The sequence below is a fragment of the Tenrec ecaudatus genome, chromosome 7 (assembly GCF_050624435.1).
Source record: "Tenrec ecaudatus isolate mTenEca1 chromosome 7, mTenEca1.hap1, whole genome shotgun sequence".
NCBI classification, from domain to species: Eukaryota; Metazoa; Chordata; class Mammalia; order Afrosoricida; family Tenrecidae; genus Tenrec; species Tenrec ecaudatus.
In genome coordinates this window covers 105,825,889-105,970,067 of record NC_134536.1, presented here as the reverse complement: position 1 = coordinate 105,970,067, position 144,179 = coordinate 105,825,889, and the positions used below count along the sequence as shown (strand labels likewise).

General features: G+C 39.1%; 1 non-coding gene across 1 annotated transcript; it reads left to right on the top strand.

Annotated features, from left to right (window-relative positions):
• The first annotated feature begins 32,906 nt into the window (after positions 1-32,906).
• Positions 32,907-33,013, top strand: LOC142453921 (U6 spliceosomal RNA). The gene has a single exon (XR_012785476.1). It is a non-coding gene; the product is annotated as a U6 spliceosomal RNA (small nuclear RNA).
• The last annotated feature ends 111,166 nt before the right edge of the window (positions 33,014-144,179 follow it).

Genomic DNA, 144,179 nt, shown 5'->3' with positions numbered 1-144,179 from the left:
GAGTGACACATCCTGAAAAGAAGGAGCCGGGGAAAACACATTCAAGCTGACTCACGCTCAGCTCACCATCCACACACATCTGCACAGTGGGAGAGAGTTTCAAAATTAGTTCTACGCCCTAACTAGGCACAATACCTTGAAGGCTTTTTTATTGTCTCAGTACCCGAGTGAAAAACCCTATTGTAGTCTACAGAAGCCTACTTCAGAGAACTATTCATACTGGATTTCGATACACTAAGGGCTACCCTTCTGTGCTCACAGTTAACTGGTTTAGAAACAACTGCATGAGCAATAGGGATTTTTTGTTTGCTAAGAACATGCAGAACTGGGGGCTTGCCAAACATCTTTCAATGTGAACCTACTGAGAATCTTTCAATAGGAAAGAAATCATATTAAAATAGTGTCTCCTAATTTCAGGATGGAAAATGTTGACTGAGTTGCCTCACAATGCAATTCAAAAATAATAAATTTTTTCATGAACTTTTAAATCCCCCCTTCTATATGTATGTGTAAATGAGACAGAATCAATAATAAAATAGCATGTTATGTATATTATATATAAAATAATTGATATTTTATCACACTGATAATATCAGTGTGATAAAATATCAATTATTTTATTATTAGTGTATCAGTATGAATTAGCTTCTCTACTAGAAAAAATGTCTACTACTGGAAATGGTGCTAAATGATCTGTCAAGTTACTTAAACCCATTTAATATAAAAGAGGAGAGTGGAAGCATTTAGTATAAAATAGATTTTGAAGGTCAGAGACAGAAAGGGTTTACAAAATTTGTACTCAAGAAAAAAATAAGGGGAAACATTTGAGTTCAAAATGAAATCTGTATCTAGTAGCTTGATTATTCAGGAGATGTTTATTCAATTTTGTAATCATCTATTTTTCTTCTCACTACTACTATATCCACAAGATTTTTACTTACTAGAATTTTATTGCAAGCATGTGAAAATATAGTTTAGTTATAAATGAGGAGCTGACTCGATGTCCTGGGAAGCCTTTGATGGCATTCAAGTCCCACCACAATGGGAAACATGCATGATTTTTGAAAGAAAGAAAATCATTGCACCGTTTCCAATAGAAATAAACACCAAACTACAAGGTAGGTTTATTCTTACTTTTTAAAACAAGTTTTGTCATTTAGAATACTAGATTTATGAATTAAAGGCTAAGAAGGATTATTAATTTAGTCACCAATAACTTTGTTAACTGGACTTATGTTTTAATTAAAATGAAAAAAATTACATGTTCCCAAATGAGCACAATAATTGTACATACTTTTCTATATTCTGAGTCCTGTTGTGAGCTCAATGTCTACAAAAGATGTTTTATATGGAAGGAATAAATTTAGAGGCAGAGTCATCCAAACCCCTCAGTTTAGGGTATTTCTTAGAAGGATGCTAGCTCACAGGATCCTTGGACGATTAGGCAATATATAAGCAAAATTGAAGGCGTCTTTATAGGATTAATCTACATATTGCCTCATAATCAAATTTGTCTATTCTTTTTGTTTTAATTAATAAAACCTCTAGTATAACTTTAAGAGGTAATTGAGATCTGTAGAGTCCTTTGAAAAGTGAATCTCCAATTAGGGTCATTAAAATAGTGACTCATTGAATATAGGTTTTTACTGGAGGTAGTTTAAATACTGAATACATATTTTCAGGATATGGAATCTAGTTAATTGACTCACTGCTAAGCATCTCACTTTTTATTTAAAAACAGTTGCAGTCGTGCATCAACAGGGAGCTGCCAGAATTTGAGTGGGATTCAGAAGCAGATGTGGAACAAGAAATGTCATTGCTAACATCAGATGCATCTTGTCTGAAAGCAGAGAATACTAGAAAGATGTCTACTTATGTTTTATTGATGATGCAAAGGCATTCAACATTCTGAATCATAACAAACTATTAATAACCTGTGGAATGCTTCCAGAACACATTATTATGTTTATGTAGAACCTTTCCATAGGCCAAGATGCAGACATTTGAACAGAACAAGGGAAGATTCCATGGTTTAAAATCAGGAAAACTACGTATCAGGATTTTATTCTTTCATTCTATTCCATGTACATATTGAACAAATAATCTGAGAAGCTGGAATAGATTTAGAACATTTCATCAGGATAGAGGAAGTTTTACTAACATCCTGTGATATGCAGATGACACAACCTTGCTTGCTGAAGCTAGGAGGACAGAAAGCACTTACTGATAAAGGTCCGAGACTACTGTATTCACTATGAATTATACCTCAACATAAAGAAAATAAAACTCTCTTAACTATGCCAATAGACAACATCATGATAAACGGAGAAAAGATGTAAGTTGATTTCATTTTACTCGGATCCACAATCATTGCTCATGGATGTGAGTCAAGAAATCCAGTGACTGCATTGTGCAAACCGACTGCACAGCACCAACTACACAGGACCTATTTAACATGGGGAGAAGCCAAAATGTCATTTGGACAACTAAGCTGGCCCGGACCCAAACCATGGAATCTTCAATTGCCTCATATGCACATAAAAGTTGGACTATGAACAAGTATGATTATAGAAGAAATGATGCATTTAAATTGTGGAGTTTGAGAAGAATGTTGGAAGTACTATGAACTGCCTGAAGACCAAGCATATTTGTCTTGAAAGAAGTTCAGCCAGGATGCTTCTTAGAAAAGAAAATGAAGAGGCTTTGTTTTACATACTTTGAACATGTTATAAGAGAGCTAAGTCCCTGGAAAGCAATTCATGATTTGCAAAGGAAAGGGCATTGTAAAAAGAGGAATATGCTTGATGAGGTTGATTTGCATAGTGGCTACAGCAAGATACTTAGCATAGCAACCATTTGAGGATGGGTCAGGACAGAGCAATGTTTGGTTTTGTACATCAAGTCACTATGAGTCACAACCAACTCAACAGCATTTAACCTCAACAACGGGCATCTCACTTTTTAAGATGATATGGGAAAATATTTATCCAAAAAATTGTGTTGGATTGGAATATACTGTCAGTAGCAACCAGTATAGAACTACTCATAGAGTTCTATTTTGTTGTAAATGTATGTGTTTATACAGGATTAAAAAACATCACGTGTTTATAGTAGGTATGAGAGTATGAGGCTATGAGAAGAGGTCTTGAAGTGAGGCACTGGACATAGGGTTTGAAACACCTTCATTCTAGGACACTTATTTATTAATAGAAATTCTGATGATGATGCTAATGTCTGTATTTTAAAATTCCTTTTTATAGATGGGATGTTAAGGGTGGAAGATTGTCTTATCATTTACTGTACTATATGTATTATTGGCAACATAAATATTAGAAACATTATTATACGTACAGTGACCATATAACTTATTTTTTTAATTCCAGAATTAGACAGTGAATAGGTATCATTTGTAATCATAGTGCCAGGACAGCATAGTGTAACCTGGGTCTATCTCAAGCAAATTTTGGGCATATGGCCATTTTAATTATAGTTAAAGGCATATCAAAAGAAATGAGAATTAATTTCACATTTTCAATTTATACTTTGTAAATGAATAGGTTGATGGGTAGCACTGAGTTGACTCTGACATGCTGTGACCCTATAGGACAGTGTAGAGCTGCCTTATAGTGTGTCCTAGGCTATAATTGTTACAGAACTAGGTCACCGGATCTTTTCCCCCTTGGAGTGGCTGGTGGGTTTTAGTCACCAACCTTTCAGCTTGCAGAGGAGGGCTGTGCACTATGCCCTTGAAGAGAAGACCCTGAAGCTTGTTTGCCTTATCAGGTAAGAATCCCATGTTGAAAGGAGAACTCATCTGAGAAAAAGAGCTTTGTTGTTGCTGTTAAGTATCATTGAGTCTGTTTCCACTCAAAACAGACCTATGCACAACAGAATGAAACATGAGATACCACGGTGCCAACCTCACAATTATTCCTATGCTTGAACTTATTGTTGCAGCCACTGTGTCAATCCATCTCGTCTAGGCGTTCGTCTTGTTGGCTGCCCATCTACTTCACCAAGCATGATGTCCTTCTCCAGGGTCTGCTCTCTCCTGACAACAGGTCCAAAGTACATGAGACACGTCTTGCCATCCTTGTCTCCAAAGTGCATTCTGTCTATACTTCTTCCAAGACAGATTGGTTGTCCTTTAAACAGCTCATGGTACTTTCAATATTCTTCTCCAGCACCACAATTCAAATCTATCAGTCCTTGGCCTTCCTTACTCAGTGTCCAACATTCACATGCATATGAGGCAAATGAAAATGCATGGTTTGGGTCAGTACATCAATCATCTCCCTCAAAGTAACACATTCCAAAGAGGTCATGTACAGCAGATTTACCGAATGCAATTCTTTAATCGGGGAATAAACAGAGGGCCTTTGCAAGGGGTATGGCCTTAAAGCAATGCACTCTTGTATAAACTTTGAGTTTCCCAGGAGTAAACTTTTATTAAGTTTCCTATGCTAATGGGGAACTTGCAATAAAATTTCTAGATGGGTCCTCCGCCCCATTTGGAACTGCTTGGTTTCTTAAGATGAAGTATACGGGTGATTGTTCTCCAAGACAGAGTTAGACATGAAGGCTCCTGGGATGATGTGTAGAAATCATTATGTGATGGTGCATTTGTGCAGTTTCATTCCTTGGTGGACAGCCCCCCTGTACTTTGCACAATGACCTAGATTTCTTTGGTACAGGGTGCCTGGACATTCTGTAGAAACAACTTTGGAGACTAGCTAGATGATGTGATTACTTTCATTTCAGAGAGTGGATTTCAGCAATCATGTGTTTTGTTTTCCAGCTTGCCTGAACTTGTTCTTTTGGTGAATTCTGAAAATGTGAAATTCTAAGATGATTTAGCTGTATGATTCTCGGGTCCTCCCTGGCCATATACAGTTGACTCTTCAGCCATGTGGTGGGTAGAGACCCTGGACAACCCCTGCATGGTTGAAAATCCACATATAATTTTTACTCACTTGAAATGGAACTTCAATAGCCTACTGTTTACAAGAGGCCCTATCATTGACATAAACAGACTACTATCAATATATGTTTAATTTGTTGTATATATTTATATTGCATATACATAAAATTTAATTTTCAAAATTAGATAAAAGATATTTCAAAGACTGCAAGATTTTAATACATGCAGGTCATAGTTGCAGGCATGGCTTCACACATTTCCTTCTGTTATTATATTTTTAAACAATGATCCTTTCAGAGGATCAATGTATGTTCATATGGCAAAGAATTTTAGACTCAGTACAAAATTTGGAGAACATATCAAGCAATTCAAATTTTTCTTGTATTGTCATCACTTTTCTCTGCTTCAGGAGCAGGTCTAGTATTCCCTGTGACATGATGATGCTCCATTATATAGAGGTTTACAGTATTGCTCTAAAATGATGAGAAATACATAAGTACTTCAAATGATCCCTAAAATACAAAATTTACTTTTAGAGAAAACTGCCCACCTGGAGATGATTAATGATCAATTAGTACAGCAATTAAAATATATGCAAATAAGTGAGCCTGTGCTGTTCAAACTTGTGTTGTTCAAAGCTCAACTATATTCATAAATAAAAGAAGGCAAGCATGTAAAGCAATAAGCACCATAGTAAAGACCACAAGGCAATGATCTTGATATAAAATAAAAATAAGTAGCAAAAATTGAAATACAAATCAATTAAGTCATAAATATTTAATTTTAATAATAATTAAAACTATAGAACAAAATAAAGTGTAGGTGAAGATAATTTAACTAATACTGAATTATTTCAGGATGTATATAAATTCTTCTATTAGTTATTTAATTACCCACTTGTTTATACATTTATTGATTTACCACATTTCACACATTTTAATAGTAAAAGGTAAAACAAGTAAAAATTAACAGAAATGTCTTCCTAGGGATATTCACCAGCAACATAATAACATGCTGACCTAAAATGATCCATCCTTCGCCTAAAGATGGTGGCTGGGTGGCACAAATGGTGGACTGCCCAACTACTAGCTGCAAAGGAGCTTCAAGGCACCTAGAAGCACTCTAAAAGATAGTGCAGTCTATCTACCTGTGAAAGATCTCAATCTTGAAAGATCTATGCTGCAAATTGTCTGTGTGCACATTGAAAACACACAAGTAGGAATTAACTTGATGGCAACTAATAAAAATAACTTAAAATGGTATTGAATATATTATGAAATTCCTAAATATAGATAACACAGATGAAAACAATACATTTTAAATTAAAGAAATGCAAGTAGTAAAAATAATATGAGATTTCCAAAATTCTGTAGAAAATGGAATTAAAATACAGTGGGAAAAGCACTCACAGAAAATATTGAAAATCAAATCTAGCCCAAAGTTTATCAAGGGGAGATCAAGTAACAAGGGTTCAACCATTCAAGTCAAGTTTATCATTTTGATCTCCTGTAGTCATCTCTCCGACATTCTCTATTTGAAAATCAGTTTATTCCCATCACTCGATAATGGGTAAAGGAAAATAACCAGAAGCGTATTTCCTTCCTGTGTAGAGCTCAATGTATATGGGGCTTCCTCTGTTACTCAAAGTCTTCTTCAAATAGCTCTGATGCTATCCCCTCCTTCAATTTGGATTATATAATTTACAATCCTTGGGTCAAGGATGTTGGTGTGCTTCTTATTTGACATCTCAGTTAGCTGGCTGCTTGTTTCGAAATAATTCTTTAAGACCCCAGACACTATTCTACCTGATAGCTGGGCACCATCTAATTCCTTCACCACACTTTGCTGTAGCACCAATATTTTCTGTGCTTACTTCATAAGGACGAGTATCAGGGAGAGCCATGTCATAAGAACTGATTGTTCTTAGACTGGAGCTAGGATTTAGTGAGAATCCAAAATCCATTCCTGGATCTATGAATTTTATCTGCCACTGGCTCAAAATCAATTCATTCACCTCCCTAGCGCATATGGATCTTCTGATAATGGTGACATTGATTAGCCATTGGTACAGTTTTTGAACACTTGAGAGAGGAAGATTGTGGTAGTTATATAATCTGTCATCAATTTGAGACTTTCAAGTTAAGAGGTGAAGTTTAGCCTGTCAACCAAGTCACAGCTTGATCACCTCATTTGGAGGTGCTAAGGAAATAAATAGCTCATTGGAGGCAGGGCACATGTTCACTCTCTGGGAGACATTACACTTGACAAGACACATGGTTCTATGCTAGAACCCTGGAGCTAAAGGAGCCACATGGAGACCCCTGTCAGTGTTGAAATGCCTCTACCACCACCGGATGCATGAGACTTTCCACCCACTGGCCTGTGATCATTCTGCATTCGGCATCATTGCATGTGTTGTGTGAGTCTGAAGAGGAATGTATACATTGGTATCGGACATATGGGCTAATACTTGATTTATGGACTTGATCAGGGATAGTCTCTCAATATTCAATTGATCTTGTATATAAAGCTCTTTCTTAAACACATGAGTGCCTATGAATTTGTTTCTCTAGTCTACCCAGACTAACACAAAGATTGAACAAGTGTTGGCTAACTACATATTACAATACCTGTATTATTCACCTGTGCAAAATCAATCTTTACCTGACTGGATGCGATTTACACAGACAACGGGAGTGAATTGTAGAGCAAAATTACAATAATACTCACTGACAATGTCCGTCACATTTCTGCCAGAATATTGCATAACTCAATACAGCAAGTAGGGGATTGATGCACTAAGTCAATGTTGGTCCACGTACTAACAATTCAGTACTCTTGATATAACTATCTTCTGCTTCTTCACATACCATGTCATTTCTGTCTTAAGTCTTCATGTTACAGGTATGCTTTAGGTAGAGACTAGTTCACCTAGTGGAATTTCCACAAAGTATCCATTAGGTATGGTTTTAAATTAGTATGTTGCACACCTTGAAGATCCAGGATTCAATGCCCCAGTGTTCTTTGGCACTTGACCTGGGTCCCTAGGGGATGTACATAAATGCAGAACAATGTGGCTCCTTAGGTGCATGTTACCAGACATACTTCTTCTCCACCTACGTAGGGCCCTTAAAAGTTTTATTAGTTACTTTTCCCCCATTTAGAAGTTGGTCCTCCCCACTTTCCTGCCAACAGACATGCACTTGTGTCCCAGAGGTGTCTGCTCCCTTCCCCCTCTCCTGAGTTGACATTCCCATCAGAATCCCTCATCCTTCTGATAGGAATGTCTGCCAGCCTATCGTTTTGAGATATCCTTTTAAATGATGTAGTAGATATATTGACAATATGAAAATTTAAGCTGAATTCAATTTCTGTATACATTGAGGCACATTAAAATCATAAATTTAATGCATCAAAACAAATATTTTTCATGTTCATCCAATAATCCCCTTTCCTACCCTCTTTATTCTTTCACATTTTATTTACTTTAAACATAATAAATTCAGCTCTTGTCAATGATTTTCATTCCTATAGTTTTTTAGATATTTTTTCTTTTGGAATATAACCAAGTCTTCTAATTAAAAGTTCATTATTTTTTAGTGTTGGATATCATTTAAGAGTACCATTTGGATAATAGAGTTATAAATTCTTAACGTGAAAAAAAATGACGTAACAACATTTTCCAATCAGTAAACATTTACTGACTACCTACACAGTTCAAGACATAGAGCACAAAAAAATTAAAAATTCCTAAGCTCCTGGAGATCTTATACTCTTTTTATTTTTTTAGATAGGGAGATACAGACAATAAACAAAAAAGACAAGTTATATATAAGTGAGTGATGAGTGTTATGAATAAAATATAAGTCAAAAGAGTGTGTGCTTGTGAAATTTTTCTGAAGTAATTTTTTTTAATTTTAGGCTTTATTTTCTGATTTGTTTTGTAAAATAAAATAATATCAAATAAAACATACTGCCATTGAGTCAATTTGGATTTACACCTTCTGGGCAAAGTTTAGGCTTGCAGAAAAGTTACAGTGTTTTTCATCACCTCTCTGCCCTGCTTACATATTGTGTTAGTATTAACATCTTAAACTAATGGAGTGCATTTTTTACAGTTGATTACATAACACATATATATGTATTTAGTAATTAAAGTCCATAATTTACATTAAAGTTTATACGGGAAATGTATAGATTTTCACAAATGCATAATTTCGTATATCATTTGTGACAGTATTATTTAGAGTATTTACACTTTCCTCAAAATTTCCTGTGCTGTCAATTCTTCCCTCTACTACCTCAAACCCTGATGATTTGTGTTTAGTTTTGCTTTTTCCAGAATGTCATAAATTTGAAATTATACAATAATAACATTTTTTTAACAATTTATTGGGGCTCATACAATTCTTTTCACAGTTCATACATATACATATATCAGTCGTATAAAGCACATCTGTACAGTCTTTGTCCTAACCATTTTTTCTCTTTTCTTCTTTTACATTTTATTAGGGACTCATACAACTCTTACCACAATCCATACATATACATACATCAATTGTGTAAAGCACATCCATACATTCCCTGCCCCAATCATTCTCAAGGCATTTGCTCTCCACTTAAGCCCCTTGCATCAGGTCCTCTTTTTTTTCCCCCTCCCTCCCCATTCCCCCCTCCCTCATATGCCCTAGGTAATTTATACATCGTTGTTTTGTCATATCTTGCCCTATCCGGAGTCTCCCTTCCCCCCTTCTCTGCTGTCCCTCTCCCAGGGAAGAGGTCACATGTGGATCCTTGTAATCAGTTCCCCCTTTCCAACCCACTCACCCTCCACTCTCCCAGCATCGTCCCTCACACCCTTGGTCCTGAAGGTATCATCCACCCTGGATTCCCTGTACCTCCAGCCCTCATATGTACCAGTGTACAGCCTCTGTCCTATCCAGGCCTGCAAGGTAGAATTCGGATCATGGTAGTTGGGGGGAGGAAGCATCCAGGATCTGGGGGAAAGCTGTGTTCTTCATCGGTACTACCTCACACCCTAATTAACCCATCTCCTCTCCTAAACCCCTCTTTGAGGGGATCTCCATTGGCCGACACTTGGGCCTTGGGTCTCCACTCTGCACTTCCCCCTTCATTTAATATGATATATATACATATATATATACATACATATATACATATAACTTTTTAAGACTAACATTTTTCACATAATTATACACATGGTCAATCCCTCTCTATCTTCTTATAGCTTAATAGCCAGTGTTAAACTGATTTAATATTCCATGGTATAGATATATTATTGTTAAAGTAAATTATTTGCTTATCTAATCACATATTAGAGAATATCTAGATTGTTTCCTATTTTGATAACCTTGAATAAAGTTGCCATAAATACTCATGCAGACTTTTATGTGGGCATGTGGCTTCAATAAACTCTACATGTATACTTCCACAGATGGAGTTCACAAAAATTGACTATGTAGGTGGGAAGAAATGATAGAGATGTTCAATATTAGCAGCTAAAACTGAGTCAGGGGCTGACTATGGAATAGATGATCAATTTGCTCATATGTAAGTTCACGTTGAAATTAAAGAAAATTAAATCAAATCCACAAGCTCCAAAATGTGATCTTAAGACTGTCTCCCCTGAATTTTCGAGAACATTTAAAGAATGTTTTCTGCAAAAAACACTAAAGAAAGAAACCTAATCAGCGATGGGGGCACCTAAAGAATATCAACCATGAAGGAAGAAACAGGTCATTAAAAAAATACAGGAAAGAAAGAAAAGATCAAAGTGGCTATCAAAAGAGATTGAAACTTAATCTCGGTCATAGAGTAGCTTAGGAAAATGGGAGAAATGATGAAATGAAAGAGCTGGATATAAAATTTCAAAGGGCAGCTTTAAAAGACAAAGTAAAATATCATGATGAAATGTGCACAACCTTAGAAGTAGAAAATTAAAAAGGAAAAACATTCATAGCATATCTTAAATAGAAAGAACTCACAAAAATACCAACCCTTGAGTTGCAATATTGAATAATTCCATGAGGAAAGTATTGAATGATACAGGAAGGATTAAAAGAAATGGAAAGAATACACAGAGTCACTGTGCCAAAAAATCATTCGATGGCATTTCAGGAAGTCCAAGTTGCACTGAAAGCATTCACCCTATGCAAGTTTCCAGGAGCTGAGGAAATACCAGTAGAAACGTGGCAGGAAATTTGGAAGAGAGCTACTTGGCCAACTAACTGAAAAAGAGCCATATTTGGCACCCATTCTAATGAAAGGTGAGCAACAAAATACTCAAATTTGCAAACAGTATCATTGATATCACACGCATGTAAAATTTTGCTAAGGATCATCCAAATAGCGGTTACAGCAATCCATTAGCAGGGACTGCCAGAGGTTCAGTCCAACGGTCTGTGGGACATCACTGCTGATGTCAGAGGGATCTTGGCTGGATGCAGAGAACACCAGAAAGATGTTTACTTGTGTTTTATTGACTATGCCAAGACATTTGTGTGGATCATAACACACTATGAATAGTGTTGAAGAGAATGGGGATTCCGGAATATTGTGCTCCTGTGGAACTTGTCCACGGATCAAAAGGTAGTTGCACAAACAGAACAAAGGAATGTTGCATTGTTTACAATCAGGAAAGATGTGTGTCCGGTTGTAACCTCTCGCCATACTTATTCAATATGTATGTTGAGTAAATCATCAGACAATGTGGAATATAAGCAAAAGAATGTGATATCCATATTGAGGGAAGGTTTATTAACAACCTGTGATATGCAGATGATGCAACCTTGCTTGCTGAAAATTAGGAGGATTTAAACACTTGCTGAAGAAGATCCAGGATTGCAGTCTGCAGTCAAGAAGACCCAAATCCTTACAGCTGGACCAATAGGTAATAATATCATGATAAATGGAGAAAAGATTGGTGTTGTCAAGGATTTAGACTTACTTGTATCTGCAATCAGTGTTCATGGAAGCATCAGTCAAGATATCAAGTAATGTGATTGTTACATTGGGTAAGTCTGCTGCACAAGACATTTTCAGGATGTAGAACAGCAGGGAGGTTACTTGGAGGAATAAGGTGAGCCGGAAGCAAGCAGTGATATTTCCAATTGCTTCATATTCATTTGAATTGTGGACATTGAATAAGTAAGACTGAAGACAAATTGATGTGCTTGTATTATAGTGTTGGTCAAGAATATTGAAAGTGCCATTGCCTTCCAACCGAACAAAAAAGAATCTGTCTTAGAATAAGTACACCGAGAATACTCCTTCACGGGAAGACTAGAGATACTTTGTCAGTCTCACATATTTTGGACATGTTGTCATGAGAGACCAGTGTCTGGAAAAGGACAAAAAGCTTGATAACATAAAGGGAACAGCAAAAAGGAGACCATCCCTCAACTGCATGGATTGACAGAGTGGCCGCAACAATGTGCTCATACGTAGGAACAATTGTGAGGATGGTGCAGGACCAGGCAATGTTTCCTTCTATCGTACATTTGGTCACTATGAATTGGAACCAATTCAATGGTACCTAAACTCAACAACACCAGATATACCTGGGGGAAGACAGGGATGGAACCCAACCTATCAATCAGGTCGCAGCTGATGATACTGTCTTTGGCATGTGGATTTTTGTATATGAGACATCCTGAACAGAACTGAGTTATTTCTTGTCCATACTGCTTGTGCTGGATCTGGATCCTTCATCTGTTCATTGATGACTTCACTGCTATTATGATAAATCAAAGTTATTAAATTAAATTTCATATTATTAAGGTCTTTTGTGCTTAGTGTTAATCTTTTGTGATACATTGCAATCAATACAAAAATGCTTTCACTGTTTTCAAATATGTTTCAATTGTGGTAGCAGTATATGAGATGGTTCCTAATGGTGGCATGTCCCTGATGTCCATGATCTTGCCTGACCATCCTGAATATGGATTGAAATTGTAATTCTCTTACAAAATATGACATATGACCAAAGTGATGGAACATCCTTTCTGAGAATAGGCTACAACAAGTATTTGACTTTTGCCTTGGGTGTTCTCTCTTGTGTCCTCCTATCTTGGACTGAGATAAGCCAGTTGACAAGTTCAGCTTTTCTCAATAAAGTGTTCAGGTGGCAAGGATCCCTTCTTTAAAAATTTTGGGGAAACTAAATACTTGGGGGTGGGGGGGGAGGAAGAGATAGTAATTGGGCAAAAATTCTCCACTAGTAGTTCAGATGAGACTACCACCCCAATAAAAGCTAAATTTGACCTCAGGGGGAATTTTGAACCACAATTCATGTTATGTCCTAACTGAGAAACTATGGTATAACAAATATTATTGTTGTAAGTCATTAAAATTGAGTGTCTTTTGTTATTCATTAATAACAAATATTATGTATCTATATTATTTTGTTATTTAATAAGAACTAATATAATAAGATGTCTAACATACAAAATAATCAAAAATTAATGAACCAGTCACTAATTCTGGACCAAGAAGTTGCCTACTACAAAAAAACTTTCCTAAGAAACTGATCTTTTAGTTAGATTTGAAATGAAGAGTAGAACATTGAGTAAAAGAACAAATATGGATTTAATTAAGTTTGCTCTGTGTAAGTTCAAAATCCTTTGAAAATTTTCCAGGAAGTTTACCTCTGCTGGTTATTTTGGCCCTGTATTCTCTTTCTGGGTCTGTTATTTACATGACCATCACAGTCTCAGACCTGAATCATGCTCTCATGACTACATTATTTATTCACACAATGCATTGTGTATAATAAGCTCTGGTGAAAATCAAATAAGCATGAATAGTGCAAATAATTTCAAATTAAAACCTAGTAAACTTGTTCTCTCAATATCTTTTTTCCAGCCAATCATTAGCTTTTATTTCCTCATGCTTTAGGTTATAAACTTGCCTTTATGACAGAGTTCAGGGGCCCCATAGGCTTTCTAGACTGTCCACAGAGAATGATTGCCAGGACTTTTCTTCTGTGGTGCTGCTGATCAGTTCCAACTGCCAGTCTCTGAATCACTGTGTGCCCAGGCCCCTGAATAACCATGAAACACAGAGGATTTCTTTGATTCAAAAAAATCATCCTTTTCTGTGTAATATTCTGATACTGTCTCTCTTCTATCTCAGATTTTTTTAAAAACCACTAATATTAATACTTAGGTTTGTGGGCACTTATTCTTCTATTTAGTGGTTTATGAGCTATAATGCATGCTAATGTTCTCTTTTTCTCCAGTCGTTTTTTCTTCCAAAAGAAATTTAAATGAACAACATTTCCAGTACACATTTAAAGAAATTAAAACTTAGTTTATCATTTCCCTTTAGAAATTCCATTGTTTTTTATTTCAGCATCTTACCACGTGCTTATTGTTTTCCACCTCCACAGACAAAGGAAGTGAGGATTTTGTTGTCTTGCTACTCAAAGAATAAAATAAAAGAAATAAAAGAGGCAAGAAAGTGTTAGGGGAAATTTATCAAGACAACACTTTTGGGATGGAGAAATTAGATCACTGTGAAGCAAAGACAGTCTGTAAAGAAGGATCTACTGAACTCTTACTGTTTACCCTTCAGTAGAATAAAGACACTTGACAAGAAATTACTTTTGCTTTTAAATTCCAGAAGTTCTAAGACACATGGGTGGAAAGGTGAATTGGGTGAGGAGAACGCATAACTGTGCATTGTTACTGAGTCTGAGCTGACACAACAAACCTATACACCAGAGTAGACCTGACCTACAAGGTATCCAATACTGTTGATCAGAAGCAGACTGAAAAAAAAAAAAAAGAAAAAGAAGAAGCAGACCGCTGCATCCTTACCGTGTTTTCAGATGGCAGATTTAAACCATCGACCTTTTGGTTAGCAGCCAAGCACTTTAACCACCTACCCACCAGGACTCCTGCATGGGTGAGGGCATCTCTTTCTGGCAGCTTAAGAGTAGTCTAAATGGGGAATCAAGCCAAATACCAAAATATAAGATAATAAAAGAAAATTCAGAAATGAAAAACCAAACTATGAAGAGCCCACCTGCAAAAAGCAGCACAGAGGCTGTATCTGAAGTGCCTTGGCTTCCTTCTTGCTGCCAGGCAGAGTACATACAGACATGCCTCCACCCTCCACCCTTCTTTACTCTACTCTGACACCAACTGGTTCTCTCACAGCACTCTGTGTTCCTGTTGGGATTGACAATTGGTTGCAATGTCCATACAAAACTTACAGACAAATTTTATAAGCATGGGCTTTATCATGGAAGTTGCCAGGTTACCACAAGCTGGTCATGGATCTATAGCAGTGCCTCTCCTTAGCCAGCGGCCAGATTGCTCTGATCCTCAGCCACAGGATCCTTTGGATTCTGCTTCCTTGAACCAGGAAGCCAGCCCAAAGTACTGCCTCATAATCTCCTAGTCTCAGTGGTGCTCCTCTGCTCTGTTTCATCATCTCCTTCCCTTGGCCTCTGCTCTGGACCTTATTCCTTTGTTCTATCCCTTAGTATCCCTGTGGCAGCCTCTGGTGCCCCAGGCCCTGGCCTCCACCACTTCCAATGGAGATCTTGAAGAGAATTAATCTATCTGTCATTCTTCTTCTAATAGTCCTGAGGATTTCCCTGGGTTTTTGAAATAGCTCTTATACACAGAGGAATGTCTTTGATGAAGCTGTGGGTTTTGCCTTTCAGCAGACCATACCCCAAGGAAACAAAGTATGGTAGCTTGATTCATACCCTGTGCTAAGGAAGAAACTTCATTATCTCCTTAATCCTGTCCATCAGGAGAACTGAAAATATTCTCCCTCCAAAATGGGATTGTATTCAGAGGCCTAGGGGCCAGAAGTTATAATACATCACATGGGGGTATTGTGGGTTAAATGACCGTACTAATTGACACCCTCTCACAAGTTCAGTGATGACCAGACCAATGGATGTAGTTTGAAACCCAACAACTCTCTTGGAATATTGTCATCCTTTATCATTCTGGAAGCGTGTCGTGCATTGAGAGGTGGAAGTCTAAGGAAAGAGGTGGACACTGGTCATAAAACAATGCAACTGAAGAAAGTTACCGCTACTGAATGAATAATGTCAGTTTGCCATACTGTGGCTGCTTGTGTGTTGCTATGATGTTGGAAGCTATGTCACTGGTATTTCAAAGACAAACAGAGAAATCACAATAGAATAGGCCTCATCAGGTCTTCCAGACAAACCACAATCTATGAAGAAGGAATAGGCTGTGCACTTCAGAGGAATTCGCTATTGAAAACTCTGTGGTTGCAATGAAATATTGTTACTGATAATCTCATAGAAATATTAGCATGCAATTGTCCAAGGTAGTCCCCAAAGATGAGTTCCTTAAATCAGAAGACACTCAAATCTAACTGAGGAAGAGCTGCCGTCTCAAAGTAAAGCAGAAAATAATGTTGTGGAACAAGTAAAGCTCACAGAAGTAAAACCTTTGTGACTTTCACGTGCTGATGGGGCATGAATCAAAATGAGAAGGAACAGCCCCAAACACTAAGTAATAATATGAACTCACAATGTACAAAGCACGAATCTAGGAATAGTGTAAGTTGTCAAATATGGAACAGTATTCATAAAGACTGATAATCTAGGATTTAGTGAACTAAAATGGACTGATATTATCCTGTTTTTCAGAAAATCATAGAGTTTACTATGATGGAAATCACAAATTAGAGGTGAATAGCATCACATTCTTCATCAAAAAAGAAATTTCAAGATCTATGTTAAAGTACAAAGCTGTCTGTGATAGGAAAACATCTGTATGCAAGGAAGCTTGATCAATTCAAATATTAATCACTTTTTTACACTAACCACTAAAGCTTGTGATGCAGAAATTAAGGAATTCTACCATATTCTTTAGTCTGAAGTTGATAAAATATGTCATCAAGGTGGCATTTTAAAAATTACTTAAGAAAATTGAACAAACATACACAATAATTATTGGTGATTGGAATGCAAAATTGCAAACAAGGAGAAAGGAACATCAGATGGAAAATATGGCTTGGGTGATAGGAATGAATCTGGAGATCACATGATCGAATCTTATAAGACCAACTCTGTCTTCATCATACCGTTCTGCTTTTGTTTTGTTTTCAACAACACCAAAGTCGACTATACTCTGGACTTCTCCAGGTGGAATTCACCTAAATCAAATTGACTACACCTGTGGGAAATGGGGCTTTCTACTCCCATAAAGAGTTATAGTCTTGGACACCCCATGGCAGTTCTATCTTATCCTATAGAGTCACAATGAGTGATCAATGGCTCGATAGGAGTGCGTTTGGTTTGGGTTTGGTGGGAAGAGATTACAGAAAAGCTGGATATCAGCAGCTTAAATCAGAGCAGGGGTTGACTATGGAACAAATAATTAATTGCTCATGTGTAAGTTGAAGTTGAAGCTGAAAATATTAAAACAGGTCTACAAGACACAAACAACAACTGTGATTATTTGCCACGTGGATTTTGGGTACACCTCAAGAACATACTTGATGCATTGAACATAGTAACTGAAGACTTCATACATGATGAAAGCAAACATCATTAAAAGACAGGGACAAAAAAAGTGTGATGTCGACAGACTCTGAAACTTGCCCTTAATTGTAGGGTAGCTAAGGAGATGGAAGAAATTATTGTGTAAATAGCTGAGCAGCTATTTCAAAAAGCATAAAAATGACCCAACATAATATTCCAATTACAGAACATTATTATTGTCATCACATGCAAGAACACTTTGCTGAAAATTTTCAGAACTGCTGAAACAAAGTTTGCAGCAGTACATTGATAGGGAGACACTGGAGAGTCACACCAGATTAAGAAAGAGTATATACAAAGGATATCATTGCTGATTTGAGATGGGTCTTGGCTAAAAGCAGAGAATATCAGTGTTGTAGTCATATAATCATCTCTCAGTTTGAGGATTAAAAGGGTAGGGGTGGAATTTAGGCTGTCAATCAGGATACAGCCAATGAGGCCTCTGTGTGGGCATGGCCTTCCCCTAAGGATTCTGATAATTCCTATTTTTCCTCCTAGGAGACTGGAGACATCTCTCTCTTACTACTTCACTCCCTTGGAGATTCTCTACTAACAAGGCGGACTCACCTTGAGACATCCCTGAGGAGAAGCCACATGGACTTGATGAAGCCCTGGGTGCAGAAGAAGCCCTATGGAGACTCCTGTCAGTGCTGAGATACTTACAAGGCCACTGAATTTACAAGACTTCCTACCCACTGACCTGTGCTCTTCCTGTATTCATGTCATTGCATTTGTTTTGTGAGCCTGAAGAGGACTTTATAGATTGGTATCAGAATATTGGCCAATATTGGACTTATGGACTTGATCTGGATTGAGATGCTTTCTTAATGTACAATTACCCTTTATATAAAACTCTTTCTTATACACATATGAGTGTTAATGGATTTGTTTCTCTAGTCTAGCTGGATTAACACAACTAGAAATATATTTACTTGTATCTTATTGATTATGCAATAGTCTGTGTGGGTCATAACAAACTATGGATAGCCTTGAGAAAAATAGGAATTCCAAAACACTTCATTGTGCTCATGTCAAACCTTTGCATGCATCAAGAGGCAGTTGTGCAAACAGAATACAGGGAAATCAAGAAAGGTGTGCATCAGGGCTGTATCTTCTCTCCATACTTATTGCGTCTGAGAAGCTGAACTACAGGAAGAAGAATGTGGCACCAAGACGGGTGGAAGGCTTGATAACAACCTTCTATATGCAGATGACAAACCTGCTTGATGTAAATGAAGAGGACTTGAAGCATTTGCTCATGAAGCGCAAGGGTTACCACCTTCAGTGTGGATTACAACGCCTTGCAAACAAGACCAAAGTCCTCACAACGGAACCAGTAGGTAACAGCATGATAACCAGTGGCAAGATTGATGTGTTCCAGCATTTCACCTTGCTTGGATCCAGATCCACAATCAGTGCGCTTGGATGCAGCATTCAAGAGATCAACATATACAAATAAAAGCACCGCATTGGGAGTATCTGCTGCACACGACCTCGTTAAAGGGTTGAAGAGTGCAGACATCACTTTGAAGATTAAGGTGGGCCTAAAACAAGTCGGGATGTTTTCATTTGCTTCCTATGTATGCGACAATGGATATGGAATAAGGAAGACTGAAGACAAATCAATGTATTGGAACGATGATTCTGGTGGAGAATGATGAATGTAAGGGACTGCCAAAAGAACAAGCAAATCTCTCTCGGCAGAAATGCAGCCAGTCTGCCCCTTAGAATCAAGAATGGTGAGACTTCATGTCAAGTACCATGGGCATGTTTTTGGAAAGCAGCCCCTGAAGGAGGACATCTTGCTTGGCAGAGTGGAGGAGCCGTAACAAAGGGGAATGCTCTTGACAGCATGGATTGACACAGTGGCTCCAACAACGGGCTCACATGAAAGAACAATTGGAGAGTGGTGTGGAAATGAGCAGTGTAGTGTTCTGTGGACATGGGGGTTCATGACTTGGATCCAATTCGATGGCACCTCACAACAGCATCAGAGTCAGGGAACCATTCATACAGATTAAGTTTGCAAGAATAAAATTATAGTCTACTAATTTTAGACATTTGTACAAAGTGTTAAGACAGACAACTTACAAAGTAATGGTGTGATTCTCCAGTTTAAGGTAAAATAAATGTCAGAGTCTATAAGAATGAATACCAAATGTAACTGCAATGACCTATTCACACCAGTAACAGAAACGAGGCTTCAAGGCTGCCACTGTTCAGAACTCCTGTTTCAAACAGGTTAAGATTGTTCTCCTAACACTTGCCTGATTTCATTTATTGTAAAAATGCAAAATCACAATATTTCTAGCTTCTGTATTTATAGATAAATGATTTACTATTTAGGGCTTAAGTAAGTACAGTGTTTCACAGACACATGACACAACCTCACAACCTTGACAGCCACCTTCTGATGTCCTGCATTAGAGAATAGGTTATGAACTTAAAGTGATTTCCCCAAACATAAATAACACATTTGCTACATCTATATTCATTTTATAAGTACTTTTTTATTGAGGGCTTGCTATGCCAAAGGCTTGGTGACTTGTTTTCTCTTCTACATTGTATCACGTTGACGCCAAAGGAGTGCTACCAGCAAGCCACAGTGTGTGGAACCAGGCTCCATGAGACAAGTACTGAAAACCACAAGATTACTTGAAACGGCAGCATTCACATTTCTATCTACTCCATCTCTGCCCTAAATGAAATGGTGCCCAAATCGCATCTCCCTGCATAGCGTAAGCACAGCCAAGTGTAAGAAAACAAAACAAGAAAAGGAAACAATATTAAGAGAATTAAATTAAGGCATGACGATGCCCAATCCTACAATGCTATATTAATGTACAAAAAACACCTTCAAGAATATAGAAAAGGAGTGAAGTTAAGCTATTTATTCATTTTAAAGATTCGTGGGTGGTTCAGCGTTAGAATCTTGCCTTCCATTAATGAAACATTGGTTCAGTTTCTGGCGAATGCACCTAACTGCAGACGCTAACTGTCTCTGATTGAAAGCTTGAATATAGTTGTGATGGAAAACAGGTTTCAGAGGAGCATCCAGACTAAGACCTAGCAGAGAGAAAGGCCCGGCGATGACAGTTCAGTAAAGTCAATCTTGGGAAGCTAATGGAGCCCCTTGCCTACTCTGATGCTCAGGAAGCTGCCATGAGTCAGAGTCAACGTAAAGCCAGTGAGCTTTACTGCTCCGATCTCTTTTAAGAAACTAATTTAACTTTAGGTACTTAGTATTTCCTTCTAAGAAGTGGTTTCTATATTACTATAGATAAAATTATATTCCATAAGTCAAACTTTAATCCACATAGGAAGGAGTAGCAGTTTGTATGTGAATTTTACTCTTTCATAGTTCCCTGGGGGAACTTTCCTTTGGGTAGGAAATATTTTCTTCAGGAAGGAATTTATTCCTCTTTCCTTTAGGTAGGAAAATTTTCTGACTCATTCAAATGGTTGTGTGTGACCTGATCTTCTGCTGAATAGACTTTGAGATCCATACCCTGCCTGCTGGGGTGTGAGAATAGTAATTAGAACTCATGCTTAACCTGCATTTGACTGTTCTGAATATGATGTAAAATAATATTTTGAGAAAATCTTGCTTTGGTTCCTAAAACATTACAATATATCCGCATACAATGTACACACCTTTAATCAATATAAATTGCACAGGTAGAAAAAAGACATATACAAACCACAGATATGCAATTTATCAGAAAGATAATTTTTAAATAAGTTATTACACTCATAATTTATTGAATGAGATCATGATGCATTTTTCAAATGAAAATGTTGAATGACCTATTAATTTTATCAACTTTGTGTTTTGTTTAATTTAATGACAGATCGGTTATTTTCATTTCATGGGATCTTCAAAGCTTCTAGAGATAATGTTATCTTTCCCTACTCCAAGATCCATGAAGATATTTTTAAATCAAGGAGAGAAAATGCAGTATTAAAATAACTTTACAAGGTGATAATTTGTGAAAAAAAAATTCTTGGGTAAAAAAACATGAAATTGTAAACAGCAAAATTTAACTTTTGACAAGGTTGCCATTAGCCACTGTTGATAAAGTAATTATATCTTCATCATTATATTATCAATCTATCATTTGTTCAATCTAAATAATACTAATTAGTAGGGTTTTACTCATAGTTTTATCATTGTTGCTGTAATAACATATTTACATGTCATCAATCTGCCTTCAAATACTATAGTGAAAATAAAGCTACTAAGTTCAATTGTGCTTCTCGATTCTGCTCACAGGATTTCCTAAAGAAAATAGTCTCTTCCGTCTAATGAACAGCCTGGAAATGAAAAGCTGCTTCCCAAACGTCAATTTAGCACAGTCACTAGAACTCTTTCCCTTTGTAAGCAGAACTGTATCTAGGTCCAGTTAGTCTCCGGGTTGTACTTTCTACAAAGTGCATTTTGTTCACTCCGATCATTTGTGTCGGCTCTTCAGTATGCAGGCAGAGCAGACGCTACTGTCTAGTTCACGCCAGCTCACAGGAAACGGTCTATAGCTCCCTTCCCAGATGCCAATCGAATCAAACACTTACTGTCGAAAGCAAAAGTGACATATGTAGCAGAGCATAGAGATGTTTACATAGCAGTTTCCAGGTGTATAACAACACTGATTAAAGCGCTAGATTGTTTACTCATTATAAAGCAACCAGGCTCAGTTCCATGTAAAGCAAAGATAGAATTTGTTTTAATTACTATTCTGGGAGTTAAGTATCATTCAGTAATGAACGATGGAAGGAACAGCTAAAACAATCCATCTGGAAATTAACCACTTCAATCACCCGTACAACGACGAGGACAATGCCAGATACTAATGTGAGGGAAAGGTGAAGGTGCTTTTTCTAAGATTACTCACTAACACTTGAGTTTTGCCAGTCTCCGGGGGAACAGAAACATACCTCTGGTAGCTGGCTTATTTGAATGAAAAAGCGCTCATCTTTTGTTGGCTTGTAGGAGTATTGATAGAGGAGACATTCGTGTCATAGCTAGAAATTCGTGTCATGTCATCTACGTTGGCTTGTAGGAGTATTGATAGAGGAGAAATTCGTGTCATAGCTATCTGCTTACTTCGACGTAGATGACATGTGTTTGTCTGTAGGTTTGTGTCCTTTCTCCTTGTCATTCACTTGAACACCACTACACTAAACCAAATTTATTAAGTGTGGAGCTAAAATGTACAAATAAGCTTTCCCTGAGAATCATTCTAAAATTCATATTATCTAGTGTGTTCCAATATCAATGTACCAGATTCCTTGTGCGTGTCCAATAAATATTTATTGGTGACAATGAATAAGTCAGAGTAGCAATCTACAGAGGAGGAAACAGCAGAAACACTGAGTGTAGCAAACTATCAAGTTATTGAACCATCAATCTCTTTTACAATGTGTTAGCAAAATGTCACGGTTCTAATCCCCACTTCCTTTTGGATGTGACAAAATACTTGCATTTAAATATTATACTTTTATAGTTTTAGTACCACCACTAGCCTTTGCACCTTGTTCTGACTATTGCCATGCTGGCAGTTGTTGAATACAGATTTGAAGTGAGTAGACACTTTTTTAAGAATCAGAATCTTTCAAACTGGCCTGAGGGGGGGGAAATATAACACCCAAAAGCTTATTTAAGGACAGTCTCAGGGAAACAGTATCTTAGCTATTGTGTGCCCATTAGTTCATTAATATCAATGCCACCCAAACAATCCAGTGTTGATGTGTCTTTGATGTGGTTGTTCTAGAAAAGCTAAATAAGCAGGATAAATTGTATATTGGGCCTATCACAAAAGAGGGCACATTTGTCTTCCATGCTGTAAGTGGTTGTCTTCTTAGACCAGTGTTTTCAAGTGATAAAAACCATTTAGATAAAAAACAAAACTCCAAGCTCACTGCCATCAAATTGATTCTGACCCATAACAACCCTATAGGACAGGGCAGCATTGCCTCCGTGGGTTTTCAAGACTGTAACTCTCTGGGAGGAGAGCGTCTACATCTCCTGCCTCCTGCAAGCATCGTCTCTGGAGGCTTCAGACTGCCTGGTGGTTAGTTGCCCAGTGCGAATCACTACACCTTCAGAGCTCCCTTAGGTACATGTCAACAGTTAGTACCTTAATCAATCAGCCAATCAAACAACAAGTAGTTCTTTTACATTTTGTTTTTGTGACTTTGTAGACATTTCAGAGGGACCCTAGGGATACGAAGGACTATAAAATTCACTCTCTACTTCCTTGGCTGAGGAGATGCGCTATTCAAAGCTAGATAAAGTAATATTGTTACCAAATAGCATATAATAAGAGTGAAATGGAGAAGCAGAGCTTTATAACCAGAATAAATGTCCAGGAAAAGGGAAGCAGAGGGTAACAACCAGAAACATAAGACAAACCTTTCTTACAATGCTTTCAGGGTGGTTTCAGGAAGCATAGGAAGGAGGAAAATGGCAAAAGTGTGAATCGGGCAACTTTGAGTCGCTTTCTTCTCGTCTCACTTGTTTCCTTTGTCTTTGGAGTTCATCGGAAGACACACACATCCAGGTGTGGCCAAGAAACATTGCCACGTCGTCCCCAGCCCCCAGCCCCACCCCAGGGAACGTGACTTTGAAAATCAAGTTCAAGAGTATCTCAAAACTGAAAAGAGTTCTGGAAAAGGATTCTTTTTTTGCCTGTCTAAAGTGTTTCCAATAGAGTCTGGCTGTCGCACTGGTCAAAGTGACTTGTTTCTGAGGGAACATTAGGCAGTTGGAACCTGTGCGCAACTTCTGTTTTCTTAAAGACTTCAGCCTTGGAAATGCTGTGAGGCAATTCTGTTAAGGGTCGTTTTGAGTCAATATGGTCCCTATGACAATCGGATCTCTAGCACCTATTCTGAGTCTTTTAATTTTTTTTAATTAAAAGATCATTGGGGTGGGGGGTGGGTCTCTTACAGCTCTTATAACAATCTATGCATCAATTATATCAAGCACATTTGTATATATGTTGCCATCATTATTTTCTAAGAATTTACTTTCTATTGAGCCTGTCTTTTTAAATCAGCAATTCTGTAGGATGCCTTTGTTCTTGCTCTCCCAAGGGTAACAGTTCAGTCATGGTATTTTTAAAATAGAGATGAAAAACTATGGAGAATGTGTTCACAGCCAGCCCCTAGTAGTTCAAGGTCACACAGGTATTTCAGCACAGCCTTTGTTTCCAGTGGAGGCTCTATTGCCCTGGGAGCTATTCACAATTATTAAGCCTAATGATAATCCTGACTGGCACCTGCTTGAAGCTCCTCTTAATGGTGAACTTCAGTTTTCAGATGTGTGGATTGCATTAAAATGTGTACTTTAAGTGAAATGTTTTTAGTATAATTTTCTCTCTCTCCTGCATTAATTGACTGAAAAATTAGTTTGGGGTAAGAATATAATGGACAGAAAAATAAAATTCTAAAGCTAGCATTTTAATGTCCAAACTTTTATGAATAGTACATGTTTCTCAAAAAGATCCTATTCACAGATGACTAAATACTAGTAAACTCTAATTAAAGGGGTGGCCGTGGTGATACATTGACCTCAAATGAATATTGCTTACATCTATTATAAATATATTAATGTAATTTCTATATGTTTAAATATAAGCAAGTGATTGCCTCATCATTCAAAAACAATAACATGTTTGCTGATTTTTATTTCATTGTTTAGCGTCTGAGATCTTAAAGACTCAAAGATAAACAAGTGACCATCTAGTTCAGAAGCAACAAAGCCCACATGGAAGAAACACACCAGCCTGTGTGACCATGAGCTGTCGAAGGGATCAGTTATCAAGCATCAAGGAACACAAAAGCAAATCATTGAAAATGTGGACGAGTGCAGAGTGGAGACTCAAAGCCCATTGGTAGCCAATGGGACACCCTTACTGAAGGGTTGTGGGGAGGAGATGAGCCAGTCAGGGTTCAGGGTAGTAACGATGAAACATATAACTTTCCTCTAGTTCTTAAATGCTTCCCACCCACCCCACCCCCGCCACCACTATCGTGATCCCAATTCTACCTTACAAATCTGGCTAGACCAGAGGATGTACATAGGTACAGATAGCAACTGGAAACACAGGGAATCCAGGATAGAGGACTCCTGCAGGACCAGTGGTGAGAGTGGCAATGCCTGGAGGGTGGAGGGAACGTGGAATAGAAAGGGGGAACTGATTACAAGAATCTACGTATAGCCTCCTCCCTGGGGGATGGACAGCAGAGAAGAGGGCAGGGGGAGATGTCGGACAGTGTGACATATGACAAAATAATAATAATTTATGAATGATGAAGGGTTCATAAGGTGAGTGGAGTAGGGAGGGATGGGGGAAATGAGCAGCAGATTTTAAGGGCTCAAATAGAAGGCAAATGTTTTGAGAATGGCGATGGCAACAAATGTATATGTGTTCTTGACACGATGTATGTATGTATGGATTGTGATGAGAATTATATGAGCCCCCAATAAAATGACCAAAAAAAAGTTAACCAAAACATAATAAAATTTTCATCCCCAAATAACAAATTTTATTAGAATGTTAAATATTTTGCTTATACATGCACATAATAACCATTTATCCTTTATTCTTGTATTTTTTATCCTTTTAACATTCACTCTATTGATTTCTAAGTATTATTACATGTTTAAAATGTTGAGTCTGAGTTTTATATGCTATAGATATATAACTTTTAGTTTTGTTTACTGTAAAGTGTTTTTGAACATTAAAACATTGAAAATTTGTTTCATTTAGACTAAATATTTTCCTTGATATTTTCCATCTTTTGAATTTGAATTGTATAATCAACTATTGCTTTTGCTATAATTTGCTTTCCTTATATATGACATCATCCTAAAACATATGTATATGTTATATCACTATTAGTTCATCATTTCTAATAATATTCTAATTTTTGTTCTCACAATTACATTCTTAGCAATGGTTTTAATTATAGATTTATTTATTTATTTGGTAGATGCAAGTCTGCTTTTCTTACCACCAACATAGACAGAGCCTTTACTTCTCTTATGCTCTCAATTTTTTCCTTATGCCACTTAGCTCTCTTTTAATCAGGTGTACTTCCTTTGTGTACTTTTTACTCTCTGGGATTTTTTTACTTGTTTGTTTTTCCTTGAGAAAGTGTTTACATTCTCTTCCTATAGTCCTTTATCTTACATAGATTGATTTTATGAGTACACCCTTTCTTGGAAAAATTTCAGTATTGTTTCCTTCATTGTGCTTAACAGTTGTTATGTAGATACGAACATGATTATATTTTATTAATCTATTTTAATAATTAAATGTTCATCTAATTAAATCCTAATTAACTTTTAATATATTTGAGTTCTGAGTTTCTGAAAACATAAGTATATATATTATTTTAAATTCATGGTCTTCCTGAGAAATAGTTCAGATCTTTCAGATATTCAATTCCATGAAAATTAAAGTTCACAATTTTAAACCTTCAGAAGAATCCAGAGAATATTTTCCTCCATTCTGCACATAAAATACCTTGTTTGTGGTCAGTCCCACCAAAGCCAATCACAGTGGAAGATGAGAAAACTTGAATTTCAGCTAAATGCTTCTTATAGCCCATCTAAGCACGTTCCCTAAAGTATCCTCCTTGGTATATTTGCTGATGGGAAGGATCATGGGCACACCTCTCTGTCACTCCCAGAAAGGTTGAGAGAATGAAAAAAAATTAACAGCAGAAAGTACTTAGAAGTCAAGATCGAGGTCTAGTTTTGTTTTTGTTTTTTTAATTCCCCTGAAACTTTTTCTCAATACAAAAGATTAGAGCTTGTAACCAAAAGTACAATTTTTAAAATTGCTCTGTTTCAGAAAACTTTATGCTTTCTATCTATCATTAACATTAGGGGGAAAACAGACAATATTCATACTTATTTTCTAATTGTAGAATAAATGAGACATCATTGAAAAAAATGTTTCATATAAGTTTTTGAAAATTTCAAACTTGATGTGATTGTAACTGGAGATTTTACTCCTGATTCAGGTTCAAGTTAAATGAATATTCAGATAAAAATACATAAGAAGAACATGAATTTATAGATCTAAAGTCCCATTCATACAGTAAAATATAAATAGTAAATGATTTTTTTCTGGGTCTATGAATTAATATATTTTTCCTCAGAGAACATCTCAATAGTTATTGCTATTTAGGATCGTGGATTTGGGTTAGCATCTCTTTATGAACACTAGAATGTTTATGAATGCAATATGGAGATGAATGACTGAAAAGTACCCCTTGAATAAGAACTCATTCTGATCAAATCTATATTCCAAAATCCCACTCCTTATGATTGATTGGTTTTAAAAAATTATACATGCAATATGATTCATATGTTAACTAAGGTATATCATCATTTCTTTCATGTTACTTTCACCATATTCTATAGTCTGGGATACGTTAAAATCATGAAGGCTCCCATTTGGTATCATAGGTGGGCATGCTATTTTTATTTTATCTACTCCTTCCCTCCATTGATAGGAAGGAAGATGGTTACGATGTCGCAGGTTTGTTTATGTGCTCACTTCCTGCAGCTATGCCTAAGAAGTTAAGTCCAAAGCATAAGTCAGTTTTACATACTGTGTCTGGACCTAAGAGGAAATTTTCCAGCTCAGTAGGTTAAAATTCTGACCAAATGACAATTAAGATGTGATTCACTGTGCTGTCTTGTGTGGGCTGTGATGCTGGAAGGTATGCCACTGGTATTTCAAATAAGTGAACAGGTTCCAGCAGAACTTCCACATTAACAGCAGCCTGTAACGAAGGAGTCACCTGTGCATTTTGAAGGAGTAAGCACTAAACCTCATGTGTAATGTGTAACATGACCAGATGCTGAAGGCCTAGTGAACAGAAGCAGAAGAATGCCCGAGATAGAGCAAGCAGATGAGGCCCTCTGTACAGAAGGCACTCAAAGCCTGACTGGGAAGAGGTGCCTTCTCAAAGAAGACTCCACCACAGTGGCAGGGAAGGTATGAGGCCTGAGGGATAAAAGCCTTTAGGACGTTCATTTGCTCATGGTCCATGCCTCCAAATGAAAAGAAACAGCTGTGACATTTTACTGAGAACCAGAATTTGAAATGTACTAAATATGAATCTGGGGAAATTGGAAGTCATAAAAAATGAAATGAAGCATATAAAGATTGATATACTGAGCATTAGGGAGCTGAAATGGACTGGTATTGGCATTATAAGTCTAAAATTAATATGGGAAACTATATTAAGAATGACAATCAAGAAGAATGGTATTACATTTATCATTAAAAAGGGACATTTAAAGATCTATCATGGTGTACATTATTGTTTGTAATATGAGTATATATCTGGCTTCACAGAAATCCAGTAAATACATATATTTTTCAAATGTATGTACCAACCACCTGGGATAGTGATGAAGGAGTTGAAGAATTCTATAAACATCTTCAGTTTGAAAAATTGATCAAGTGTGTAATCAAGATGCATTGAAAATTATTGGCAAGGGAACAATAGTTGGAAAGCATGGCATTGGTAATTGGAATGAAGCTGGAGATCACATGACAGATTTTGCAAGATCAATAAGGTCTCCATTACAATGACCTGTTTTCAAAAACACATACAGAGACTACACGGGTGGACTTCTTCTGATAGAGTACATAGAAATTAAATTGACTGTATCTATGGGAATCGACAAAGGGAAAGCTCAACATGAGCAGTTAAAACCAGGCCATCAGCCTGTGTTCCTGAGTGTGGAACAGATAATCAGTTACTCATATGTACATTCAGGATGAAGCTGAACCAAAATTAAAAGAAGTCCACAAGAGCCAAAATATGACCTTGAGACTTTCCCACCAGAATTGCAAGCACATCTCAAAACCAGATTTGATTCATTGAACATTGGTAACATAAGATCTGATAAGTGGTGGGATGGCCTCAGAATCATCATAAATGTAGAGAGTAAAAGGTCAGTAGAAAGATAGGAAAGAAAGAAAAAACCAACTTGTATATCAGAAGAGACTCTAAAACGTGCTCTTAATCATAGGGCACCTAAGGCACATAGAAGACATGATGAGGTCAAAGAGCTGAACAGAAACTTTCAAAGGACAGCTTGAGAAGTTTAAGTCAAATGTTATAATAAAATGTGCAAAGACCTAGAGCTAGCAAACCAATGAAAAGAACACACATAGTATTCTTAAACTGAAAATACTTAAGAAAAATTGAAGGCTCAAGTTGAAATATTTAAAAATTCTAGGTGTAAAATATTTGACTGATGCAGGAAAAATCAAAAGAAGATGGAAAGATTACACAGAGCCACTGTACCCAAAACAACTGGTTGATATTTAACCATTTCAAGAGCTAGCATATGTGGAAGAACCAACGATGTGAAAAGAAGCAAATCAATCTGTACTAAAAGCATTAGCCCAAAACAAGGCTTGAGGAATCAATGGAATACCCACTAAAATGTTTCAATAAGATGAAGAAGCACTGGAAACACTCACTTGTCTGTGCCAAGAAATTTGGAAGACTGCTACTTGTCCAATTGACTGGAAGAGAACTTTATTTATACTCATCCAAAGAAATGTGACCCAATAGAATACTCAACTCTTACTATCATTAATAACATATGCAAGTAAATTTTTGCTGAAGATCATCCAACAACAGTTGTGGAAGTCCATTGACAGAGTGGCCAGGAGAACAGGCCAGATTAAGAAACTGACATAGAACAAGGCAGATCGTTGCTGATGTACGATGAACCTTGGTTCAAAGTACAGAATTCCAGAAGCATATTTACTCGTGTTTTATTGACTATCCAAAGGCATTCAGCTATGTGGATAATCACAAATTATGATTAGCCTTGAGAAGAATTGGATTTCCAGAACACTCCATTGTGCTCATGTCAAACTCGTATGTGGATCAAAAAGCAGTTGGGTGCACAGAAAAAAGAATATTAAAAAGTCATGTTCAAGTTGTAAAATGTTGATATGTTTCATACAATACACAAAATAGATAATGAGTAATGTAATTATAGTATTGGGGAAATGTGTATGTCAAAGTTGTATCCTCTAATCATACAAATCTCTTATAATCTAGTTTTGTGTGCCACTTAAAATAGCCATTAGAGCGGTGATCCAGTTGTCAAATTATTTGAATCCCACCACTGGTGAAAGCCTGCTTAATGGCACCTGGCAACAATCTATGGCAAAGGCAAAACTGTGTTTCCAACCAAGTCAAAAAGAAACTAATACAACAAAGTCCAATGATAGACATGTTTATCACTTTATCTTGGGAGGTAATGTAATCCATGAAAATGCCAAATTTAATGTAGCAAAGGATCATAACATATGTCTACTCTTATAATGTGTCCTATATTAACAAGAGGTCCCTAGGTGACAGAAATGGTTTGGCCTTCAGTGCTAACGTTCTTAGTTCCAACCCATCTAGAAATCCCAAGGAAGATAGGCTGGTGATTTGCTTCCATACAAATTACAAGAAAAACTTGTGTGGGAGTTGTACTGTGTAACATAAGGATGGAATCTATTGGGTGTCAACTACCACCCAATACTAAATTACATTAATTTTTAACTATTTTGTGTATTTTATGAAACAGATCATCATTTTACAACTTAAATATGACTTTTTAACATCATTGATATATTATTTGTTGTTATTATTTGGAACCTCAGAAAAGTTAACTGATTTAAGCAATATCATTGCTGATGGCCTGGAGCTCAAATTTGTCTGATCACTTCAATCCCGTGTACGTTTGGATGCATACTTCTTACTCAATGGAATGTTCATTGAAATGAGAGCCTGTTAACCAGTTGTTAGCTTGTGTCTGGCAGCATTGTTAAGTGGTCTGGATTTTAAAATTGAAAGACCACCATGACACTTTCTGACTATTATAAATCATTCTTTTTACTGTCTGGTAACTTCTATGCTTGCTTCTATAAAATTCTGCCCAGGTGTAAAGAAAGAGAGACAAATTCCATGCAAGCTAGTCCATAAGTATAGAAAATAGAATGACTACAAGAATGTTATATCAAGGATAACTCATTCTTTTGTCAACTATGGTTTTTTTAAATTTGAGAGTCATCTGGCTATATCTGGAGAGATAAGAGAAAGCTTTTAGAGAAGTTATTCTGTACAGAAATAGACTTGTAGAATGTAAGTTCCATGAGATAAACATGAGGAACAACATTGGAATATTGTTGGTTTTAAGCAAGTATGTGTGGGATGCACAAATGTCCCCAAAGAAAATTACAGTCTTCGTGAATTCTCTCTTCAATCTTCAAAAACCATTTAAGTCGCTGTTGTGTCATTTCCGACATCACAATCGCATTGTCGGTTCGATAGCTCACATATGCATAAACACATATACACGTATACAGATATAGAAACACACATAGAGTAGATTTGGTTCCTCAGAATATAGTTTAGTACCCACACCTAAAAGAATCAATTTAAAACAAAAATTCAGAAATATTTTAGGGCAAATAATGCTAATTTGTGCTACTCGCACTATGTTACAAAGCTTTCCTCTAGTAGAAGCTTTTATTGGACACGAGTTTTTGTGTATGATTAACTTAAACAAGGGCTCATGAAATCTGAAACAAAGTAAAACTTAGGGAAAGATGAAAACATGTTATTTTCTTGAATATTTCAAAGTATTCACCTCTATCTTTTGAAAAAATGTCTTTCTGCCATGCTTGTTCAGATCCTGCTGTGTAGAATATGTCAAAATCCTACAAGCTAATTATTGTGTCTGCCTTGACAAACACAGGTATATTTTTTCAGCTAATATTATTTATTTGCTTAATTCTGTATTTTTATTGTAGTGCCCAAGACCTATTAGTGTAGGAAAAGGCAAACACACTTTCCTATAGCAAATGTTTTTTTTCTTAAATCATTTTATTGGGGACTCATACAATTCTTATCACAAGCCATCCATCCATCCATTGTGTCAAGCACATTTGTACATTCGTTGCCCTCATCATTCTCAAAACATTTGCCCTCCACTTTAGCCTGTGGTATCAGCTCCTCATTTTCCACTCCCTCCCTACTTCCCCCTCCCACATGAATCTTTGATAATTTATAAATTATTTTTTCATGTCTTACACTGTCCAGCATCTCCCTCTCTTCACCCACTTTTCTGTTGTCCATCCCCCAGGGAGAAGGTTATATGTAGATTCTTATAATTGGTTCCCCCTTTCTACCCCACCTTCCAGTATCACCACTCTCAACACTGGTTCTGAAGGGATCACCTGTCATGGATTGCCTGTGTTACCAGTTCTTATCTCCACCAGTGTACATCTTCTGGTCTAGTCGGATTTTTAAGGTAGAATTGGGATCATCATAGTGGGGGTGGGGGGGAGTCAGGGGAGGAAGCATTTAAGAATTAGAGGAAAGGTGTTTGCTTTGGCAACACATGTGCTAAAATTGGAACGATACAGAGAAGATTAGCATGGCCCCTGCGCAAGGATGACACACAAATTCGTGAAGCGCTCCATATTTTTAGAAAAAAAGAATTAGAGGAAAGTTGTATGTTTCATCATTGCCACACTGCACCCTGACTGGCTCTCCTCCTCCCTGTGACCCTTCTGTCCTTCTGTAAGGGGATATCCCATTACCTACAGATGAGCTTTGGGTCCCCAATCTGCACTCCCCCTCATTTAAAATGATATGATTTTTTGTTCTTTGATACCTGACACCTGATCCCTTTGACACCTCATGGTCACACAGGCTGGTGTGCTTCATCCATGTGGGCTTTTTGTTTCTGAGCTATATGGCCGCTTGTTTACCTTCAAGTCTTTAAGACCTCAGGTACTATATCTTTTGATAGCTGGGCATCATAGATTTCTTCACCACATTTGTTTATGCACACATTTGTCTTCATTGATTGTCAGGAAGGTGTGCATCATGGAATGCCAATTTAGGAGAACAAAGTGTTCTTCCATTGAGGAAGTACTTGAGTGAAGGCCCAATGTCTATCTGCTGCCTTAATACTAAACCTATAAATATATGCACATAGATCTATTTCCCCATCACCACATATTTACATACCGGTATTTAGACCTCAATAAAAGCCCTTTGCCTCCTAGAACTTTCCTCTATTTAACTTTCCTCTTGTCCCACTATCATGGTCAGCTTTCAGTTGGGTTTCAGTAATTTCTCTCAGTTACATTGCCCTTTATGAGTCCCCACCAGGCCTCTCACACCCCCCTTGCCACTAATTTTGAATCACTGTTGTTCCCTTGTCACTGGGTTGGTCAACACCACCTCCTTTGCCCCACTTCCCCCTCTCCCATGTTCCCCCGGAACAGTCCTCTAGACTGTTCATCTAGTCTATCTTATCTAGATACACCTGCAGAGACAATAATATGCACACAAAAACAAGACATAGCAAGACAAAGTGACAAAAGAACAAAAAAAAATGACGAAAGAAAGAAAAACCTGTAAATAGTTCAAGGTCGGTATGCTGACGTCTCCTCCATTTGAGCCCGATAGGGTGCCACACTCTGGCCCCAAAGTCTATCCTTTGTATTCCCTCGGGACCTCCCTGCTCTTCTTCCCCACTACTCTGCTGTACACCCTTAGTGTTTTGCCTCGGTGTGGTGGGGTCAGACTGGACCACTCCTGACACTTTGTCTCCAGTGTTGTCCCCTGTAGGGCCATGGGTCAGCAAGGAACATCGTGCCTCATAGTGGGATCACCCATATGCTCCACTCTGTGGATTGGCTGCGCTGAGCACGGATATCGACCTCCAGGCCTGGTGGTCCAGGATGTGCTTCATTCTCTCTTCCACCCCTTCATTTGCTCAGGGATCAGTCATGTCCCTCTCCCTGAGCAGCTTCAGTGCTGTCCTCTAATATAAATTGTTTTTTGGAGGAGGGGCAGTTGTCCACCTATTTGGAACTGTGGCCAGGCCCTCAGTCCCCTCCACTGGCTCCCCGCTCTAGGCCAGCACACTGCATTCACATTCCGGAACACCAGCTTTAAGCCTGGGTTTTTTAAAAAATTATATTTATGCTTAGATTCTTTGCATTGCTATCTTATAGCTCTTTACACATATAGCTAAAGACACAAACGTAATAGCATATAGAAAGAACATTGTTCTTCAAGCACTAGGTTTCTCATCTGATTAGTTCGCAATTTGTACAATTATACCTAAATGGATGCAATGCTAATATCACTGCTTATTTTATTACAACAGTAAAGCAGGTACAGTGCTATCTGCCTTGCTTGTTGATAATATTACTCATAAACAATTTTGTATATACTCTATTTCAATTTCCCAACTTGATTAGCTAACAATCTGCACTAAAACATTCAAGGTAAAATGAAAAGCTAATTGCATAGAGATTTTTAAGCTCATTTGCACACAACAGGATTTATTAGTACCAATGAAGGTAAAAAACAGATGACTTCTCTCCTAATTCCCTCTACTAATTCAAAATGTCCACAGAGAATCTAAATTGAATAGAACACACGGAAATAACATTTATGTTCAGGGCAGTATTTGAAGAGAAGAAAATATTCCCTGGCTCTATGAAGAGGTCATGGACGCCTTTTACTCTGGAATACTGCCTTTCCTTTGGAATACTGTATCTAATGGTGTAGAGAAGATAAAGCTTCTTTATATTAAGTACTTATTACCATTCATTGCATTTGCTTGAAATTATTAGGGTTCTTGTTCTTATGACTAGTAACTGATGCCAATTATGAAATAGGAAGGAAAACTTAATGTGATCAAAGGTTCAAGATAAATAATTCAAATCAGTAGCATAAAAAGTGTTAGCCTTGGGTGGAAAATATAGAAACATAAACAAACTGAGGTCTTCTAATACATGTATAAGCAGGCAAAGCCAGAACTCTCTAGAACCAAGAAGGATTATCAAAACGAGGACTATACAAGCTCAACATATTGTACACACATTTTAAAACTAGTTAGCACAAATGTTTATAAAGCTAAAAGTCATTCAAAATGAACTCACTAAAATGTGGCCTAAAATGTGTATCATTGAACTTGTTAAAATCTTTGTGGTTTAATAAATGGAAGGAAAAACCAAGACACTGGCATGCCTAAAATGGTTTCCCCAATCTAAATTAAACTTCATTTTGAATCAAATTGCAGCTCGAGTATCCATTCATGCAGTGACAGCCTACAGTGGAACAGTGTCTCAAATTTAATATTGCTTCAGAAAAAATAACTTGTCCTTTCCTTTAATCCCATCACTAACAGGCCTGGTTGGGGCTAGTCATTTATTTGAGGATGTGTTTCTACTAAGAGCATTAGAAAAGTCTATTCTCAATTTATCCATTCCTATGGCTCAAATTGCTGATAAGGCTGCTTGTGGTATAGCAGTTCTGCACGAGTCCTAAGACTCCCCCAATGATATTGTTTAGATAATACAATAGTCTTTGTTTTCCTCATTTCCCAGGGAAGAGGCATATGTACTAATGCCTCTTGCTTTTCATGGACAAATACCTTTCGAGAAATAGACTATATTACTATTCCCCATGATTTTTTTCTCCCTTCTATGATGATTTTAGTTAGTTATCCTAAAGTAGCATATCTTGGACATGCTCTTTTTTATTATCCTGTCTGCTGCTTTTACTCACTATAATTACTATACACTGTGTTTCTCGTTGCCACTGATAACTCATGCAAAAATGAGCTATGCAATAATTTATGTATGTGCAAGAAATCAATTTAGGCTAAAAAGGATGAAGTTTAGTTCTAGAATTCATCCTTTGGAATGCCACATTGTTCCTTTAATATCACACTGTTTGTATCACTTTCCTCTATGATAATTTACAAAGTCCAAATATGAGGCCTATAGCAATAGCAATGTAACACCAAATAATAATCAGTCAACTACTAATAGATTAAGCATCTGGGGTCTCAAAGGTTCAAATAGAGGAGTCATCCTCCAAATTCTATATCCTTGCAAACAATGGATATTTACTTTGTGAGCGGTCTCCACTCTGTAGTGGTGATTTAATAAGGGTAGAGAATATGTAAATGAACCTGTGTTAGTCTGAGTAGACTAGATAAACAAATCCAAAGAAACTCATATAGTGTATAAGAGAGCGTTTTATATAATGGGTAATTGTACATTAAGAAAGCATCCCAACCCAGTCCAATAATAAATTCTATATTAGCTTATGTTCAATACCAATCTATAAAGTCCTCTTCAGACTCACGAAACACATGCAATGACGCAGAGTGCAGGATGATCACAGGGCAGTGGATAGAAAGTCTTTGGATCCAGTAATGTTGTAAGCAACCCAACATGGCAGGGATCTCCATGTGGCTTCTCCAGTTCCCAGGGCTGCATTGGGTTAGGTCCATGTGGCTTCTCCTCAGGAATGTCTTGCAGGGAGTCACCCTTGTGACTTGTCAGTAGTGCGTCTCCAAAGGAGTGAGGAGAGTGTGTCTCCCTCCTCCAAGGAAGAAACGCAGGAGTTCCCAGAACCCCAAGGAGAAGGCCATGTCCACAGAGAGGCCTCATTGGCTAGGAACTGATTGGCAGGCTAGACTCCACCCCTGCACTCTTAATCGGCAAATTGACAAATGATTGTACAACTACCACAGAACCCTGAAACTGAGTGACTTATTGTGACTGCCCCATATCTATATGAAGTTCTTTTGAATCAAACTGACGTTTGGCCTAAAAATTTTGCTTCTGTAATAAAGAAATAATTAAGCTTTTTATTATATGCCTAACTCCTTGTAACCCCAAAGTAGCAGAGATCAATACTTTAGCTTTTGAGAGGAAGTGTTTGTTTAAAAGATGTTTGTCAAGAGGGTTTTTTTTTCTTTCTTTCTTTTTTTTGGTTTTACAATTTGGTAAAAGAAGACTGCTTTGGCCAACATGTAGCAGGAGGTTAGGAAATATAAATGATCATGTTTAGAAGAATTATAGTGATCAACTCCCTGGAAACTTTGGAATATGTACCCATTTGTGCCTGTGAACATGTAATCTTTTTTAAATTCCACCTGAATGAGTCATGCTTTTTAAGGTGGGCCCTAAACCTTATCACTTGAGTGACATCTTATAAATAGAACAGCATATTCAGAGAGACAGTAATAGGGGGAAGAGAGATGCTATGTGAGGAAACATCTATAAGAAAAGTAAAGCTAAGAATTTTTGAACGACATTAAGAAATAGGACAAAGGCTAGCAGGTAGAACAGACATGGCCAAGACATTGCTTTGAACTTTTACATTCTACAATTAAAGCTGAAAATGTCTGGGTTTTTTTTACAGATATCTATTTATGGTATATTTTTTTACAGTAGCAGTAGTAGGTAATTCAATTCTTTTTAGCAGACACATGTTTACATTTGGTTCATGCACTATTTCCAACGTATAATAGCATATGTTGTTGTTATGGTTAGGTGCCAACATGTTGGCTCCAGCCCATCACAACCCTGTGCACAACTAAATTAGACATCACACAGTCCTGTGCCATCTGCACAATTGTTCCTATGCCTGAGCCCACTGATGTAGCCACTGTGTCACACCATTGTATAGTTATGTTTTACTTGATTGAACTATGGAATGATAAGACCTAGGTATTAACTCCCAAGTTACAGCAAATTAAAATAAGAGAAGAAGAAGAGGAGGAGGAAGAGGAAGAACATAGATCATAGATCCAGGAATAGGTTTGGGGCTCACACTGAATCCTAGCTCCAATTTTAAAACAATTAGTTCTTACGTCATGGCCCTGTGTGATACTTACTCACCCTCAGGAAGGGAACACAGAAAATACATTTGATATAACAAAATGTGACAAAGAATTTAGACGATGTCTGGCTATGAGATAAAATATGTTTGGGTCTTAAAGGCTTGTCTCCGCAGAAACATCCAAGTGCGATGTCAACTAAGTCCACATAGAAGAAGCATAACATCATCAGTCACCAAAGGATTGAAATCCATATACTGCAAAGATGAAGAAGGGATAAGTAGCAGATCCTAACTGTGAGAATCTAGGGTGCAGAAGGCTATGGATGACAGTGGGAGACCAAGATTCACCTGTGGAACTACCTAGAACTAAGCCTTCAGCGAGGTCTCCCTCTCTAATATTTAGGGATGGCAGGCAAGTAGTCACTAAAGACAGTGCTTTGCAAAGAGGAATATAGAAGATCAAAGGCATAAATCTGACTTAAACAGTTGCAATCTTTGTCAGTAGATCCCCCCTATGGTGCCAGTTGGACCTGCTCTGGTTTCCAAAATTGTCTGTATTTTTTGGTTTGTATTGTTTAGTTTTGTTCATTCATATTATAATGCATCACAAAGGTGTATGTCAATGGAGGTTGTATGAAACCCAGTATTAATGAATCTATAAGGACAGCAGGTACAATAAGGGGTTCAGGGGGAGGGTGGTACAGTGGGGTGGGGTGGAAGAAAGGGAAACGATGACAAAGAGTCAGCGGAGAAAAGAATTTTTGGAAACGGATTGTGGTAGCAATTGCACAATTCCACTTGACATGATTCAAAGATGGAATGATATTTATATATCCAACCACACACACACGTAAACAACTTTCTGGTATCTCTACAAGAGCTAAGATACAACTGATATCAGCAATGATATCCCTTATTCCATGTTCTCTTTTGAGTCTGCCCTGAACTTCTGAGAGTTTCCGGTGAATGTATTGCTGCAACCATTGTTGGATGATCCTAAGCAAAATCTTGTTTGTTTGCGATATCAATGATATTGTTCTACAGTTTGAGCATTATGTTGGGTCACCTTTCTTTGGAATGAGCACAAATAGGCATTTCATCCAGTCAATTGGTGTGGTAGTCACCTAATCTGGTGACAATTTGAGGATTAAGAATGTAGAGGTGGGTCTAGGCTGTCAATCTGGAGATAGTCAATGAGACCTCTGTGTGGGCAGGGCCTTCTCCTGAGAATTCTGGGAAATGCAATATTCCTTCTTGGAGGCAGGAGACACTATCTCTCTCAGTTCACTTCCTTGGAGACTCTCTACTGACATGGCTGACTTTCCTGGGAGACATTGCTGCTGACAAGACACATGGAGCTACCTTAGTGCCCTGAGCTGGAAAAGTCTCATGGACCTGCCCTGATGCAACCAGACCTCTGAAGCTGGAGAAATCACAGAGAGACCTCTGCCAGCACTGAGATACTTAGAGCACCACTGGATCCAAAGATTTTCTATCCAGTGGCCTGTGATCATTCTGCATTTAGCATCATCTATTGTGTTTTGTGATTCTGAAGGGACTTCATAGATTGGTACCGAACATATGGGCTAATATCGGACTTATGAACTTAGACTGGACTAGGTTGGTATGTTTTCTTAATGTGCAATTACCCTTTATATAAAACTCTCTCTTATATACATATGCATTTATGAATTTGTTTCTCTAGTCTACACAGATTAACACAGTTGACCAACTAGCTATCGTCCAAATTTCCTGGCATAGTGTGTGAGTGCTTCCAGCGCTTCTTCAGCTTCTGAGACAACTTTATTATTTCAATGGGTATTCCGTCAATTCCTGGAGTCTTGTTTTTGACTAGTACCTACCGTGAAGTTTGAATTTCTTACTTCAGCATCATCGGTTCTTATTCATAACATAGCTCCTGAAATGGTGGACTGTCAGTTAGTTATTTTTGGTAAAATGGCTCTGTATTTTTTTCAACTTCTCTTGATGCTTCCTACATCAGTCAATATTTCACCCATAGAATCCTTCAAAATGGAAATTTAAGGCTATCAATATTTCATGAGTTCTTTCACTTTCAGACAGGCTTTGGGTTTTCTAATTTCAGGTACTTGTACACTTCATTATACTATTTGGCCTTGTCATCTCCGGCTGCCCTTTGAAATTTTCTATTCAGGTCCTTGACTTTCTCCTTCCTTCCATTTTCTTTAGGAACTCTACGATTAAGAGCAAGTTTCAGAGCATCTTGGACATCCACTCTGATCTTTTCTTTCCTTGCTGTCTTGTTAATGACCTTTGGATTCTTTAAGAATGGTAGTCTCACTGGCTCACAGTGCTCACGGGATCTTCTGTCATTAGTGTTCAACACATCAAACCTGTTCTTGAGATGTTCTTGAAATAGACTCAACATCACATGTTGTCTCCTGTGGATTTGTTTAAATTTCTTCAGACTTATCCTGAACTTACATAAGAGCAATCAATGATCTGTTCTGCAGTCGGCCCCTAGTGTGGTTTCAGCTGCTAATATTGAGTTTCTCTATCATGTCTGTCCACGGATGTGGTCAGTTTAATTTCTCTGTGTTCCATCAGTTGAATTCCAGATGCAGAGTTGCAATTTTTTTGTTGTTACATAGTGGTACTTACTTTGAAAAACATAGCTGGTTTTGCAAAATTCTGTCATGTGATCTCCAGATTCACTTCTATCACCAAGTCCATGTTGTTCCCTCTTTATTTACAACCTCTGCATTCCAATCACTAATAACTATGAATGCATCTTGATTGCACATTTGATCAATTTCTATCTGAGGACATTGGTAGGGTTCTTCAATTTCTTCATCTCTAGGTTTGTGGTTGGGGCATAAGTTGAATAATAGTTGATTGGTTAGATTTCCTTGAACGTGGATATATATAATCTTATCACAGATGACATTGTACTTCAGGATTCATTTTGCAATGTCCTTTTACACAATGAGTACATCGCCATTCCTCTTGATTGTGTCATTTCCTGCCTAGTAACTCATGCTTTTCTGATTCAAAGCAGGCTAATCCTTGTCCATTTCAACTCACTGATTGTGTTAGTCTGGGTTGACTAGAGAAACAAATCCAGAGACATTCATATGTGTGTAAGAGAGTTTTATTTATTTTTTTTAAACAATTTATTAGGGGCTCATACAACTCCTATCACAGTCCATACATATACATACATCAATTGTATAAAGCACATCTGTACATTCTTTGCCCTCATCATTTTCTTTTTTTTCCTCCTCTTTTCTTTTTTTACATTTTATTAGGGGCTCATACAACTCTTATCACAATCCATACATATACATACATCAATTGTATAAAGCACATCCGTACATTCCCTGCCCCAATCATTCTCAAAGCATTTGCTCTCCACTTAAGCCCTTTGCATCAGGTCCTCTTTTTTTTATCCCCTCCCTCCCTGCTCCCCACTCCCGCATGTGCCCATGGTAATTTATACATCGTTATTTTGTCATATCTTGCCCTATCCGGAGTCTCCCTTCCCCCCCTTCTCTGCCGTCCCTCTCCCAGGGAGGAGGGCACATGTGGATCCTTATAATCAGTTCCCCCTTTCCAACCCACTCACCCTCCACTCTCCCAGCATTGCCCCTCACACCCTTGGTCCTGAAGGTATCATCCACCCTGGATTCCCTGTGCCTCCCGCCCTCATATGTACCAGTGTACAACCTCTGCCCTATCCAGCCCTGCAAGGTAGAATTCGGATCATGGTAGTTGGGGGGAGGAAGCATCCAGGATCTGGGGGAAAGCTGTGTTCTTCATCGGTACTACCTCGCACCCTGATTGACGCATCTCCTCTCCTAAACCCCTCTATGAGGGGATCTCCATTGGCTGACACTTGGGCCTTGGGTCTCCACTCTGCACTTCCCCCTTCATTCAATGTGGTATATATATACATATATATATACATACACACACATATATACATATACACACACATATCTTTTTTTTTTGCATGAAGCCTTATACCTGGTCCCTTTGGCACCTCGTGATCGCACTGGCTGGTGTGCTTCTTCCATGTGGGCTTTTTTGCTTCTGAGATAGAGTAATTGTATGTTAAAAAAAACATCCTAGCCCAGTCCAGATTCAGTCCATAAATCTGATATTAGCCCATATATCTGATACCAGTCCTTAAATTGCTCTTTATGCTCACACAGTACATGCAATGATGCTGAATGCAGGAAGATCACAGTCCAGTGGGTGGAAGGTCTTGTGGATTCAGTGGTGGTGGAAGAATATCAATGCTGGTGTGGGTATCCACGTAGTTCCTCCATTTCTCTGAGTTTCTCCACAGCAGAAAAGGGAAGGCAGAAAGAGTGGATCTGGCCTCCACTGAGCTATTTATCTCCTTCATGCCTCCAAATGAAGTCAGCAAGATGCAACCTGATTGACAGGCTAGACTCCACCCCTTTGCTCAAGGTAACAGGAGATTATGCAGCTGCCACTGACTATCCCTTGTCAAGTTGACACTTTTACACAACTTTTTAGCCATATATAATTTTTAAACAAAACAAGAATAAAAGCATATCTATATCTAACAGGATAAAACTAAAACACACCCAATTCAATAAGTGTCAGCCTCATTTAAACATAATACTCTATAAATGAACAAAACAAAAGTATTCTACATTTAACAATTGCAGTTCATTCACCAGTTCAAATATTCTCTCTTCAGTTGGTTGGGTTCTGGTCAACTCAATGTGGGCCAACTCACTAAGCCCCACCAGGGTGCTCATTGGCCACCTCGCCTTTCAACCATGTGCCCCATCACAAATTCTCAACAATCACAAATTCTCAACAATCCTAGCTCCTAACAATCCTTGTATTAGGTCATGAACTTCAAACCAGTCAACTCGCTCTTGTTTTCTCTGTTAGTCCCTTTGAACCAGGTCCACGGTGTCAGTGGCCAGACTCAGCACATCTCTTTATTGCTGAGTTTCTCTCACTTCCACTCAACAAGTGATCCAGGTGGTCACCTAGCAATCATCTCAGCCTGTCCACAGGCTCCATACAACAGTTCGGTCCTAGAGCAGAGAGTTCCATCCATGGCTCCATTTTTTTTCCAGCTTCTGGCACAAACCACTAGTTCAAAATTCAAAAAAGCAAAGAATTCCCTTTTTTCTTCAGCCTGCTGACAGCCCCATAAGCAAGTCTCTTCCAAGGTCCTGAGCACACAAGACATTGGGTTGAACTTAACTTCTCAGCGATTTCTTTGCATGCTTGTCCTAACTCATTTAAAGGTTGAAATGGTGACTTAAATAGTGAGCTTACAACCTCCAGATACTTCCCAATAACCATTTGTATCAGTCATTATATCAATAATGATAGTCAAAGGAAAATAGTATAAACCTAGTAGAACCAGATCCTAAACTCAATTATTAAAACAGTCAAGTTTAATCTTTATCTATGTTACCTTAATCCTTATCTAAATTCTTCCATTGATCTGAAATATGACCTTAGGCCTCGGACTGAATCACGCCAGTGCCAGGCTTTCTGTCAGGTATTTTGACTTCTGTTAGCTATTTTCACTAAGCAGCATGGTCTCTGAGGAATTCAAGGGGCAATTTTACCCCCTGGGCTCAAAATCTACATTAATCACATTCGTTTTCACTGTTTCAAACAGGAATAGCCAAAGATAACAACCAAAGAAATTAATCAAAACTTTAACTTCCCATATTCTTTCCAGAAAAAAATTGAGTGAATTTCATGGCCACATCTGACCACTGGCTAGCCAAAGACGGAAAACAACCATGAGGCAGAGGTCAAGCAAGCACCCACTCTCCATCTTCAGGATTTGTTTCTCTAGCACCCCACTCCCAAGGTACCATAATATGTTAGTCCAGATTGACTAGAGAAACAACTCCAGAGACTTTCATATCTGGGTAAGAGAGAGTTTTATACCAAAGAGTATGTTAAAAAATCCGAGCCCAGTCTCAATCAAGTCTATAGTTCTATATTACCCCATATGTCCGATACTAGTCCACAAATTTCTCTTTAGACTCACCTAGCACCTGCAACGATGCCAAATGCGGAAGATCTCAGGCCAGTGGATACAAGGTCTTGAGGATCCAGTGGCAGTGGACGCACCTCAAAGCTGGCTTAGGTCTCCACATGTTTCCTCCAGCTCTCTGAGTGTCTGCACAGCAGGAAAGGGAAGGCAAAGAGTTGGTCTGGCCTTCAGAGAGCTATTTATATCCTCCGTGCCTCCAAATGAGACCAGCAAGCTGAGACCTAATTGAAAGGCTAAGCTCCGCCCCTTCGCTCAAGTTGACTGGAGATTGTGTAACTGCCACACTAATGCCTAGGACATTGTTCTTTATGTGTTCCATTTCATTTTTGACCACTTCCAATTTTTCTAAACTCAGACATCACACATTCCAAGTTCTAATCATTAGGAAAAAATTGTGGCTATTTCTCTTTACCTTGAGTTGTGCCCCATCAGCAAGTGAAAATCCTGGAAGGCTCCACTCCCACAGGCTTTACTGTACTCACTTCACCATTCTTGACTCCCCTCCAAGAAATCATCTCCTCTTCAGTCACATTTTGAGTACTGTCAGACCTGAGAGCCTATCTGCAGTCAGTATCGCAGACAATGCTGTTCTTTCTTGGTTTAGCTTTTCAGTTTTTGAAAATGCTTTGAAGCCATGCATAACGTTTTCAGGGACCTCTTCCTCCGAAGTAAGGAGCCAAGGCCTTCTTGGTTGTCTGTTTTTAATCAGGTGACTCTGCTGCAATCTGTTCACATTGCCCTATAGGGATTTGAAATACCAGTGACACAGCTTCTAGCATCCCAGAAACACACAGCCACCACGGATGACATGGGTTTTAGTTATTTCAATAGTCAGGGACTAGATGTAGGTAAAACAGAATGCAAAAATGTATATATGAGGAGATAACCCCCCCCAAATAAACAAACAAAAATGATGTTCATTTGCTCTTTTTTTTATGTGAGGGGAATAGTACATTTGGGGTTTATTCCACCAGGTAGGACTGTTAATTAAGCTTTCCATTTAGAGGTTCTGAAAAGATTCTGTAACAGTGTACTACAAAACAGCCTGATTCGTGGCAGGTGGGTACTGGTTTTCCCACCACAACAGTGCACCTGCTCACACAGCCATCTCGGTGCTCCAGTTTTGGGCAAAAAAACCCCAAAAAACAGCATGCCTCTCTTGCCCCACACACCTGATTCACCTGACCTCATTCCATAAAACTTTTTTTTTGTTTCTGTGAAGGAAAAGGACAGTGATTTGACAACATGGATAAGGTGAGGAGAAAAACTAGGGAAGTGTTCTCAGCCATCCAAACAGAGGAGCTTGAAAACTGTTTTCAAGAATGGAATCACAGATTTGAAAAAATTTATTAAGTGTAAGGAATAGTATTTAGAAGGTGATAAGTTTATTTTATTAAAAAAAACATTTAAAGACATAGCATTGAAAAAAGATTCTACAGACACCTCAGATTAAATCTGACTAGCAAACAATTTGTATGGCTAGTTTTAAATAGGACAGATAAACACTTTTCTGCTCAGAGTCTAGACGGAAATGAGTGTCAGAATAAATGGGGACATTACTACTGACTTTCATAAGAGAGAGGCTGAGGTACGCATGCTTTGAAAGCGTAGCAGCTGTGTACCTTATCAAGGCAACAATTGTCAAAACATGGGCCCTGGCCTTCTGGCGACTCCAAGATCTCTAATGACGTTTAGGGTAATATTGGTGTTTTAGCTGCACTTTAAGTTCTCATTCTCACTCAATTGCCCATGGAAATGTCCAGAGTCTACATAAAATCTGTGCATGCTGTATCACATTGAATCCACCAGACATTAAAGAAATTTGCAAAAATGCAAGACTGCCACTTTTCTCACAATTTTTCTTGTTTCCGGAGTATAAGTTTCATGAAAATATATTATTTGTTTTACCACAAACCAGGCATATTATCACAATAAAAAATTATTGTGGATAGACTTCCAGGAAGATTGTGACTGGGTAACACATACCAGAGGGACTCCATAGAAACATAGAAACCAGTGCAGGAGAGTTACTAAGAAAGAGCTTCCACACTGCCAGGTCTCAAGAGGAGCATCATAAAGAAAAGTAGGCACAGATCCCCTAGGTTATAGGGAGCTGGGGGCTTTTGGCTTAACACTGTGGAGGTTGGCTAGGGTTTCACTTTAGCCCACCACTGTCTAGGCTGGAGCCAGGACCATTTGGAGCAGGCACAGAGGTTTAATTTCAACGTAGTTACAGCTTGCCTCCCCCTTGTGGCAGGATTTAAACCTCTCCAGCCCCATGGTCAGGGTTCAGGACTCAACGATATTGTTACTTTTGTTTCTCTCTTCAATCTCTCCCAACACAGTCTCAGTGGGATTATTTTTTGTTGTTGTTTTGTCATTTTTCTGTTTTTTTCTTTTTCTCTTCCCTTTCCTCTCTCACACCACTGCTGACCTCCAGACCATTCCCCTTAGGCGAGGGCATTTACACCTGAGCTCCACCCTCCTGCGAGAGCTCCACCCTCTGCAGCATAAACCCTCCATTCAATGATTCATGTACATTTTGTTTCTTGACATTGCTTGTAATCTCCACAATGGAACATCACTTACCTCACTTTCTTTGGCTTCCATTCTTCTTTTTTTCTAACTTTTCTGGCATACTGAACCTTGCCCTTGGGCATATGCTGTCCTTTTTTATTTTGTTTTTAATCTTTAAAGGTTTATTATTATGTTACTGTTTATCTGATAGACGACTGTAAATTGAGTCATAGGAGTTTCAGGCCTGACAAGAATCTAAGGATATGGACTTGGTCCTAGCAGTGTCAGTATAACAAATATGCTTGGTCTTTTTATTTAAGTTTCAGTTTCATTCACATTCTTTCCCTCCCACTCTATTCAGGACCTTCACATGTGAATTCTTTCAGAGTGGTCAATACTAGTAGCCCAGTGCTATCTAATTCTGGGCTAACAGCCATGGTGTCTGAGGTTTGCATTAATTAGTCCTTTGTACTAATTGTTTCCATGCATCTTAAATGTTCTCCACTCCGCTTTCCTCCAGCTGGACAGAGCTCAATTGTTTTGAGTGATCACAGCTTTTAAAACACCAGTGGATACTCACCAAAAGCAGGGTTTAGAACATTGGCCTTTGGAACCTCAGATGTGTACCCAGAAAGGCATTGTCCAAAGAAACATTAAATGATACATTTTTATATACATCTATGCAAAAATTTGTGCAAGATGTTTACAGCCATTCTAATAATGGTTCAAAAAACTAAAAACCTAGAAACAGCCAAAATGTCTAACAGGAAATGTATAAATACATTATGGGATATCCATACAGTGAGATATTAATCTGCAATAACAGGGAATACACCGAACTGTTGCAAACCATATCAGCATGAGTAAAATTCAAAATAATCATCTATGTGCAAAAAGTCAAACAAACAACATGAAATGGTTTAGAATACTGTGATAATATGAAAACTATTCTATAGTGGCAGCAAATCAGTGTTTTCTGGGAATTAGGTGGGACCCTAGTTGCTGTGGTGGTTACATGTTGGGCTGCAATCAGCATGTACGGCAGTTCGAAACCACCAGCAGATCCCCGGGAGAAAGTCTGGACTTTCTACTCCCATAAACAGTTACAGTCTCAGAAGCCAAAGGGGGGTCTATGAGTCAGCTTGGTCTCAATAGCAGTGATTTTGGAAAAAGAGAGAAAGTGGCAAGAAATCCTGGTCGCACCATCAAAAAACCCATCAGGCTGCTAACTGCAGAGTTGAAACATGTAGCGCACTAGCAATTTCTGGGGAGAGAGATGAGACCATCAGCTCTGCCAATGATTACAGCCTCAGACCTCTGCCCGGGGTGGCTAGTAAGTGGGAATCGACTTGATGGCAGTCAGCATGTTTAGAGAAATGGAAAGGAGTGGAGAAAAGGATTCCAAGTAGCATGATAACATTTATGTGCTAAAGGAAATAGAGGAAACAACTAGGAGGCAAAGGGCATTTATAATAATAAGTTATAATTATCAAGGGTTCATGAGGGAAGAGGGAGTGGGGAGGGAGGATGAAAAATGAGGAGCTGATACCAAGGGCTTAAATAGAAAGCAAATGTTTTAAGAATAATGATAGCAACAAATGTACAAATGTGCTTGACATACAATGGATGTACATATGGATTGTAATAAGAGTTGTACAAGTGCCCAATAAAATATTTTAAAAACATATTTATATGTGACAGATATTTCATTATATTGTTCTGTGGAGTTCCAAGAGTGTATATATATGACAAAATCCATTTATTTAATTGTATACTCTAAGCATGTACAGTTTATGATATCTCAATTGTACCTCAATAATACTATTCAAAGTAGACATCACTCATTATGCCTTCTAGGAACATTGTGAAAAATACTAGTAATATATTCATTATTAATGTCTCAAAGCCAATTATTATTTTTGCTCAAATTGGAATGGATTTGTTCTATTTCAGGAAAAATTTCCTCCTCAGGAGAAAATTTTTTTATATGCTGCATAAAAATCTCAAAGAATAGTGTATTCGACTAGTTATTTAGGACTACATCTATGTGAGGGAGCCCCAGGGACACGTAGTTACAGTTGTGCTGCTAACCACCACATCAACAGTTCTAAACTGCCGGTCACTCCTTGAGAGAAGTCCGACTGTCTCCTCCCCTGAAGAATTATAGTCTCAGTTTACTTACGCTGTCCTGTAAGTAAACTCTACGCTGGAATCAACTAGATGGCAGTGAGTGAAAACTATGTGTAAATCACAGTGCTAAGCTCGCATTAGTCCTAGTATTCCATTGAGACCGATAGAATTATCAGGTAGAACATAAAGAAATAGACACCAAGCTTATTAATTAAGGGCAGCACTAGAAGGAGGCAGGACTTGAACCTAGATCTGTTGAACTCCAAGAGAGTGACCACATGATGTGGGACTGTAAAGGCAACAGAATATTTCAACAACCCTCTCATCTTTCACAGGGAATTGTTGGAAAGTTAGCAACCTTGGCTGGTTCACACACACACACACACACATCAAGTCATTTAATTCCCATCAACTTTATAAAAATCTGTGGACTTGTTAATAATTTTCCCTAGTGAGTCTTTAAATGCTCTTCAGCATTTATTGGATGCAAGTGCTTCATTAAAAATTATATGAAGCATATTTCCAAAGTACTTAAGAGTTTTTTAATAAATTATTTTATTGGGGGCTCATCCAACTCATCACAATCCATCCATCCATCCATTGTGTCAAGTATATTTGTACATTTGTTGCCATCATCATTTTTGAAACATTTTCTTTCTACTTGAGCCCTTGGTATCAGCTCCTGATTTTTCCCCTCCCTCCTCCACCCTCTGTCCTTCATGAACCCTGGATAATTTATGTTATTTTTTTTAATGTCTTACTCTGACCGATGTCTCCCTTTACCCACTTGTCTATTGTCCATCCCCTAAGAGGGTGTTATAGGTACATCACTGTGATCAGTGTCCCTTTCTCTCTCTCTCTGTCTCTTTCTCTCTCTGTCTCTCTTTGTAGAGTTTTCCAACTACAAATTGGATTCGATTAATACAAACAGAGAAGGCTAAAGTTTTTTCTGTCTACTCTGGAGGACCCCAACTCCAATCACATGTTCTTCATCCCTGGTTATAAATATATAACTCATCAATAAAGTATGTTATCATAGTATGGATACATCTAGGGAACAAATTACGCAACATCCATTAAACCAAATAAACTGATTTACTCCTATTTCTCAGTTTCAATCTATTCCTCTTGATTCTATATTTTGACTCTTGGTGTTCATGCTTTTTTTGTTAGCTTGATTTCATTATGTTTTGTTGTTTCTTTGTTTACATAATCCTTCAAGTATTCTGATAAATTAAACATTTTTTTACATTTTATTAGGGGCTCATACAACTCTTATCACAATCCATACATATACATACATCAATTGTATAAAGCATATCCACACATTCTTTGCCCTAATCATTTTCAAAGCATTTGCTCTCCACTTAAGCCCTTTGCATCAGGTCCTCTTTTTTTCCCTCCTCACTCCCTGCTACCCCCTCCCTCACAATCCCTTGATAATTTATAGATTGTTATTTTGTCATATCTTGTCCTATCCGGAGTCTCCCTTCCCCCCCTTCTCTGCCGTCCATCTCCCAGGGAGGAGGTCACATGTGGATCCTTGTAATCAGTTCCCCTTTTCCAACCCACTCACCCTCCACTCTCCCAGCATCGCCCCTCACACCCTTAGTCCTGAAGGTATCATCCACCCTGGATTCCCTGTGCCTCCAGCTCCCATATGCACCAGTGTACAACCTCTGCCCTATCCAGTCCTGCAAGGTAGAATTCGGATCATGGTAGTTGGGGGGGAGGAAGCATTCAGGATCTGGGATAAACATTTTTTTTTATATGAAGTAGCCTGAATGACCCAAATGGATAGTGTCCAACTCTCTTGGTCCCTGGGAAGCTAGATCTGGTGATTAGCTTCTGAAAGGTGACAGCCAAGTAAATCGTATGGAGCTGTTGTGTACAGATCACAGGGGGTAAAACTGAGTTAGGATCAATTTGTGATAACTAACAATAACTTTTATATGATCCAAAACATGGCTTGAGAAATATGCCTTTAAGATTCAGTATCCATAAAGAACTTAAGTATTTCAGCTCATACTTAGGAGTTCAAATATACCAGCAAAGCACATAACAAATGGTGAGTAGGTTTCTTTACCTCTCGGGACCTTGGTTTGCTTACCTGTTAAATTATAATACTGGTACCTGTGGTCTGGAATGCACTTAATTATTCTGAAAACTGGCATGGAAAACCTTTCTTATATACTAAAAAAAAAGTATATGAACATTGTGTTAGTCTGAGAAGACTAAAGAAACAAATCCATAGAAACTTATATGTGCATAAGAGAGAGTTTTATATAAAGGGTAATTGTACATTAAGAAAGTATCCAAACTCAGTCAAGGGCAAGCCCATAAGTCTGATGCTGATCTATAATGTCCTCTTCTGCTCATGAAACATATGCAATGATGCCAAATGCGGGATGATCATAGGCCAGTCCAGTGGGTAGAAACTCTTTGGATTCAGTGGTCATATAAGCATCTCAGTGCTGACAGGGGTTTCCAAGTGGCTTCTCCAGCTAAGGGAACTAGCATAGTTCCATGTGACTTGTCAGCAGATTTATCTTCCAGGGAGTGACTAAAGAGAGTGCAACAAAACACATTTCCCAGAATTCTCAGGAGAAAGACATGCCCACACTGAGGCTTCATTGGTTATATTTTGACTGACAGGCCAGACTCCACCCCTTCACTGGTAATCCTCTCAAATTGACACCAGATTATGTAACTACCATAAACATATTAGTTTAAGTGCAACAGAGAAAAACAACTTCTATTTTACAGATAATGTAACTATTTTTAATTTAAAGGAAGACAGTTCTTCAACAAATGGAGAACCTCAAAAAACAAAAAAACAGAAGCATAAGCAAATGTAGCCTTTTTCCTGAATTTAGGACCTGGGAATAGACCGAGTTGGACTGCTCCGCACACTGCGAGATGAAGAAGAGGTTGGGCTTTCTGGAGGCCATTTGGTGGGAGAATAGCATATCATAAGAGAGAAACAGAAACAGGAGAATAACAATTTTGTTACTTGTTTTTCAATTTTTCAGTATATAAAACCCAGGAATGATGACCCTATAGAGACAGCAAGTTGAATAAGAGTTCCTGGGAGGTACAGTACAGAGTGTGGTGGGGGAAATGGGACATGATATCAAGGAGTTCAAGAAGAAAGATAATGTTTTGAAATGGATTGTGGTAGCAATTGTACAATACTGCTTGCTTGATGTGATTGTTACTATGAAATGATGTGATACCTGTATTAGCTCCCAATAAAAAGGTTTTGGAAAGGAAAAAAGAAACACATCTAGGAAGATAGCATGAAGAACCAGACTGGTTATATAATATTTAATTGGTCATTATAAGTATTTTCCCAGGCGTTGATTAGCAGAAAGGACTTTAAATAACATAGACAATATGCGTTTCCTGTTTTTCTTTCTGAGTGCTCTTTCTGAAGACTTACCTAGAGATGCTGTGGGCTAAGCGTTGGGTTGCTAACCACAAAGGCGTTGTTCAACCCGACTCCATGCTTTGAAGAAAAATGATGAAGCTATTTGCTTCTGTGAAGATTTAGTCTCTAGCCTGTGGGGTCTCAATGAGTCTGACTGGAGGGCTCCAGGTTTGGTTTGGGTACGTATTTAAATATAATTAAAATTGTAGCGCTTTAGAGAGTGCTTGCGGTGCTTGTACATTGGGCTGATATACACAAGGACACTGTCATCTGGCTTGAATCTAAGATAATATAAAGGAAGTGAAATAAATCAGAATGAAAAATCAACAGGGGGTATAAAATCAGAGACAGAGACCATGAAAATAATGCTCACCTGGGACTTTCCTGAAATATTGGGTGGGGAGATGGGTTATGTGAAATGAAGCAAAGGCGACTCTGACTCCACTGCATATTTTCTGTCTAGATAGTTGCTTTAAAATTTAAGACTTTAAGACAGAAAAAATCTATAAAAATATAAATTAGGCCATTTAACCCAATCCTGAGAATACAAAGTGTAATTCATTTGATGAAGATATTACAGTAAAACTTTCCTGGGTCTCATGCCCAGGTCTTGGGCTGTTTTTCTTGAGGACACTGCCCTGACTCTCAACTACTTTTTAAATCCAAGTCAGGAACTCCTCTCCACTTCCTTGTATAATGTATTGATCGTTATTCTCCTTCAGGACAAATAAAACCTCCTGTCGTCCTTGCAATGTGGTCCCTTCACAAATAACGCAGGTTTACTGGAAAGCAAGTGGTCTTCGTTTCTTTATGCTTTTACTTCAGTCAGTGGAGACTTGGTGAGTTGGTCTTTAAAACAATGCTTTTCTCTCTGCAAATTTCTGCTCGGCTGCGATTGTTTTATCAGTTCTCAGATGATTTATGTATTTTCAACATACAAGTGCCTAAAGGCTAAGATAAATAGGGGTATTTTTATAGTAAAATTTGAAAAATAGTTTGAAGCTTGAAATACCAGAGCTTATTAGCTGCTCAAAATTAAAATGAATGCTTTCTCTGCCGTGCTATGTTTTGCAAAGGACTAAACAAGGTACTTGAAGAGAAGATTTCTGATGAATACTCTATTTCTTGCTTTCTATCCTCAGCACATCAATGTCTAAGATAAACACTAACTCTACTATGAGACAGCTGGACAGTTTCAAAGAGAATAGCCCTTAAAGTTGTAACTCCAGAAGTAAATACGTTATGGGGTATCTATGCCTCCACTCTTTAATATTGATGATAAATACCAGCTGATACACGCATTTAACTAATCCTCATGGAGTTTTGGAAAATCGTTATCATTGAAAAAGTTAGAATTCCATGAACCCAGTGATGTACCTTAATATGATTATTATGATTTAGTTAAAAATAAATTTCTATGTATTTATGTACTTTTTGGTCAATTATGAAGTGATGTTATGGTTTTACGCCCAGAGTGGGTATTTTTCTATCTGCTGTGAATGGAGAGAGCACTTCCCAGTTTATTGATATATATTTTTATATATATTTTATATATATAATCATTTTATTAGGGGTTAATACAACTCATAACAATCCATACATACATCAGTTTTGTAAAGCACATCTGTACATTCATTGCCCTCATCATTCTCAAAACATTTGCTCTCCACTTAAGCCTCTGGCATCCCCTCCCTCCCACTCCCCACTCCCTCAGGAGCCCTTGATAATTTATAGATTATTATTTTGTTATATCTTGACCTGTCTGACATTTCTCTTTACCCTGTTTTCTATTGTCCGTCCCCCAGGGAGGAGGTTCCATGTAGATCTTTGTAATTGGTTCCCTCTTTCCAACCCATATTCCCTATACCCTCCCAGTATCGCCACTCACACCCCTGGTCCTGAAGGTATCATCCACCCTGGATTCCCTGTGTTTCCAGTTCCTATCTGTACCTGTGTACATCCTCTGGTCTAGCCAGACTTGCAAGGTAGAATTCGGGTCATGAGAGTGGCGGGGGCAGGGAGTGGGAGGAATCATTTAGGAAATAGAGGAAAGTTGTATTTTTCATCATCGCTACATCGCACCTTGACTGGCTCGTCTCCTCCCTTAGACTCCTCTGCAAGGGGATCTCCAGTGGCCTACAAATTGGCTTTGGGTCTCCACTCTGCAATCCCCACCTCATTCAATATGGTAAGATTTTTTTGTTCTGATGATACCTAATACCTGATCCCTTTGGCAACTCGTGATCACACAGGCTGGTGTGCTTTTTCCAGGTGGACTTTGTTGCTTCTGAGCTAGATGGCCGCTTGTTTACCTTCAAGCCTTTAAGACCCCAGATGCTATATATTTTGGTAGCCAGGCACCATCAGCTTTATTCACCACATTTGCTTGTTCACCTGCTTTGTCTTCAGCTGTTGTGTCGGGAAGGTGAGCATCATCGAATGCCAATTCCATAGATTAAAGTATTCTTGCATTTAGGGAGTACTTGAGTGGAGGCCCAATGTCCTTCTGCAACCTTAATAATAAACCTCTAAATATAGGCACATAGATATATTTCCCCATCCTCATATATAAATATATTTTCATATGTACATGTCTTTGTCTAGACTTCTATAAATGCCCTTTGCCTCCCAGCTCTTTCCTCTTTTCCCCTTGACTTTCCTCCTGTCCTACTATCATGCTTAGTCTCCACCTGAGTTTCAGCAATTCCTCTTGGTTACATTACCCTTTATCATGCCCTACCAGGCCTGCGATACCCACCTCACCACCAATTTGGATCACTTGTTCCCTTGTCCCTGGGTTTGTTAACACCACTTCCTTTCCTCCCACCTCCCCATATCCCATGTCCCCTGGAACTGTCGGTCCCGTTGTTTTCTCCTCCAGATTGTTCATCCAGCCTATCTTACTTAGACATACCTGTGGATATAATAATATGTACAAAGACAAGGCAGAGCAAAACCAAGTAACAATATGCAACGAAACAACAACAACATCAAACCACTGACAAAGAACAAAACAAAACACAACACGAGAGAAAAGTTTGTAGTTATTTCAAGGATCATTTGTTGGCCTTTCAGAGTGTTTTCCAGTCCAGAGTGTTGGGACACTGTGCCCTGACACCAAAGTCCACCTTCAGCATTATTTGTGGACGTGGCTGCTCCATTCCCTTGCTGTTCTGCTGCAATCCCCCAGTGCTTTGCCTAGGTATAGTGGGATCAGGTTGGGTGCAATTCTCACACTGTGTCTCTGGTGCTATCCTCCACAGGGTCATGGGTCGTCAGGGATGTCATGTCTCCTAGTGGGGCTGGCCATGTGGTCCTCTCTGTGGACTGGATACTCTAATTGGGGTCATTGTCCTCAAGGCCTGGTGGGCCAGGATGTGTTCCACTCTCTACTACACCCCCTTCATCTGCTCCCATGTACTCTGATCAGATGTGTCCCTCTCCAGGAGCTATAGATTGAATGCGGTCCTTTGAAATAAATTCTTCTGGGGGGAGGAGCAGGCATCCACTTAGTATTTGAAACTGGGGCCAGGCCCCGAGACCTCTCCACTGGTTCCCTACTCCACACCAGAATGTTGCATTCACACCTTGGGGCACTGGGTTGAAGTCTGGTCCATCTTTCCCAGTGGAGATATAAACAATACCTTCTCCTTGGATGGGTTGGTGCCCGTTGCCCCTTTACCCATTTCTTCCTTATTTTCATCAATTTTTTTAGAAACACTTATTTTTGTTAAAATTCGGTACTGTATATCCTCTGAGATTGTAACATTGTATAGATATTTCCAATATTATAATTTCCAATATTATAAGCTGCATCTTATAATTTTAATATGAATATATCATCAAGCTAAAGTCACACCAAAATGATTCCTATAGTTAGTTAATTATACTCATTTAGATTATTTATGTATATAAAGTTACATGCATATTTTACATATTTAATAATATCTGATATGAAAATCAAAGTTAAGTGAATTTTAGAGTAAAGAATTTTCATGTTGAACAGGGCAAAGGTAATTACTACATTCTACTGCCTCAACTACTAAATGCTGAGTTCCTTTGATAAAATGAGTACTCAATAGCACTGAGTAGTGGAGAAGTGTTCTGGAAAGGACTAAGGTCAAATATGAGTTGCTGATGCCCCTTATTATGCTCAATAATAGATACAGCTTCTAATGTTGGTTCATAACCTGTATGAAGGTGATTAAGGTATGCATTCAGGCAATCAGCAAGAGGTTTGATGAGGTACGCAGGGGCAATGCAGAGAAGGGGAAAGGACAGAGTCAGAGTCGAGCCTTGGTGAGCATGGGTTTACAAACCATGCATAGGGGAGAGGAAGAGAAAAGACAATTGGGAGCAAATAACTGAATGGAAGCTAGACAAGTAGGGGAAATACAGGAAAGCATATTTTAAGAAAGTTTTCCAAGTGAAGACTTTAGGAAAGTCAGTATCAAAGTCACAATGGCAAGGGCAGAAGAGGGAAGAACCAGGTAGATTAAGGTTGACATGGGACTTGGTGATGTTTGGATCGGGCTGAGTAATCCTTTCCAAAGTCTGTCTTAGAAAAACATGGAGGCCAGCAAACAGAAGAAGACATTAGTCATAGAAATGTTGTTTTCAGTATTGAACAGGGTTTGGTGTGTCTTCTGTTTGAAATAAAGATCCGATTTGGAGAAAAAGACTAATGAGGTAGAACACAATGGAGCAAGATATGGGAGAGAGAGAACCATGAAGAAAAAGGTGCAGACATGGGTTTCTCATGAACGGAAGGTGCCCCACATCTGCTGAGAAAGCAGACGGCGAGGAAGGAGCGAGGAAAGGTTAGGAAGGACTCGGTGTAAGACACAGAGGGCAGGAAAGCAAAAAGGTAGCCTGTAGTAGAAGGTGGGGATTTTCAAAGGTCTGAAAGAGTTAATGAAGCCAACGAAGAGGTACCTGGCTAAGGAATGTATAAGATGATGTATGGGTAGCATTTGGAAAGCATAAGCGATTGAAGAGCAGGTCTTGATCTTGACTTCAGTGTAGAATCCTGTGTCATTTGGTCCAGGCCCCCTCATGGCTTTAAGTTAAGGGGCATGTCATTGTGTCAATGCAGAGTAGCTACAATGGGGGAAAGTTGATTAAAACATTTAGAATAAAAGTGAGAAAAATATTTTATGCTTTGTAGTTGGGTGATAACACCTCATCCACCTGAGAACTATCTGATAATTTAAAAGCATAAAAAGGGGCAAGAACTAAACAGGGTGGTGGAAAACAGGTACAAAAAGAGTAGGTTACGAAGGCTGACCACCCTCTCACATGAATAAAGGAAATATGGAAAGACCATGCAGGTTAGGGGAAGATTTCCGGTAGATGGCCTGATTCCAGTTGAAATTGGAGGAGGGTTGAGGTAGAATAAAGAGTGAAAAGCCGGGTTAGGATAGGAATAAGAGCACAGAGCCTTGATAATTAAAAAGGAAAATGGCTAAGCAATGATCTATAAGAGTTTAAATCTCAGTTTAATAGATATTGTGACTCTGCTTAATGAACTAATTTAGGGTCATTCGTGTTAAAAAGGGGAGTTCATTGGAGTTCAGGAATTCACAACAATCTAAGGTTAAGATATAAATGTTTATTTTTCTATACACTTCAAAATGTCCAGGGAGGCAGTTTATAAGTTTATAGGCCAGAGGCCAGAGCCCTTAAAGATATGGGGGAAAAAAGTCTGAGGTCAGTTAGTAACAAGGGTGAAGTCTGGGTGACATGAGGAGGCTTAATGAAAATAGTTTTATAAGAGGGTACGAGAGGTTTGGTAATAGCTATTAAGAAAATGAATACATTTGGATGTCATTGCTTCATGTCATTAAGTATTTGAACTGCCTTTGATCTATGCTCATCCTAAAACCTTCATTATCATTTCACTTCCAGGGTCTACAGGGACAGCCTTGCTGTTTATTAAGTTCCATATATCAGTTATAACCCTCATGTCAAATTACCCGCTTAGTTCTGATTTTATCATGTTTCCATTCTGATTTATAAATTAACCCAGCGGACACAATCTATGCCTTCTCTTCCAGTACTGACGAAATGGTAGCATTTTAGAGAGAATGTACTCGAGTAACTGACAAAGTTAGGGCTTCTTTGACCCTCTGCAAGTAAAAAAATTAAGGAGAAAATGGTTTCACATCTTTACAGACTTCCAAAATACCTGATATCATTGCTCTTTGACTCTGATTTCAATAAACAAAAATCCTACTGCACATATCCTGATACCCCGGATTCGATCCATTTCTACTAGAAAGAAAGAAATAGGTACTTAGCATTTACAAAATGTTTCAGCGTTGTCATCAAGGAAAGAAAATTTGATGCTAAAACAGGACTTTTACTTTTTAGTTTCCTATATAAAATCATTACAGGCAGGAAATAGTAGTGTTTTACAAAACCTGGAAGAATTTTTCTGGCATTAAAATGTCATAATTCAATGACCAGCAAGTAAGAAGAGTAACTGTAATTCATTTGTATGTCCATAATTTGAATTAAGCTATTTATAAAAGGTTGTTGAAGTTGTAGAAAGGCACAAAAATAATTTAAATATTACATTTACATTTAATTAACATATCAATTGTTTAAGTGACTGCTATATTGATTGTACCACAAAAAAAAATTTTAATTATATGAAATGTATTGATCCTTAATTTATTGTGCACTTAACATTTCTCTTAAGGTGGGTTTATTCAGGAGAAATTTGGCATTCTTCCTTCTCTAATCTTTTATAAATCTCTCAGGAGAATTGAAAATTAATATAATGTTTTACAGCTCCTCTTGTATTAAGATTCCATATTTCATCACATTTATGTAGGCCCTGTAAATTAATTTTGCAAATCCTGGCAATGTGTAAACTTTCTCCAGAGTAGCCAGCCACATGATCAGCAATTTACAAAGATGATATTATGTAATCTTAAAGTTAAAAGCAAACCTGCTTTAGATTGCGTCTTCATCAAATTTTGCTGCATATACCTTTGCATCATGTGGCACGTGTCAGTTATGGAAAGCTTCACCTGGGGGAGCACAGCAGAGAACTTTACAACATGAAGGAATGGAGGGACAACTTCGTGGTTTTTTATGAAAAAGTTCTGAATTTTCAAAAAGTACAAATTCAAAGACACACTACAGAAATCAGTAGGATTAAAACCATCCATTCTTTTATGTTAATGGGAAGTAGCAGCTGTCTGTTTGCTGATCCTTTAAATTGCTGTGCTTATTTTAAAAGAGGAAATCATGATAGCAAAGACTTTCTCTGTAAAAGCAATTATGCTCAACTTTTTGACAGTGCAGAAACCTAAAAGAGTGATTGGAAAATAATCTTTAAAAATAATAAAATGGTGGTCTCTAAAAGGAAACCAATCCAGGAGGAAGACTTGACAAATATTTGACAGCATTATATAGGTACAGACTGTATTTTATTGAGCCCCCCCCCACTCCACTATGCACCCCCAAATGCTAGCGCACGCGCGCGCACACACACACACACACAGACACACACACACACACACCAAGTTCAGAACCTATCGGGATTTCAGTCTTAATTTTCTTTTGTTTTCTTTGAACATTATCCAAACTCTGGAAACCTCTATGTTTGTTTAAAGAAGGTACCCTTTCAGTGTACAAGCAATGATAAGGGCAGTGTGCATTTTTATGATCTACTTGGTAAAGTGGATTAAGAAATTGTTCTTTCTATATAACCCTTGTAGCAGCAGTAAGGTATCATCTGGGAAATAAATATTCTAGAACTAATCCCAGACAGCCTGAGCAAAAAACTCTAGTGAGGGGCCACTGTATTTAATGAGTCGTCCAGGTGATTGTGAGATATGCTGAAATGTAAGCACAGATTCACAAAGGAATATAACTAGATATTGTTATTTAGCACCTGGATATTTTTCTTTTCTATTGATAAATCACAAGAAATTATTAACAATATTTATCTCTGGAAAGAGGGACCAGGCAGAAAATGTCATATCTTTATTTACCATTACCATTTTCTAACAATGTTCAAATATTATTTTTATTTCACCAGAATTTATTTAAACATTGAGATTATGGCCCACTTTTTAAATATTTATAATTTCATACATACATAAAAATACAAGCACTAAATGTTATTTATAAAAGACATGAAGTAGTTCTACTCTTCTGTGAGCATTCATTAATTTAAGCAATCCATCTGCTACATTTGTAAGTGCTTTGGTTGTTCTGTGAACTGTGATGAATACTTAGGTAATGAAAATAAATAATAAATAAGACATAATCATTTATTCCAAGACAGTTAATTCAAAGCCACTTAAGAAGAGAAATGTAGGAAGAAATATAGTTTTCTAGAGTTGAGAGGTCTAGTTTCTAGTGCAGGATCTTTGTCTTTAAGAAGTCTACCGATTACTTTATTATCTTTTCCCCAAAGGATGTAAACTAACTTATGGTAGACATAAACAATGATAGTAATAACAGAATGTCAGGAACGTGGAATTCAAGGTCATTAAAAATGCCAATCATGCAATTTTAGTTTTCATTCTTTTAAGAAATATTTCTTAAGTGCATATTTTATGCCAGAAACTATGCTATTCATCAGTGATTCATAAAATGAATCATTTACCTATGGCTTTTTATTGTTATAGTTATTTAAGAATGCTAATTTATATTTTTTAATTGGGAATAATACCTCAACAAGATTAAACCCCTATCTGGGGTTTAGGTAACAGAAGGATATAGTTGTTAATTTCTCTAGGAATAACTTTTCATTTTTTTAATTGTGTCAGTAATTATATTCCATGGTTTTAAAAATAATAAATCATAGAAAAATAATAAAATAAAGATACCTTGTTCTCTCATGAATTACAAACAACTCTTTTAAAAAGTTTTACAGTTATTTTGCTGTTTTTCTTTTATAGTTGAGTTTATGCGTCATCTGAAAGTCTACCATTGCCTTTTCAGTTAACACATAAAAGTTTTCTAATGTCTTTTTTTGTAATGTCATTTAAAATGTCTACAAAAGATCCTATCGTTACATCTTTATAGACTCCAAATTTAAACTTTTAATTTTATCAAAACATATCACCATGAACAATGTTACAATGGTTGTTTGGGGCAGGTATTTATATATGTGCTTAAGTTTATATTTATTCTTTAACTATGAATTGGCTAAACAGGAAAACATATATATTTTTAAGGAGCTTACCTTGGCCACATTGCTTTATAACACAATATTCTCAAAGAATCATTTTATTTTCTTCTATAAGCGCTAAAAATAAGAAAAAGGTATTACTATATACCTCTCCATTTTAAAATAAAAGCAATACATTAGGTTTTCAGAGTAGATTTAATTCTGAATTAAATTTTATAAGGAAGTTTATTTTAGGGAATAAGTCTAAAACATGTATAATATGTATTCTATCTCTGATAGTAAATTTATAACAACTGAAGAGTATTATTATGTAACAGTTTCAATTCACTGTTATTTCTTAAATTGCAGGATCTGATAAAAGCATGTCAGGAATTAAGTTGCAGGTTTTCTCTTTAACTAACACACTAATTTTTATTATTATATCACCCTATACACATTTTTATGTTATTCTGACATAAAGCATGCATTCAATTCAATTCAATTATTCTTTAAGGAGAACATACAAACGTGAAGAAGGTAAAATTTTAAATTTTATTTAGAGAATAATAAATTGTTATAATTTAAAAATTATATGTATAGCCACTTGTGATAGATTTTAGGCCATCTTGGGGGAGGCAGGACTCCAGTGAGATCAACTTCATGATGGCATCTTCTATGGAGTCAAGCAGTTAACCTTGTCTTGAAACATTAAGGGAGATATAATGCAGGGTTGGCCTACTCTTAATAAAGACTGACTGTCCAGAAGATATTTCTCTTTAAAAAGTAAAAATAAATTCATTTTATTGGGGGCTCCTACAGCTCTGATCACAATACATTCATTGTGTGAAGCACATTTGTACATATGTTGTCATCATTATTTTCAAAACATTTTCTTTCTACTTGAGTCCTTGGTATCAGCTCCTCATTTTTTCCTTCATCTCCCACCTTCCCTCCCTCATGAACTTTTATTATTATTTCCATACCTTACACCGACCACTGTCTCCTTTCACCCACATTTCTGGTGTTCGTCCCTCTTGGGGTGGGAGATGGGCTGTTATATGCCCATCACTGTGATTGGTTCCCCCTTTCTCCCCCCTCTTCTCCCTACACTTCTGGTATCCTATCTCATGATTGTTCCTGAGGGGGTTATCTGTACAGGATTCCCTGTGTTGCAAGCTCTTATCTGTAGCAGTGTATGTGCTCTGGTCTAGCCAGATTTATAGGGTAGATTTGGGATCATGATAGTGTGGGGGGAGGTTTAATGAACTAGAGGAAAATTGTATGTCTTGTTGTTGGTACAACACTGCACAATGACTGGCTCGTCTCTTCCTTATAACCCGTTCTGTGAGAGGCTGTCCAATTGTCTACAGATGAGCATTGGGTTTCCACACTCTGCCATTCCCCTCATTCACATTGATATTATTTTTTGTTCTGAGTCTTTGATGAGTGATACCTTATCCCACTAACACTTCACAATCACACAGGCTGGTGAGCTTCTTCCATATGGGCTTTGTTGCTTCTCAGCTTGATGGCCACTTATTTATCTTCAAGCTTTTAAGACCCCAGATGCTATATCTTTTGAAAGTTGGGCACCATCAGCTTCTTCACCATATTTGCTTATGCACCCATTTGTCTTCAGCAATCATGTTGGAAAGGTGAGCATCACAGAATGCTGGGTTATTAAAACAAAGTGTTCTTGCATTGAGGGAGTCCTTGAGTAGAGACACAATGCTCACTGTTACCTTAATACTTATCATATAATTATATGTGCATAGACCTATTTCCCAATTGTTGTGTATAAACATATTTACATATGTGCATGCCTGTATTAAGGCCTCTATAAATGTCCTTTGCCTCATAGTTCTTTCCTCTATTTCCATTTACTTTGCCCTTGTCCCACTATCCTATTCAACCTTCATTCAGCTTTCATTACTTCTTCTTGGCTACATTGCCCTTGATAATGACCCACCAGGCATCCTATGCCCTCCTTGCCATTGATTTTAGATCACTTATTATTCTCTTGTCCCTGAGTTTGTTAGCTCCCGCATATCTTTCCCCTGCCTCCCTTCTCCAGTGTTCCCCCAAACTGTCGGTCCCATTGTTTTCTCCTCAGGATTGTTTATCCCACCTGTCTTACCTTGATAGACATGCAAAAATCACAATAAACACAAAAACAAAGCAAAGCAAAATAACAACAACAGCAAAACCAAAAAATAAAATAGTTCCAGGTCTGTTTGTTGACCTTTATGGGTGTTTTCCTGTCCTGTCTGATGAGGTTTCATGCCCTTCCCCTGAAGCCTATTTCTGGGACTTCTCAGGAACTTCATTGCTTTGCTCCCCCCACTGCTCTGTTGCATGCCCTTCGTGTTTCGCCCTGGTGTGTGGGGGTGGGTGGGAGGGTGGGGGTCAGATCGGGTACAATTCCCGCATTGTATCTCCAGTGTCATCCACCATAGTGCTTCTATCTCACTTCTACGGCTGATCTGGGGCTTGTGTATGGTTCCAAGACCTCCTGTTATATCACCTACCGATCCAAATGCCACAGGTCGGGAACTGCTGACTTTAGCCGCACTCAGCCCCACAATCCCACACTTGCTGTCTCCCTGTTTCAGCTTCCTGTTCCTGTCCTGCAGCCTCTGACACCTACGTGAGTCCAAAGTCACCCACCAACCTGAACCAGGCTGGACTTACCCACTTCTACACCTGTGTGAGCCATTTCTTGTTCTAAATCTCTTCCTAGATACAGACACATACAAAGTCACTGGTTTGCTTCTTTGGAAAACCCAACCTAACATATCACTGAATACAAAATGTGTTCTCATTGAATTAGAAAATTATTAAATAAACAAGGATAAGTCAATATTGACCACAATAAACTCATAGAAGCCTTAAAATATCAAGCTGTGCAACTATTGTCTTCAACAGGTTCCAGCCAGGTCTATCTGCCGATGAAGGGTTTTCTCCCATCTCTTGAAGCCTTCCTCAAAGAATTCTGCACAATACACTTTAAACCATGTCAACATGGTAGTCTTGACATTCTCAGGAGACTTATATCAGGTTACTTTGAAATGTTATTCATGTTTAGGGAACAAAAAGAAGTCTTGAAAGGCAAGATCTTTGCTATCCTCAAGGAATGATCAAGTGCATTGTCAGGATGTGGGGCAGTTGTGGGGGTGGGGGGAGGCGTGGTGCAACTTTCATCAGCATTTTCTCAAAAAAAGAAGTTTTAAATTTTCTTAAAACTTCCTCATAACAAGCTTCTTTCACTGTCCTCTGTCCTTTGAGAAAACCTAGTGCCCATCACCTTCGGAGATGCTGAATCTGCCTTGAATTTCACTGGCCCAGCACATCCTCTCAGATGCCAGTGTTTTGATTTGATTTTTCATTCTTTCTTTGTCTTGAGCCACTCTCCTAAGCAAGTTTTATTTGGAATAAACCTGCACCTGTATTCATCGGGGCCTGAGTAGGAAGACCCTTTTGACCTACACTCATATGTTACTGTTTACTTGGACAATGACAAGTAGATTTTCTCTCTGCTTCCTCAATTATGTTTACATGTCATAGAAATGAAACTTCTGAATGGCTTGAAAAACACACATTAACACAGTTTTTTGATGTATATAAAATTTTGATTAAATTCATAAATGTTGCTTTTGACCTGTAGGAACGAGCCTATTCTACAATTTTAGTCCCAGGAAGTACCCTTCAAAAATCACAATTTTGGATGAATTTCAACCTTTTACTAAGTAGAACATATTAATAAACCATTTGGCAAAAGACACAAAGGATTCTGTTCTTTAATATGCTGAATCTTGCCCAGCTTTGGCTGTCCTAACTTAAGGAAGGAAGTTTCAATGGGAATTGTTTAATAATTTAGTGAGTGATAGAGGTATTTGGAAAGAACACTCGGAAAACAGCATTTAATGGCTGGTAAGGAACATGGGAATGAGAACAGCTTGCAAAATGGATACTATAAATAAGAAATAAGAAAGATTTTTGGACTGTCTCTTTTAAAACTGACTACATCCAAATTCACATAGTGTCAGAATTAAGTTGATTTGTATTTTCTGTGGGAATATGGAAAAGTCACACATAGATAAGCCTGGACTTCTTAGCACCTAATACTTTGTAATAAGAAAAAAAAAGATCTCTATCAAACTATTGGTTTTTGTCATTAGTTTAAAGATACATAAACTGCTAAGCAACACATTTGGCAAACCTGTTCATTCCAATTGCTAAACCTACCAAGTATAAACACAGGCGGCACCTGAGGAACTTGGCCATGCAGTATGCCAAATTAGATCTTTTCAAGCCAAATGAACATAGTTTATGCCCAGAAGCATGCAAATGTATGCAATCTATTGATCTAATTAATCAGATGCAGATAGATGAGAAATTAGCAATATTCCCTTTAAACATACTCTATACATAAGGACATGAACTTCAACGAGTGGAGAATATGAGCCACCATAAATATTCAAGGGTGTGGAATGCGTCCGCAGGCCAAAGAGACCCTTACTTTGTAAAGATGGGTAACTCACTGCCAACCTTCAGAAGAATCTAGGAAAGCACTGAGACATTCCTGCTAAAATATCTCAGTGCAGACTTCCCTGGAAATCTAACTATCACTGTAACCACTTGTTTATATAAAATGATTTGTTTTAGATTTCAAATGGCTGCTTCTAAATAAATAAATAAGTAGATGTTGGAACAGAATCTATTTGTTCATGGGGACCTGCCAGTAATTACCAAATCTATCCTTTGCTTTGTGCTCTGTGAACACAGCCATTAACAGGCAATCCCATTATCGTGCCCCTGGGACCTGAGAGAACAAATACACTCTCGGATCTTGCTGTAGCTGAGGAATCTGGATATTAGACAGTCTGGATCAATAAGCGATAAAATATAAGGTGATTTGTAGGTTGAAACCTATGGGTAATTTCCCATATTACAATGAAGGTGGTAAATTCTAAGCTCTCTAGAGATTCAATATAAGGTTTTTCCCACAGTGAATAAGAGCAATTAAAAATATCCTCACTCACTGCCACCGAGTCAGTGTGACATGGTGACCATGTAAGACAGGGTAAAACTTCACCTCTGGGTCTCTCAAGATATGAATCTTTATGGAAGTAGAAAGTGTCCTCATTTTCTCAAGGAACGGCTGGTAATTTTGAACTAGCCTTGCCTTTAGAAGCCTAACGCTTGATGCACTATTGCTGCAAGGATGCAGCCCGCTAACTAAATCATCAGCAGTCTGACACTATCAGCTACAGTCAGGAGGAAGATGAGCCTTTGGACTCTCCTGAAGAGTCAGTCTTGGAAACCCATTGAACTGCTCTACGCTGTCCTACACGGTTGGTGGGAGCTAGAATGGATGAGATGGTAGTGAATTAAATTTTTTTTCATTCTACCGTGAAGTTTTGCCATTTCAAAAAACTTAATAAGAAGTTTTTAATATGTCAGGAAATGCTCTCTGGAATAAGAAATAGCTGGTTTTAGAGAGCATATGGATGAGGTGTCTATGAACACTTGAGGCTGTCCAACAATAATTCTTCCAAATCATATGATATACACAAACACAAATACATAAAAGACACATTTAAAGTCTCTGTAAGGGTACATTTCTAGGGACATCAGGGTTTCCTTTTACTTGCTAAATAGGCTAATTCATATGCACTGAGAATCTAGGCCTCTGATTAAACAGTGGGCCTCCTCTTTCTTCCATGTATTTTGAATTTTTATTAAGAACTCTTCATTAAGGCACATTTGTTTTACAATAGGCTATTGGTGGCACACTTGAATTCTACATATGAGAAAACTACCAGAAGCATCTTTTGAGTAGAGATTATTGTTCGGTACCATTGGTTCCTACTCATAGTGACCCCAGACAACAAATGAAACACTGCCTGGTCCTGTATCACCTTAGCAACCAATGCTATATTTAACCCCATTGTTGCAGCCACTATTCCAGTTCATCTTGATGAGGGCCCTTCTCTTTTTCATCGGTTTTCAATTTTATCAAGCATTGTATCGTTTTCTGAAGACTGTTTAAACTTGATAACATTCAAAATATGTGAGAGGATACCTAGCCAGGCTCATCACTAAGGAGTATTCTTCTAATACACATTTGTTCCTCCTTCTGGAAGTCCAGGGTATATTTAATATTCTTCAACAACACCATAATTCAAAGATATCCATTGGTGTTAGGTATTCATTGTCCAGTTTTCACGCATACATGGCTTGGGTAAGGCACATTTTAGTCATCACAGTGTCATCTTTGCTTTTCAACATTATACAGAGAAGATTTGCTATAGCTTTGCCAAATGAAATTGAAGGTAAGAGAGTAACACCATAATTTGCTATACTAGGTGATGCTAACCCTCAAGACACTAATGTTCTTCCCTTTTGGTTTTCTAACTCAAGGTCTTGGCTAGCTCATTATAAAATAGTATCTTCCTGATCACCCTTTGAAATCTTCTGTTCAGTTCTTTCACTTCATCAGTTTTCAGTTCATTTTAGCCATGCAATGTTTCAGAATGAGCATTCCTGGAAGTACAGTGGGGTAAGCATTACCTTTCTAACTACAAGGCCAATGACAAACCGAAAAGTCACCCCACTTCCACAAAGACTTTCTCCCTCAGAAATCCTATACAAGGTTGCAATGAGTTGGAACCAACTTGACAGTAAGGGGATCAGATGTTTAAGAGCAAGTGGCAGTCTCTTCCAACATTCACCTTTTTCTTTTCTTTCTTTCCTGCCTTTCTGATGACCATTTGCTTGTTGATGTATTATGCAATTGATGCCATTCTACAATTTGTCTTCTCTTTGATTGTCAGCGTGCAGTGAATCAAATCTATTCTCAAGAAAGCCTATCATATTATTTGGAATATACTCAAAAGTTTCACGCTGACTCTTGTGGACTTATTATTTATTTATTTTCCTCGTGCATAAGAGCAATTGGTGGTTTGTTCTGAAGTCAGTCACGACCTTGTTCTGACTGAACATATTTAGCGTCTCTATTGTCTCTTTGCACAGAGTAGTTTATTTGAGTCTGACAGATTCACATCATGTAGGGTCCAGATCTATAGGTGCGACCTATATTTTAAAAATGCTATTTCCTATGAAAAAGTTATTGAGCTGCAAAATCTATCATGTAAACTCTGGCACTGGGTTTAGCACCACAACTATATTGTCCAACTACTGAATCTTCCTATCTGTTTCCAGTTTTCCCATTCTAATCACCAGTAATTATTAATGCATTCTGATTCTATGTTTCATCAATTTCAGAGTATAGGAGGAAACAAATACCACCAACAACAAAAATCACTGCCATTGAGTTGATTTCAATCTATAATAATCCTATCAGACAGCAGAACTGCCTCTTTGGGTTTGTAACATCTTTGAGATTGTAACTCTTTACCAGTGTAGGAAGCCTTGTCTTGGCTTCAAACTGCTAACATTCTGATTAGCAGCCTAATGCACAACTACTATATCACCAGGGTTCCTTCAGAGTGTAGAAGTTGGTAAAAAATCTACATTTTTCCCCTTTTTTTATATGAACTTGTTGTATACATTAAAATAATAGTCATACAAACTGGTATTAGAGATTGAGTGACTATTCTGGATTCTCCTGTTTGTATACTTACATAACAATAAACCATGTGCACGATTTTCATCATTCTCTTACCATAAAATCAATATTTATTGAGATGGCAATATAGACGATCATATCAAAGGGTTTCCCATCTCTTCGATTCAAATGTAGTCCCAGAATTGGAAGCTCAGTCAAATTCCACTTGCAACAAACAAACTGCAAGCTACAAATAAATAAAAATGAATGTTGGTGCTATCGATCTTCAGGTGTGATGAAGCTAGAGAAATTATTCCGTGGGGGCGGTCAGTGGTGTTCTATGTCAGGGAATGGCAAGAATACAGCTGTGCTCACCACATAATTTGGTGACAACTCGAGGCTATGACTGTACGGACTGGAGTCTAGCCTGTCAGTCTGGTCAAAACCCAAATGGTATCTCTTTGTGGGTGTGGCCTTCTCATAAGGAGTGGCCTGGTAACCCCCCTCTTAGCCCCCACCCCGTCTCTGTCTTCAATTTCCTGCTGGTGAAACATGCTGGGACCTGCCAGAGCTTTGGAGAAGCACTTACTGCCATTGGATCCATGGGATTTTTCTACCCACTGGCCTGTGATCTTCCTGTATTCTGCCTTGTTGCATGTGGCTGCGTAAATCTGAATAGGTCCTTATGGACTAGTTATGGGCTTATGGACTTGAACTGGACTGGGCTGGGATGTTTTCCTGATATATAAATCTTCTTGGTATAAAGCTTTCTCTCTCTCTCTCTCTCTCTCTCTCTCTCTCTCTCTCTCTCTCTCTCTCTCTCTCTCTCTTCAACATGTTTATTGCTACACAATTTACATATCATACGATTGAATTTTTCAATCACATCAAGGGGAATCATACAGTCAGCACCACATCTATCTTACAGCATTACCCACCCCATGGTTAAATCATCTTTAAAATGTGTTGTGCAATCACATCAATTCTAGGGCTCCCTATCCCCTCCTGCCTTCATTATTTACTCCCCAAATCACTTTTCCCTCCCTATCACCAATCCCCAACCCATGCATTCCCTATGACACCTTGTATCAGTTATTATCACTCACTATGCCTGCACTCCTGCACTTCACAGCTGGGAAATCCAACAGAAGACAATGAAAAACACATCATATGTAGGTGGTAAGGATAAAATCATAATAGTATAAAGACAAAAATGCAAATCATGTGTGAGAGGGGGAAGTCCCCCATCAATATTCAAGAAATCAGGGAAGAAATTATTTCATCTAAGAGATGCTTGTACCTCAGAGGCAACCGGTGAGGAGAGGGGAGAGCTATCGGATGCGTGATCGGACAGTGCAGCGGACGGGGGAGACTGATAGAGCAGGCAGCGGGAGAAGCGCGCTGAGGAGGTCGGCTGGCTCTTCAGAGATTTGAATGGCAGGTTCCTTCTGCTGAGGGGATTGCGGTAACAGTATTTGGCGGGTGGAACAATGGCAACAGAGGTCAGGGCGGGAACACAAGTCCCAAAAAGCCTGCACATAGGGGACTTCAGAATCCTTACCAGTCCTCCTGCAGAAATTGTCCAGGTTCTGTAGAACGTTGAAATGGAAAGTGCCAGTTGGAGATCAATGTGACTGGTTGTTAAGCTGGTACTGGGACCAGACAACTTGGGAGAGAAAAACAAGTCCTTTCTTTTGCAAGGTATGAGTATACCCCAGGCTGAAGAAATTTTTTAAGAGACAGCCCAGTGGAGTCAATGGGCCAATTTTGGACTGCCCGTTGCCCATGGTGAGAGTAAGAGGGAGGAGAAGATAAAGAGATTCAGCTTATAGACACTGCAGAGGTGTGAATAGGAAACACACAGGCAGGTAAAACAGCCCTAGGCTAACCCTCTGAGGGTTAGTCCAGTCTGAGGGGGCAGCTGCCACAAGGCCTATTGCCAACAGTCCCGTCTGTGGTAGGACCGTTAAGAAATGAATGCCAGCACAATAGGCAAAAGGCCACATGGAAAGAGGGAGAGGGAGTGAACAGAGACAAGGTTTCTGTTTCCAGGTGAGCAGGACCAGGCAGGAGGCACCCAGGTGTCCCCAAGTGAGTCCTGGCTGGGACTGCAGTGAAGGACGGAGGGAGGTATTGGCAAGACATCTCAAGAACAATCACACCCCTAGGCCCCTGGGACCAATGGAAGGAGAATTCCTGGCAGGCAGGAAGACTCCAGCGGAGCTCAAAAACAGAAACCAAGCCCGGAGGGAATGAGAAAGAGAGAGAGAGAGAGAGAGAGGAAGGGAGGGAGGGAGGGAGGGAGGGAGAGAGAGAGAGAGAGAGAGAGAGAGAGAGAGAGAGAGAGAGAGAGAGAGAGAGAGAGAGAGAGAGAGAGACTCACCAGGGCAGCTGTAGACTGGTTCTGAACATGCCCAAGCACTGAAGGCAAGGTGATATGGGGGCTCTCAGGGGACCCCCAAAGGAGGGGGAAGCCACATGTCTATTCCGGGTTTTCAGCGCCCAAATATAAGGTTTATTTGGACGCAAAAACAGAATCAAAGACCCAATTAATGGAGTTTTAGAAGCAGACTTTATTGAGAAGCTTGTGGGTGGGTTCAGCAACTCAGGGTATTGAGCTATTGAAGCCATGCCAGAAAAAAATCCTGGCGCCATTTTTATGCCCACTGATGGCAGGCACAGCTGGGGAGGATCATAGCCAGGAAGGATCTGCTCACACAGGTGCTTCAGAAGGGAGAAGTTCATTAAGCTTATCTATATGTCAGGGATGGGTGGAGTGACCATATCTTCAGAAAACATTCTGGTTTTGGGAGGAGCTGGTTCCAGGAATTTGGGGTTGAGCAGGGGAGAGGAGGTCAATTAGGGGTCAGTCTTGAGAGCTAAGATGGAGGTGCAGGACTCAAAATGGAGTCAGTTGTGCAAGACTGGACAGTACCCAGAACCAATTCAGTTCGTGTCTATGGTAAGGTCAACTGGACAAGAGTTTAATCCAGCATAATCAAGATCTCAATGGTTTTTGCTCAATAGTAAGGCTGCTTAGGACTCTCACCTTTGGCCAGAGTGGATCTGCAAGCAGCTCTGTCTGACTAGATGCTCCCTAGGTTAGTTTTGGGCTCCCAACTGTGCTTCATCACCTTCTACAAATGTTGTGTTCAGAATTTTAGCTCTCTCTTATTCCTATACGTGCTTCTGGTTTTGTTTCTCTAGTCAACACTGCCTAACACAATAACTTTGTTTGTTTGAAAGGAACTTGTATGTCACAAGAGGATCCAAATCCTTTTCAGTTTTACCTTTCCTCCTTTCAGAGAGCCAGTACTTGAAGAAGGACACAATGTTTAGTAAAGCAGAGAAGCAGCAGAAAAAGAGGAAGTTCCCTCGTCAAGATGTGTTGACACAGTAGCTCAGACAATGGGCTCAAACACGAACCATGATGAGGATAGCATAGGCCCAGGAGCTGTTTTGTTCTGTACAGAGTGATGCTGGAAGTTGGGATCAACTCAATGGCAGCTAACAACAACTTGGTTACTCCAACATTTTTTAAGATCTGGTGGGTAGCAATCTGGTGAATTTTTAAGACTTTACTCCTTCTTTCATTGTAAAACAATTTAACTTTTTATTTTTAAATTTTTACATGTGTATATGCATTTTGTTTGTGACATACAATATTTACAAAGGAAAATCTGTTGTATGCAGTTACAGAGCCCATCTCAGCAAATAGAATCATTAGCAATATCCCATTAAACCCCTGAGCGGTACTTTTTTGTTCTTTTGGTTTCTTTGCTTTCCCTGCCCTCCCTCCCACCATAGTTTCCTAACCCCAGCCTCATCATAATCATTCAAGTCTTATAGTGCTGCATTCTACGCCATTGTATGTATGTACCACCATTTTTTAATCCATTTGTCAGTTGATGGAAATTTATATTGTTTCTGATTCTTCGTGATCGTGAACTTCATCACAATGAACATTGGAACGCAGATGTCTGGTGATGGTCTGTTTCTAAACTCTTCAGAGTATACACCCAATAGGAGGATTGCTGGATCATATGGTAGCTAGATTTCCATTTGTTTTAGGTATCACCAGATTTCCATAGTGGCTGTTGTATTATTCTATATGTTTTGAAATTATTCCTTTATCTGATATATCATTGCCAAATCTTTAAGTTCTTATTTAACTCTTTTGATGAAGTCTTTTGATGTTTATGAGCAGTGCTTTTTTTTTAAAGGTACTATTCTTCTATTTTGTTTTCTATAATATGGGTATTTTTATTATGCTCTATACTGTATTTATGCATTGAATCAAAACCCTTAAGTATATCTATATTTTTCACTTATGGACTTTGTAATTGTAGGGTTTGTATCTAGGTCTTTAGTCCATGTTGAATTTTGTTTTGTACCCGTTAGAAAGTATGGGTCTTCAGAGGATGCACACTGGTACAGATAGGAACTGAAAACACAAGGAATCCATGGCGGATAATCTCTTTAGGACCAGTGGTGAGAGTGGCGATATGGGGAGGGTGGAGGGAGGGTAGGGTAGAAAGGGGGAACCGATTACAAGGATCTACAGGTGACCTCTTCCCTGGGAGACATACAACAGAAAAGTTGATGGGAGACGTCGGATGGGGCAAGATATGACAAAATAATAATTTATAAATCATCAAGGGTTCATGAGGGAGAGAGAGGGGAGAGGGAGGGGAAAATGAGGAGCTGATGCAGGGGCATGGGTAGAGAGCAAATGTTTTGAGAATGATGAGGGCAATGAATGTACAAATGTGCTTTACACAATTGATGTATGTATGGCTTGTGATAAGAGTTGTATGAGCCCCTAATAAGACATTTAAAAAAATAAAGAAGGTATAGGTCTGTTTCACTCTTTTATTGGTGAAGACCTGGTTTTCCAAGTGTCATTGATTGAGAAGGTTATCTCTTCCCCACAGAATGTGCTTTAGTCCTTATTCAGCGATCACAAGTCTTTAGGTGCATTGTTGCATTCCTGGTCTCTCAATTCTAACCCTTGATCTTCATGTCTACTATTGTACCATTATCAAGCAGTTTGGATTATATTGCCTATCTAATAGGTTTTAAAATGTGAAAGTGAAAGGCCTCCTACTTTGCTTTCATTTTAAATTGTGTTTTTTTTTTAAATCCTGGGTTTGTTTTTTTTCCTCCTTTCCCTATAAAGATGGTAGTCAGTTTTCCATTTCTTTGAAGAATTGTGATGGGATTTAGACAGGAGTTGCACTGAATTTTTAAAGTGTTTTTTGGTAATATTGATACTTTCATTATACTTAGTCTCCTATACAGGAGCATGGAAAATTCTTTCGTTTGCGTAAGGCTCTTTTGATGTCTTGTAGCAGTGTTTTATAATTTTGTTGTTGTTTTACATAAAATTTTGTGTCTCTGGTAGGATATATACCTAGATGTTTTATCATTTGGATACTTTTTGCAAATTATATTGTCCTTTTAATTTCCTTTTTTGTATCATCTTCTTTACTACCAAGAATCTAAATTATTTCTGTATGCTGATCTTATAGCCTGATTTAATGCTAAAATTTGAAATTAGTTAGCTCGATATTTTAATGGAATCTTTGGGTTTTTCTACCAATATATCATTTGCAAATAAAGAGAGTTTCATTTCTTCTCTGCCAATGTAGATAGATACCTTTAATAAATCTTTATATTTTCATGAATCTTTCTGGCTAAAATGTTCAGGAGTATATTAAAGAAATGTGGTGATCCAGGGAAACCTGTATGGTTCCTGTTAATTGGTAGTGGGAGGGGGGGCTTCAATTTCTCTCCATTAGGTGAAATGCTAGCCATGGGTTTTGCAGATATGGCCTTTATTATGCTGAGAAATTCACTTCTATTCCTATTTTATTTTTGGTGTTTATCAAAAGTGCTGAATTTTATCAAATACCTTTTCTGCATAGATTGATTAATCATGTGGTTTTTATCCTTTATTTTATTTATGTGGTGAATTACATATGCATGATCCAGATCAGCAGGAGGAAGAAGAAGAGAAAGAAATAGTTATCCACAGCATCTGTTTACGGGTATCAAAGAGGCCACATGCCTAAGGAGGTACCATCATGTTAGGCATTTTAAGCAGGGATGCATGCAATATGTCATCACTTTAGGCATAGGTGGCCGGAAAGGGGGCATTTCTGACAAACTTCTGAGGATCATGTCCCAGTTCAGTTGACATAAATTCTAACTATCACACAGGCAAACAATCTTCTTCTACTCAGGACTAAAGGTGAACTATGGAGGAGGGGTCTTGATGTAGGCACAAGAACCAACCAAACCAGGTGCTGTTGAATTATTCCAGCTCCTGATGTCCCTGTGTTTTGCAGAGTAGAGTATCCATAGGGTTTTATCATAGCTGCAACTTGCCATAAGCACATTGGCAGGTGTATCTTCCAAGTCACCTCTCATGGGTTTGACCTGCCTATCTTTCTGTCAGTAGACTAGAATCTAACAATTTGTACCACCTCTGGCTTTTTTATTAAAGAAAAAGCAGTGTTAGAGATACTGTATATATTATAAAGAACAGTGTTGGAGAGACTGTATACATTATAAAGATTCTCCAAGGCAGAGTCACTATAATTATCCAGGGATTGTGGTTACTAAATTCCTGGAGTAAGAGAGACTCAAGAGAAAGTGGGAGGGAAAAAAAAACAGAAACATTTTAGTGGTCTCATCATATTTTGTTACAAAGTGAGGAAGATAGACAATGGACAATCTGAAGTAAAGTATAACTATTGGACTATTAATTTTATTCTGTATGCATGAAGGGAAAACGGATGAGGGGAGTATTGAAGGTAAGGAATAACTGAGATTTATATGTACCCATCTTGATTCGGGCTATGAAGTTATTTGTTTCCTTCTGTAAAGATCTGCAGGTTCATAAACTTTACATATGTTCACTAATAGTCAGAATATGCCTAGAGGCTTCACAAGGAATCATATTCAGCTGCTCAGAAGATCTGTTGCATGGTCCCTACCTATTTCTGTCTCTTCGGTTCTTGTGTCAGGACCTTCACTCAGACCTTCACTGTGTGAGGACTTTGTCTGGCTGAAGGTTCCCATCCACCAACCCCTTCGATCTTCATCAAGTTGGGTGCTATAGTTACATAATCTGCTGTCAACTTGCGAAGGGTTGGAGTCTAGCCTGCCAATCAGGTTGCAGCTTGATGACCTCATTTGGAGGCACGAAGGAGATAAATAGCTCACTGGAGGCCAGACACACATATTCTCCCTGCTAGACATCCCTGTTGCCAAGCCACATGGAGACCCCTGATGGAACCAGATCCCTGGAGCTGGATGAGCCACATGGAGTCCCACGCCAGCACGGAGATGCTTCCATTGCCACTGCATACACAAGAATTTCCACCCACTGACCAGTTATCTTCCTGTATCCAGCATTAGTGCATGGCTGTGTGAGTCTAAAGAGGAATTCATGGACTAGAATAAACATGTGGGGTAATGTCTGACTTATGGCCTTGATCTGGACTGGGCTGGGAGGCTTTCTTAATGTACAACTGCTCTTTGATATAACGCTCTCTCTTACACACATATGAGTGTCTCAGAATATGTTTCTCTTGTCAATCGCACTAACACATTGGGGTTCCAAACATTCCTCTTATATGCCTCATAAAATCACACTGACCCCAGTGTTCTCCCTATAACTTCAATAGGCAAAGATAAATTTCATTGCCTCAGTACTTTGGCCTCTGTTTTAGGCTGGGATGTCGAGAGAAATAAATCCAGTGGCACTTGTCTATAGCCAAGGAAGAACTTTAGATCAAGAAACAACTTTACATCAAGGAGGTAGCCCAGCCCTGTTCAAACTCAAGTCTAATGGTACCCTGGGATGGTGAGATGTCAGGTGAGAAGCAGGGACATCACAGGCTGGTGAATGCAGTCACATGGCTCAAGCAGCCTGCCTAGGGCCACCCCTAGAAGCAGAAACAGAGTCCCAGTGAAGTCCCAGCAAGGAGGAAGGTGAAGTGGCAGAGAGAGGCAGTTCCCAAGTCCCTCACTCTCATACAAAATGTCACACGCCCAAGTTGGTTGTCATCAAGTTACTATTTGATTGAAAGGGTTGACTCCACCCCTACCTAGCCAGAAGTGTCTCCAAAAACTCGCTGCCATTCAGTCAATGCCAACAATGCTAACTCATAGCAACACTATAGGATACTATAGGGGTAGAACTGCCCTTGTGGTTTCCAAGACTGTATTCTTTGCAGGAATAGAAAGCCCGGTCTTTCTCTTGCAGAGTGACGAGGGTTTTGAACTGCTGACCTTGTGGATTCACAACCAATGCTTCACCTAAAATCATCCAACTACCATACCACAGCCTTATGGTTTTTTTGTATCTTTTTCTCTCAGCTATTTCCATCCTACCACAGACATATTCTCTTCATCAGATTCTAAACCAGAATTTGGTAACCTTTAAACAAAGTCCAAAATCAGCATTTTACCTGGTTTTCTTCAGCCTATTAGCAAAAGATCATTTTTACAGTATCAATGATTAAATCTAATGATTATTGATATTTTGGCTTTATCAAAGTAGAATATCAGAAAAATGTTTACTTGTGTTTTATTGACTATGGAAATATATTCAAGAACATATATCATGAAAAAAAACATGGATAACTATGAGAAGAATGAATGGAAATTCCAGAACATTTCACTGTGTGCCTTGACCAAAAGGCAGTCATTTAAAAAAAACTGAATATTGGGCAGTTTATAATTATGCATTCTGTTTGCATCCTTTGACTATACTTATTCCATCTGAATACTGAGCAAATATTCTGAGAAACTAGATTCTATGAAGGTGATATGGTAGTACAGTGGTTAACTATTCAGTTGCTAACTGCAAGGTCAGCAGTGTGAAACCACCAGCCACTCTGGGGGGAAAAGAAAGGCCTTTCTTCTTATAGTCTCAGAATCTCACAAGGACACTTCCACTCTGTCGGACCATGTCACTATGGGTCTGCATTAACTTGATGGCAGTCAGTTTGATTATGATATGAAGAATAATGCTACATTAGAATTGGAAGAAGCTTACTGAAAACCTTGCTCCTGAAAATGAGGCTTTGAAGCACTTGCTGATGAAAGTAAAGCACTGTAGTCTTTGGTACGTATTGCAACTCAATATAAAGAAAACTCAACTCTCCACAACTGGACCACTGGACAGCATCATAATGAACAGAGAAAAGGTTGAAGTTGTCAAGGATTTCACCTTGCTTGGGTCCACAAGGCACGCTCGTGGAAGCAGCAGATAAGAACTTAAGGGATTCCATCGGAGCCATTCTGCAGCACAGTACCACTTTCAAGTGTTGAAGAGCAAGAGTTGGTTTCACTCAGAGGACTGAGGTGTGCCTGACACAAGCTCTGGCATTTTCAGTTGCCTCACATGCTTACGAAAGTTGGACAATTTATAAGGAAGATGTAAGAGCCACTGTTGCCTTTGAAGTACGGTGCTGGCAACGAATACCCAGAGTATCGTAGGCTGCCAGTAGAACCCACAGATTTTCTTGAAAGAAGTCCAACCAGTATGCTCCTTAGAATCAAGCATGGAGAGACTTTGTTTTACATTCTTTGAGCATGCTATCGGGATATCCTTGAAAAAAAATATTTGCTTGATAAAATAGACAGAGAAAAAGAGGAAGACCGTAATAGATAAACCGATACAGTGACTGCACAAATGGGTTCAAACTTAACAATGGCGAGGTTAGTGCCAGACTGTGCAGTGTTTCGTTCTGTTGTCCACAGAGGCTCTCTGAGTCACAGCCAACTTGACAGCACCTCGTAATAAAAATAACAACATGTAGCCTTCATTTTAACTCTTTGTCTACCAATCCTAAACCATTTCCTCTCTGGCTCTTTAAGGAAAAATTGACTAATCCTACTTTAGATCCTATTGTGACTGTAACTGCATACCAGCCATAGATAATCTGCCTTTCGCACAGATCATGTTCCAGCCCTGTCTCTGACCTTTCCAGCCCACTGATTTTTCTGACGTCTTTCATGCCACCAGACCATCACTGCATTGATCCTTCCACCTTTTAAAGGATCTCACTTTGATGTGCTCTTTTCCCTTCCAAATTGATGTTTTCGTTGTCCGCTGATGGAGTTAGTCTCAAATCCTGGAGACTCATTGTGACCCGTTGGATTCCCAGTGGCTGCTTTCCAGCAGTAACTAGCTAGCCACGCCCTTCTTCTTATCCTGCCTTAATCTGGGAACTAAGTGGAAAACGGTTAGCCTCAGAACAAGACACAAGCGCCACTGGCAGATCAGTGGCTGCATATAACATGCATTGGCCTGGGCTAAAAGGCACAGTTAATCATTATAAATGAAGACAAATGTAAAAGTATGGTTAAAAAATCATGGAAAACTTGCCTAAAACAGCAAATACCAAAATGCAAAGCTATTGTTTGTCAGCACGCATTCATCCAAGCCTTTAAACTTTGGAAGGTGATGTTCCTACCATCTCTTTAACCCTTCCCTGAAGAATTGTGTTACCTTCAATTTACACCACATCAAAATGCTAGTTTGGGCTGCATCAACGGACACCAATTGTGTTCCTTTTAAATGTTCTTTACATTTGGGGAAGCCTTAAGGGGCAAGCTCAGAGTTGTCGGGAAGATGGGATAAGGTTTGCAAACAAAATTCTTGAAGGACAGCCCTTGCTCCACTCACAGAATAAACCAGCGTACTGTCGGGATAGGAGAAAATATGTATCTGAGCACAACTTTCCAGGCTTTTTGTTTTTTAAATCAATGCAGTTTTAAGTTTTTGTAAAATTTCATAATGAGCCCTCATGATTGTCCGCTGCCTTTAAGAAAAATCTATTAAGCTAACACTTTCGGAATCCCAAAGAGCTGTCACCATAACTCTGAGTTTAATTATCTGCTTTGAGTTTCACCGTGCCAGCAAGAGCACTGTTTCACTGGACCTCTTTTTAAGGCATTCTAAAACTAAAAAACTAAAGTAAAAAAAAGTGTATTACCAAGAGAATGTGTCTGTAGTCATCCACAGATGGCAGAGACATATTTATCCAGGTTTAGTTGGGAAAAAAGAAAAGCAACCACGCATGTGTGAACTAAAACCCTAACAGGAATACTTCTGACTTACCCTCCTATATCCCTTAACACCTGCTCGTCTCCCAGGTGCTCACCGTTCTCACTTGATGAATGCATACTGCTCGGATCCAATTCTCTGTCTGTGTGATCCATGTCCGCAACAGAACAGCAAAATGTTACAGAAAAAAAAGAAAAAGATCCATCTAATGGAGTGACATTCTCGCTTGAAATTCATGACCACAAACCACAAATTGATACTGCCCAGATATCACATTATGTTTCCTTACTTCATTAGCTTTCCTATCCTCCTCAATGATTGTTTCATATCTGTGCACCTCTCTCATCAATCCCCCAACTCTCCATCATCCCCTCGTTTAAGCAGATGCCCTTTCTCTTCTGCTACAAGAAAAATGAAGCAAATAGAATCTAATTTTGACAGATTCCCGACATCCTATTTAATCTCCTGCCAGTCTATCCACACACACACACACACACACACACACACACACACACGTCCTCCCTGATGCATCCTTTACTCTTTCTGATTGTGCTTCTCTTTTAGCGGTGCCCCACACCTGTGCTAAAGGCCCCATTCCCTCCTTCTGGCACACTCACTCAAGGGCATAGCTCCACCTATTGTCCTCTCTCTTTGTAAGGCATCATTTGCCGCCCCTCCACCCCCCCCCCCAAACGGGATTATTCTCTTTGACATGCAAATATGCCTTTATATCTCCCATTTAAAAGTGTCTCTTGACCCCAATTCCTTCATCACTCACATTCTCAGAACTCTCCAAACAATGTAAATTTATTCCCCCCGAATAATTATTTATGATCACTTTTTCCAACTCTCCTTGTCCTTTCTCTCCTTCATCCCTCACCAAAGGCAATTTTACAAAGTGTAGAGGGGTGAACGGTCACCTCCAAATGTATGTCCATGTTTTCATACAGATAACCTGTGAATATGGTCTGATTTAGAAACACGCTTTTAGTAAGTGCAATTAAGTCAATAATCTTGAGTTAAGAAGATGATCCTGAATAATTCAGGTCTTTCTAATTCAATGCCAAATCTGCTTGTAAAAGAGCAGCAGAAATAGCTTGAGTCAGATGCAAGGAAGAAAAGTGATTTAGAAGAGGAGGAGGCAAAGTGACTGCAGGGGCAGAGATGGCAGTGAGGTGAGCAATAGTCAAAGAATCACCTGACGTTGAAGAGGCAAGAACTAGATTCTCCCTGATAGCGTTGGGAGGGACCCCAGCCGTGGCAACACCTGGATCCAGACTTCTAGACTTCAAAACTATGAGGACATAATTTGTATTGTTTTAAACCCCAAATGTGTGCATTTGTCATGGCAGTTCTTGTTATTGATACAGCAAGACGCAGTGCTGTGCACTTCGATAAACAGATGCCCTAATCTCAGCACACATATTACTTGATCCATCCTCAGAACACGACACAGTCGGTAGCCTCTCTCCTCTTGGGGCACCTGCTACTTGTTTCCTTCTTGCAGTTCCTTTTCCTTTGCTCCGGCTGCTTCCTCTTCCTCTCCTGAAATTCTGAAAGCCGGAGTGTGTGGGGGCACCGGCCTTCCATTTTCCTTCTCCTCATATCCATCAGTGTCCTCATAGTTGAATAATTACCAGCTAAGTGACAGAGACTGTCACACTACATCTCCTGCCCATTTTCTTTCCTGATCTCTAGAACAATCTCTTGCACTGTTCACATCTATTCATATTTATTATACATTTATAACTTAATCTCTCCCCAAAGAAAGCCTTACTTTTTATCCAACTCTATTCTATACATAGACTTTCCCAGACAGCTAATAACAATCTCAAAGCCCATTTGCTTAGCACATAAACCCTAGAGCTTCACTATATTCCCTCATTTATCATACACAAAACATCAACGTTGCTCTACATTCAACCCATATGTGAAATACAATCATTCCTAAAGCCTCTGCTTTTAACACCTTCATGCCTTCCTCGAGGCCCGGCTGTTACTCTCCAGTAACCGCGTGTTCTCGCTTCCACAATACTACTTTACTCACAACCTCTCAATATCTGAATGTTATATTTGTCTAACTAAGCACATGCTACTATACATGATCTTATTTTTACTACCTTTGTCTCAGTCACCCCGAATTTCTTACTATCCATGCGCATAGCTCAGCATGCAAGACACACCTTGTGTGTAATCCTACTCTCTGCCTAGAACACTTCCCCAAATCTATCACTCTTTTAATCACTTCATGTCTGCTTAAATGTCGTTTTGTCAGCAAAGTCTCCTTTGGCTAACCCATATAGCTTTGAAAAGCACTTTCTCTCCCCTATGTCCAATATCCTTTCATTTGCTCTAGTTTATTTTATCCAGCACTCATTATCTTTCAACATCTTAATAGCTTACCTACTGTTGTGAATTAAATTGTATCCCCTCGGTATGTATCTGTTATGGATTGAATTGTGTCTCCCAAGATATTTGTTGTAAACACCAACCTGTGTGCCCATTGTTATAATCCAAAAGAGGAAAAGATGGTCTTTTGTTATTTTAATGAGACAGAGTTCATATAGGATGTGTGCTCAGTTTCTTTTGAGACATAAAAGAGAAGAAAGTAAGCAGGGGAGAGAAGCAAACATGGGGGAAGAGAAGTACATGAAAGTGTCCCAGGAGTAGAAGCTCCGAAGGACAAAGACCTTTCCCCAGAGCTGACAAACACAGAAAGGCTGGCCCTAGAACCAGATCCCTGCATTTGGACTTGTAAACTGTGAGAAAATTAATTCCTATTTTTCAAAGCCAATTTTTGTCGTATTTCTATTATAGCAGCGACACATAACTAAGCCGTATCCTGACCCTATAACTGTGAATGTAGTCCTGTCCAGAAATAGAATTCTCTTTGCTTTGTTAATTACAACATACAGTGTGGACCCACAGACATCTAGCTGGTTCTGAGTCATAGCAACTCTATCGGACAGAGAAGAACTGTTCCTTTGTGTTTCTAAAGTTGTCAGTCTTTATGGAGGCAGGCAGCACATTGTCTCCTACGGAGCTGCTGATGCTGACCTTGCTTAGCATTTCCAAGTATAACTCACTCTGGTACCAGGGTTTCAGCACACAAAGTAGAGTCAGTTCTAAAGCTAAGCACTCCCTAGTTATTATAATCATAGCAGATTGGATACCCAGGCACACCGCCACAAAAGAGAGGAAACACATACCATGTAACGGGGTACAAATACCATGTAACCAAACAAACTCACTGTCATCAGGTCACTGCCAACTTATAGTGACCTGGGACAGGATAGAACTGGCCCTGTGGGTCTCTAAGTCTCTAACTCTTTTAAGGCATAGAAAGCTCTGGCTTCCTCCCAAGGAGCAGCCAGTGGTTTCAAACTGCCGGCCTTGTGGTTAGCAGCCCAATGTATGACCGCTACCCTACCCCGGATCCTCCTCTACAAGCTAGGAGATCATAAAGTGCCTGTGACTGAGAATAAGGAAGGGATCCAGTCAGCCAAAACACTGATTCGTGCTTTAAGTCCTAAGATTTGAGAAAATGAATTTCTGTTCTTTAAATAAATACACTTGTTTTGGTACTTGTGTTACCACACCATTGGAACATTAAGACACCTACACATTATGTTTATAATTTTAATTCATATGCATACAAGACATTTTTTTAAAAAACAACTAAAACCTATTGCTACACAAATAATTATGACTCACAATGAGGCTGTGAAGCAAAGTAAAGCTGCCCTTTTCTGTTTCTGAGGCTGTAAATCTTTATGAAAACAGGAAATTTCATCTTTCTTTTGTAGAGTTGACATAGGACTTGAACTGCTGACCTTGAAATTCGTGGCTCAAGTAGCAATCCACTATGCTACCAGGGTTCCTTAAAAGCCATATAAATACAGGCAATATATTTTCCTGTTTATAGTTCAAAGACTGAATAGTGTCTTCTAAAAGGTATATGTGGGTCTTGTTTACTAAAATCAAATAAGCAAACAAACCCCAAATCTCACTGCCATTGATTCAATTATGACTCATAGAGATCCCACAGGATGGGGTAGAAACTTCCTCTTGGGTTTCCAAGACTGTAACTGTGAGCTGGCATCAACTAGGTGGCAGAGTTTCCACACTGTTTATGGTAGTCGAAAGCCTCTTTCTCTCTCTCAAAGCCGCAGGTGGTCCAAATCAGTGACCTTGTGGCTCCCAGCCTGAAGTGAAGGCACTGTTCCACGCGCAAGGGCTCCTGTGGTTGTGTTAAGGTGACTTTTATTTTCGTTCTGACACATAGCAATCCTATGGGAACAGAAATAAATACAGCCAGAAACATTCCGAGTCTCACAAATGCCCCTATGCTTTAACCCTTTGTTGTAGCCACGGGTCAGTCCATCTACTCCAGAGCCTTCCTCGTTGTCACTACCCCTTTACTTTACCAAGTCTAATGTTCTTCTCCAGGACTGGTCGCTCCTGATAACATGCCCCAAATAAATGTGATGAGTTCTTTCCATCCTCACTTCTAAGGACCCCTCTAGCCCTACTTTGTTCAACCTGTATCAGTTTGTCCTTTTGGCAGTTCATGGTACTTCCAATATTCTTCTCCAGCACCACCATTCAAATGCATCAGTTCTTCCATCTTCTTTACTCAATATCCAACTTTCACATGTATGTAAGGTTGAGGCAATGCAGAATACCACAACTTGTCTCAAGCACACCATGGTCCTCAAAGTAACATCATTGTTGCTCAATGCTCTAACGAGTTCTTGTACGGCAGATTTACCTAACACAATACATCTTTTGATCTCCTGACTGTTGCTTCAATGAGATTTCATTGTGGATCCAAGCAAAACAATCCTTGACAAATTCAACCTTTTCTCCAGTTATTATGATGTCACCCATTGGTTCAGTTGTGAGGATTATGGTCATGGTCTTCTTTACATGAGTTGTAATCCAAACCAAAGTCTTGATACTCAAATGGAGCTTTGCTTGAGAGTCAATCTGAAAATCCAACTTGAAAAGATCTATACCAGCCAAGATTAAGTCACACGTCTCTACACAAAGAGGTGACACTAAGTCTAAGCACCGCTCTTGCTCAGACAACACACAGTGCTTATGTTAGCGCATTAGAACATCCACCATTGTGCGTTTATTTTGTACTCTATTTGCATAAAGTATCATAACCATGGCTCAGAAGAAAGTTAGACCCATAGTAACGTTAAGAGGAAAACTGTGAGAACCACAATGGATTGAATAAAGAAATAGGGCAAGGTATGACAAATTAACAATTTATAAATTATCAAGGACTCATGAGGGAGGGGGGAGCAGAGAGGGAGGGGAAAAAAGGACTTGATGCAAAGGGCTTAAGTGGAGACCAAATGCTTTGAAAATGATTAGGTCAAAGAATGTACAGATGTGCTTTATACAATTGATGTATGTATATGTATGGATTTTGATAAGAGTTGAATGAGTCCCTAATAAAATGTTAAAAAAAAAGAAATCATTGCAAAATGTGAATTAGGTTGGCACCTGTCTGGTTTGGTGGCTTGTGGTATACTGCGGGACCAGCTGAGCATGTGATACAGCTACATCATCCATGCTCATAGTCAGGACAGGAAAGCCGACTGGTGGGGGAAGATTTTCACTGTTACGAGATATACATAAATCATAGTACAGATTCTCATGACTGAACACAGTCCCTCTACTACCCCCTATGAAAGAACTGTCATAGAGGAACCACCAGGTAGAGTGAATCATTTCTGCATCTGACTACTGCACATGCCTAAAGTTTATCTGAAGATAATAGCAGTCAGGTTCTATGGCCAACCCAATGTAAAATGTAAGAACTCTCTGTGACATCTCCTGCTGGTACTGATCAGAGACAGCCACCCCTGGGGAGAGCACAGAGGGGGCTTTAGGTTAACGAGCACTAGGTCAAGACAATGACTCACTTCAGTGCTGGTTTATTATGTTACCCATTTGTGAATGATCACCTATCAACTGTGTAATATGTTAGCTGTATAACGTGCATGCCTTGTGAAATATCTGTAAGCCCCACTAGATACTCCCATTGGGAAATACATTCTCTCTCAGTCCTGACTTGGGACACGGAGCCTCTGTGCCCTGCTGTCTGTCTCCACGATTATAAAGGCGCTTCTGAGGGCCCATTCAAGTGTTGAGGACCCCCTCACCCTGACATTGGCTGAAGACAACAGCCTACGTATATATTATCAACATTTTTGAGAAAGAAAAAATGTAATTAAAGAGGCTAATATACCAAAAGCTATGGAATTGTTAAACACAAAGAACTCAGACTATTGAAAAGTTGCTGTTAATTTAAATAAACCATACAAAACTTACTAGTAGCTGAAGCCTCCATAGTGATTGTAAAGTACAGGAAATATGAATTTATAAGAGTAATTTTAGAGCTTTAGCTTTCCTTTGACTTCCTATTACTTTTTTTTTACATTTTATTAGGGGCTCATACAACTCTTATCACAATCCACACATATACATACATCAATTGTATAAAGCACATCCGCACATTCTTTGCCCTAATCACTCTCAAAGCATTTGCTCTACACTTAAGCCCTCTGCATCAGGTCCTCTTTTTTTTTTCCCTCCCTCCCCGCTTCCCCCTCCCTCATGAGCCCTTGATAATCCACAGATAGTTATTTTGTCATATCTTGCCCTATCCGGAGTCTCCCTTCCCCCCTTCTCTGCTGTCCATCTCCCAGAGAGGAGGTCACATGTGGATCCTTGTAATCAGTTACCCCTTTCCAACCCACTCACCCTCCACTCTCCCAGACTCACCCCTCACACCCTTGGTCCTGAAGATATCATCCACCCTGGATTCCCTGTGCCTCCAGCTCCCATATGCACCAGTGTACAATCTCTGCCCTATAGAGCCCTGCGAGGTAGAATTCGGATCATGGTAGTTGGGGGGAGGAAGCATCCAGGATCTGGGGGAAAGCTGTGTTCTTCATCAGTACTACCTCGCACCCTGACTGACCCGTCTCCTCTCCTAAACCCCTCTGTGAGGGGATCTCCAGTGGTCGACACTTGGGCCTCGGATCTCCACTCTGCACTTCCCCCTTCATTCACACACACACACACACACACACACACACACATATATAATTTTGCATGATGCCTTATACCTGGTCCCTTTGGCACCTCGTGATCGCACTGGCTGGTGTGCTTCTTCCATGTGGGCTTTATTGCTTCTGAACTAGATGGCCGCTTGTTCACCTTTAAGCCTTTAAGACCCCAGACACTATCTCTTTTGATAGCCGGCACCATCAGCTTTCTTCGCCACATTTGCTTATGCACCCGTTTGTCTTCGGTGATTGTATCATGGAGGTGTGCAGCCAATGATATGATTTTTTGTTCTTTGATGCCTGATAACTGATCCCTTTGGGTCCACACGATCACACAGGTTGGTGTGTTCTTCCATGTGGGCTTTGTTGCTTCTTATGGAAAAATGTTTATTTTGCTAACTTTTTAGTGTTTGAACATCAATTTTGAATGAACTGAGTTTGACAATAGAATCATTGCTGCATTTATATAGAATTGACAGGGGAAATACATGGGGTATTAAGCTCTTAACTGGACACTTTTGACTTGGTTTTAGTCCAGCCCTTGGTGACCCAGGCCATGTGCCATAGACTAATGGGACCTAACTGTCATTTCCAGCTGTACAATATCCCTTGTAGGTCAAACCAATAGGAATTGATTTGAATGCCCCATGAAGCAAACTGGGCTTTACCACAAGCTCGCCTATAACAGATTTAAGGACGAAACATACTCGGTAAGCAAGTGGCCATCTAGCTGAGAAGCAACAAAGCCCACATGGAAGAAGCACACCAGCCTGTGTGATCACAAGGTGTCAAAGGGATCAGGCATATAAGAACAAAAAATCAAATCACTGTGAATGAGGGGAGGGGGAGTACGGATTGGGGACCCAAAGCCCATCTGTAGGCAACTAGACATTCCCTTACAGAAGGGTTGTGGGGAGGAGACAAGTCAGTCAGGGTGCAGGGTAACAATGATAAAGCATACAACTTTCCTCTAGTTCTAAAATTCTTGCTCCACATCCACTATCATGATCCCAATTCTACCTTACAAATCCAGCTAGACCAGATTTACACTGGTACAGATAGGAACTGGAAACACAGGGAACCAGGGCAGATGATCCCCTCAGGTCCAGTGGTGTGAGTGGTGATACCAGGAGGGTAGAGGGAGGGTGGGGTCAAAAGGGGTGGTCAAAAGGGGGAACCGATTACAGGGATCTACATATAACTTCCTCCCTGGGGTACGGACAGGAGAAAAGTGGGTGAAGGGAGACGTTGGACAGTGTAAGATATGAAAAATTAATGATAATTTATAAATTATCAAGAATTCAAGAGGGAGGGGATGGCAAGGAGGAAGGGGGGAAATGAGGAGCTGATACCAAGGGCTCAAGTAGAAAGCAAATGTTTTAAGAATGATGATGGCAACAAATGCACAAATGTGCTTGACACAGTGGATGGATTGTGATGAATTGTACGAGCCACCAATAAAATTATTTAAAAAAACAAAACAAAACATACTGCTTTAGACTTAAGATTGAAACACCTAGTGTGAAAGGAAGAAGACGACTAATAGCCAATGTTTATGGAGTTGGTAGTCCTTGGACTTTGGTTCGGATCTCTTGCTTTGAGCAGGCTCAATGAATGGTGGCCTGGGACAACTGTTTAGTTACAATTTTAATGTCATCTGGCTCTCTTTCAGTCTTTGCCCTCTTTTCATCTTCTTTCAATGATTCTTGCATTGGTCAATATTTTGTACACAAACTCACTCAGGATTGCAGCTCGAGGCTTGAATTTTTTCTTGAGGCATTGCAGTTAAAGATAGACTTTGTATGTTCTATTTGGTTTTCTAACTCGAATCTTTGCACATTTCATTATCCTAGTTTACTTTGTCTTCTTGAACTGGCTTTTGAAACTTTCTCTTACGCTCTTTGATGTCATCACTTCTTCAGTTGCCTTAGCTACTCTACAACTAAGAGAAAGTTTCAGCGTCTCTGCTGGCACCCACTTTGACCTTTTCTTTCTTTCCTGTCTCTTTGATGACCTTTTGTTTTCTTTTTAATGATATTCATGACATCCTCCCATAGCTTATCAGGAAATTTCTAATTCGTGTTCGATGTAGCATATATTTTCTTGAGATGTTCTCAAAATTCAGTTGTGATAAGCTAAAGGTTATATTTTGGCTTTTGTGGATTTTGTTCAGCTTCAACCTGAAGTTGGATATATGCAACTGATGGTCTGTTCCACAGTTAGCCCCTGCCTTGACTTTAGCTGCTAATATTAAGCTTCTCCATCGTTCCTTCCCACAGATTTACTCAATTTGAGCTTTTGGAATTCATATGTATAGTAACTACTTTTGTTGTTGGAAAAAATACTTGCAATGAAAAAGTCATTTGTCTTGTAGAATTCTATCTTGAAATGTCCACCTTCATTTCTTTCACCAGTGACATATATTCCAACTATTGCTTTATCCTTTTTGTTTCCAACTTTTAGCATCCAGTTGCCAGTAATTATTAATGCATCCTGATTGCATGTTTGGTCAATTTCAAACTAAAGACCTTCATTGGCAAAAAATTATTCAATTTCTGCACCACTTGTTTTTGTGGGTGCTGGAGAAAGACTGGGTTTTACTGCCATAAACAGTTTTGGAAAGCCATGGAAGGTCACTATGAGTCAGCATTGACTCGATGGCAGTGAGTGTGTTTTGATTAGGGCTTTAGTGGTTGGTTTATACATGTGAATAATAGTTGTACTGATTGGATTTCCTTGTATGCAGGTAGATATTATCCTATCACTGGCAGCGCTTTACTTCAGGTTGGATCTTGAAATGTCTTTTTGACAATGAACGCAACACCCTTTCTCTTGAATCTACTATTCCATGCATAAATTATATGCTTTTCTGATCCCAATGGCCAAGACTAGTGCATTTCTTCTCACTAATGCCTAGTATATCCATCTTTATGCATTGTATTTCAGTGTTTATGTTTTTCAACATTCCTAGATTCATACTTCATACATTTCAAGTTTCAATTATTAATATGCTTAATTCTTTCTTCTAATTTTGACTCATGGCCCTTCAGCAAATGAAGGTCCCACAGTTTTACTCCTGCAAGCTTTACTGCCCCCACCTCATTATGGTCGACTCTACTTTGAGCAGGGCATCCCTGCCTCCGTCAAACACTGAGTATCTTTTAATTTGAGGGGCTCATCTTCTGGCACTAACTCTGACAGGGACCTGCTCATCTTCACGATGTTGTCAGTGTCTCACAGTGCTTTATCAGTATCCAGTAATTTTGAATGGTTAGTTCCTCAGAATTGGGAAGATTATATTTTTTTGTAGTCTGTCCTTAGTCAGAAAGCTCCACTAGAATCTGTGGCCCTGCTCACATTTGAAAACACCAACGACATAGCTTCCAGCATCACAAGACACAAGCCACCACAGTGGGACAAAATGGCAGATAGCTGTTGAAACAAACTTGATAAAAAATTGTTGACTAAGTGAATTGAGGAGGAACATACACTTCAACACCAGTTTCTATTTCCCTTAGAAATGTTATTATCTAGGACAAGCCCGGAGGAGCGTTCAATAGAGGATCCATTCTCATTGCCTCTCCAGCACCACATAAAAACACATCTTGCTCTATTTGTTCCTCGTAAGTACAGGCAACCCATACCTTGAGAATGCCCCAAAAGGTGAAAGAATAAACCTATGCATCAAATGGTAACTATCAATTTTTGAATAGCTATTATGTACCCGTCACTTGAACACATGATCTCCTTTGATCCTCTCAATAACACTACAAGGTGTTATTCATATTTCAGAAATGAAGAAATTAAGTCTTGGAAAGGTTACCGCACATACTCATGTATAAGCTGAGTTTTTCATCACATTTTTTATGCACTTTCTGTGGTAAAATTAGGTGCCTTGGCTGATATTCGGGTCGGCTTATACTTGAGTGTATAGACAGCCATTTAAATTGACATTGCTTGTAAATGCCAGAGTTCCAGCTGAGAGCCACATCCCCTGTCCTTACCACTATGTCACATACTGCACATGGCACAGAACCATCCCAGGTGCGGATATCAATTTAGGGTGAGGTGAGTCAAGAGAGGCCTTGTTAAGCTTAGAGGCAGGAAGCTTGAATAGCATTAGATATAATGGTTTGTCGGACTTCTTAAATGATAAGACCTAAGAAACTTTTAAATTGATAAATCATTCCTGTCCATTCATCTAGCTTTTCCTTGCCACAGTTTGGGCATACTTTTAAGCACTATAAATGTGCAGACAACATTTTTTCTTTCTTTCTGAAAATACTACTATATATCAAGAAGCTTAGGTGTGTTCCATAGCCTAGTGATTATCTACCTAGTAAATCATGGCAAATCGATGAAAAGATCTTCCTGCTGAACAAGACCTCAGGCAAGGCCCATTGCCGTTAAATTGTTTCTGAGTCATAGTGACCATATAATAGGGTGTCTGAGATGGTAAATCTCTATGTGAGTAGATTGCCTCATCTTTCTCTCAAGAAATGATTGCTGTGTTTGAACTGTTTACTGTTGTGGTTACTAGTCCAAAGTCTACAAAGGTGTTATTTTATACATCTTCTAGAAATAGAGGGCTGGCTGTCTAGCGACTCCAAAAGAGTCACCAAATAGAACCCAACTAAGAATTAAGTGATTTGTATTAGTAGCTAAATCAATTACTTCGCTCTTTCTTTACCAGAACAATTAGCATGGTTTTGAAGAAAGATCTTCTGATAATAGCCAGGTCAAATAAGTAAATTCATGTCAGACAGAAAGACAGAAATTTTTGAGTGTAGTTAAAATTACTGAGCATGGCCTATCACATTTATCATACACATTGTCACTACTTTTAAGATCTCTCTCTCACCTGCCTACTTCACCATACCACCTCATGATTCAGTCATACTTCAGCCCACTTTTATGGTTTCTATCTTCTCTACAAATGATTCACTTGTATGTCTTGTGTCACTGACATCCTCTTGCTTCTTCGATCTTTTCCATGCCCAGCTGAGAGTGTCAATTCAGCAACCCAGTATTCTCATGAGATTCATATGATGCATATTTAAATTGCTATTAATACATTTGGATAATAATGGATTTGGATTTCAGTTGGCTTTATCTTGGATAGTCCAATACTTATTTCCAATTTTAAAATAAGAACCACAACTCTATGTAAATTTCTCCAAGTCTAATGCCTTTTCAAGTCAACTTTCCTATAAAATTGGAGAACACAAATCGTGTAGTAACATAGGATGCCCTTTGCAGTCAGAGGACTAAAAGTTTCAGAGTTTTCTCAAAGATACTCTTTCCATGTTAATATTAATTGAATATTTGCTGTACCTGCAACTGGGTTTCACATGTTCAAGGAGGATTCAAAGGTTTGTGAAAAATTAGCTGTCTTCTCAATTCAGTTTTGTGTTAGTCTGGGTATACTAGAGAAATAAATTCATAGATACTCATGTGGATAAGAAAGAGCTATATATACAAGAGCAGTTAAATATTGAGAAAATATCCCATCCCAGTCCAAATTAAATCCATAAGTCCGATATTAGCCCATATGTCCAATACCAATCTATAAAGTCCTCTTCGGACTCTTGAAACGCAGGCAATGACACCAAATGCAGGACAATCCCAGGCCAGTCGGTGCAAAGTCTTGTGGATCCAGTGGCTGTAGAAGCATTTCAGCACTGGCAGAGGTTTCCACATGGCTCCTCCAGTTCCTAGGGTACGGGGTCTATTAGCATAATACCATGGGTCTTGTCAGTAGAGCATCTCCCAGGAAGTGAGCTAAGAGAGAGACTCTCCTGTCTCCAAGGAGGAAATCCAGAAATTCCCAGAATTCTCAGGAGAAACCATGCCCACACAGAGGCCTCATTGGTGATGATCTGATTGACAGACTAGAATCCACCCCTTAATTCTTAATCCTCTCAAGTCCTGAATTGACACCAGATTATGTAACTACCACAAGTTTCCACAAGCTTTTGAAGTACCCTCATATTAACCTAATCTGTTCCTAATTAACTTCAAGAAGTAAATACAATTATTGTCTGCCTTAAGAAATTCTGGTGGCAGAATAGTTAAGCAGTTGACCACTACCTGAAAGGTTGAAGGTTCAAGCCTACTTACCTGTATGCTCCTATGAAGATTACAGTCTAGGAATTCCTACGGGGGTAGTTCTACTCTGTCACATGAGGTCTTTAGGAGTGGGAATATACTTGAAGCACCAAACAGCACCACCACTGTACAAATGGAATAGATTAAAGAGAAAAGATATTGAATCATTTCTCTAGGTCAGACAGGTAATATGTGGCGGTAAAAGGTTCAAATTCAGCAAATTTGATGCTGAGGATGGTTTAACCACAAAATAATACTCCCTTGGGAAAATTAAATTGGCTCTCGGCTTGTTCATAAAAGGCTAAAAAAAAAAAAAAAAAGAGGACCTGATGCAAAGGGCTTAAGTGGAGAGCAAATGCTTTGAAAATGATTAGGGCAAAGAATGTGCAGATGTGCTTTATACAATTGATGTATGTATATGTATGGATTGTGATAAGAGTTGAATGAGCCCCTAATAAAATGTAAAAAAAAAAAGGAAAAAAAGAAAATGATTAGGGCAAAGAATTTACAGATGTGCTTTATAAAATTGATGTATGTATATGTATGGATTGTGATAAGAGTTGTATGAGCCCCTAATAAAATGTTTTTTATAAAAAGGCTATATCACTTTTTCTTGGAGAAGCAAAATGCCTTTGAATATATGGGCCTCATTAAAATGTGATTTACTTATTTTTCTTGTTAAGTGAATGTAGAGAGGTCCAAATATCCAAGAGAAATTTCAAACTAGCTGGAATAACTTTTATTACTCAAAGATTCTTCTTCAACCTTCATACTAGATTCTCTATTTGTCTTCAAGGCTTACTATAGTTTTACTCAATGTATGGATTTGAAATATTCTAAAATATGAGAATTTTTAAACCTTGTTATAAACCTTGTTATACACAATTCTCTAGTAAATTCCTAGACTAATGCCTGGATCTATAAAAACACTATTTAAATGTGAAAGCAGTGTCTTTGAGCAGGTGTTCACAGAGGGAAAAGACTAAGAATACTATGTTTCTGAGATTACTGTGTTAACTAACTCCAGTGAAGTGGCACACTAAATATATTGATTACTTTATTTATTGATCATACATATTCATGTATATTTAAGAATTGATAATGTTAAGAATATTAGTTTTATAAATAAATCCAGATTCTAAGTCTCTTATTCTTGTAATCATATAGTTTTGTTTCAATAATTAATCTGTTGCTTTCCATAGAGTAATTACTATTGATGGTGATTTTGAAAAATGTGGCGTCTCAACCTCTACTCGGGCAAAAGAATATAAAGCATGGAGCAGAACTGAGTGGAGGCTTCTCACCAATTGTGACAACAAAATAGTAATAATAAGTAGTACTATCCAATATATAGCTACACATCCCAGGCTTTTAAACATAGTGCCACAAAAAACAAAATGTATTTCTTACTCTGCTGGCTCTGAGGATTTCTCAATCTTGAAATAGTTAATTGACTCATTTAGCACCTATCTGTGTGAAAGAAAAGAAACCTTTACTCAACTATAATCATCTCTTAGAAAAACCGCCAGGTAATCATCAGCTCACTCCTCTTCACAGGTCTTCCAGAATTCCTCAGCCCTGTTGACTGGGAGCGTTTGTGTCCTCCATCCTTAGTGACCAGATTTTTAAAGGCAGTGAAATAAAGTGATTATTTTTTCCATATCAGACTAAGCTCAGGGTGTACACACACACACACACGCCATTGGAGGATTGTTTTTATTTTGTGGAAAACATATCTAATTGTAACGTCTGCTTTGTCAAGTGTCATGTCCAATCATCTTCAAAGAAATCTTTCAGCTCCTGCAGGAAAGAGAGTTTGCTCATGCAGTTGCTGTCTCGTTGTGCGAGCAATCGCCGATGTCCCTTCTCAGCACAGGATTCCTGTACCTATGTATGAATGTGTTCTCAAGGAGACAGCTTGATCCCTAGTGTGTGAGACTGGGGTGTGAGTTTCCTTAGCCTGCTTTATTTCTGAGGGAATCAACAATCACTGAAAACAGGCAACCAGTTTTGCTTTCTCTCCTACTTCCTTGAGTAAGAAATGACATGCAGCTTATGAATGTGTTTTTTTCTGCTAAGATATATTTGTTATCATTCATAGTGGAAAAGGCAAATTCATTTCTAGAATTACTTTGTTTTCTGGAGTCTGTGCATTAAAGTATCCTAAAGTGTCCTGTTATTTTGTTGTGTGAATGTATAAGCTGTTAGGCGCTGTTGAGTGGATTCCCATTGATCCCATGTGACACTTGAGAACTATCCCTTATGATTTTCTTGGTTGTTATCTTTATGAAAGCAAGTTATCAAACCTCTCTCGGGAGAAGTGGTTTCAAACCACCAACCTTTCACTGAACAACCGTGTGCTTAATCTTTTGTGCTATGAGGGTTCATTCTTGTACCGCAGAAAATATTTCACTCTTTTAGATGTTATGTCTTCATATTCATATTCAAGGGCTTTTTTAATCCACAAGGGGGAAACTGAGTCTACAAATACAACAAAGTGTGTCTAGGTTACGGTAGCTCTCTGTGGTGGAGTGACATTTCTTAATATAGCTCTTTTACCCAAGTCCCTATAATTCCCACCAAAGGATTAGATAGGACTACGAAAACAGGACATGTGTAACATGAAGGGGAGTAGGGTCCTTTTCCCTTACCACCTCCCTGGCTATAAACATGAGCAGTAAAAGTGAGCATGTTCAAGATCTCAGTTGGAGGTGGTGGAGGCCCCAGAGACCCGACCCTTCACAAACTCTGGCAGGGAGACTTGCACGAGCAGCACTGACACAGTAGAGAGCCTTCTCCTCACTTGGTCTGAGACTTTGGAACTATGAGACAGAAGCACAGGCAGGCTGCCTTCCTGACTCGTTGGGGGAAAGACTAAAGAATTGTATGGCTGATATTGAAGGCTGGGGAGAGAGTTGGCTACCATGTGGCTGAGAGGCTGATAACTGGGGAGAGACGTGGATGCTGATTGAGGAAACCATTGACTCTATCCTTACTGCTTGCTGATCCTGACTTGTGGTAACCTATTGACTTCTCTTATAAATCTCCTTGGTTGTTAGCATTGTCTATGAGCTCTGTGTGGCCATTGCAACAAATGATCCGACCCAGCATAGCTCTAGAATGACGTGCAAGGAACAAGTGGTGTCACAATAGAGAAGGGAGAATGGAGCATGGAGATAGGTCTAACTCTTGCCTCCAAGTCAACAGGGGAGACTGAGGAGGGCAGATGTGTCCACCTCCATTGCCATTCACTCCACTACCTTGATAAGGTAGCCTGGACTAAAAATTCCAAATACATAAGATTTACCTAAAATACTTATCATACATTAAATTATGTTCTCCCAAATTACGTGTCAAGTTGGCTGAGCCATGTTTCTCATTGGTTTATCAGTTATGCAATAATGTAATGAATGTGACAGTCTGGTAATGATTCCCTATGATGTGATCTGATGTGATAAACCAAAAAGAGAATTCAGGGTGGAATGCGATACCATTCACCCTGTTACAGCCAAAGTCTGATGTAAGGGGAGCTTTCTTACGTGTGCTCTGCAATGCTGTTAATTTTACAAATGATTAAAAGAGAAGCGATAAAGAGATCAGAGGGAGCTACAGCTGAGAAAGAAGCACGTGGCCTGTAACACACCCCTCGGAGCTGCGGTCCCTGCTGTGAGAAACCCCTACGTGTGTGCCAAGATCCGGGTGCTCTCTAAGGTGTGCTTGGCTAATAGATGCTGGAAGCAGTGAACGACTCTTCTCCAGAGTGGACAGAAAAAAAGTGTGACCTCGTTTCAGACTGTATTCATCTAAATTGGGAAAGAATAAGTTTCTGTGTATTAAAGCCATCTACTTGTGGTATTTTTGTTATAGTAGCACTAGATAATGAACCCTTAATTTTTTTCAGTTTGATGGATTGCTTATGATTTAATGTATTTGGTTTAGACTTTTATAAGGAGATTATGAGGGGTTGCTTAAAAATAGAATTTATTTTCAAAGTTATGTATTTAAATATTTTTTTACAAAACAACCTTACCACCTTCAAAGTACACTCCATTACACTTAAGACACTCGTCAAGTATGCGGTTCCATTCTAGTGAACATTTTAAAACTCATTTGTTTGGAGGGCTAACGGTACCTCCCTCATTTTTTTTCTTCAACTCATCTATGTCGTTAAATTTTCCTTTCATGTCCCTCGCATTCACAGAAACAAAAAGAAGTCACACAGAGCAAGGTCAGGTGAGTTAAGTGCGTGGGACAAGAGAAGCATGTTGTTTTTTGCCAAAAACTAAGGTGACTGCATGAGCAGATGCATCATCATGGTGGCAAAACCAGTCCTCAGTCTGCCGCAAATCAGGCCTTTTTGGAAGCAAACTGTTACACAATCTTTTCAGAGCCTCTAAATAGAAAGCTTCATTAACAATCTGACTGGTAGAATGAACTCCAAATGCACTACAAGTTGATATTTTTGTCCATTCGGGAAGTTGATGGATGGCCAGACAAAGTTTGTTATTGGTCAACATTTCACCTTTTTTGAAACAAGAAAATCACTCACACACTTGAGTTTTTCCTATAGCTCTGTCCTTGTAAACTGTGTTCAATATCACAACAGTTTTGTGGCATTTTTACCGAGCAGGAAACAAATTTTCACAGCTGCACACTTTTTTTAAACTGGCCATCACAAAAACAAAGTTCGAGCAAAGCTACTTTTACGAAAAAATTCATTGTGCATTAACTCAAAGTAAGTTGTTGGATACTCACCTAGCAGGATAAGTCCATACTATGAAAGCTCCGCCCAGGAGTTTTTTCCAGTTCTTTTTGGGAACCTCTCATATATCTTCAGGCATTTGGAAATGACTAATATGTACAACAAAATTAAAACAACATATAAATGATGAATCCTAGGCAAGTATCCCCATTTCCAAGCTCCCTGGAAACAGATGAACTTCATCCTTTTTGTTTTCTTTTTTTTAAACTCCTCTCAACAGTGATTATGTAATCCTTATAATGGTCAGCACGAGGAACCAATTAAGATTGTCTTATAAAATGAGAGAACTGGATTTATACTGCCCCGAGATTCTTAGGGGAGTGGGTTTTCTCTGATGTGTCCATTATAATAAGTAATACAAAATTATTTGGTTGTGCACATGTACATTTGAAGGAGATCATACCTAGACATCTTTTCCCTCAAATGTTAAAAGTTGATTATTCTAGTGGGAATCTTCTGTGTCATTTCTTTTCTTTTTCTTGGTGACTGGCCAGGAGACAAGAGGTTTTTGCTACAGATGAAGTGCTGACAGTGCCCACTACAGGAAGCATAGGGCACTGCAGTTTGAGTTCTGCAGCAAGCAACACTAATGCAGTTAGTTAGACCCCACGGAATTCACTGCCATCCGATCAATTCGGACTGAAAGCCACGGTGGGTTTCTGAGATCGTAAATCTTTAAGGGAGTAGATTCAAAAGCAAACTCACTACCCTCGAGTTGATTCTGACTCACGACTCTATAGGACATGGTAGACACTGCTCTTGTTGGTTTCTGAGGCTGTAACGGTATCTTTATAAAAGATAAAGCCTTATCTTTCTCCTGAAAAGTGAATGATGGATTTGAATTGCTGATCTTGTGGTCAGAAACCCACTATGGGTTCCTGATTCAGAGTTAAGTGAGAACAATGTCTAATGGGAAATGCCATTCAAAGGAAAAGGTAGAAATTGGAATTTAGTGGACAAGAAAAAGCTCTACCAGTACAACTGGTAACTTCACAGAAAACGTTTCTCATTAAAGAAATCATAGGTCAGGCATAAGAACAAGGGTCTTGGGCCACTACCTTTGTCAGACATTAGTTAGCAACTATTCCAACTAGAATATTCCCTCAGCTTGAAAAATGAGCTTGCTCTTAAAAGAACTAACAGAGGGAAGCTGCTGGCTAACTATCCTCCTTGAAGCTTGCTTGTGTGTGTGTGTGTGTGTGTGTGTTTGTTTGTTTGTTTAAGAAGGATATAGAAGGAACATATTTTTGTTTATTACACATGTAGAATTATATAATAACTAATGAATCTTGCTCTAGATAGAAACTTAAAATATATCAATGTTCACTATCAAATTGTCAGCTCAAAAGAGGGAGGGAAGACAATTGTTCCCATGTAGAGAAGGATTACAGGAGGCAATGGGTTTACCAGTACCAACACAACAACTCTGCATGTTCCTCTTGAGTGTTCTAATGGGGATCATCTGTATCAAGCACATTTCTGAGTGTTGAGGAATCCTAGTACTGATCTTTTTTTTAAGTACCCATTCCTCATAGATAATGAAAAATTAGGCAGTCAGAGAGATATTATTTGATTAGCCTAAAATGAGTTAATATCTCTGTTGCTTCCTTTCTGTCCTTTTTTTGTAGGTTTCCATGGGAATCGGTGTACAGCAACTAACTGCAGCTGAATCTATCTGTGTGCTGAAAGAATCCATTTCAATTAAAGCTTTACTTCATCTGTTCCATGTGGCTCATGGAAAAAGAATCAGAAGAAATTTGGAATGAGTAATATGTACCCAAGATGATGCAAAGTTGTTATGAGAAATTCAAAAGCCACAAAAATGAAGCCAAACATGAGCTTATGATCTTATACACATGGGTATTTTACTGTATCCTTTCCCTTCCTCTGTTCAAGTATGACACTATTGTTAGCTAGTCAGAGGAGGATAAAACGAGAAGAGGTGATGTTTGCAGGAATCTGACAAGAATCTTTACACACAGCAGAGGGAGAGACTTTGTGTTAGACAGGGTTCTCTAGAGAGATAAAACCAGCTCAGGTACACCTCACTGTAGGTCCAGTGGGCCCCCAGACCCATCCTGTGGTTATTTCCCCAGTTCCAGAATGCATCATTGGAATAGACATACTCAGTAACTGTCAGAAACCCTATATTGGATCCCTGAAATGTGGAATAAGGGCTATCATGGTAGGAAAGACCAAGTGGACACCATTTGAATTGCCATTGCCTCGGAAAACAGTAAACCAAAAGCAGTGTCTGAAACCAAAGTAAGGGCATTGATTGGGAAAAGTTGGGACCCTGAAACATGGGATAGAAATATATGGGCTGATGATCCAGAAGAGGAGGATATTGAGCCCTTAGAAACAATTGACCCACCCCAATCAATAGATTCACCCCTCCCAGCTGAAAGTATTAATTCATAATCCACACCTGAGCAGATTAGCCAAACTATTCAAGTTGATATGCCAGGTGGGGCTACATCAGTAACATTGCCTGAGGGAGATGCCTTACAAGATATTGCTGAGTGCACCCAGGAAACACCTTCACCATCCATTATTTCCGTGAGACCTGTCACTAAAATTAAGTCTCAGAAAGCTCCTAAAGGTGAGATTGAGATGATCACCCAAGAAGAAGCGTGCTATACTCACAAAGATCTTCTCGAGTTTTCAAATATGTACAAGCAGAAGCCTGGGGAATATCCCTGGGAATGGTTACTAAGGGTGTGGGATACTGGTGCACAAAATGTAATATTAGACCAGTCTGAGTTTCTGGATATGGGACCCCTAAGCATAGACTCTTCTTTTAATGTCTCTGTGAGAGAGGCTAAGAGAGGATCTAATTCTTTATTTGGTTGGTTCAAATGGCCTAGATTGGACCAACTTGAAGTACTTGACCTACCTTGGTACACTGTAGAGGAAAGCATCCAAAAGCTTAAGAGCAATTGGTATGTTGGAATGGATCTATCAGGATATTCCCTTGAATGAGGGGGAGGCCGGGTCCCTTTGAAGAAGGACCCTGCTACATCAGTGAGGGTCTACACTGATAGTCTTTCTTCTAGCCTTCCCCAAAGGGACCTGCGGCCTTTCACAAGAATAACTGTTCATTGGGGGAAAGGAAATAATTAAACTTTTCAGGGGCTACTGGATACTGCCTCAGAACGGACACTAGTTCCAGGAGACCCAAAATGTGTTAGACAGGGTTCTCTAAAGAGATAAAACCAGATTGCTGATAATTTTATATATATACATATATATCTTTATAAAGATATATATATCAAACAAGAAATGAACTGTTAAATTATATACAGATAGATATATAATACAAGAAATGAACAGTTAAATTATAAAGCAATACAAATGGCTAAGTGCAACTCACTCCCGTGAGAGAGTTGTGAGACACTGGCAGTCCTTCAAGTCTTGAGGGCTGCCCAGTAGTCCTCTGTAGAGAGAGCTAGGCTATCCCAGCACAGGCAGCAAAACAGTAAAGCAGGTCATCAACTATCAGCCAGGTCACCAACTGTCAGGCCTCAGCTCCAGAGATGTAGATTTCAATTATGTGGTCTTAAAGGGACCTCAACTTACAGCGACATAATTCACAGACTAGGCGTCCCACAGGTAGTGTAGCCTATAAATTGAGGCACAGAACAAGCAAGGCAGCCTCACACTGGTCCGATGATCAAAAAGAGAGAGAGAGAGAGAGAGAGAGAGAGGGGGGGGGGGGGAGAGGGAGAGGGAGAGGGAGAGGGAGAGGGAGAGGGAGAGGGAGAGGGAGAGGGAGAGGGGAGAGGGAGAGGGAGGGAGGGAGGGAGGGAGAGAGAGAGAGAGAGAGAGAGAGAGAGAGAGAGAGAGAGAGAGAGAGAGAGAGAGAGAGAGAGAGAGAGAGAGAAGAAAGGCGAGGCTCACAGAGTCATTTATCTCTCCACCCTTCAATTAATCCCACATGTGTTTATTGGCCAGGCTGGCACAATAAACTATCTCAGACCTGTTCCTCCACATACCTCTCCAGCACTGAAGGAAGATGAAGGGCAGATAGGCACAGTTCCTTATCAATGGGGGATATCTGGATATAGTGAAAAAGCTGGGTGGAAAAAGACAGGATATTCACACGACCCTCCCATCATGACTGAATAGACTCTTGGCTTTGGGGTCTGGAGACAAGGGCATAACATGAAGTCTAGGGTACCAGGATGAAGGGAGTCACATAGCTGGAAAGAGGAGGTTCACTACCGAGGATTAGCCAATAGCAGAAGACCCACCAGAAAGCCAGCCTCCGGGGAAAGTCTGCATTGACCTCTACATTCTACCAGGCCTTTCAAACGGGGACATGGATGGAGGAGGGAAGTGGCTCAAAACCTTCAACCATATCCCAGTAACTATCCTCATTGAAATTACTGTCTTCAACCTCGGGAAACGACTTGGTTAGGGGAGCTGAAAGTGGCAGTTAGAAGAATGATATATGAACAGTTCATTAGTAACCTATTCGTTATCAAAGCCAATACATGTAAAATGGGTAGTCACAGTATGGTTTTTGGCATCACGGGCTAGAAGGACAAAAATAAGAAACAAACAAATGAAAAATTGTAAACCGAGTTTCTGTTTTCAAGGAATTTATACCTAAGATATATAACTAAAATAATAATAAAATCCATATAGTGATGCAGACTGAGAGACAAATAAAATAAGAATGTTATACAGAATAAATAGAATAGAGCTGAAGACTGTAGACTATTTTTGAAGACCAAGTAACGGACAATTTCCAGAAGCAGCATTTGAGCTGAGAGAAAAAAAAATCAAGCAAAAATGGTAAAAGTGGAAGAAAAAATATTTAAAGAGTAGATGAGAAAGAAAAGTTGAAAACTTTCTGAGATGTCAGTATTTATTTTAGAACTATTTTGTCTAATAGACCTGTCTACTACAATCAGACTGAGCAATTGTCATCTGTTAGGTGGTGTTAGGTTTCTCAGGTGGGAACCACCACATTCTGGGCTTTGAGCGAAAAAATTCACACCAAGCCTGGTTTGTGATCCAAGTGGGTATTATAAAGCACAGAAGAAGTTTCTGGTTTTCCAGTCATAGACACAGGAACCCTCATGGGACTGCATACCCGCACGTGGTGGCCTGAGGCCAGGGAGAGGCAGTGGCACAGCAAAGCAGAAGTCGGAGAAGCAGCAGAAGGGGACAGTGGTCTCAAGGTCCCGGTTTAAGGGGCTTTCGGCTGGCAGGCATTGTTGAAGGATTTGGTTGAACCTGTTGGTTGAATTAAGCCCACCTGGCCGAGTTTGGGCCCACCCAGGCGTAACACCCACCTGGCTCATGCTTGAATTGGCCAATGCCCCTTAGCCTTATAGTGCAGCGGTTCTCAACCTGGGGGTCTAACGACCCTTTCACAGTGGTCGCCTGATTCCTAACAGTAGCAAAATGACAGTGATGAAGTAGCAATGAAAATAATTTTGTGGTTGGGGGGGGGGGGGTCACCACCACATGAGGAACTGTATGAAAGGGTTGCGCCATCAGGAAAGGTGGGAACCGCTGCTTTATTGGCTTTTAACCTCCTGTGGGAAGGGGGTGGGGCTCCAGACAGGGAGAGGGACACCTCTGGTCCCCTTCTCTAGCTGCCTAAACGTTTCTGGGATGTGTACCTCGGTTCTTACTTCTCGGTCATGAAAGAATGCACAGGGCAGAAGCACTTTTGTAAATCCAAGTAACTGATAGGAAAGGGCAGTTTTGGGTCTGACCATCTCGACAGCACTCACTCTCTCTGGAAGGCGTGCAAGGCTGCCTGCTGGGGGGAGGTGGGGGCATTCGTGACCAACAATGGCCGCATCAGGGGAGCGTGAACAACCATGTGAAAAATGGTCGTTAGGAGCAGTCTATAGAGCCAACAGAGGAATCCCAGCGACAAAGGAGTCAAAAAGGAGAAAGAGAGAGAGAGAGAAGGCACACGGGAGAGAACATACCCTCAAACCAGAAAGACAGTGACCAGAGAGAGGGGCATGGCTTGCCCACAGTCTGCTATTTATCCCCACTTGGGTGGAGGCGTGGTTGAGGTTATTGGCCAATCATAGTGGCTGAGTTCAGGCATACCTATGACGTGATATCACTGGTGCCTAGCATGCAAGCCCAGGTTACCCTTTACCTGGGCCTAGGTGACTTATGACTTTGGTTTGAGCATGCTCAGTTTTGGGTTGTCCCCACAGGTGTCTAACATGCGCCTGATTTCTTTGCAACCCTTTTACTGTGGCACGGACAGCTAATTTTTGGTTAGCCTCCAAACTCGGTGAAGACAATCCCTGTATCCCTAATCTTTCCTCCTTTTACGTCTATATTTAAATTCACCACATTAGGAAAGTTAGGTTTAAAGAATGCAATAAGAAGTCAGTGGGGGCTTTAAGCAAAGCACTGATGTTTTATGGCTGGGCGCTACAGACTGGGTGAGAGGGCATGAAAGTAGATACAAGAAAACCGATTAGGAGATCGTTACCATCTTCTTTGACATGTCGACGATGGCAAGGAAAATATTGTTGTAATGGTCCTAAATAGACAAAATATGCGTACTTATGAGGAGGTTTAAACAGTTCATGGAAACATGGATTTCAAAGTCAATGGAACTTCTCCATGAACTTTTTCATGCAGTACCCTTGTATTTTGGAGATAAAAGCCCAGCAGACTGAACTCTATCCAAAAAATTGGATGTGGGTGAAGCATATAAAAGAGAGGAGCCAAGAATGATCCTTGTTTTAATTTGTTTGCTTTTACCATTTTGGTTTTTTGCCAGGACAAAACACTTTCATTTGCTCATGTAATGTATGAGATGACAAGATTGACAATAATGGATGCATAGGTTGTTTAATTGGTTTGGAATTCAGTCTGCAGGCATCTGTGAATGGATATTATTTAAAATCCAGCTGCTATAGGAGATGGCCTCAATAGAGGAAGGGAAAGAAAGGCAAGGGAAGAGAAGGAACTGAAGGGAAGGGAAAGGAAAAGAAAAGATCAAGGGACAGAACAAAACACTGTCCTAACAGTAAACACTTTAGCAAAAATGATAGGGAAAATTCTGGGAAAGAGAAAGAGCAAGTAGGAACAAAGCCAGGGAATAGTTATATTTCATGCGGGCAAATAAACTGCTACAAGGATGAAGAAATGAAAATAATTTCAAATGCTATTGAGATGTCAAATAAAACCAGAACGTGGTGAACTGACCCTTTGCAATAATTGGATCAAGCAGAGGAACAATTGTGCGGAGCGTGCAGGACCACGCAGCGTTTCAGAACCAAGTAGATGGAACCTAACAACAAAAATATCCATCACACGTATCTTTCCAAAGTATCATTTTCTCTGTTATGATCACATCGGGTTTCTACTAGTCAGGTCACTGCAAAGTACTGGTAACATAACTTGCACAAAGACATCATGAAGCCTGTCCACCACAAGAAGTCAACCGAAACCTCCATGGAGAAGCAACACAATCCTTCACTACGTTTGAAATTCCATTTTAACGTCTCACGATTCAGTTCCACCCTGTTGCTGAGAATGCACAATTTGCTATTAAATATAGGTGGGTTGAATCCTAGCTCTGCTACTTACTAGTTCTGAGATCCTGGTAGAAAACAATTAACTTGTGGAGACTATATTTTCCTTGTCTATAAAAAGAGACCAAAATATCTACAGATAAGACTTTCTAATTAAAAATTATAATAATGAAAATGTATAGTAGACTGGTTTTCAGAGTACTTCCTTAATGTTTGCCATCATTGAAAATCCACGGTGAGTCTGGCTTCTGAGCTCAGTCTGTTGACTACAGACTACAGGTTCCAAACAGGAGACCAAAGAGGGCTCGTTTTCATGTTAATTCTGTTTCTGTTGTGTTAAATCTAAGCATCTAAAACCAAGTTTATAATCTTATCTTCCAAACATTTTCAGTTCATTATCTCTGTCAATATATATTTCTGTCATAGTGAACAATTTACTTTTGGGCATAGGAATTTTGAAAAATGCATTGGAAGTCAAGTATATTAAAAATCAAATGACAACAAGCCCAACAGAAATCTCCCTGTAACAACAAGGGGGCAGTGTTGACAAAAATTTACTCAAAAAATCATTAGTCAGCTGAGGTGTCAAAAACAGAATTCTAATATAAAACAGCAAGTGGGAGATGTTAAAGGATTGCATTACATTGATTATGATATGAAAGCCAAGCTTGTTATACATGTGCATCATCTTATTTTCAGTTCCTCATATGAGCTCAGCATCATCTCCTTGAGAGACTTGCTCTTCCTCGCTGCCCTTCCACTTTACCAAGCCTGATATCCTTCTCTTAAGGACTGCCACTTCAGACAATTTGCCCAAAGTATGTAAGATTAAGGCTTGCCATCCTTGCCTCTAAGGAGCACTCAGACCTTACATCTTCAAAGACAGATCAGTTTGTACCGTTAGTAGCTGTCCATGGTACTTTCAATATTTTTCCCCAGGGTCACAACTCAGTATATGGATTCTTCTCTAGACTTCCTTACTCAACGTCCAATTTTACCATATGTATGAGGCAATTGAAAATACTACGGTTTGGGTCAGCCTCATCTTAGTCCTCAAAGTAACACCTCTGCTCTTCAATACTCTGAAGAAGGAATGCGCAGGAGATTTACCTAATGCAACACGTCTTTTGATCTCATGACTGCTGCTTTCATGAGCATTGATTGTAAATCCAAGCAAGACAAAATCTCTGCCAATTTCAATCTTTCCTCCATTTATCATGATATTACTTATTGGTACAGTTGTGGTGGAATCAGGGCTTCTTTATGTTGAGTTGCAAACCATACTGAAGGTTTCAATCCTTGATCATCAGCAAGTGCTTCAAATATTTTAGTCATCTGTCATCAAGCAAGGTTATATCATCTGCATATTGGGGTTTTTAATAAGACTTCCTCTAATGCAGATATCACATTATTCTTCATATAAACCAATTTCTCTGATTATTGCTCAACATACATATTGCATAAGTATGGTCAGAGAAAGCAACCCTGACCCACACCCTTCTTGGTTTTAAACTTTGCAGATTCCCTTGTTTCATTTGCACAACTGCTTCTTTCTCCATGGAACTAATTCCAAATGAGCACCATGAAGGATTCTGAAATTCCCATTCTTCTAAAGGTTATCATCTATACCATTAAATGCCTTGCATAATCCATAAATCTTGCCTTCAGCCATTAAGGAATTCATGAGCAAATATCGGATTTACAGGCCAATATTTAACTTGGACTTGACCTGAACTGGCCTGGGATGTTTTATTGATACATAATTGATTCTTGATATAAAGCTCTCTCATATACATATGAATATCTATGAATTTCTGTACATGGACTGACACACTATGGTAACTTGGGAGTTGGGTACTAGAGAAACAAATCATAAAGTGGGAGAGTGTATGCCTGAACATTTGGCCTCTTGCTGTCAATGTATTGCTTCAACCTTTGTTGAATGGTAGTCTGAAATTTTTTCTTCCATGTGATATCAGTGATATTATTCAATAATTTGAGCATTTTGTTGGGTCACCCTTTTTGGAATGGGAACAAATGTGAATCTCTCCAGTGTCCAATTGACCGAATTTCCTGGTGCTTCCCAGCTTATTGAAACATTTCAGTAGGCATTCCATTAATTCCTGGAGCCTTATTTTTTGCTAAACCTTTGGCTTGAACTTCTTCCTTCAGAACTCTTGGTTCTTACGCGTATGCTCCCTCCTAAAATGGTGGAGTGTTGACTAGTTCTTTATTGATACAGTGACTGTTTTCCATCTTCTTTTAATACTTCCTGCATCATTCAATATTTTGCCCATAGAATCTTTCAAAATCTCAACTGGAGACTTAAATTTTTTTCTTTAGTTCTTTCAGTTTCAGATTTTGTTCTTTTTTTTTCTAATTGTAGGTTTTGGCACACTTCATTATAATATTTAGCTTTGTCTTCTTGAGCTACACTTTGAAATGTCTGCTCAACTCTTTGACATCATTTCTTACGTTTGCTTCAGCTACTCTACAGTAAAGAGCAAGTTTCAGAGTTGTTTCTCACATCCACTTTGATCTTTCCTTTCTTGCCTGTCTTTTTGGTGACTTTTTGCTTTCTTCGTGAATGATGATCTTGATTCCCTCCCACAGCTCATCAGACCTTTTGTCATTAGTGTTCAGTGCCTCAAATCCGTTCTTGGGATGTTCTTAAAATTCAGTTGAGATAGACTTAAGGTCATGTATCAGCTCCTGTGGACTTGTTTTCATTTATTTAGCTTTATTCTGAACTTACATATGAGCAGTGACAGTCTGTTCCATCATCTGTCCCTAGTCTGGTTTTAGCTATTGACATTGAGCTTCTCTATTGTCTCTTCCCACAGATGTAGCTAATTTGATTCCTATGTATTCAAATGACCTAGTGCCTATTTTATTATTTAAAAGAGGTATTTCCAATGAGCAGTGATTGGTTTTGCAAACTTCCATCATGCTATCTCCTCCACTGCTTATTTTCCAACCACTCTTCCTTCTTTGTTTGCAACATTTACATTCTAATCACCAAAAATTAGCAAAGCATCTTGATTGCATGTTTGATCGATTTCCGACTGAAGTCATTGGTATAATTCTTCAACTTCTTCACCACTAGCTGTGATAATTCATGCATAAATCTGAAATATAATTGTATTGCTTGGATGTCCTTGAAGTATATACATGTATTTCTATCACATCATTGTACTTCAAAAATGATTTTCAAATGTCCCAATTGATAGTGAATGCAATGCCATGCCTTTTGGTTTGCCATTCCAGGCATAGTAAATCATATGATTTTCTGATATTAAATGACTAATACCAGTCCATTTCAGCTCACTGATAATAGGTTATCAATCTTTATGTGTTCCATTTCATTTTCGGGGACTTCAAATTTTCTTATATTCACACTTCAAACATTTCAATTTCTGATCATTAGTCCATATTTGCAGCTTTTTCTTCCTCCCTACCTTGGCTTGTGCCCCATGAGCAAATGAAAATCCTGATGGTTGTACTCCCTGAAGCTTTGCTCCGTGCATGTCCCTATGGTGGGCTCCACTTCAAGAAAGGAGCTCATGCGAAAACCAAAAGGTTTTCATTTTCAACCGAGCATATAATGCCATCTGATGCTGTTGTGGTTGGTAGGCCCTTTTTAGTAGGGTCGTATCTACTCGTGACACAATTACAGACAAAATAAAAACTCCTACATCCTAACAATTATTGCTGTATTTGAGTCAATTTTTTTGCAACCATGATATGATTTCATCTTGTTGAAGGTTTCCTCTTGAACCCGACCCTCTACTTTACCAAGCATGACATTCTTCTCTGAGGACAGGCCCTTCTTGATGACACATTTAATGCACATGAGACAGTGTCCAGCCAATCTCACTTATAAAGAACATGTTTACTAAATTTCTACCAAGACAGGTTTGTTGATTCTTGCAGTAAATGCTGAGTCAGAGCGACCGTGTGGAACACTGTAGACCTGGCCATGTGGGTTTCTGAGGCTTTAACTCTCTATGGGAGTAGAAAACACAGCCTTTCTCCTGAAGATCATCTGGGGGTTTGGGGCTTGTGGTTTCAATCTACTGACCTTGCTGTTACCCAAGTGTAACCCCAACATCACCATGGCTAAAATTAGACACATCTTAGTCCCCAAATTAATAGCTGTGAAATTGAATGCTTTAAGAGGTCTTTTGACTAGAATTGCCTAATACAATCTATCCTCTGCTTTCTTCACTGTTGCTACTGTGGGAGTGGATTATGACTGAAATAAAGGGAGCCCTTGACCTCTTCACTCTGTGCCCCATGTATCATGATCTTGCTTACTAATCCAGGTGTGTGAACTAATATGTATGCAGACATATAATCCATGCTGAAAGTGGTTGTCATTGGTCTTCATCAGTAAGTGATTTAAGTCCTTTTCATTTTCAGCAAGCGAAGTTATGACATCTACATATTTTAGGTTGTTAAGAAACCCTCCTCAGATTCTGATGCTGAGTTCTATGTAAGTCTAGCTACTTATATTTGGCTCAAAACATAGATCAAATACAACCAGATGCACATTTTTTCCTGATTTTAAACTAACCAGTATTCTATTTTTTTGGTCAAATGAATGCTTCTTGGTCCGTGTGCATGAGAATAATGAAGTGATTTAGAATTCATGTTCCTATCAATGTTATCCATAATTTGTTCTGATCCACACAATCAGTTGCCTTTCCAAGTGAACATCTTTCTGATATTCTCTATTTTCATTTGATCTATCTGGCATCTGAAATTATATCCCTTGCTTCATATTCTTTTCTGAATCTGACTTGAATTTCTGGAAATTTCCTTTTCATGTACTGCTGCACACATTTTAAATTTAACCTTAGGGAAAATATATCTTGAATGTAGTATTAATGATATGTCTACCAAAACTTCTACATTCTATTGGGAAATTTTTTTTGAAAAGGCATAATTTTTCCCCCTATCAGTTGGCCAACAATCTTCCAAGGGTCTACCCATAGATGAATGGGCACTTCCAGTGTAGCATGCATCTGCTTCACATCTCAATTGACATTGTATCAATTTATGCATTATTGTTTTTAATACCTTCAGTGCATCTTGGACTCCTTCTATTACCATAAGCTCTTGATAATATTCTATCAATTATTAAAACCCATCAATACTTTATTGTTCACTTTATATTCCACCCATCATCTTGTGATACTCTCTGCAGCATTCAATATTGTTTTCCTCCAAAACCCAACCAACACCACTGCTAAAGAGTTCATTCCGACCCACGGTGACCCTATAGAACAAAATAGAGTTGTTCAAAGGTGTTTCTGAATCCCTGTACCTCCTTCCATCATCTGTGCAACAATGTGGTTTTGAATTTCACCAGACTCTTGATTAGCAGCCCGATCCTGTGCCACCAGGGATCCTACTTTGCCCAGACAACCCTTCAACATAGCAACACAAGGCTGAAATAGTTTTCTTCCCTATTTTCAGTTAAAGAAATGCTAAGCATATGCTTCCATTTTAATTTTTCTAAATCCTGTTCTTTGCATCCACCTAAAAAGCCTACTGCCATGGAGTCAGTTCCAACTCATAGTAACTTGATATAGGGGCTGTTGTTATTGATGTTGTTGTTGTTAGGTGCCAACAAGTTGGCTCCAACCCATAGCGACCCTGTGTATAACAGAACTACACACTTCACGGTCCTCTGCCATCCTCACAATTGTTCCTATGCCTGAACCCATTATGCAGCCATGGTGTCAGTCCCTCTCGGGAATGGCCTGCCTCTTCTTCGCCGCCCCTCCACTTTACCAAACCCATATTCTTCCAGAGGGCCTGGTCTTTCCTGACAATGTGTTCACAGTACATAAGATGAAGTTTTGCCATCTTTGCCTCTAAGGAGCACTATAGCCTGCCTTCCTTCAATACCGATCGGCTTGTCCTTTGTTAACAGTGCATGGTCCTGTCCATGTTCTTCACCAGCACTGCAGTTCTTGGGCTTCCTTATTCAATACCCAGCATTCACATGCACATGATGCCATGGAGAAGACCGTGGCTTGTGTGAGGCTCACCTCAGTTCTCAAAGATAAGAGGGTTTATGAGTCGGTAAATCTTTATGGGAGCAAACAGCTTGTCTTTCTATAAAGGAGCAAATGATGGGTTTGAACTAGCAACTTTGCAGATAGCAGGCTAACGCTTACCCAGAAACACCACCAGTACTGCTCCAGGTCTTTGCACTTTTTATCATATTAGTTTGCTTGTTTCCTTGAGCTGAACTTTTGACATCTCCTCTCCATGTCTTTTACATCATCAGTTCTTCCATCAACTTATGTGAAAGTTTCTGCAGGAGCAAGTCGCCAAGTCTCTTCTGGCGTCCATTCTGGTCTTTCCTTTCACTCTGAAATGACCTTTGCCCTCTTCCGGCCTTGTCCTAGATGCCAGCCCACAACAAATCAGGTCTTTGCTAATTATTGTCAAATTTGTTCTTCATAGGGTCTCCTTATTTAGGTGTGATATGCTCAAGGTCATACATAGATTCTCGTGAACTTGTTTTAATTTTCGTTAGCTTCACCTTGAGCTTGCATATGGACAATTGTTGATCAGTTCTGTAGCTGGTCACTGATCTTGCACTGACTGGTGCACTGAGATTCTCCATGTTGCGTAGATGTCAATTTGATTCCTAAGTGTGCCAACTGCTTAGGTTCATGTATATAAATACCAGATGAAACTTACTGCCATCTAGTTAATCCAGACTCACAGTGACATCATATAAGACTCCTGAGGTTTTGATCTTTACAGGAGCAGCTGGGGAGTTTTACCTGCTGCCATGCAGTCAGCAGCCCGATGGGTAACACACCTTGCCACCAGTGTCCCTTGTACCACTGTCTACTCGAGGTCTGGGTCTTTGAAAACATTTATTTCCAATGAATAGATTCTTAATCTCGTAAAAAACCAACTACTGAACTTTCTTCATTTTTAAACTTTGCATTACAGTCACCAGTGATTATCAATGATCAAGTGCGTGTCAGATGATTTTCAGACTGCAAAGTTAGGTAAAAATACTCCGTTTCTTCTTTGGTATTAGTGGTTGGCAGATAAACTTGAATAACAATTGTAATACCTTGTCGTGGAGATATATGGATATTACCCTATCTGTGACAAAGTACTTCAGGGGAGATCTTGAAACGATCTTTTCAAAATGAATGGGATGTTTCTGCATCAATTTGTTATCCTCCCAATAGCAGATTGTATGACAATCTGATTCAAAGTGGCTTCACCATGCTCCTGATTCAAAATACACATTCCAACCGTTCAGCCTAGGATATTGATCTTCAAGCATTCCATTTTACTTTTGACAACTTCCAAATTTGATAGATGCATACATCATACATTGTATTTTCTAATTATGAATGGATATTTGCAGCTGCGTCTTCTCATTTTGAAGCCATGTCACATTAACAAATGAAGGTCCCCAGAGTTTATCATGCTCATGTTATTCCAATTCCAGTCAGCTCTACTTTGAAGCAGCACCTTTCTCGCATTCATATTTGACTGCCTTCCAAGATGAGGGACAAATTCTGGCAATATACTAGACCTCATTCTGCGGCCATTCATAAATTTGCCACTGATCAGGTTTTGTTTTTTCTTTCCAAAGTAGATTGCCAGTCAGTCTTTATCTGGAAGATCTACTGACCCTTGTCCATCATGGGGGAACTAATTGCCATTTGAAATTCCACCGGCATAGCTTCCATTATTGCAGCTACAGGCAAGCCACTTTAGTACAATGAGCTGACAGAGAAGTAATGGAACCTCGTAAATATGGATCGTGCAATAATTGTCCATTGAATAGGATGGGCTGCAATCTACGACAATTTGCCCCGAGTTTAAAATATTGATCATTATTTCTAGGTTGTTTAATTTTAAAACTATAATAAACTGCCAATATTTCCTCTGTGATTTTTCCTTTCTCAATCTTATTTAATCTTGATGCATCCAATTGTATAATATAATAAAGCGGGTACATACAGCACTAAAGGATTAAAATGATATTCGACATTTTTTAGATTAATTGGCTGACTATATACTGTATACTGATAATTTGCAGCAAAATTTGTGCCTCTCAAAAATATTTTGTAGTTTTAGAGTGTTATAAGGACATTCAATTGTTCAAAACCATTGTATTTGGATTTAATACAAATACCATATCATTCCATAGTTCAATCACATTAAGCAATATTGTATAATTGCTACAACAATAAGTTTCAAAATAGTCTTTTCCTTCTTCAACTCTTCAACATCAACTCCCTTCTATCCCAGCCTCACTCCACCATGGCTCTACCCACCCCAGAAACCATCAACTCCTTTCTATCTCAGCCCCACTCCACCATGGATCTACCCCCCCACCCCCAGAAATCCTTCTACTACATGCTGTTGCTGCAGGTTGATCAATCCTGGGTTTCATATACTGATAAACACACAAATATATGACAAAAAAAATCTAGAATGTCACCATCAATGACAAAACACATCTGAGATAAACTCCAATACAAACAAACAAAAACAAAAATATATAGAATATGTTAAAAAAAAAAACAGATCAGACCTAATGTCCAATAGAAAGGGAGGTCAACTGATAAGGTTTTAATCATTCACATCAGGTTAAGAATTTTGATCTTCTATAGTCATCTCTCCAATGCACTCTGTTTGGTAGCAGGTTTCTTCCCATCTCTCTAGGGGGACATCCCTGGAGGCTACCTACGCAGATCCCACAAATGTATCTTGGGATCCCACACTCATCGATAACCTTCTGAAAACCAAGTTCTCACAATTTAGGTTCTGATACTTTTCCTTCCTTGAGCTTCAGATGATATGATTTATAATCCTTCATTAATTGATGTGGGTATGCTTCTTCCATGTGGACGTAGCTGATGTCTCACTTAGATAACTGCTTGTCTAGAAATAAGCCTTTAAGACCTCAGACACTATTTTATCTGATAGTTGGACACCATCTAATTGCTTCACTACACTTGACTATAGCACCCATTTCTTCTGTGGTCCATTCCTAAGAGTGAGGATAGAGTAGGGCCATGATGCTATAACTAATTGTTCTTAAATTGGAGGTAGGATTTCATGTGAGCCCCAAATCTATAAGGACATAGTCTTAGAGACCAACTGCCATCCATTTGATTCTGACGTGTAACGACCCTTCGTCAGGGTTCTAAGGCTCCAAGTCTGTATGGGATGAGACGGTCTCATCTTTCTCCTGTAGAAAATCTAATGGATTCAAACTACTGAACTTGTGGGTAGCAGTCCAACACGCAACCACTTACAACACGAATGTTGAAAAGTATACATTTTAAAATGAGTAACATCACTACAGTTACAAGATAATGGTTTAAAGTATTCTGTTCTTGTTCAACAGCAAACACTTGTTAGTGACTGAATTAATCCAACAATAATGGTGCATGGACAATCCAGAATAGAAATGTAGAGATAATCTGTAGAGCTAATTTTGCAATTCAAAAGTGGGATTTCAGAGCTATAATTAATTCATTTATACATCCAGTGTGTAAGCATTCAGTACAGTACTACTAGCCCTGAACTAGCTAGTAGGCCGCGTTAATACCTATCCAGGAGAACCGCAGCAAGCCTCAGAGATGGAGTGCCAGTGCCCGCTGTGGGTTTCAGAGCAGTAACTTTCACCCGAGTAGAAACCCTCCTCTCTCTCCCAAAGCAGCTGGCAGTTTTGAACCGCTGACTCTGTGGTTAGCCGCCCAGTGCATAACCCAATGGCCACTGGGGTTCAAATCAACTCAATGGTATTGGGTTTGCTTCAGTTTGCTTGATTTTCTAGTGAGTGTGGTGCAGACATTGGATACATACTTAGTAATTAGTATGCATTAATAGTATCCAAGTGCTAGAAATATTTGCATAGTTTTATAAGAAAGCACCTGTAAGAGTCGTAAGCTTATTTCTTCTCAATAACTATCTATTTTGTGAACTGAAAAATATTCTTGTAAATAATAAAAAGCCAAAATTGGTTGTCAAAAACATGTATATATCCTAGTCATAATGTGAATTATCAGTATATAGAAATACCACTTTCCCAAACTGGGGAAAAATTGAAAGTACCTCGTTAACAGGGATATATTTTAATATTTGTTAACAGTGATATATACACCAGCTGATTGTGAAGCAGGCCATCAATTGCTCATACGTAAATTGAGGTTGAAGTTGAAGAAAATTAACACAACTTCCTGAGAGACAGAATAGAACTTTGAGTATATCATACCTGAATTTTGAGATTTGACACACTAATGTCAGAAGACCTGAGGAGATGTGAGAGGACATCGAAAACATCATCCATGAAGAAACGCAAAGGCGATTGAAGAGACAAGAAAGTATGAGCATTCCAAGTGAGTGCAGAAGGTACTCTAAGACTTGCTATTGGATGTAGAGCAGCAACAACCAATGGAAGAAATGAAGTAAAGAATTGAACAAAAATGTTCTGATTTGGCTCAAGAAGACAAAATAAAATAATATGATGAAATATGCAAAGACCTGGAATGAGTAAGCCACAAAGCAAGCTCCCAGTCAGCATATCTCAATCTGAAAGAACTGAAGGAAAACATGAGTCCTTGAGTTCCAATAGTGAAGGTTTTCATGGGCGCAGTATTGAATGATGCAGAAAGCACCACTGTTGATGAAAGAAGCCCACAGAATTGCTATACCAAAAAGACCAGGTCTATGTTCAATTATTTCAAGAGGTAGCGTATGATCAAAAAGCAATGGTACTGAAAGAGTAAGTCCAAACTGCATTGAAAGGAATTAGCTAAAAATGAGCTTCATGAATGGGTAGAATACCAGTAGAAATGTTTCAACAAGCAAAATTTGGAAAAGAGCTACCTGACCAACCAATCAAAGAAATCTATATTTGTGCCCATCCCAAAGAAAAGTTATCCAACAGAATGTTGAAATCATCAAATGATATCACTAATATAACATGCAAAGGAATTGTTGCTGAAGGTAATTCAACAATGGTGGCAGGGAGATGCCAGCACTTCAAACTGGTTTCACTGCTGCTGTCAGATGATCTTGGCTTAAGCAGAGAACACTAGAAAGATATTTACTTGTGTTTCATTGCTACCAAAGGCATTCAATTGCCTGGGTCATAACCAACGGACACGGAGAGGAACGGGCCCTTCATTGGGTTCGAGTAGAACCTGTCCACGGACAAAGGGAGAGCTGTCCCGACAGAACAAAAGGGCACTTTGGTTTAAAGTCAGGAAAGGTTCCTGTCAGGGTTGTCTCTGGTCTCTCTGTTCACACAATCTATCTGACGACCAACTATTCTGAGAAGCTAAAATACATGAAGGAGAAGGTGGCATCTGAATCCAAGGAAGGCTTACTTAGAATCTGTGAGGGGCAGACAGAACAACCTCCATCAGGATGATTTAGAGTGCTGGCTAAAGAAGGGCAAGGACTTCACCTTCCAGTATGGATTGAAATTCAATGTAAAGACAGCAAAAAGCCTCACAATGGGACCAAAAGACAGCAGGACGCAAAATGCAGAAAAGACTGGCATTGTCCAAGATTTCATTGTACTGGAAGCAGCCGTCAAAACAACCAGACAACAATGGGAACGTGTCGCCTCGGGTGACTCGGTTCCAGACTCCTTAAAGGTATTATAGAGAGGCGTTAAGTTGAAGAGTAAGATGTATTTAACTGAAGCCATGCTATTTTTCAGTTGCATGCAAAAGTTTAACAATGAATAAGGAAGCTTGCAGAAGAATTGATGTGTATGAATTATGGTGCTGGCGAAAGATATTAGAAGTACAATGGACTGCCATGAAAACAAAAAAAATATATATCTTCAAACAGTAAAGCCAGAATGCTTAATAAAGGGAAGGATGAGAAGAATCCATTTTACAAGTATTTTGGACATATTATCAATAAAGACCCAACTAAATGCTTTGTAAAGTGAAAAGTGGGAAAATAGGAAGGTCCTCAAAGAGGTGGACTGACACAGTGGTTCTAATAGGCGCAAACATAGCAATTGTGAGGCTAATGCGTGACTGCACCGTGTTTTACTCAGTGCTTCATAGACTCATTATGAGTTGGAACAGACTTGATAGTATTTGTGTTAGTCCGGGTAAACTACAGAAACAAATTAATAGTCATATGTGTATAAGTAAGAGATTTATGTAAAAGAGTAATTATATATTGAGAGCATCCCAGCCCAGTCCAGATCAAGCCCATAAGTCCAATATTGACCCATATGTCCAATATTAGTCCATACATGCCTCTTTAGACTCCCATAAGCCATGCAATAATGCCGAATGCAGGAAGATCACAGACCAGTGGGTGGGATCCACCACTTATGGATCCAGTGGCGGTAGAAGCATCTCTGTGCTGGCAGGGATCTCCACATGACTCCTCCAGCTCCCAGGGCTCTGGCTACATCAGGGTAGCTTCCTGTGGCTTCTCCTCAGGGATGTCTCTCAGGGAGTCCATCAGCCTCCTGCCTCCAGTGAGCTATTTATCTCCTTAGCGTCTCCAAATGACGTCATCAAGCTGCGACCTGATTCACAGGATAAACTCCACCCCTCTACTCTTAATATTCAAATTAACAACAGATTATACAACTACCACAGTATCCAACAACTACAACAACATATACATATACAAGAGGTATATAGACATGGAAAAAAACGTAATTTTTAATTACATATAATGAATTTTATAGGCACAATATTGGGAAATATTGTGTATTAGATTATGTATTAGATTTTTATCTTGAATACTCCATCCTAGGCTTAATCTCTTATAGTAATAACTAAGTACTGCATTTACTGCTTAAACTAGTGCTATTTATAATTTCATGGATACCTTAAAAATTCTGATTAAGTTCTGACTTTTATAGCTTAAGTTAATATTATAACATTTTTTGGAGTTATTCACCTGATCTGAGATTAATTTCAGAGGATTTGGAAAGTGATGTCTATTTAAATTAAAGACATTAAAAACTTGTAGGATTTGCAATGATAGTTATGATTTTATTGAATTGACATGGATACTAAAATATAAGCATTGTTATCAATTGTAATCAATCAATATTGGTGAATGGTAGCACCAATATACATGCCAGATGTCAGGGGTAAAAGTTTTTTTGGTTACATATTTTGAAAATTATCACATAAATGCCGGTCAGTGTTATAAAACTCCTTTTGTCTGTTGGGATAATATACTGATAAATTACTTAAGATTTTCTCATTTCATGAACTAGGGGATAATGAAGGATCCATATATGATTTGCCTAAGTAATTAAGGCAAGCTAATGTCGTGTAAGTCTTAATAGTCTAACTTGAGTCACACAGGGGGTGCTGGGTTAGAAGTGTGTGCAACGAGGAAAACAGAAGCACCATGAAAACAACTGGTGGAGGCAAAAGCAGACCCTTGGCCGTGGTGGCAGCGTTGGTTAGCTCTTGGGTTAGCTCCAGCCCTGGGAGGCAAAGGTAGGCTCCGTCATCAGGTATTAGTTACAGTGTTTTTCATATGCTATTTGCTATCTTGAGCAATTTTTCTATTTTCTGATATGTTTAAAGGGTATAAAGTAGATTTGATTCCATCTACTTTCAGTAATCATATAATGTTTCCCAATTTTCCATTACATTGCCAAACTTTAAAAATTAAATTTTCACCTTCTCTCTTGTCAAGACTCTGGAGCTTGCTTTCTCATTGGAAGTGATTATCAGTGATCGACAGCTCTGGAAACACTGGACCAAGGCCCATGGGATCATTTCTTTGTATACAAATTACAACAAATGTGTATTTATACAGAATGGTTAGAAATTGGTCTGACTTAGTTAATTGCATATTCTAGTTAGCTAAAGAGTTCTGTGACCGTGGAGAATTAACAGATGGTTATGAAAATGCATTGTGTGCATTAAACTCATCGGTACTGGGTTTACAACTCCTTTTTCATTTTTTATGTGTTCGTGGAGACATTTCTACATGCTGCGTACCTAATCGCGTACCATTCTGAGATTCTTTGTACACCAGATACAGTTGTCGGATTTATACATGATTTCATTTCTGAGATTATGAACTTTCTATGATTTTACTTTTGTTAAGCTTCTATGATGACTGATTTCTTAGCCATGAAATGAAACACTTGCTATTGTGTGTACACCTGGCCAAAGCTACATTTTATTCAGGAGATCGATGGCAGTGGTATTCAGGGGATGTTTACAGGAAGTACTTTCACATTCAATCATATCATGTTATTTTCTTCCAAGTACCATATCTAACCACAGATGTAATAAAGCTGTGGACAGATTCTCCATGTCACTTTCTTTATTTCAGTAACACTGACAAGAAACCACATGTCAAATACAATCAACATTCCGTGAGGCTGTCATTTCATTATTTGAATGTATAGCGCACACATCTGTGGAGTGAGTAATGTTCAGTTACTTGGGGTCATTTTCATTCATGGGTATTTCACAAACCAGACATCTCTAAATGCTTGGGGTGCTTAGAAACTCAAGTGTATACTGTTCATAAAAATTTTAATAATGTCACACCTTGTTGCATAGACCATATGGTAGATATCAGGTGTAGAAATGGCATAGCTCTCCAAAATTTCAATGTCGGTATCCCTGAGCCAATCTTGGAGCAGAGGCTAACTACACAGACCAGCCTTCTACAGAACGGAAGGAAGATGTTGCCGCGACCTCATTGGCTTCTACTGTTTTGAATCAAGGAGAATTATCTATGTGCAATTAATGTAGTGGACAAGAGTTGAGATCTCGAGAACAGATACATGGGTACATGGTTCCTCAGAACTGTGAACAATATAGTTACAAAAATATAAAATTGTCCTAATTATATATTTCTTTATTGTGAGGGGGACACACGATTGGGCAGTATTTGGTACTGCTGTATATTGGGCCACCATGAGTCAGAACCAACTGGATGGAACCAAAAATAACAAGCAGATACATTTCTTGGTCCACAGCTGGACACATTTCTTCGAAGTAGAATTACATAAGGAGACATTCATTTACAAATCAGAAAACACTGGAAGGTAGGTGTAGAAATGGGGTGTTATATTAAGGCACACTGTGAAAAAAAATTTAGGATGGGTTTGAGGAAATGATACAGGGGCTACATGTGTCCACTTCTGGTGATTGCCACAGGACAGAGGTCAGAGCCTCTACCTTCCATCCTTCTCTCCCCCATTCTAACACTAACCCTCCCTCCCATGGCACTCCCCTTCTCTGCTAAGTTTGATAATTCATTGTGATGGCCACACAGAGCTCACAGACAATACTCACAATTATAGGATTTCCTAGGGAAATTAACAGATGATAAAACATTCATGCTATGGTTGGTGCTTTTGTCTCTATGTCACTGAGGTTTACTTAGCTGAGCCATACTGGCAGTCATGTCTCCCTCTTGGCTTCACCTTGTCACATGGGCCCCCAAACCTGACACTTGGCCGCACAATCTGAGTGCTGCTACACTGTTCTGTCGCATGATCTCAGCGCTGCAGCCACTTCAGACAGGTGTTTCACAGGCACTCTTCTAGGAGCTCAGCATGCTTGGTGACCCCTAGACTATCTTTCCCTGCTTTTGAGATCTCTCATTCTTGCGCACCCAGTAGAAAACTGACAAATCTAGGAGTGACAGTCCTCAGCATCTTATTGACAGTGTTCCACCCATTCACTGGGTCTGAGTGACAGCTTCATGGGTAGAACAACCATCTGAAGCATTTCGCTTCCCCCGGGATCCTCAGAAACAGTGATTAGATTTTTGCTTGTTTATTTGCTTTTATGGAATTAGAAGTTTTTGTCTCAGAATATCCTACAGAAATTGCATAAACCTTCTCATACGACAAATGCATGCATGAGTATTTTACTAATATTATTTCCAAGTCAAGTGATTCAAGAAATACCTACATCTGTCCCATGTGTCTACAAAATCAAAGACTAAAATTTTTCAAAGAAAGAGAGAACGATGAAATTAAGAAAGGTATTTAAACCCACCTTTACCCAATAAGGTAGCCATAAATTTAAAAGCCTCTATAAGAGGATCTCTCAAATAAATTGCTCTTCCCCTGCTTCAAGATCAGGCATTTCTGGAGCGTGTTTCTGGATCTCCGGGAAGAAACAGCCTTTGCTCAAGTTGTGTGGGGGAGTAAGATGCCTGATGCGCCCTTCAGACAGCTTGTTTCCCCCCACTTGCAGGAAGCAAAGAGGCCGGTTTATGTAACCACTCCTTAAACATTTGCTTTACTTCCACACGAAATGTACTCATCCATGTTGAAAGAATGTAAAGTACTCAACTAAAATCTGCTGAAGAATATTCATTTAGCACAGTTCTATTCAATACTTCCTCAGAATTTTCTCTGGCTGATTCAAAGTGACTGATTTATATTATTTGTACATAGAATATTTTGAACAGCAAGAGGATTTTTAAGGATTGTAAATTTATACTCAGAACTGAATTTAAATACTGAAATGGTTTAAATGACAATTTAGCCTGTAAACTATATACATTTGCAATCCATTTCCAAACAGGGACCATTTGTTATATCTCATAATTACTGCATAGGAGGGTGGAGGAGCTTCCCTTTCTGCACACGTCCCTGCCATGTTCTTGGACACAAAGCATTCACATTTCCCACCCTTGATTGAGACCACCTAACTTCAGGGAGATAATTGCCATCCAAAAAAGGAAGCTCGGGCCTCTTTCTTAAATGGGCCAATCAAGGTGGGTAAAGGGATGTTTACATCCCTTGGGGAAGTCCATCATAAAATGCAGACAATTGTTCTTCCTTTTGGCTACCTCACCTTTGCCCTTCCCAGCTGCATTTTAAGGTGTCACCCTACTACTCACCTCATAAAAGCATATGTGTCCCATTATGATAGATCTTTTCTTGTACCTGCTTTCTATTTCCTGAGAAACAGCTTCTCATCAGCCCACAGTGCAGTGGTTCTCAACCTTCCTAAAGCTGCCACCCTTTAATACAGTTCCTCGTCTTGTGGTGACACCCAACCATCAAATTATTTTGGTTGCTACTTCGTAACTGTCATTTTGCTACTTTGATGAATTGGGGGGCCTCTGTGCAAGGGCCATTCAACCCCCAAAGGGGTTGCGACCCAGAGGTTGCGAACCACTGCATAGTAGGCCTATCCAATCCTTGTGTTCATAGTAGGAGTCACCCTTTTTATACCCCTGGCCTATGGGTAAGTATGTGATCAACATATTGATTTTCAGAGTGCATTATCACTCAAAATATACTATATTCTAGATCACAGTGATTCTTTCAGAAAAAGAGTGCATGATGCAATCATTGTAACCAAAGTTTTATTTCATCACACTATTGCAAAAAATATTTCTGTTCTCTGAGATCTGGGTATGAATAATAAAGGTTGCAAGGTTTAAAAAGTTGCTAACATAATAGTCATAATTTGCTGAAAATATTGTCAAGCTGAGGAAAGTGGACTCAGATAGTATTAAAAAATATTGAGACAGATTATTGATCACATTTCAGTGGTTCTCAACCTGTGGGTCTAGACCCCTTTGGGAGTTGAACAACCCTTTCACAGGGGTCGCCCGATTCATAACAGTAACAAAATTACAGTTATGAAGTAGCCATGACAATAATTTTATGGTAGGGGGATCACCACAACATGAAGAACTGTATTAAAGGGCCACAGCATTAGGAAAGTTGAAAACCACTGGTAGCTGAACCTGGAGAGAATTATTTTGCTCAACCTTGTTGTAGGAGCTAATTAATTATTTTTATGGCTTAAGTAAGTGCATTTACTTGTTGATACTATTCATTAACACAACACATTTCTGCATTAAAATAACACAGAAAATGGAAGTTGGAAGTGAATATTGGATCACAGAAATAGGATACATATTCTCTTCAGCAAAAGTACAGGCAAAATTGGAATCCATCTGTAGAACAAAGAAACAGGACCCATGCCTCACCTGATGTACAAAACTAAACTTAACATATATAAAAAACATACATGTCAATCCCAGAGGTACAAATATCAATGAGATAATAGGAACTACTGCAGAATCGGGATGCACAATCAAAAGGAACAGACACAGTTGATGACAAAAGGAAAAGTAAGGCACACACACACGAAAACATTTTTCAAAAAGTAAAAAGATAACCCACAGAGTGAGCACACATCTTTGACAACAATATGACGGACAAGGGACTCATCTCTAAAACCTACAGAAAATGTTGACAATTTGATTTTTAAAATGGGCAAAGCACATGAACAAACAGTTCACCAAAAAGGACAGCAAGTGTGCAGTAAACACATGAAGAGCATGCATGGTCACTAGTTCTCTGGGAGACAAGGATCAAAGGACCAGTGTGATACCACTTTCCACTGAAAATGACAGCCAAATTCAAACCAAACCAAACCAGACGTAACACACGATGAAAAGGTTGTGAAGCAATGGGACTCCTGAGACACTGCTAGTCAGACTGCAAATAAGTACAACCACTGCAGAGGGTAATAGGGTGCTACCTCAAACAGCTGAGACTAGACCTCTCTTATGATCCAGCAATCAATCTGCCAGGTATATCCTAAAGAACTTAGATTTCTAACAGGACCTGACATGTGCAAACTCATGTTCAATGCAGCTCTCTTCACAATAACCTGCATAGGACAACAACTGAAACGCCCAACAGTGGAAGACTCGCTATAGACGCTATGGTATATGGACACAATGGAGTATAGTACATGTCACTCAAAAGCCAACGATGAAGACACCAGGAAGCAGCTCACGCCATGGATGGACCTGGAGAACATCACGCTGAATGAAGTTAGCCAATCAGAAAAGGACACATGTCATATATAGTCACTGTTACAAAGGAAGAAAGAAGGGGGCGGGGAAATCAAGATAGAGATTTTCATACCAAAGGGAACAAAAACTTTGGAGTTTCCAAAAGGAAGGCAGGAAGGCAAAGGAGGAAAGATAAATCAATAGACTAGGGAGTTGATGGTGTTAACTTGGAAGGGATGGAAGATAGAGGGAAAAAATCAAGGAGAAAGGAACCGTCAATGATTCAATGGAAGGATATTAGTATTTGAAACTGTTTATGACTAAATTGATCGTCTAAAGTGTAAACTCCCAACAAATTCATAATAGAAAAATTAATACAAATAGATTTAGTTGAGTTTTGCATTAGGATGCATAGCATCTGCTAAGAAGTTTGTAAGCCTCGTCAGGTAATACAGAAAATAAATAAATGAAAATGAAAGAGACCCCTTGCCATTGTGTAAATTCCAACTGATAGTGACCCTGCAGGATGGAGCCGAGCTGACCCGTGAATTTTTGAGGCTGTAAATCTTTATGGGAGCAGACACCTCATGTTTCTCCTGTGGAAGAAAATGTTTGTGACGTTGAACTGCGGTTAACAAGTGAGCAGATAAATGACTGCACGGTCTTTAAATCCAAACCTGTTGCAGTTTAAGACATAGATCATGTGGGTGCAGGGTCTGGAGACGTAGGAGAGCTATTTTGAAAATTGTTCTGTCTACCTGCAGCCCATGGTAAAGTTGAAGAGAGAGTTCAACTCTAGCCTGGATACCTCCTCTCAAAGGAACAGTTATTCCATCGTTAGACCGACAGCCAGGAAGTGAATGGGCTGAAATGTATATAAATATGACTAACGTCCTGAAAAGCCAAATCATATCACGCCACGCTAATCAGCAAAAGCAAAGCCTGGGAGGTAAGGAACGGAGCAAATTTCACATGAAACCCAGCAGAGACCATGAAAAAGCGGCTTTGTTTTGCAGATTCGCAGGCTGGAATTACATGAATGAGGCACTAACCTCAAAGACAAAATGAAAGGATGCACCCAAAAGCCAGAATAATTGAGACCAATAATAGTTTAATGTAATAGTTTAAGCACTCATATGAATACAAAAAATAATAATAAATGAAATACCAAAAATATAAATAAAGACCAGGCCAGAGCCAAACATCTATGGTATATTCCTTGTCTGAGAAAAGAAATAGTAAACACATTAAGAATCATTTACTCTAATGCAGCCAGGAGTGATGGGACCGATCTGTGGCCGCACTGCTCCTGGCAGAAAACCCTGACTGGGTTGCTAAGAAACGCAAGTACCAGAATGAAATTCTGATGTGCGATGAGACTCCTCAGGCTTGGACAGTGGGTGCCATTCAGAGAAGAAGCAATCCACAGGCAAACAAAAGCCAGCTACGGTTTCAATGGCATTATTTTGTCAAAGAAACTCCAATCTTGGCAGCTCTTCAATGCCAACACAAATCTGCACATCTTTAAGTTTACACAGAAAGGAAGTTGTCTACAAAAGCTGCACTGCCCCCGAAAGGGAATCCCCCCACTAAGGTTCTCAGATGTCGCCATGCAGGACAATGTACAGGAGATGTTCTGCCTGAGGACAGGAGGGGGCCAGGTGGACCACAAAAACAATTCATCTGCGGTGGTTCCCTGGTTTCTGGTTCCCGTCCAGTGAGAGAAATAGAGTTTACAGTCCAAAGGCCACCCTGCACTCGTCTTCTCCTCTCTAACACATGTGGTCATTCTGTTCTACCCATTTTATTCTTGGATTCTGTCATGCCAGTTCACTTCAGTGTCCCGTGAAACCATGAATGGAACCCTCAAATGCAGGGCTTCATTCCCTCGAGGTGTTTCGTTAAGACTAAGACATTTTCCTAACCTTCCTTCTGGTATGATTTCTTATAGTCATGGGTATACTTGCAAAATAGGAAGTACGTATGCAAAAATATCTTTTACCAAACATATATACATATATATGCATATCTACCTGTGAATTTGGACCCATTGAACTTATATGTCTATGTATATATCCACTCACAGATTATTGCTCTTGTAAAATAATGTATACAATAGTATTTAATTGCATCAATTCAGACCAAGAATTTAGAGGATGATTACATTTAGCATGCTGTTGCATATCACATTTTATTTCAGATTGCATCCAGACTAAATAAAAGCAAGTTATATCACTCAATGATCCTGTTGTTTACCGACACAAACTGAGTAAAGCTTGGATTTTTCACAGTTTGAACAGAAGAGATGATAAATAAAATTTCGGCAACACGTTGACATAGTAGCATGTCAGATATGGCATTCTGTAAAACACATATATGTATGAGAACAAAAATGCTTGCCTATTAACACTGGGGTTAACTCAGTGAGTAACATTTTGTCTGCCAAATTATTCTTTCCACTGAAATGATTTTTCTTCATTACCTAGTAATCCCAGCCTGTGGATGTGCTTTCGTGAAATACATATTACCTTTGCTTATGCTTTCTCCAGGCTTCTGCATTTCTGAGCTGAGGCTGGGACCTTCTCCTGGACAGTCAATGGGCCCACCCTCTAACGTCATCCCTCCATGTTGTCATGTTCAAGTCTGGACTACAGCACGCATGCGCTGGGCTCTGCCATGCTCTTCGACCTTCTTAAGACACAAGTGACTAAAGGAATGTATTAAATTTGTAAGAGTAAACTAAAGCGATACCTGCTTAGATATATTCTAGTCATACAAAATAAATCTTTATTTTCACACTGACCAGTATGGACAAAAACAAAAGCAGATTTAAGTGTGTTCATGTGGAATCTGTACAGAATCAAAGAGGCAGTTATTTAAACAAAGATGCTATGTGGTTTAAAACAGGAAAAGGTATGTGTTAGAGTTGAATGTTTTCATCACACTATTCAACTGGCATGTTGAGCAAATCAACTGAGAAGATGGAATATATTAGTTTTTCAAATAAGCTACACCGTGCCCTGAGGGCACTGGAGGGACCTCAGAGGGCTGCAAATGCAGGATCTGTACTCTATCCTGGATTATGGGCTACAGTCCCAGTGTCCTCATTTCGACGTAGTAGAGATGGGAGAGGGTTGAGTAATTTTTTTTTTCCTAAAAAGGGCGTAGTGGGTCAAGTATATTTGAGAACCTATGGAATTTGTGGGAAAAATCCTAGCATTAGGATTAGAGGAAGGCTTATTAATAACTTACAGTATATAGATGATACAGCATTACTGAAAGCAAAAAGGATTCGAAGCACTTACTGATAAAGATCAGACTACAGATATTAGTATGGATTACAACATAATATAAAGAAACAAAAACCTCACAACTGGAACAATAAGCCACATCATATTAAATGGAGAAGAGGTAGCCATGTCAAGGATTTCACCTTATTCAGATCATCATGGAAGCCGCAGACAAGGAGTTAACTGATGAATTGCATTGGACACATCTTTTGCAAAAGACTAATTTAAATTATTCCAAAGCAAAGATGTCATTTTGAGGATTCAATTGTGCCTGACCCAAAACATGCTCGGTTGCCTTCCAGGCTGCAAATGCTGGAGAAGGAGAAAGGAAGTCCACAGAAGAGTTGGTGCCTTTACAGTATGGTGTTGGTGAAGAATATTAAGTGTATTATGAGCTACTTTAAGAACAAAAAAATATCTCTTAAAATAATGTAGCCACATTCTTTGATAATTTTCACCAAAAAATCAGTCCCTAAAAGAGGACATGTCATGCTTGATAATGCCAATGACCATGAGAAAAGATCTTCAATGACGTAGATTGACACAGCGACTGTAAACATGGCTCAAACATTACAATCACAAGGACGGTGCAGGGCTGAGCAGTGTTTCCTTTTTACATAAGGTTGCTATGAGCAAGAAGGGACTGGACAGTATTGAGCAACAAGAGAATAAATATTATTCAACTCAAAAATAAAGATTCTTTCTCAGAATAAGATATGGTACGCAAACAAATAAAGTGAGGAAACCCGCCGTAATTATTCCTTTTACATACCAAAAATCAGTCCATAATTCTTGAGTACTTAACATGTTCCAGGAAGTATTTTAAATCCTTTACATTAATCCATTACTAAACACCACAGTACAAGAATGGAGTTTGGAGGCCTTGTGGGTTGGGTGTTACGCTGTAGGCCACAGATCAGCTGTTTAAACCCCTCTTATTTCTGAAGAAGAAGGCTGCAGCAGTGTACTTCTGTCGAGTGACAGTCCCAGAAACCCTATGCAGCATCACTGTGGATGGGAATAGACTCAAAGACAGTGGACTTGGCTTTGAGGTTCTATAATACAGGAAGTATAATAGTTCAATGTATTGCTTTATAGTTGGCATTCATGAAGCATGGAGACTATTTTGAGGCTAATTTCCCTAAGTTGCATACCAATAGTCAGATTGGAATCCAAACTCAAACAGCCTGGATATAAAGTACAGACATTTAATTTTATAATAAGTGCCACTTCTTCAATGTAGAGGTGAATAAAATATTGTGCAATGGATAAGTGAATTAAATCAAGAACATTTTAGGCTTGACAGACCCATGTGCTAGACTTAGAAGACACTCCTGGCACATTTTAAATTATGCTCCACAGAGAGTCCTATTGCTTCCACCTGGAAATAACCTGACTGGCTGTGTTCCGAGCCCTGGTGGTATTGTGCTTACACATTGGGCCGCGATCTGCATGGTCAGCAGTTAGAAACCACCAGAAGGCCCACAGTAGAAAGATCGGCCTTCTACTCTCAAAAATAGTTACAGTCTCTGAAACTCACAGGGCATTGCTATGATTCAGCATGGACTCAATGACAGTGACTTTGATTTCTCTGTATATGTCAGTAACATGGCCATCTTTATACATGTTCTACTCACATCAAAAATAATAGAAAAAAATTTATTTTTCACTTTTCTCTTCACCTCCTGCCCTATCGTGTATGCGAACACTTGACCCACCCAGCACAGTTAGGTCAATATTTCCTCTTACCCTTCTCTTTCATTGATTACCACTTAAGTATGTTCAACTATGTGTTGCATAGACCTTATATCTCTATATTTTATTTCTTGTGAAACAAAATCTATTAACCATAAGTGTTTTATTTTCATTGTGCTGCCAGTAAACCCTGCATAATAAAACAAATTAAGCAAATGGAAGACTTCAATGGTAAAGATAGAAAGGGAATGTATGGATACTTTGCAATAAATTAGAATGTAGTTCACTCTGGTGGTAATATCATTGTTTGTAAATTTGAGAGGACTAAGAGTGAAGGGGTGGATTCTTGCCTGTCAATAAGGTCATAGCAAATGAGTCCTCTGTGGGGGCATGGCCTTCTCCTGAGGATTCTGGGAACTCATGGATTCCTCTTTAGATATGGGAGACACTTCCTTTCTCTGCTCACTCCCTGTGAACCATCCCTGTGGAGAAGACACATGGAGAGAGGATGATGGAGTCAGAACTCAGGAGCTGAAGAAGCCACGTGGAGACCCCTGCCAGGGTTGAGATGCTTACAAGGCCAATGGATCCACAAGACTTGCCACATACTGGCCTGTGATCTTATTGTATTCAGCATCATTCCATGTGTTTCATGAGTCTGAAGGCGACTTGATAGATTGGTATTAGACATATGGACTAATATCAAAGTTATGGACTTCATCTGGACTGGGCTGGGATGTTTTCTCAATAAAGTCCAGATGAGAAAGACACTATATTATCATTACTGCTGTTGGGTGCCTAGGCATCCAGTTCCAAGGCATAGTGACCCTAACATACAATAAAACTACCAGCTGCCCAATTCTGTACCATCATCACCGTCAATTCCATGTTTGAGCTCATTGTTTCCATCACTGTGTCAAACCGTCTCTTCTTTTCCTGAACACCTACTTACGTTATCAGGCTGGTCTCCCCCAGGGACCAGTGGCTCCTGATAACATTTCCAGATTACACAAAATGGAGTCTCAACATCCTCAGTTTGAGGTGCATTCTGGCTGTACTTCTTCCTCGAGTGCTTAATCTGCTCTTCTGGGAGTCCATAATAGATTGACTATTCCTTGCCAATTTCATAATTCGAATACGATTATTCATTGGTCTTCTTCATTCTTTGTCCAGCTTCTCCAAAATACCACTACTCAGAGACATATATTAACTGAAAAAAATATTGAGCTCTGTCCAAATGCAAATTTGAATGGAAGTATTCAATCTCTTGAGTCATCCACAAATATGAGTGAAATCAATTAGCATATCATTTCCTAAGAGCGAGTTGATGTAGGAGTAGGTGGGAGAAGCTGGAAGGAGTAAATGCTAGATCATCAAGGCTCTGAATTAAGGGTGAAGGAGGCTCAAAACCAAAATGCCAAAGTTCAAAGGCTTCTAAAGTCAAAATATGACCCATACAACAGTTTTATTTTCCAAAGTTCGTCATGCTTCGTATCTGTTTAAAGAGGGTGAGCAGGCAAGAACTCAAAGGTGCATTGCACTGGGTAATTGGCTACACAGACCACTTTACAGTGTTGAAGACTAAGGATGTCACTTTGAAAACTAAGTTGCACTTCACCCAATTCCACGACTGGAATCCATCCTGTCAATCAGGTCACAGCTTGATGGTGTCTTCTTGGGAATGTGGCCTTCTTATGCAGATGGAAACAGGAAGTAACACTCAATTACAGTGCTGGCAAAAGCATATTGAAAGTACCACGCACTGTCAGAAGAACAAACACATCTGGTTTGGAAGAAGTACAGCCAGAATGCTGCTTAAAAGCAAAAATAGTGAGAGTTTGTCTCATATATTTTGGATATGTTATCAGGAGGGGCTAGTCAGGAGGTGTCCCTGGAAAATAAAATCATATTTGGTGTGTTAGGCTGGGTTATCTAGAGAGACAAATCCAATGATATTCATCTATGTATAAGTACAAGCTTTCTATCAAGATGTAGGTATGTATCAAGAAGGCATCTCAGCCCAGTCCACCTCAAGCCCATAAACCCCATGCTGGTCCATAATCCCTCTTCAGACACACATCACTGAAGGCTGGTGAACCTGGAAGCCAGAAGGTCATAAGCCTGTGGGTGCAGAGCCTGGTGGATCCAAAGTCAAAGTCGGTAGAAACACAGCAGGGTGCCAGCAGCTCTCAGTGTTAGCGGCAGAGTCACAGCACACAGGGAAGTGAAAGGGCAAAGTGAGAGGGTGGTTGCCAGTGTCCCCCACTGAGGAGAAGGCCACTCCTCAGACGAGGCATCATTAGGCCGTAACCTGATTGACAGGTTGGATTCCACCCCTACACTTTCATAAAAATTCAAGTTGACATAAAACCGTCCAACAACCACATTTGGTAAAAGTAGAAGGGTAGCCCAAAAAAGTAAGACTCTTGACAAGATGGATTGACAGGGCAATTTCAACGATGAGCCCACACGTAACAGCGATTGCGAGCACGCACAGGACCTGGGAGTGTTTTGGGTCTGTTGTACAGAGTTGTTGTGAGTCGGAACCCACATGATGGCACCTGATAGAAACAATAGCAAAAGATATTTTGTTTAAAGAAGTTTGATAATGCTTTGATTCCATTTAAAGAGATGCAAAGAGAGAGAATGCCAAGAAGCTAACATCTACGTGTTATGCACCAGCATCGTATTCTCTCCATCACAACTCTGAGATATTTTCACTTGCCTCACTTTACATAGAAGAAAAATTAGTGCCAGAAAATGCAATTTTCTTATCTAAAGCACACATACACTAAACGACGTACAGGTAAGTGTCAGGCTTCCATCCTTCTGCACACCCACGTGCTCCTCACACACCAAAGGCAATTGAGTACCTGATTTTAAATCCTATTAGTGCAGCTAAGGTTTAAAATGATTTATCTGGGAATGATATATGATTTTATTCTATAAATAAAGACACTCCACCAGTGCAACTAAAATATGAGGTCTATCTTTGACTTTAGTCAAGCAAAGAGAGAAGGACTGCTTGGAAGCCTGAGCACACAAATATTTGTGCGCCTCCTTCCCATAATGATCCACTTGAATGCTCACGTAATTGCCACATACCCCAGACTTGCCTGCTGCGAACACCACATATTAATCTAAAGACAATAGGCGACGGGGGTGATTACAGACTCTCCGAACCCTCAAAACAGTGCCATGGCCAACAAAGGGAAAAGTCCAGTGAGGAAGTTATAAAAAAGTATTTTCTGGAAGTATTCTGCTTTAAAATGTTTGGTTTTAAATGTTAAAATCCTACATGTCATATTAAGTCTTTCTTCTCTGGAGTTAGACTCTCCCGGTATTCTATGAGGCAGTGTAAGTAGTAATGCACAATTAGACAAATCTCCACGTGTGGCTCAGAATTCAGCAACAGTAAGAAGCATTGTCTATGAAGTATAATTTACACATACAAAATATCTGTGTGGGTAGCTAGAGGTAAATGCAAAACTAGCTTTTAAGTATTTGTATTATATATTTTTAATGGCTCTGGTAATTTGGATTAACTGCAGAAAATGCCTCTAGATGATTGGATTAAAAGAAAAGTATTTATAAGAGCTAGGAGGGAGAGGGAAAAAGTCACAAGAATAACTTCATAATACAAGGATTATTTCCTTAGGGAGTTTATAGAAGAACATATTTTAAATAAGTATATGACTAAAATATAATGTCTTGTCTTATAGGACCATGTTTGAACAGTAACAATCACCAAAAGAGAGAGCGTTTCTTCTCTCTCTGATGGGATAAAGTAGCATGTATATCATATTTCACTTGAAATCATAGACTTATTAAATGTGACATTTTCTTAAAGATTATATAGTCTCAAGAGTAATGATACATTTCTTTTTGAAATACAGTTGTGTGTCTGAGACACATATGAAGGAAAATGTGAAGTTCCTGTAAGGTTTAAGCTTTCTTTTCATTGGGAAGAGTAATCCCCCTCTGCTGTGCTCGGAGGTACGGACTCTAGAGGCCTTGGGAGGTGGCTGAGTAAGAGCAATAACAAATCAATGCAAACATCAACGACTCCAGAACCAGTAGAGAGACAAAATTCTTCTGTAGTGAATAATAGCTCCAATTTTAGAAAACATAATAGAGAAACTTTCCCTTACATACTTTGTATACATCATCAGGAAAGATGTATCTCTTTAAAAAGGACATCCTGTCTGGTAAAGTAAAAAAAAAAAAAAATCTATTGGCCTGGAGTTCGTTCTGGTTGATAGTGACGCTTTAGGACAAGACAGAACTGTTTCTGAGACTGGAAGTCTTCACGAGAGTAGAAAGCCTTGCATTTCTTCCACATGACCTTGCCATTAGCAGGTCAGCTCATAAGCCACTGTGCCAGCAGGGTTCCTAAGGAGAATCTAAATGAAAATGAGGGAAATACTTCATTAGATGTATTAAAATGGAAACATGAAACAACGAATTTAAATATACCAAAATCTGTGTGGATAGTGCAGGACTGGGCCCTGCTTCATTCTGTTCTACGTCTGTTTGCCGCCATGACACCACGCAGAATGGAGGGCAACTAGCACAGACGGCCAGCAAAAGGGGGAAGGCCCACCAGGGGGTGGGTCAGGCTCAGATGTAAAAATATTGGTGAGGGTGACACAGGATCAAGCAGTGTTTGGTTACGCTGGGCAGAGGGTCTCTATGAATCAACACCAGCCTGGTGGCCCCTGGTGGCAACACAACAACAACAACAACATAGCACCAAAGTCACGGTACGTGGAACTGAACATATAAAGAAATGTGGTGAAGTAGTACAAGGGAATTTAATATTAGGTACCCCTGCCCCGTGATTTATTTTAGAGTGTCCTACACTGTTAACCAAACAGTCAGCAGTTCAAACCCACCATCCAGCACACAGGACGAAGATGCAGTGATCAGTTTCTACGAGATTCCAGTCTCAGGAGGCCCACGGACCAGTTCTGCTCTATCCTGTAGGGCTGGAATGAAGCGGACTTGCCTTGATGTCAACAAGCTACAGAGCTCCCTCTCCACCACTATCATAAGATATAACTATATTTAATTTCTCCACAGAGAAGAATCCTCTCTATTCTGCTTGATTTTTCCCCTATGCTCAGGAGTTTACTCATACATCCCACTTTGAAAGAAATTACAAGATGAGTCAGAGTCTTTGGAAATATTTTTTCCTACATTTAAAAAACAGTTTCCCCTACCCTTAATGAAGACTGCTTATGTGTAATTTTAAAGGCAGATGTATGCTATCTGCAGGTCATTTGGGTTCCAAGTGTCAGAAGCATAAACTGAAATGTACTCACTGCCAGAGTCAATTCTGGCTCACAGCGCCCCTACAGGACAGGAAAGAATGGCTCCTCCGGGTTTCCCAGACTCGAGGGGGAGCTTTACTGGGGTAGAAAGAAATCTTTCTCCAGCTCACCTTTTGGTGAGCAGCTCAATGTGCAACCCACCACACAATCAGGGCGCCCTAAATGGAAACTAAATTTAGTAAAAAGGTAATTCATATTGAAGCTCATATAACTGTGGGAAAAGCAAGCATCTTCGGAGCAAATGGACCTAGAGAATGGAACACTGCTACGCCATGCACTTAAGCCTCTTTTCCCAACACCAAGAGCCCCTCTCTCTTCTTCTTCATTATTTTTATCTCCTTTCATGGAATAGTGGTCTCAGTCTTTCTTACTATGGATCATCTGATATTACATAGCTGGTGGCAGTGCTACTAGCAAATCCTTGGCTTCCTATCTCACAATTTCACGTCCAGTTGTTGTTAAATGTCAAGTCATTTCTGACTCATGGAGCCTTTGTGGGTCAGAGTAGATCTGTTCTCCATATGGTTTTTAGGAGCAGATTGGCAGGACTGTGTTCTGAGGAGCCTGTGGGTAGATTCACACTGCCAGCCTACTGTCAAGTAACTGAGCACTTACCCCTTTGCGACACCCAGGAACTCATTATCAGAAAGGCATAGAAATGAATGTCTGTAGTCCAAGTTGAAATCCCTTGCCGAGATAGCACAGTGCTTGAAGTATGTGGGGCTGCCCGCACATTGGGACAGTATATGGTAGCCTGCTTCTGTAAATATTATACTCTTGGAAACTGTCCTGGGCATTTGAGCTGGAAATGGTTTGTGATTTGGACCCTACCCCCACCCCCATTCCCTGAACACACACATACACACTGGTGCAATGTTTAAAATGATCATTTTGCCATTTTGCTTTTGCTCCAAATGAAGAGTGCATAAATATTGGGGGAGAATTTTTGATTACTCAACTAAATCACTTGCAAGGGAAAAACAACAGTCTATAGTTGGATCATTTAGAGAAAAATCCTTTTTTGTTTCACATCAGAGACGCTAAGGGTTCTCCCAACTTTAATTTCCTGTGCATAAGAGCCATTTCTTCCATCTTAGAATTCCCTGAAATCTTGGCTTCTACTCCGTTTAAAACTGTTCTAAAGGTTTAAAACTCCAATTTCTCTCCCTCGAGTACAGTGGGTATTATGGAATTAGGCACAAGAGAAGGCACCACTCTAACAATTAAGAGCCTGGGGTCTAGAGGCTGACTGCCTGGACCTTAATCCTGGCTCTGCCACTCCTACCTTGTGCTGGGCCTGATCTTTATGCCTCGGTTCATATATCTTAATGAAATTAAAATATATAAAGCAATTAGAATAATACCTGTCGTGTTTTTCCTTTAAATTGAGCATTTAAAGTAAGTGAATTTATTCTCCGTGTCTTACAAGTAATAAAAACATCAAGAATTTTATGTACAACGCAGAACACCCCAACATGGATTACAATTATTCCTTTTTCTATTCATTTGAGTCTCCTTATGAAGCATACATTTAACACGTGTAGTGACAAATATTTACATCAGTACACATAATTGGGGTAGCTCAGAGCTTGCCACAGTGCTCCTCGGGTTCTCATTCCTTCTCTGCTCTGCAGCCAAGCACGCACGTGATCACAAGCATGGCCTTTACATCCTCATGGCAAACCACTTAGTAATGACGTGGAGCTGAAGTTGGAAATCAGGAGTCATGAGTTTGGAATCTCCCTAAGATGACTTCGAGCCCCGATATGGCCCTAATGATAATTAGAAGTTTACAGAGCAATTACCCTTGAAAGAAAATATCAGGAATCTATGACTTGCGGATTCCACCATTTGTCAGTTTAACCTACTGTCGTGGCTTGTGTGTTGCTCATTCAAACACCAGCAGGTTCACCCCATGGACAAGCTTCAGCAGAGCTGTGAGACAAAGCATGGATTAGGAGGAAAGAATTGGGGTCCACTGCACAGGAAGTAGCCACTGAAAACTCTATAGATAGCGCAGTGGAAGAGGGTCAGATTCTGAAAGCCTGTGAAGTACAGCAGCAGAACATTGTCAAGAGAGTGGCTAGAGATGAGCCTGTCGGGTCGGTAGACACTCAAAATATGACTGAGGAGGAGCTGCCTTCTCAGTCAAGTCGACAATAATAATGCGGATGAAATAATGTCTGTGTGAATAAGCCTGCAAGGATCTCATCCACTGGTGCGACAGGATTCAGAATGTGAAGAAACAGCTGCAACTACCTATGAATAATACTTTGGAATGTACTTAGTATGAATCTAGGAAAATTGGAAGTTGTCAAAAATGAAATGAGACACGTAAAAATCTATATCTTCGGCATGAGTGAGCTGAAATGGACTGGGACTGCAAATCCTGAGTCCAGCTGCATGGTTTGGTGCACCAAGAATGACGGACTCAAGAGGTATAGGGACCCCTGCATCGCCTAAAGAACGCTGATCAATTGGTTTGAGAGCAGAACTTGTTTGTCAACAAGGACTCTGAGTCCACTTTAATTCTACTTTTCCTCCTGTTTTAAAAAAGCAAACAAACAAAACACAGAGCCCTATTTAGGTTTGAAGGACCAAAAAACTGAAGGAATTTGTTTTCAAAGAAATGTATTATGTATGTTTATAAAGCCAAGTTCAAGAAATGAAATCAACAACAATATTCTATTAAACCCTCCATATATGTGGTTCAATTTCTCCCTCAAAAATCCCTCCTTCCCTCTCCTTGTTCCCTCCCACCATCCCTTGCTGCCTGGCAGTCATCAACATTTTGTCTAATGGTATATAAACCACATTTTTTCTCCTTTGTTTTTATAACAATGATATTAACTATTTACTTTTGTAAGATTGACAGTTTGTTCTGCATAGTGTTCTCTAGAGTTGTGTATGTCTTGTGTATGCAAATTGTCTTGTTTTTTATTGCTACATAACATTCCACAGAACGAACATCCCAGAGTTTGTTCATCCAAGTATGGTGACATTGCAAAAAGACATTGCAAGATCTACCTTGAAATACAGTGCTGTGTGTGATGGGTAATCTCTTGAATAAGGAAGACAGAAGAAGAATAAATACATTTGAACTACAGTATTGGCAAACACTATTGAAAGTACCATGGACTGCCAAAAGACAAACAAAAAAGGTCTGTGTTAGAAGAAGTATAGCCAGGATGCTCCCTCGAGTCATACGTTGTGCATCTTATTAGGAGAGACTATTTAATGGAGTAGGACACCATGCTTGGAAAAGTAAAGGAGTAGTAAAAAATAGAAAAGTTCTCAATTCAATGGATAGGCGCAATGGCTGCAACAATGGGCTCAAATATAAGAACAAATGTGAGGATTGTGCAAGACCCAGGGGTCTCATTCTGTTGTACAGTGACTATGAGTTGGACCTGCATCCCTGACACCTAAAACACACTGTGCATTACTTGGTCTAAATGTTATACTAAGAACAATAGCAGCACAGAGGGATAGTCTGTGTGGGTATCCTATGATTCTTAGAAGAGTTGGTTTCTCTTCTGCAAGAGTTGGCTGTACTTAAAATGAAGAGACTCCGTGGTCCAGTCTCATTTGGCAAGTCCAACGTCAATACCTCCTTTTCCCTAGGTTGACAAATAGTAATTTGTTGAAGTTAAATGTCTTCAGACTCCTTCTACTTCAGATAAGATTCTCAAAATGTTTTATAGCAACTTTCTTTATTCCCAGTAAAGTTAACTGCTTTGGTGAATTAACAGACCAATATTTATTCATCATTATTTAGACTATTTCTCAAAGTATGATAAAAAACATCTTAAATTTAAAGGTAAGTTAACATAGGAAAGATTTCCCTAATTTTTAGAAAACAGCTCTGTGAGGGACTTCAAAAACTTCTGGAAAAGTTGAGTTGAAAGTTAAGGGAATTTTCCCACTCATTGAAGCCCCTCTTATACAAGGAAATTCTCATAACACGTTATAAAATTCCGAAATCTAATTTCTGGTTTCCTTATTCTAAAACCCCTTGGAGTATCTTGCTTTCATAGGAGAAAATAGTAATTTTCTAATTAAAATTTATCAAGAAGGGAGAAGCACTTCTAGGTCTTTAATAGAGTTTTCAACACACATAATTGTTTACAGCAGTTATATAATAGCTGAACAATTATTATGCAAGGGATGAGGAAAGCCATTTAGAGGTTAGCAACAGCAGAAGCTCATGATCATCCTCTGGTCATCAGGTTAGTGAAACAATGAAAGGAAGTAATCAGAGAACTTGATATTGATCAATTGTACTCAGATGCAAAACGACCTAGAATGAAACCTGTCTAATAAGTTTCCAAAACTTCAAGGAGAATTTTCATTATGTTTTTATTCTACCTCCTAACCTCTGGATAATGGAATCTTGGTGGCATGATGCCACCAAACCTTTGGGTGATTCAAATCCACTCAATGACTCCACAGAAAAAAAGACTCTCTAATCTGCTCCCCTTAAGACTACAGCATGTCCAATAGTGTTAGCGTTTATGGGGAAGTAAAAATAGCAAAGATACAGATTCAAGCTCACTGCTGCCACTGAGTCAGTTATGACTCATAATGATGCTGTAGAACAAAGTAAAGTTGCCTCTGTGGGTTCCTGAGAGTATAGATCTTTAAGAGAATAGAAAGCCTCATCTCTCTCCTGCAGAGTGGCTGATGGTTTCCAACAGCTGATCTTGCAGGTAGCGGCCCAATGAATGGTCACTAGAGCGCCAGGTCTCCTATGATCCAGACTAGAATGGGGCATTGCAGGGACGGAGCTGGGTGCACCTGGGCAGTTGCCAGATACATGCAACCAAACCCAACCCACCGCTGTCCAGTTATTTCTGACTCACCAACACTCCTCTGGGGCAGAGGAGAACTGTCCCGCAGCGTTCCCAGGGCTGTAATCTTCGCGGAAGCAGATTCTTAACAGAGTGCCATTTCTTCTTTGCGTGGCTTAGCTGATGGGTGTGAATCAACACCTTTCCAGCTAGCAGCCCTGTGATGATCTACTGTGCCACCAGGACTCCTGTCAGTGACACAGGTAGTGTACAAATGGAAGAAAGTAGCTGCGGCGTATGAAATCACATGACTAGACCCTCAACACAATGAGCTTGGGATTTGAAAAGATAAATACCAATTTACACCCACCCCAACACAAATTTAGAATCTATGATGATGGACTCAAGAATCTATGTTTTAACATTGACACCAACAACTCATTAGGCAAGTTTTTTTGTCAAACATGTATGTTTTCACCTTTCCACCTCTGCTATACTTGACCTTGTAATATTGTGAGACATGAATGCTCAGAGAAGTCAGCTTGTTGGTAGCCCATGCGGGTCTAGCATATATATCTTCTCTTTGGTGGACTAACTGGTGTGGGTCACGTGTTTCTATTTGCACATCTCACACAGAAGAGGAGAGGGAGAGCCTAAGCATAATCGTACACCCACGAGTTGTATACATGTTCTTCAATGGCAGTCAAGGGTCAAGCTGAGTCATTGTAGCCACTTCTGACTGAAGCCCAGGCTAGGATGCAGGCCTGTGTCTCTGTTCTCAGAGAAGCAAAAATAAACTGTTTAGCAAATCTGCTTTCGCTTATCCACGAGATACCATTCTCCCCTGTCACTTCAGAGCGCCAATTTTCTCTTGTCTTCTGTCTGCTATGAATAGATTTGCAGAATACAATGTTGTTAGCTGAAATATTCTATTCAGCTTGACACAGTGAATTTCTCCATTATTTTCTATCTTAATTTGCATTTACTTACTCTTCCAAACCAGTTTCTTAACTCTCCACAGTCTGGAAAAGCTTGCTTCCATGTGCTCCTGTGGTTCAATGAACCATGTCATTAACGCCAGTGCTTTGCACAGCTCCCCTTGTTAGGTACACCCATAAGGGTTTTGAATAATAGTCTCTGCGTGCCAGTGTGCTTTTAAAATTCCCATAGCTTACACTGACTTGCATGCAAGCACACACAATACTGCTTAGCAGCTGGCAACTGTTTATTTTGATTGCTCAAAATGTGTGTAATTATAAGGACTGGAAATACATATATTTGCAGTGCAAAATATTGAATGATTTTGGTATCAATAATCTCAATTTTAGATATCGTACCTCATTGAGCTATGATAATTAGTTTAGAAAACGATAGTGAAGAAGTATAGAAGAATATATATCTTAGTATTTCTATTTTACAAATAAAGGAATATATGAAACAAAAATAAAGAATATAGTGTGCATTTTATATAAAGGAACAAGTTTAATCATTTTCTTGGAGGTCAAATAAATATGTGTTTTCATCCCCAGATCCTCATATTATGTAGCTGTAGCTACTATCCAAATAAGGTTTTTGATATATACTCAGTGGCTAATAAAAACATTAACTGCATAGAACATATGAATACTAAAAGGTCTATATTCACATTATTAAAATTCCCACAAAAATGCTTCCTGCACTCCCTTTGGGTTTTCAAGAAAGGAAATCCTCCAAAGAGTAAGCCAACTGAAATAGCAGACACAATTCAGGGGGAAAACCTATTAAGAGTGTTTACAGATGTCAATCTGAAACTACCTGATGAGAAATAGAATTATTCTACAGTGAATCTGAGTTGCACGTACCTACAAACTATACTTGGCTAGGTGAAATGAGCTACTAACTCTAAACTGGAGGAATAAGAAGAAGACCGCAGTGGAAACAGACCAACTAGACCTGATAACATTGGACTCAAAGTCAGGATTAATCATGTTCAGTGACCAGTGAAATAAAAATTCAAAATTGAGACCAGGAACTGTGCAGTGGCTCTCCTTTTATGTGATCCTTGGTGACAGTGAAAGGATGGGGCGGCGGTTTGCGGTGGTGGAAATGAAACGAAATGTGCTATAGAGAAAGGGTATATTGCAGGCAAGATGAAAGAATAGGTCTGTGGGGTTAATATTCTTCAAATTTTCTTAAAACTTTTTACTATGTTATAAAATACCTTATTGCCATAGGGATACAAGCTGTTTTAGGAATCAGTTCCAGGAATCATTTTTTTTGACAGTTACTTATTTCTAAGATTTTTTGTAAACTTGCTAGGCAGAGACATTCTCTCCAGCTAAGAGAGAAATAGCTGCAGTTTGAAACCAATTAAATCCCAATCATTTGTTGTAAAGATTTATTCAGGATCATTCAATTTTAGCTTGTACGTTTCATAGGCTAATATTCTTGTAGCACCTAATACATACATACCTCTTTATTACTTTATCCCATTATTATGCTTTGAAGATATTGCCTTTTTGTAAAAGAACAAACAAAATATTGACGATATGTGACAGCCTTGCACTAAGCAAATCTATTGGCATGATTTTTCCAACATCATGTACTCATGTCTCTGTATCACATTCAGGTAATTCTCACAATGTTCAATCTTTTTCATAGTGCATCTTACTTACTGGATAACAATACAGCATAACTGTAAGCTTTATATGCACAGGAAAACAAAAAAGTTCATGTGACTCCCTTATTGCAGTAGTTTGGAACGGTATGCATATACAAAAGAATGCGTATGCAATCCCTTCCATGTACAAAGAGCTCAATTTAATTCTTAAGGTTGCATTAAGGAGTGTAGAAAATTAGTGGATTTGGGGAATTCCCAGCCCATATAGGAGTTGCCCATGACCATGTAATCTTGAGTGGAGGAACCAGTCATTATGTCCTAATGTCTTCCACCTAGCCAGAGTTTAATTATCCAATAAGCAAGGTAAGCACGAGCTAATTTGTGCCACTTACTAATATTCCTGGAGCCCTGGTGGTGTAGTGATTACAAGTGGGGCTGCAATCCACAAGGTCCAAAGTTCAAAATCACTAGCCCCTTGGTGGAAGAAAAATGGGCTTTCTACCCCCGTAAGCAGTGAGTCTCAGGAACTCACAAGGGCAACTCTAGCTTGTCCTGTAGGCTTGCTATAGAGCTGCTACGATCAGCAGCGATGGATGGGAGGGAGCTTGGTTTCGGATTCTCACTCCTGTGTTGTAACAGCTCTACGTTTTCCCCATCACTTCTGGCTATGGTGGGCAACTGTCTTTCTCCCTAGCCCATAGCCTCTTCCTACAGAGTCAAATATTCTTTTCAAAATTACAGTACTTGACCATGATGTATGTATGACTCAGTAAGCAAAATAAACATGAATTTGCTTGTGCTTATTTGCTAATCTACAGAGAATAGTTAAACATGCTTTTCACTGTATCAAGATGATTCAAGAAGCTCTGTGCAGTTTTGAAACTCATGTGAATAAGCCTGGGAAACATTAGAAACAGTGCTAAATCCTTACTTTCGTACATCCATAAAAAGAGAATAAGAAAGTAATTGATTATCTTCCCAATTATGGATTATAAATATACTAAATTTTTCCAAGGTTAACATTTTCCAAAGCTTAATTCACAGAATTTGTCAACACTTAAATATACTATCAAAATGTAATACACGATTAAATAAACATAACGTATGTCTTATGCGGCAACAAGGAACTCAAGCAAATGAAAGATTTTGAGTACAACATAGGATCAGTTCGTATCCGTCTGTTCTATTAAGGTCACATGAATCAGAGCCAACGTGAAAGCAAATGCAGCCAATCCTACTTTGTTACACAGAGATCAACAGCTTTTAAATTATATAAATTCACAAAGTTGTGTCTTTAATAAATCCATGCAGAGTTCCATATATAACTGTCCCCATCCATCCATTTATCCTAAAGCAAAGCCTGAGCCAAAGAGTTCATTGCCAACTATTTATTTAGAAGGCAAACTATTCACTGGAAGAAAAGAGAATAGGGTCGTAGAAGAAAGAAACCCAGTACAGGTCGTGTCAATGAATAGGTGTCACTGTGCGCAACCGGAGCTCAATACCACTGGGAAACTCTGGGGGAGGGCACGGAATATGTCCAAAGTCACCCTGCACAGAGTTGAGAAGTTTGGGCCACGATCCACCAGCCTCCTACCCGCACTTGACAGAAGTTCTCTCTGAGCTGGCCAGCACCTTCTCTGTGCTCTCCTATCAAACACTGCGTAGCGTTTCTTAGCGGGAAACTGCTTGAATCCTCAGGAGTGGTGAGTGCCAGTGGGGTTGAAACAGGCACCAACAAAGACCCGTGCAGAGAAATGGCAGTCGTGCACCTTAGTTCAGCTTTGTGCCCACTTTACCCGCCTCTCTTCTCTACACGGGAGAAATATGTGTTGCTTTCTGGTTGGCGGGTTAGGGAGGTAGAAAATGCGCCATCTTCGGGCACAGGCAGGATACTGTGTTTGTGCATATCCTGCCTTCATCTCGTCGGCAGATACAGCACCAGGGTGGATTAACCGTGGGATCTCTCTCTTGTAAAGCACCCTTAAGAGAATTAACGATTACTTCAGATTCTTCCATGACATCAAGCCTTAGTAAATTCCCTAGATTAAGATTCCGTGTTAGAGGAAGGTAA